This window comes from Gavia stellata, chromosome 2 (genome assembly GCF_030936135.1).
Source record: "Gavia stellata isolate bGavSte3 chromosome 2, bGavSte3.hap2, whole genome shotgun sequence".
NCBI lineage: Eukaryota > Metazoa > Chordata > Aves > Gaviiformes > Gaviidae > Gavia > Gavia stellata.
The window spans coordinates 83,646,163-83,790,341 of NC_082595.1; the positions used below are offsets into that span (position 1 = coordinate 83,646,163).

Here is a 144,179-nt window from a genome sequence, read left to right on the forward strand (position 1 = left end):
TCAGAAACTCCATAAATGTGTGACCAAGAACACCACAGAACTGCTGTAAAGAGAAGGGGGAGGGGGGGAAAGCACAATGAGCACCAGGTCAAGCAAGGTTATTTTGAAGACACCAAGCATTATTAAAAGCAGAGCAACTAAGCAGTTTCACAAGGTTTATTTTTTAAACCAAGAATTAGGTTTGCATAAGAATCCTGTTACATTTCTTAGCAAGGATTACTTGAAAATAAATATTTACTTAATACAAAGTTTCCATATAGGGTTGTTTCAACACCAAAACCTGAAATGTATTAAAATACCAATTAAAACATGCTCAACATAGCAACAAGAGACCAAGTTTTAAGAACCCCAGTATCTGTATAAAGCATAGCATTTCCAGGATGCCCATACAACTGTATTTACCATTCTGAATTGAGAGATATCACAAAAACTACTAAAGTTACACTGACCTTAAGTAGTGTCATGAAGGCAAGGATGAGATTCTTTGAATATTCAAGCTGGGCATAAGACAATTTCTAGTGTTTAAAGAACACTACCAGTCTCTACATAGATGCAGAATCACTTGTTTTAAAGGCTAAGACTTACTTTTTATGTAAACATCATTAATTCACATACAGAACAGCTAGTAGAAAAAAAACAATGCATCCAAATCCACCTGTCTCAAATAGGAGGCCTTGAAAGCAAATGCAACATCTTTGTGGTCTAACAAAACAATGCAAACTTTTGAACATGTTTTGAGACTTTCAAGACACACAGATTTCTAACTAAGGAACATTTCACATACTAAAGGCTGAAGACACATGGCAACCTGCATCTGCCTTTCTACACCATGACTATTAATATACCAAGACAGCAGTAATAGTCTAGCTAAAAACATACACAGGCAAGTTTACTGAACAGGTTATTCCTGCCCAGTGGTGTGCTATTTTGCTGTATATAAAATTTTTGCTAATATAAAATTTTGCTAATATAAAATTACTGCAAGACACACAACCAGGAAGTGGATAGCTGATGAACTGCTTCAAGTTGTGTATTCATTTGCAGATGTCGCCATGCAAATGAACCAAGAACATATGCTTTTATGCACTGTGGAACCTTAGAACAGAGGATTTAGTTTTGTGCCCAGCCACAGTTCCATTGCTGCTGCTGATATCTGCCTAGAGAACAGAAGGGAAGAAGAGAGAAGTTTTGTTTCCCCAAAAAAGATAGGTACAAGCTGAACCAAACACGCATTAAATATACTGCCATACTAGAGAAACATCACTGATCCTACAACTACTTAGCAGAGAAAATTACTTATGTTGGCCAGTCAACTCCAAACATTGGAAGGAATCCATGTATTTCTATGCCCAAACAAAATATTGCCCAAGACACTTTGGAAATGGATTAGCTGAGCATGCAGTGTTACAGAATTGCTATCACAGACTTACTTTCTTAAAAGATGTGATTTTTTTTTTTTTTTCCAGCTGAGACACACTAATATCAGTTCTTTGTCTTTATAAATCTGGTTTCTAGCAAACAGAAGGTGTAGCTTCATGGTAGCAATTTTCAGATTTTTTTTTCTACTACAAACCAGCTCTATGCATCCATCCACATATATAATCAGGGCAAGTGTACATGAGAAAGCAAGGAGAAGAGACGGTATTTCAGTGTTCTGCACTCAAACCTTTCCATTCAAAGGACCATGAAAGAACCAGCCTGTGCTGAAAAGCTTCTCAACCATGAGAAAGCAAATTCAAAAGCTCAGGTCCTAAAGACAACTGTACAATAAGTCCTGATAACAGCCAATGTCTTAATACACTTTACCAAAGGACAGGAAGAAAAAGCAAGTCATGGTTGCTAACTGCCATCTAGGATTTGGAGTCAGACGAGAACTCCACTGCAGGCACTAAACCATACACCGTAAGACTACAGCGAATCTATTTAATAACGATTAGTATTAAGCAGAAGTCATAACAGATCAATAGTCTAATAATTGTTGAGTTTTCTAAGAGGTATCTTAGCAGTACAGAAGTTCTTAAAGTGAACTACAATTTAAGGAATTGCAACAATGTTTTACATTGTAGACATGGCTCTGCTCCATTCCTAAGTGCAGGGAAAGGGAAGTTCAGTAACAGAGAAGATAAAAATCATTAAGAGTTTGGACTGTAGCAGATGGGTAGAACTGCATCACATAACTTTACAAAGGACCTTTAGAAAAAGCAGACCAAACACCTCCAGGCTTCCTTCTCATGTTTTCAGACAGCTTCTTGGTAAGAAGTTTTAAGGATGCACCTTAGTCACAGGCATGGCTTGCAAAAAAAAACCTGCTAACCAATCTGAGAAAGAAGTTAGCGGAAATAAACTAATAGGATAATTTCACATGCACTTTGCTGCCACACCAGAGATACTACCATCATCATTTCTGTAAAGACTGTAGGATTAAGTTTGCCAGTTACTTGCAAAAAAACCCAAACCAACCTATTCCACTTCTTATTTGTGATGAATTGAGGGACAGTGAGAATGCTAAATATAATAGCCATGACAAAGGAGTAAGAAGACTCCTCTGAAGGCAAAGGCCAATGGAGTAACAGGAACCAGAAGAATTCAGACTCAGAAGAACTCCAGGAATCATCATCTGACACACCAGCCATGCCCTAGCAGAAGGCAGGTGTGCATTAAAAAGACTCCTAGGACCAGACCTAAGGAATACCTGCAACAGCAACAGAAAAAGAACCAAAGATAGCTTATTTAAAGTCACTTTCAGTTAGTTTAAGCAGCAGAACAGCAAAAAGGGACAGGACAGCTTTAAGCAGATACAGCTGCACAAGGTCTTGTGCCACTTTTCACATGCACTGGCAGATCTCATGTTTATCTCTTCTTTAGACTGTTAAGAGGAATCATAGCCAGCCCTTTTCCCTGGTAGAGGTTGAAGGAGTGGAGGCTGCCAAACAGAAATAGGAAAGCATGCAAGTGAGCTGGAGGAGATAGAATGGGGTCACTAGACTAAAGAAAAGACCTTTCAATCTGTGGGGAAAAGAATGTAGAGTAATTGGAAACAGTTAACATGATCCCATATGGGGGCAGGTAGGAAGCAATCAGGATTCATCCAGCCTGTTAGGCAGGCTGCCCTTTGTATGCAACTATGAATACTCAATATGATACCAGACAAACTCATCATGGGGGTAAGGAAGGCAGGCAGCAAAGCATTAGTTAAGTAATAAATCCTACTTTTTTTAATACAGATTGTTAATCACATCTTGAAACTGGGGGCACAGTTCTAATTCTTATACAAAGTTGAAGGAAGTACATTACACAATGCTGAGTTCCATGTGTAATTAACCCCTACAGATGAATTAATTTCATTAATACTGACTTAATAGTTAGCAATTAGACACATCAGCACCTTATTAATTCACACAACTAAGGACCTAACCAAGCATGTATTTCAGTCTCACTGTTTGCCTTGGCAACTGCTGCTGCCACATTATAAAGGAGCAAAGCTCACGTTTTCTTTTGATGTGAATGCCATCACTTCTCACCATTGCTAGCCAGAAAGCTCCACATGCAGACCAACTCCTTAAAGCAGCAACTTGCTGTACTATGCTAAGACAGCTTTGCCAACCTAGTTTAGTTCTGTTCCCGGAATCAAATGAAAATTAAAGACAAGTAGTACACTGGCATTCTGTTTGTGTTATGACATTAAGTCAGAGTACAGGGCTTCACCCATCTTCAGCAAAAAGACCTGGAAGATAAAGAATCAGCTATAAAAACAGTGTTGTAGTAATTAAGACCACCTTTGGCTTAGAAGGAACTCAAATGACATGAGCCACTTTCAAGAGGCTTGGAAATTCAGTTTTAAAATTAATGTATTGTCTCAGACAGTTAACTACTTAGTAGGTAAGCTATCAAAAAAGTCAAGATAGTGCATGAAAGCGTAAGGCTGCGTAAGTGAAACTCAATGCATAGTATCGTATGTAGGAGTTTCTTTAACAGAAAGACAGCAACTCATCGTTTGTACCATCAAGTGGGGTACTCCAGCATATACTTTTCATTTCACATGTGTGTTTTCCTTGAGGAAAATTAACACTGAAGGGTTTTGAGAACAGAAGCAGCAGTTTCTATCAGTAACAGAAAGCCAAACAACATTTAGACTGTTAGATCCATCAAAATAAACTTGGAAAACAAAACTAAGGTTAGTATGCCAGGACCACTTATTAAGAGAAGGTATCCTCTCCAATATGGGATAAAGTTATGTTAATTATGATTGCACCATCTGCTATGATTTATGCTAGGAGAAGTTAAAGGATAGTTTATTCAAGCAAGAAGATATCTTGAAAATAAAAGTTTTATTAATTCTTGCCCTTCTTTGGGACAGGAAGCTAAAGTATCTGTCTTCACTGACAAGCAGATTCACATGTATGTTAATTGTGCGTTTGGTGCACTCACTCGTGCCTGGCAAAAACTGCTTATAAAAGTAATCTATTAGATTGTTACCGATATGTGGAAAGCAGAGAGGTGTAAGGTTATCCCATGTTGCTGACATTCTTGTTCACAACTCAGTAGCATCTTGAGAAGCATGCAAACAAAAGCACTTGTTTACAGTTACATGACACTTCACTCTACCTTCAGAAGATGTGCAAGACTCTTCACAGTTGCTCAATCAACCTGCTCATAGACCAGAAACATTTATACCCAGAATCAGCTATGTGGGATCACATTCTCTGAAGTCAAGACCTGCCACACACTCACTTACTGAAACCATGATAAAAACTAAAAAGCTAAATTAAACTACATTTCATTACTTGCAGGTGTTCTTAAATTGCAAGTTCATTGTTCTAACTTGCTACCTGAAAAAAAGTTACTGAAGGACAGAGGGACAAATACCCCTGACCTTCTCTTACTACTCAAGGCCTAAGTAGAAACTGCTAAGACAGACAAGGAGCGGAAGGGTAAGAGGTACAAACCGTGGAGCCATTACTCAAAGTAGAGACACACCTTCATTAGGTATTGTTGACAAGATGCATCTCCTATCAACTGGGCACATGAGTGCCTGTATTATGATATCCACAGTGATAACACTACCCATTTTAGACCAGAGAAAGCGACCCATTGCCTAAGAAATTACACTCATGTATTACAGACGGGAGATTCCAAAGGTTTATCATAAATTTGTTATGACATGCTGTGAGAAGGAAGGATGTTTCTTGTGGTTCAACTATGCAGTTTAGGGGGAAGAAAAAATTATCTCAAAGCTTCCTGTATAACAAGTCAACGCAACTGCCAGAGATGATGAAACTGAGGCCATATGACTGTCTTCCTAGCTCTTCTGCTTGGACCGTGAAAAAAAAAAACATACAAAAAAGCCTTAACAAATATTGTGGAAAATAAGACATCACAGAAACCATTCCACCCCTTTGTCTAATGCATCTTCTTTTTGCGTTTCTGAAAGCAAGGAGTCTCAAAATTATTTAACACTGTCACTTTAATAGCAAATTACATAAATTCCGCTGCCCTTCTCAAAAATTATTCCATTACGCTTTAAGTAGTAACATGAGAAATCTAGCATATACATGCAAAAGACAGTTATTGCTGTATTTTATCGAGTCTAATAAAAGGTATGAGTACCAAACAACAAGTTGTGTCTGAAGAAAGCTGTAAGAAATTATGGACTTGCTTTTAACAGAGGTACCTCTTGTATTGATCTGATAGAGTGAGTTTTAATTTTTTAAATATAAGACAATCTGCTACTAGTTTAGAATTCAGTAATACCCTGATCTGGGAGTTCTGGTTAATCTTTAAGAGAAGTGATCACTTACAGTCAGCCTACACACTGGGATAGATCCAGTATTCTTATGTGGCATGTATTCAGTCAGAACAGGAAGGTTTCACAACATAGAAGTTACTAGATAAGGCTAAATTCTATTTATTTACTGCCTGACACATTTAGCTTCAATAAGACAATGACATCCTTCTCTCTTGGCTCCTGCTACATCTGTCACTCATTTTTCTTTCTCACTCTCACATTTCCTCCCATGGCTGTGCAATTTCTGTATTGCTTCTTCCACATCTTACCCCTGAAATGATTCTGTTCCTGTAAGACAATTTCAAAAACGCTTTGCTGTTCCATCAATGGAATAATAAGAGCTGACATTTAAGTGTCATCTTCAGGCTTTTTGATTTGACATTTTTACAAGATTACAAGGAGACAGGGTTCATGCTTCTGAGTCACTGCTTTGGAAAGACTCCGCAGATGCAGGTAGACATATTGGAAAGTTGTTTCCAGCAGCAATAAGAAACACCAGAATCACAGGACCCTTATGCCACAAAGATTGTGCATTTGTCTGCTCATAATATTTGCAATGTGTATAGCTGGCTACCAGACAGCAACTAAGACCTGTGCATAAACACCACTAATCCTGCTTCTACTACTACCATACAATCATTACTTGATTTTGGTAATGGTTTCTCTACTTTTGGAGGGCACACTACCACCAGCAAGCCTTGCATTGTTTGGGCTTAAATACACACTGTGGTCTGTGGTCACAGATGTTAGGCAGCACAGACACTGAGCCTACTAGGGGAGGGGAAAAAAAAAAGCAGCAAGCATATGAGGAAAGCAAAAACTTCTGATGCTAAACTGTGATCCACCTCCGGAAGGAAATGCCTTCCTTGAAAAGCCAGATAGCAAGGTCTTAAAAGCAGGTTCGGTCAAAATTAAGGTATTTGACTGCATTCGTAGCTTCTGAGGGTCAATGGCAGACCGTTACAGAAACATCCACTTCAACGCGTACTTAAATGACTCCTCTGCGGATTTCTCCCCCCGCTGAGGGGCCATCCAAAAGCCCAGGCTGAACAAGGCCGGCTGCATACGTGAGTTCGGGCGTACCCCACCTTTGCTGCATAACGCTCATTTTGGAAAGGATTCACGTCCTCGCTCGCAGCCGGTTCTGACTCCCCGCCCGAGTACGCCGAAGACAAAGAAGCCGCTCGGCCGCCTTCGCCCTCGCCCCGGCGGCGGCCGCGCACGTGGGGCCGCGGCGGGGGGGGGGTGGGGGGGCGAGCGCCGGCCACGCCAACCAGCCGCCAGCGCCGCGGCCCGGCCGCGCTCCCCGCCGCGCCACCTGGCTGGCGGGCGCCCACGGGCAAGTCCCGGCTTGCCTGGAAAGCCCCGGGCTCCGGCCGCCCCCAGCGCCGCGTCAGCCGCGGGGCGCCGGGCTCCCGGCCCGCCTATGCCTCTCCGGAGAGGGCACGCTGCCCCGGCCGCGACACCGCCCGGCGGGCCGTGCCATCGCCCCAGCTGCGGCGGTCACGGGTTCGCATCACGCTTCGATCAGGCTCCCGACGCGGAGCCATCTTGTCCCCCAGAGCCGCCGCCCGGCCCCGGCCTCCCCCCGACAGGGGGCTTCCGGACCCCGCCGCCTCCGCGACACGGCCCAGAGCCGCGGGAGCCCCGGCTGCAGGGGCGCTGCCCTTCCCGGCGGCCGCCCGCCCCGGCCCGACAGACGCCGCCAAACAGACACCGGCGGGGGAGGCCCGGCCGGGGGCAGCCAGGCTTTCAGAGCTGCTTTGTGCCCAGGCCGGGCCCCTCGGAAGCCGCGAAGAGGTCGCCCCCTCCTCCTCTCCCGGCAGAGGAGAGGTGAGGGGCGCCGGGGGCGGGAAAAGGGCCGAGCCGCGCCGCAGCTAGGCTGGCTTGGCTGTCCTGCGGCCCGCCCGAGAGAGCGACAGCCGGGCCCTGCGAGAAGCCGCCCAGAGCCGGCGTGGCCCGGACGACAGAACAAAGAGACAACATGGAGGAGACGGGGCGGGAGGGGGGGGGGAGCGGGGGAGGAGAGGCGCGGGAGCCGGGCACAGGCGGACAGCCGGTGGGGCGTACGCCCGGCAAGGCGAGGGGCCGGGGGAGGCGGGCTGGGGGGCGCGGGCGGCACTCACAGGAATATGGTTACTCATTGAAGACTGTAGCCTGATCATACAGCCGGGGTGCGGGCGCCACCGCCGGGGGCAGGAGGAGCAGAACCAGGAGGACGCGGAGGCGCTGGAGGCCGCGGAGCTGCCGGAGGGGGTTCGGCGGCGGAGCGGGGATGGACCATACAGATGCGGCAGCGGGCGGCTCTGCGGGCTGGCGCGGAGCGGACGCGGCTGCACCAGGAGGGACACTCGGCGCCGCCTCCCGCACAAGCGCCCCGGGGCCCGCCCCTCGCTTACGCACGTCGGCGACGGGCGTCGCGCCCGCCCAATTAGAAGCGCCGCCAGCGCGTCCGGGGCGGGAGCAAGGCCGCTGGGGGGGCGTGGCGCTGGCAGGCTGGGCGGAGGCGGGAGGGAGCTGAGAGGCGGAGGCAGCCGGCGAGAACCGGTTAGTGAATGAAGAGCGGGCGGTGGCGGGGCCGGGGAGGGGCGCGACGCGGCGGGGGCAGAGAGGGGCGCGCGGGTGGGCGCGGGGATCGCCTCCAGGGGCCGGACCGCGGCTACCCTGCGCGGGAGCCCCACGCCGCTGGCCGTTGCCGGCGGTTTCGCCGGGAAGCGCCTGTGGCGGCCTCCGGCTCCCCCGGGGCGGCGAGTTCTAGACTCTTCTCCGCGCCGCCGGTGCAAGGTGGCCGGCTGCGTCCCGCTGCGGCTCGCCGGTTGCGGCCGCCTCTCCCCGGGGTGGGGGCGATGGCCGAGGGTAGGGCGCCCGGCGGGGCTGAGGGGAAAGCGGCAAGGGTAGCGTGGGGGCTGCGGGAGGGGGACATCGTGCGGGGCGGTGGGGTGAGGCGGGAGTGCCGTTCCCTGTGCGGGCGGTTGGACGCGGGGTGGCGTATTGCGGCCCTCCGGCGTTGGAAGCGGAGTGCGAAGTTGAACCGTGGTGGAATAGTGGCGGCTCTGCATGCGTTTTAATCCCTAAGCCCCTCCGCTTTCGGGCTGCAAAACCTCTTTTGCGAGTTTAGTGCTAATAGGAGGCTCTTGGCGCGTTTTTTCCGCAGATTATTCTGTGCTTTTAAGTCGAGATAAAATGATGATTTCTGGTTTTACTGAGAGATCAGCCCAGTAGGCCAGAGGTGGTGTGGGAAACAATATGGACTCTCAGCCTTGTGCTCTCTCTTGCTCCTAGGAAACACTGTCTCCTAAGACACGGGCGTTACTGAAGGGCAGACATCTCGTGGGTGAAATCTGGCAGTGGGAAACACCTATGGTATCACTGTGGTGCGTAACTGATAGAGGCATGGGAGTCAGTCCCCAGCTGGACACCATCAAACTGGAAAACACCTTAATGTGGGTCAGCGCTAGCTTTATGAAATAACAGGCTATTTTTAGCTTCAGTTAGTCTGATACTGTTCTAATTATATTTAACTAGTTAAGCCTTTCTTCTGCATATTATGTTGTTACTATAAAGATTGCAAGTCTGCAGAGGTTGTTTTTGATCTAAAAACCAAACAGCACAGTTCTGAATCTCAGCAGTTTGTATTGACTTGTACAAAGGCCTGGCTGGTTTGTCGTTTTGCCCAAATTTTCTATTTTTGTATAACCTGCGGAAACCATGGTTTGTACAGAGGAGGTTTTCGTGATAACTGACAAGAGACATATGTTATTCAGAACATGTCTGTATTACATTTCACTCCACCTGGCTTCAGGTGGGTGTAAGCTAATTTCTGACTGGGAGACATGTCTCTGCTACGCTAACATAACGCAGCTTTTCTGGGCTATAAATACATCTGGGCTGTATTTATTTACATTTGCGTTTTGTATTTACTGACTGACTCAGGGCACGCGTCTGGTGAACTTCCAGCTGTTTCCACTTCTCCATGTAAAATTTCTTGAAAGTGTGCTCAGGATCCTGTAAAATAAGATGATCCCAAGGTTAATGGCTGCTTGGAATATTGTTTATTTGTTGGTGGTTACAATGCTAGGAAGGTTTTGGGGAAAAAAGAGAAAAAGTCAACACAGCTGCTCTCTCTCTTCAATAAAGCTTGAGGAATTTGCTCTGGATAGAGTTCTGAGACAGATTAAACAGCTCTTTACCTGCTTTAAGCCATGCTGTTGTTTTTTTTTCTCCAACAATGCACGCTTTTGTTTACTGTTTCATTGCACGTTAAACCGATCAGGATTTTAGGATCAAATTACTTTCTGCTGCAGCATCCTTTCAGTAGTGTAGCACAGTAGTCTACACTGGAAATAAGAGTCACTGGCAGTTTGTTTGAAATTATATTCCCTAGGAAGAATGGATTTAGCTCAGAAAGCTTTTAGTCTAAATACATGTTTTGGGGTTTTTTTTGAAGAAAGAATGCCTGTGTCATTTTAATTATTTAATATTCATTTTTATTATGATGGTCCCTATCTGGACCCCCTAGTTATGGTTAATTACGTCATACTAGTTGGCACTTAAGATGCAGTCCCCGTGTTTTATGCTCTGAGATGACAAGAGATACTTGGAGTGTTAGACAGAAGTAGACTACAGTAAAATAGCCTACTATTTCATCTAACATGGACAGAGTCAAATATATTTATAGAAGAAACAGACAAGTGGATAGTTACAAGTTGCCAACTAGTGAACTGATGAAACAGGAGGCAGAAGGTAACGAAAGGGACAAGACTCCTGAAGAACTTCAAAGACAAGAAAAAAAATGCACATAAAGAGGAATCTGTGGGGTGAATTCAGAAGAGACTGATATTATCAGTTTGAGAAGGAAAAATGTTATCATCACCATTGTGGTATTAGGAAGATTAATACAACTTTTATGATAAGAGACACTAATAGGACAAAGTTTGAATATATTTTTGAAGCAGTGTGAGTCAAAAATAAAATTTGGGCATAGCCTGAATGTGCAGCACTTACCTAGTTGACTATTATCAATATTTTTTGGATGTTTTAATAGGAAGTTGTGCTTTAAACCAGTCAATTTAAAGAATACTGAAGTTTCAAAAATCAAAATGCTAAGTTATACCTTATGATTAGTTTCTTTTGTTTTATAAAACCTGCTGTTTTATAATCTTCTATAATTTGATGTTGCCTTATTCTCTTAAGTACAATGGTGAAAAAAATACCCTATTCACTTTCTTTATGGAAAAGTGTATATACTTTATATGCTTTGTTAGCCATTTTTGTCAAGAAGGGCAATCCTAATATAATGAGGAAGGAATTTTTTACTTCTGATCATCTTTGTTAACCTTCCTGTACTTACAAAAATTTCATTATATTATTTTTTAACCAGAGGGACCAAAACAGGAAGTAGTCTTCAACAAGTAGTCACACAAAGTCCATGCATCACTTTGAAGTGGTTTGTATTAATTTCTTGCTAGTACATGTGTTCTGGTTTGAGAATGCTGCTTCTATGGGATTCGTGAAAGTTAAACTATAAAATATTACTCTTATGTTTGAAATATGTATCTTTATGTATCAACTAATATAAATATTACTCGAAGACTAAATAAAAATACTGATTCTTAATGTGCTTGTCTTTTGCAGACACTTAATTTCCTTAGTCCCTCTAGACAGAAGTCAGTTGTCCTTGATGTTTATGTGGGTCTTCTGCATCATAACATGAGGGCAAAAAACCCCAAACAATTGTATACTGGAAAGAAATATCAGAATCTGAAATTGTTTAAGTATCAGTTGGATGTAGCTTCACTGTAGTTTCACTGTGTTTATGTGCACTAATCCTATTTTAAATTTGAATGGAATCGGGGATTTTATATAGATATTGGTGTCATGTCCATTACTAGTCTCTCTGTATGGAATTAACTTCCACACTTAAGGGTTTGCTGGTTAGGTCTTTGATTTGCTGATATTAACTGTAGCTTTTTGTGGTGACATTTCTGAAGGCTGTATTTATGCCCATGTCATGCCAATGTTTAAAAAAGAGAAGGGGATTGACTATGACTGGGTTAGACTGTCATCTAATAGAAAACTCATACAGGATTAAGCTGATTAAAACAAAAAAGAATTAAAGGATAAGAATATAATTAATGCAGATCAATGTAGTTCTAGGGAAAATAGCTATTGTAAAGAAAGCTGACTTAATGCTTTGATAAGATTACAAGATTGGCATAAAAGTAACTGCATAGCTTTAACACTAAATGTTCGTGTTTTTGAACAGTTTTATCAAAGGTGTGTAATCAAAAATCACTGAAAAAAACAAGTGTGTGATGCAAAGTGATGAATAGCAAGTAACAATGATGTCTATGTAGCTATGCAGAGTAATCTAGATTGTTTAGTAACTTATGTTCACTGAAAAATGTGTTTTAGTACAGACACATGCAAAGTCATATAGCTAGAACCAGGGACACAAGCAAGATTTTTAAGTTCTTAAGAATGCTTCTGTTACTCTAAAAAGAGTCCAGAGATTATAATGGACAAGTAAGTCAATATGAATTCCCAGGGCAGTGCTGTCATAACAGTAAAATGATCCTCACATGGTCCTTAGATATGTAACATCAAATTGTGAGAGGGGGGTAGAGAGATTTTTGTTTTTAAATAGCATCAGTACTAGCTATTGAAATACCATGTTGTGGAGGGTTGACCTTGGCTGGACACCAGGTGCCCACCAAGCCACTGTATCACTCCCCCTCCTCAACTGGACGGGGAAGGGAAAAAAAAAATGATGTAAGTCTAGTGGGCCGAGATAAGGACAAGGAGATTGCTCAGCATTACCGTCACGGGCAAAACAGACTCAACTCGGGGAATTTAATTTATTGCCAATCAAAATCAGAGTAGGATAATGAGAAGTAAAACCAAATCTTAAAACACCTCCCTACCCCTCCCTTCTTCCTGGGCTCAACTTCACTCCCAATTTTCACCACCTCCTCCTCCTGAATGGCACAGGGGGGATGAGGAATGGGGGTTGCAGTCAGTTCATCACACGTTGTCTCTGCTGCTCCTTTCTCCTCACACTCTTCCCCTGCTCCAGCCTGGGGTCCCTCCCACGGGAGACAGTCCTCCATGAACTGCTCCAGTATGAGTTCTTTCCATGGGACACAGTCCTTCAGGAACAGACTGCTCCAGCGTGGGTCCCCCATGGGGTCACAAGTCCTGCCAGCAAACCTGCTCCAGCGTGGGCTCCTCTCTCCACAGGTCCTGCCAGGGGCCTGCCCCAGCATGGGCTTCCCACGGTGTCACAGCCTCCTTTGGGCATACACCTGCTCTGGCGTGGGGTCCTCCATGGGCTGCAGGTGGATATCTGCTCCACCATGGACCTCCATGGGCTGCAGGGGCACAGCCTGCCTCACCATGGTCTTCACCACGGGCTGCAGGGGAATCTCTGCTCTGGTGGCTGGAGCACCTCCTTCCCCTCCCTTCACTGACCTTGGGGTCTGCAGAGTTGTTTCTCTGCAGAGTTGTTTCTCTCGCATACTCTCACTCCTCTTTTCTGGCTGCAGTTGCTGTTGTGCAGTTGTTTTTCCCCTTCTTAAATATGTTATCCCAGAGGCGCTACCACCGTTGCTGATGGGCTCGGCCTTGGCCAGCGGCGGGTCAGTCTTGGAGCCGGCTGGCATTGGCTCTGTTGGACATGGGGGAAGCTTCTAGCAGCTTCTCACAGAAGGCCACCCCTGTGGCCTCCCAGCTACCAAAACCTTGCCATGTAAACCCAATATACATGTGCAGTTCTGTTGACCACAGACATCTGAAGTTACCTTATTTTCTGACATAAACCCCACCCCGATGTGTCTGGAGCCTGTGTGTGGCATTTTTCACGTGCCCTATTACCTACTCCTTCCTTTACACTTGCCGCTCCTACTCTTAGCCCTTTTTCTCCTCCCTCTGCAGATTAGGTTCAGTGCCATGGTGGCTCTCCGATTCTGTGATATTCAGGTTTTCTGGTGAACAGGGTAATGGAGTGGGAGAGACTGCATGACAGTGTCAATTGTTTGTGTAAAATTTGTGTTTGAGATGTGACAGATCCACAACCATGTCTTAGAAGAGATGGTGACATACTGGTGAGAATGCAAAGCTGCAAAAAATTCTCAAAGACCGGAAGAAGTAAGTGAGACATGTTAAGGACTCTTCCCATTTAACTCAAAAAGTATATTCAGTGGTATCTCACAAGGAGAAAGTACAGGCTTCTAAATGTTTCTTAATTTGAAGAGTAAGGTGGAATGGACGAGAAAAGAATGAATCCTATCCCCCGTGGGCAACTTAAGGTAGATGGTTATATTAACTCCTCCATAGTTTATCACAGACTCACAGGGAGGTTGAGGTTAGAATGGATCTCTGGAGGTCATCTTGCTCAAGCAGGGCCACCTAGAGCCAGTTGCCCAGATCCATGTCCAGATGGCTTTTAAATATCTCCAAGGATGAAGACTCAACAACCTCTCTGGGCAACGTGCTCAGTCACCCTCACAGCAAAAGCGTGTTTCCTGGTGTTCAGACAGAACCTCCTGTGTTTTCAGTTTGTGCCCGTTGCCTCTGATCCTGTCACTGGGCACCACTGAAAAGAGCCTGACTCCATTTTCTTTATGCCCTCCCTTCAGGTATTTATATACATTGATGAGAGATGAGATCCCCCTGAGCCTTCTCTTCTCTGGGCTAAACAGTCCCAGCTCTCTCAGCCTGTCCTCATATGAGAGATGCTTCAATCCCAGAACTCTCATTCAGCTCCTTATCCATCCCCAGGCAGAGTTCCATGCACTCCAACTGTTCTCTCACGTAAAGGGCAATTCCCTCTCTCTGTCTTCCTAGCCTGTTCTTCCTAAAGAGCAGGTCTCCCTCCATTCCATATGCCTTCTTAGCATTCAAATGCCAAATTTTTTAAATTGGTGAAATTAGAGGATTGGCAAGAAATGTAAGACTATTCAATAGCACACAGCTTCTGATACTAAATTCTGGTATTTCCACATCTGTCTAATTATATTCCTATTAGCTTTGTGTTAGTATTTATTCATGCTAAAGTGTACACATTCAGTGAGTCAAACTGTGTAATATTTTAAATTAGGGGCCATAAATATTAAAAAGTTTTTTCCCTTTTCACTGTAATAGTAGATAATGTCTCAAGCAAAAATAAATCTAAAAGTAAAGGGAAAACTTTAAAAATTACATTGTAATACCCTGAATGCATCTAAAGCTTACTGTCCTATAGCATTTAATATAGTGATATGCAAAAATAACCATATTGAAGTGAAGCTGCTTCTTTGCATTGTAAGTCTCCCCAACAACTTGTGATAGGAAGAAAATAAAGCACCTTTGTGTCCTCTTGAAACTGTAGAATTTATGTGGGGTTGGGTGTCATGCCAAAAGTGATAGTCGAAGTCTTGCCAATCTAGAGTGACATGGTGTCCTGGTTTCGGCTGGGATAGAGCTAATTTTCTTCCTAGTAGCTGGTATAGTACTGTGTTTTGGATTTAGGATGAGAATAATGTTGATAACACACTGATGTTTTAGTTGTTGCTGAGCAGTGCTTACACTGAGTCAAGGACTTTCAGCTTCTCACACTGCCCAGCCAGGTGCACAAGAAGTTGGGAGGGGACACAGCTGGGACAGCTGACCCAAACTGGCCAAAGGGATATTCCATACCAGTGGCCACTGGTATGGGAACTGGCTGGGCATCGGTCAGTGGGTGGTGAGCAATTGCATGGTGCATCACTTGTTCTGTATATTCTTTTATCATTATTATTTTCTTCCTTTTCTGTCCCATTAAATTGTTTTTACCTCAACCCACGAGTTTTACCTGTTCTCTGATTCTCTCCCCCATCCCAGTGCGGGGGAGTGAGCAAGCGGCTGTGTGGTGCTCAGTTGCTGGCTAGGCTTAAACCATGACACATGGACTGTCCTTACCAATGGCTTTAGTGTATCACTCATCTGAAAAAATTACCTCATCAGTATCTAAAACCATGCTAAGTGTCTGGCTTTGTCCTGAGTCAGAGAAAAGCGTTATCTTTTGAGTCATCAGTATCTGTTCCCATACTCTGCCTGTTTTGACTTGTGCTATGTACTAAGTAGACCTTAATCCATTTAGCTTGTGAAAACGGATAGAATTGCAGCACAATCGAATGTGACTATAGATAAATACATTCAGTTAGTTGACACAATGCATCTGCTATTCCACAGGTGATTTTCTACCTTTCTTCTTCAAGATTTCCATTCCTTAACTCATCCTGAAGTTAAACAGTGATACTGTAGTTAGAGTATTGAGTTAAAATGACAGGTAGAGTACTTGCAAACCCCAAGAAGATATGTCCCTATTTCAAATTATGCAGTTAAATCTAAATTTCTTATATTTCAAATGAATTTGTAATCTTTAAGCCTGTGGGAGAAATTTTTGCTTTTGCTAAGATTAAAACCAGTCTGATCCCTTTTGAAGGACAGAAGATCAGAGGCAAATGGGGTTAGCTAAGAACCTCAGGAAGTCACAATCCATTTTCCTGTCCCAAAGAGTTATGGATCAGTGCATGTCACTCCTGACAGGTGCTTTTCTAATCTTTCCTGACTGTGCTCCTATATTTGGGATACTACAACCTCTTCGTCATCTCAAAGAGATTTCGTTATCCTTACCTTGAAAGGATTTAGGAACCGTAAGAAACAGAAACCGTCATAATTTCATTTCTACGGCATAAAAAGGTGCATTTGACCTGAAATGATCTATGCACTTTTAAGAAAAACAAAAAAAATGAAGGGCCTCACATGGTTTCCAAATACAACTATGTCGCGATACTGGCCTAATACTGTGGGGTCAGGGCACTTGTTGAGGACTACAAGACCTTAAATTTAATCCTCTCTTCCATCTTCTGGGATTTGAGCCTGTATCTCTCAGAATCCCTTAATCCTCAGACTGTACTGCATCTCTACTATACAGTGAGTGACTAGGGCCTCCTGATCTCTCCTGTTGCTCTTCCACTCTCTAAGAAAATGTAAAAACCTTTGCTGGAACACATGTCCCATACCTATTAGCTGAGTGTCTACCTTCTTCCTCTTTTGGTCTCTGACTCACTGATTATTTGTGGAACAGTATCATCGGTGGTCCAGGAATGTCCAGGATAGACCAGTGATTAAATGAACAGGAACCTGGTTTTAAGTTAGGTCTGTTTGTTTCTGGATAATGATTTAAACAGAAGTCTCAAACATTCCAGGATAGTGCATTAACAGCTAGTAATTTATTTCTTATTGCTGGATTTAAAAGAGCAAGGAGTATAGTGTATTTCAAACATATTTTAAGCAATTCAGCATAAGACTGAACACTAAAAGGCTGGCAATGAGATTAATGTCAATTTAGAAGGGACAAATCCCTAGACTGTAGAGTTGATGAAGCTCTGTGCTGTGAATATACTTGACCTGAACTATGGACATAACTTTAGTTAGCGTGACACAAAAAGAGGAATTTGGATTCTGATTACTGCCTTTTGGTGGGGGCATTCAGCCAAATTGAATCCTTGTCTTCTGCTGTTTATCTAAAAGATGCAATAGGTCAGTCTTTAAACATTCATTTAAAAATACGGTTTCAACCATACATGGTTTGAAATAAAAGAGTTCAGGTATGATTTTGAACAAAGAGTTTACATTTGTCATGCCTTTTAACATGAAATACAGACCTTAGGAAGCACCATTTTCCACACATTTTGATGTCTGTAATAAATGATGTTTGTTGATTAGTAATGTCTGCGATCTCTCTCAATAATCCAAAATAAAGGATGGTCCAGTATTGGTCCAATAATCCAAAATAAAGTTTGCTTTATTTAAGTAAACAGTTTTTCTGCTCACTGGACAAAATATATGGTAACTTTTGATTTTTGTATTAAGGCCTTTCTAAATATGACATATAATTAAAAAAAATTAAATTAATAGTTAATTAATGTTTTTAATGACCCTTTGTCAAAGTTCTGCTGGATTAAACAGCGTTAAGGAAGACTTTGCTAGTGCCCTCCTTCCTGTTGGTAGTAGTTAGTTGTCCAGTTGAAAACAGAGGCTTGCTGCATAACTGCCTTGTTTTTCAATGAATATTCCCCTAACTTAAAAGGGTTAAACTTGACCTTTTTAACTATATTTCCAAGTATAGTTAAAATATTTTAAATATTAAATTAATGTTCAGTTTTTTCTTCCAGTTTACATTTCAGTTTAAACTTACTACATTTTTTTTTTGCCAAATCTGTTTTCATTTGCATTTACTGTTTCAAGGTCTGGGATATCTGCTTCAGCCCTGTGTTCTTCTGTGCATTTTGCGCTGACTTTACGTTTCTAATGATGGGGTTATTTATGGAAGTAAGCCAGACATGGTAAATAGGAGAAAAAAGAGGAAACCCAGTAGCAATAATTTCCTTGCAGTCTTAGATATGGATGACATGGCCCCCACAAAAGCAAATCTTTTTAGTTTGGGTTTTCTCACTTGGAGGGAGAACAATGGAAGGAAACTAATACTTCACAGCACTTCAGACACAGCTTTGGTCTTTTTATAGAGCAACTAGCAGACTGGCTGCCTAAATCATTGCTGGTGTTCTATAGGTTCAGCTTTCTTCTGAAATTAAGCAAACCTAGTTCCTTCAGTCTTTCGCTCCAAAGTACATATTTTGCCTCTTATCCTGCTCCAGTTGGTCCAACTTCTTTCTTGAAGTAAGATGGCCAAAACAAGATGCAGTATTCAATTCGAGCATCTATCCATGTCTGTGGGAGTACAAACGCTACTTCATATTGCATTGTCTGCAACAGTGTTATTTATGCATCCCAGTACGATTTGTTTTTTCACAAAAGTTAGACAGTGTTGATTCACCTTGGCTTATGAACGACAGTGACTCCCAGATTGTTTTTTGAAGAAATTCTGCCCAGTCATCTTGCAGTTATACTTTTGGTAAACCCTGAACAGAATAATACTTTGAACTTGTCTTCCTTTTTTATTGCATTGATCTTTTCTCCAATTTTTTCAAGCATTCAAATTCTAATTCTGTCATTAAATCTGCTTATACACTCTCCAAAACCTAACATGAAATACAACTGTAACAAGTTACTCTTTTATTTGATAATCTAATTTACTGATTACACATTACTGAATAGTAGCAGATGTAAGGAAAATTTATGTGGTTTTATACTCAATCATCTCTCCCTTTGGAAAATGAACTATTAATTTTAAATTTTCTTTACAAAAATAGTTAAAATAGTTTCTGAAGTGCTTTTGCATCCATCTTAATTTAGTTTCATCAAGATATTTTTCTTTGATTGTTTGAAATAAAGTCTCATGAAAGTGTAAAAAAACTTTTTACAAGTTAATACATATGATCTTTTCTGCTTCTCTCCTATCCATAAGGCCTATTCGTGATTTAGAAGGAGATTAAATTGGTTTAATGTAGGGGATTCCCTACAAATCTCTTAGGCTATGCCTTAGAGACCTTCAAATTGTTTGCTTGAATATTGCAGTATTTTTCTGAGAACTGCAGTTGGCTGACTACTTTGTAAGTTCCTAATTTGCTCTCTGCCTCCTTTTAAAATGTGTTATGAACCTTATTTCCCTCCTACAGATAGCGTGTCAGTTAGAAAATTCTCTAGAAAATAGAAAACATGGGTTCGAGATTAAAGACAAATTTTAAACCCAAGGCAGTCATTCCCTTAGCAGTGTGTTAACCTCAAGGTGGTTATGCAGAAACCATTCCATTGCAGTCTAGAAGGAAAGAAAGAAATCCAGGTCCAGCCTACTCTCAAGCAAGAATTCATGACAGGATCACGAGTGGAGAGGAATGCCTGTCTTTTGTCTGGCATTACATGCAACATTTCTGGAGAGGACGGATTTCAGACATATCACTATCCTTGGGATTTTTCGTTGTCTGGACAGCAGGGTCTCAAATTTTTATGTTGTCATTCTGAGTCACTTACATATTGCTATGTGCTATATGTGTCACATGGATGCCAAATCCCCAGTTTTGAAACCTACTCCTGGGACCAAGCGCTTAAATATTTTTGTTGGGTCTCTTTTCAGATTTTCTTTGAATAGAGGATGCAATGTGCAATGTGATTTTAGGCTAAGGGTTTCCAGCTGAAAGTACCAGGGGCAGGGAGGGCACAGGAACAAACTGTTGGAAAGACAGGTGCTGTTCATTCTTAGGAGCAGACCTGGTAGATGCTATGGTGAGCTTTCTGAGGGAAGAACTGGGACTATAGGCTTACTGGATTTTGCTGCCTTTTTGCAAGGTTAATAGCATCTTTCTAAAAAAACAGTCAAGGAGGAAAAGATATATATGTTTAGGGCAATTCCCTGGCAAGAGGAAAATTATCTCTGGAAAAGCTCCCAAAGATCCCAATATGCTGCTTGGCAGAAGTCCAACATTTTTTTATCGGGACTTTTAAGATCATTGCTTCCTATACAAATTGTTCTTTGTGCCACAGATCTTGGCCAGACAAAGTCTAATTTGATACCGTCTTTCCTCAGGCAGGCCAGATCACATGGGCTGTGGGCCAACAGCTGTAGCTGGTACGTCCTCTTCATACTACTGCTGCCATTGAGTCCATTGGGTACCTCACCTAATTGCCATAGTGATGTTATGTGCTCCTTTGCCCTTATCCCACCAAGCTTTCTCTTCCCATGTCAATGCCAGGCAGAAATGTTGGCTGAAGAAATGTGAAGGAGTGGTAGTGTAGAAAAAAAAAATAGGAAAATTATTTTTACTCTCAACTATTCTTTTGATCAACCTACCATTACTGGACTCCACTTTAATATTGTTTTATGAATCATTTCCACAAAATCCCGAAGAAGAAAAAAAGGCCCCAGTTCATTTCTAAAGCACACAGGGCACTCAAGTGCTTTGACTCTGGTCATGGCAGTGATAGAAACAATAATAAGACCCCAGCAAAAAGGTACGTTATTTACCGCTACTGGTTCCTTCCAACTTGTTTGCAACCTGTTTTTGCACAGAGCACCACAGCTATTTATAAACTGCAAGTGGGAGCTGAGAATAGGAAGAGCTTTGCGTTCGTATAATGACAGTGTCAGGAGAGCAGTACTTTATCTAAATTGGGATGGCCTGTACAAAGCCCTATTTTTAGGATTGTAATACTACTGGTATTTTAGGGACTGAAGTCTCCCAGACACAGGCCCATCTTCAAGTGATTTGTCTCATCTTACATATAAAAATAAACCAATTTATGTTAAAAAGCCATTTTTTTGAGTAAAGCAAAGCTGAGTACTGGTTTTAATTTTAGCTGTATGAAATTAGTCAATAGGACAGGCTGTTCACCAGAAAATACAAGCAGTTTACCAGAGAAGGCCAAATGGTGGTTGTTACACTACTGAGTTATTTTGAGGAGATCATAGGGATGTGGGTGAGACAGGTAGATGCATTAAGGAAAAAAACATATCTTCCAAAACCCTTGCAATGGTAGAAAATGCAGTACAGTTCTAGCTAGTCTGCATATGCCTGCAAATTAGGATCTTGGATATTATTTTTCTGTTTCTCCTTTCTTCTGTTCTAGGGAAAAAGAAGACTACACAAGGGAGTGGGGATCCTCACATTTCCAATCTTACTTACTCTTTGCAAGGGAGGTATCATTCCAAAACTTTCTAGAAGAAAATTCTTCTCTAGCTCATTGGCCACTAAGACAAGATACCTGTGGTGTTTGGTTTGGAGCAATTTGGCCTGGAATTATTACCTGGCAAATGCTGGTTTATAAGAATTAAAAAAAAAATGACATGAGCTTTTTTCACTCACTTTGGATACACTGGGATAAAATGCTGTAGAAATACTAGCTAGAAGCAAATTGACTTAGTGTCAATTTGAGCTCCTACCAAACTATTAGATTCTATTACTAGAACAGAAACCTACAACCGAGTGCACCACCTGCTTTTGCCAAGTAGATTTTACAGAACTATATATTAAAAGAGATACATTTTTAGATTTTCTAAAGAAAAAGTTTTTTAAATCAGTCAAAACTCTTCTTCAAATTTGGCAAGATACTTGCCTCTCATTTCAACATACCAACAAAATAACAGTAAGGCATGTTTGATTCCCTTCTTAAAATTATGGAGGAGCTTTCAGTTTTGATTTACAACCTTCTGGAACTGGAATTAAAAGCAAGGCATTACTGCTCAGTTCATGGGTAAAATACCTTTTAAACCTACTGTTCATATTCATTCATCACAAATGTCTTCAGAGGCAATGGGGAATGAGTCAGCATCAGAGCTGTTACTGCTTTTAACACTTCCATGAATATGACTAGGAAAATATAGTTAAGAAAAGGATAGCTTCTCAATTTCTGCAAAAGGACATTTAAGAATAATGGGACTCATATAGCACTTTTAAAATGTAAAACAAGTACAGACAACTCCTGGTTAATAATTGCCAATCGCCTTTTGCCACTGTTTAGTGATTTGGAGATCCGAGACAAGAAAGGCAAAGGGAAATATTAAATTCAGCTGTCCAGCTGGTTGAAAGAAATAATGGAATAGAAAAGTAGAACAATGATATGAAGTTAAAGAAAAAATAGGTAAACTTCCTTTTTGATTAGGATTTTGATGACGATTAGGTAAAATTGTACTCTCATCTAATTACAAAACAAAACCACTGACGTTGCTATCTGATAATTGCGAGTAAATTATACAAATTTACAAATATTGATGTTCACAGAGAAGGGGTTTTACTCTAATACATATTTAAAGAAACATTGTTAGTTGTTAATATTGCTAATGTTTCATGAATAAGGGAAAAGGTTAAATTAATTAGCTAACTTTCTTGACTGAGATTTTTTTAGTCACCTGTGGCTGTACTACAAAAACCAACTACCTATGTGGGTAAAAATGCCTTGTTGAAACTAACCTCCATCTTTCTCCTTGGGTAAGGGGAAATCTGGTATATTATTTAACATCTTGAAGCTACATATACAGAAAGTATTCTAGCAGCTCAGCAATTTTTTCATGTATTTATGATCTTTACATGCTTAATTGCTAATGTAGGTCAGCGATCTGTAGCAAAGACCTGCTGAACCTTTGTTAGCAGCTGGAAAAGCCTAGAATCCAAATATACCTGCACTTTGAACCTGGTGTCTGTAATCAAATGCAAGTCTTTCTACTGGCCTTTAGGGGCACTGTAGTGAAGTACTGACAGCTTATGAACTTGTTGCCCAAATTAGCTTAAAGTTAGCTTTCACGTACCAGTGCTTGTACAGGTGTTGTATTCCTCTTCCTTACTACTACGCAAGGTCTCCATGCCTCTGGATAAGTCTGAGGAAGAATAATTTGTACACTGAGGGAAAAGCAAATACTGATATCATTTAAGACCAGCATAATTTTAATGAATTGTTGTGTAACTGAAAGAGTAGACTGTGCATGCTAGGTCCCTGAATTAATTTTGAAGACTCAAAAGACACTTTGTGCAGATAATCCATTGAAGATTTTCTCTTGAGGTTAGAGCTTACCAAGAAAGGACCTTAGAATTTCAGTCTGTAAGATGTAAATAGACAATGAGTATGAAAAAAGAGAAGAATGGGGCAGGAATCTCTTAGCAAATCTGTTTCTGAAGTTTGTGCTTTAGAAGCACATCCTACAAGTATACATCACTCCATTAGCTGAGTTGGTCCAGTGCTCTTTACAATCATTCTCACTTATGTAGATTGCTGTCAGTTCTGTACTACATTTAAGTACTTTCGCATTAATCGAAGTCATAAGATATGTGTGTTGTTATTAAAACTCTTGCTTTTTTCTGTTGTTGCTGTCTTCTAATCTGATTGGCTAAGTCATTAATGCATGATAAAAAATAAATGCTGCTCTGCTCGGTGATCATACCTCGTATTGTCAAAGAGTTCAAAAGGAGTCTGTTCCGTCCATTTTTTCAGTTGTCTTTGAATATCCTTGCTTTTATGACTGAATCACTGATTTTAAGAAGTCAAGTCCTTAGCAGGTCTAAACCTTATAGTAATTTCATGTTCGTTATGGACTTGTTCCACATCTCTTGATAATGTATTAATTTTTATCACGTGATTTGAAAGTGGCAGGATTTGAGGATAATTTTGATAGGGAACAATAAATAATAAATGGATATGTATACAAACTCAAACGATCTTTTACATAAACAAAACCCCATAATGAAATATACAGTATTCTTAGTAAAGGATTAGTGAAGGCATGAGAACTCTTTCTTTTCCTTTTTTCAAGTTCAAGCCACTCTTTGTGAGAGGGAAATTGTGTCAGTGCTTCAAAAGTCTTAGTCTGAACCACCTGCTTTCATATATACAAACAGAATAAATAAATACTAATGCATATATACATGCATAGCTGGCACTAGTTCCTTTAGTCCCAACCAGTTTGAGTAATCTCAGTGAAACGCATCATCAATTTATAATCAATTTTGTGTTTTCATTGTGTAAATCAGAAGAAGTTAAGAAACCATGTGGCAAAGCTTACTCAAATTCCATTCTCACCATCTTTCGAAAACTGCAGAGACGACACAAAGGTTCTCTAAAACTTGGGTTTAGAGCTTGACCTTTCGGAATTCTTTATGGTCATCCTGTCTACTTAGCTTTTTTGGTATTTTGTAAAACTGATGGCAGCTGTTTGGAGTTGCAAACATTGCAATTACTTGAAGGATTCACAATCATTATCTGATTCAGATATTGAATAGAAAGATGTACAGGAGGAACAGGTTTTGGATAATACTGTGACAAAATGAAACAGTTTGGATCTCTGGAGGAAGGTTTGGAAAAGTACAGGCAGAATAGAAATGGCATCAAGCCAGGCCTGCAACAGCATGTCTAGCATTTACAGTGAATTTATAAACAATGCTGACTGTACGGTCCTTCTATCTTTCAGTATATTTTAAAAGCCCCTGTAATTTTTATCTTTTAGGAATTCTGATGAAGCATTTAGGAGGACACAAGATAGAACATTTTTGTTATAGTGCTTGGAATGTTAGATGCAAAGTCTCTTCTGACTGTAATGCAAATTGGTCTCTACGTATTTTGTAGGAAAGCTTAAAACATATTGCCATTATTGATATAGCATGGGAACCACAATGCAGTTCATAGTTAACTGAATTTTAACTTTTATTAAGTTTAGGCTGTAATGTTCAAAAGCTCTTCTTTTATGCGATGTGTATGGAACAGTGATGTTGTATTTGGTCCCTAGCAGCTTGCTATGTCTAATTAACGCCTACACATGTATTTGAACGCTACCCTAACATCCATAATTTGTAGAACCTTCATTATGGATAAACTTGCAGCAGTGCAACAAATATAATGAAAAAACCCCATTGTTTGTATCTCATGGAAGCTCCAGTGCATAAAACAAGTTCAGTCTGTATCTTGCTCATACTGCATTGCTTAGAAAGGTGATCATGATTTCATATGGTTTTTGTACATGGGATTCTTTTTCTGACTGGGGTTTTGGGATGCTTCTAACATACATATTATATTTGGTACACCCAATTATCCCGATCTCAGGATTCATCAAAGGTTTTATGTTCTCTTTACATTTGTGATCTTTAAACTTACTAAAATACGGATGGTATTCCAGACTTAACTTTAGTATATTACACCAAAGATTGTAGTTATTCTTTTGTATTATTTTCTCCTGCATGCTTTTAGTTTGTCTGTAGTTTATCACTGAGATAAAGGACTTTTACTGTGTAAAATTGATTTGCTATGGTGAATTTCTCCTGCTGCTTTTTTAATCTTTGTTGATCTGGATTTATAGTGACCTTGCTTACAGAAATTGTTTTGTATAACCTGTTTTTTTCTTAGGATTTAAATGATTGCTTCTGCTGGGTCCCTGAGTTTTTTTGGTCTAGTTTTCATCATCAGGATTATTTCTGTTTTACATCAGTTGGGTCGCTGTTTTCTTGGTGACCTACTTGGCTATCACAATGTCCAGTCTCAGTCTTTTTGGCTATGCTCTTTTTCAAAAGGCTCTTTCTAGAAATCTGCCTGCTTGAACAGCATACAAATAAAAAAACAGTTCAAGTCTTCTTTCTGATGATGTGCAAAATTTGTTACTCTTGGTGTTTTTCCATGTTTGCTTTAACCATGGTATTGGAGTGAATGTATAGGCATGTTGTCTTTTCTATCAACTCTAAGCTATTGAATGCTACAACTCCCACTTTATTCAAAATCTAGTTACAGTGTCAAGCTGTGACATTCCTTGGATAATATTTATGTAAATATGGCACTTTCTTACCACATAAACCTATTCCTTTATTAATTGAGAGCCACACCTGCAAAAGTAAGCCAGTGACCGAACAAAGTAGAAAATATATTCCTGCTAACCCCTTTCACATCTCTAGATTTAACATCAAGGACTTATTTATATGGCTGATTTTAGCTGGCTAAAACGAACTGGTCTGTAAAAATGTCCCTTAGAGGTGAAACAAGACAAGAAATGGTAAACTGTTACCTGTTCTGCTGTTCACGTATCTATTTTATAGCCCGTAGGCAAAAATCTAGGAGTGAATCCTTTCTCCATTACTGTATCAGTAATTTAGTTTTCATTATGGTCAGTAACTGAAAGGTTAAAATGTTTATAAACAGAGCTCTGTGCTAAGATAGCACAACCACATAGCAGTGAGCATGTTGCAAAGCAATGAGGGACAGTGTCTCTGAAGTGACTCTTCAGCTCTCACGAGAGTTACAAACATGCAAGGCAGGGCATACGGTGAGAAAACAGACTGTAAAAGCAAACTACAGTCAGTAGTAATTAATAACAATTATAAGGAGAAACAACCGTCGCAGTCATAAGTAAGTCCTTTTCTATTCAAAGAGTGTACAATTTGCCTTTAACTACAGACTTAAAGTGCTGCTGCAGCAAAATTCACTTTTTTAAAGACTACAGACATATGCACAAACATAAAAATGTAAGTAAGGTTGAGAAACCAAGCACTAAAAAGTTTGTAAGTGCCAGAATGAAAAATGCGTCTGTAATCTTAATTTGGCATCCAAATGCCTATGTATTATGACATAGAAGCACATATTTAAAATATGGCCTAATTCATTATAGCTGACAGTGCACACTATTCAAATTCTTCCCTGAATCATTACCTTTCTCACAGATTTTTCTATGAAATGTGTCGCTTGCATCTGAAATTACCACAAAAATTCATTAATTTATTTTCCCAGTGCCCATGTGAAATAATGGAGTATTTTATCCCTATTTGATTTGTGGGAAGCTGAAGTATGGAGAGGTTAAGGTCAAAGGGATCCATTAGTTTCATGTGTCTAACTGAGAAGGCTGAGGCCTCATTTTTCAAATAAGGTAGTATTTTTAGCAATTCGTATGTCTAGAGCAGAGGTCCCTCTGACAACTGTTACAGTCTGAGTGCTTAACACTTAAAACATCAGCCTATGTGGTTGCAGTTTTCACTTCTTGTACAAGAACCTCTGAGGCAGAGCAGCTGGGGACAGCTAGGAAAAGGAAAAATTTCCAGAACTCCGTGTATGAGCTCAGTCATTCACCTTATGGAGATTGTGCAGGGACAGCCTACTCATCACTGCAAGCCTTGTAAAGCTTTAATGTGTTCAGTGAGCATGGAATTTCTAAGGGTTTTGACTGTTGTCTCTCACAGGTCTCTACAGGTATGTGTGAGTGGCACTTTAAAGCTTTTTAATGTGGCCGTTTGAGATGGTATTTCACAGGGACAGCGACAGGTCCATCCTTGAAATATCCATATCTTGCTCAAGTTCAGAAGTATGGAAGAGGAGAAGACAGGGGGAGAGTGAGATGGAGCTAAAATATTGCCAAGAAATAAATTTTTTTAATATATAGAAAACAACCTGTTTTTCCTTATTCTCTTCTCACAAATAACCAAAATGATATTGCTAACATTTTCTAAAAGTTTCCAGGCTCAGACAGATTTCCAGTATGGAAAATGTCAGCTTAAACAACTATTGTTGGGCAAGTTTAAAATAACTGATCCAACTTCTTCTACTGAAAAGTATTGGCTATGGTTATCTCAGCCACCTGCCCTTCCAGTAGTTCTAAGGGCCTCATTCTACTCTAAGTTACACCAGTACAAGTCCGAAAGAATTTCATTTTTGTAAAAGAAATAACATCAGTGAAAAAGTGATAGCAAATAGTCAAAATAATGTCAAAGAAAAAATTATTTTAAATAATTTCTTTGGTTAAGAAACACATCGTGCCTAATATAAATGCAGTGAATACTGAACAGCTAAAAATGAGGTAATGAAGTATGGCTTTTTTGCCTCATTAACTATTTAGCAAGTGTTTCTAGGTCCACTTGCTTTTCCAGACACGCTCTGTCAGTTTTTCTAGGAGAAAGCCTAGTTTGTTTTCCAACTTGCCTTTAATTATGTGCATCCTGACAGTCAGAAATCCCAGATAAGCAATTCAATTTACATAATTTTTTTTTTAATTTTCCAAAGCCAGATCAATCCCTCAGCTAAAGCACATGGAGAAGTACCTATATATCTTTTAAAATGAAATCCACTGATGTTCATAAAAGGACAATTCCATGCCAAAGGACCAGAGATTTCTTGCACTTTTGTTGTGTAAATCAGGAGTTATTTCAGTGCCATAGAAGAAATACATGACTTTAAAACTGGGGCAAATGAGAGGAGTGAACTAATTTTAATGAAGTTACATGGAATTGACACTGTTAGGACAGTTTCTATTCTATTTTCAACTGTAAGTCAGATAAGATAACACTTAAGTGTGTGTCAATGAAGAGAAGGACATAACAGTCATGAGTTTGAACTCAGAAAAAAAGTACAAATTGTGATAAATTTAGCATATTTTTCCTCTTTTTTTCCTTTTGCACACTGAAGTAAGAAGTTAAATATCTATGAGTGTTTTGTCTCTCTAGGCAAATTCCATTGTTCAGAAAATCTATTTTGATGAAGAATTACAGTCAGGACTCCAACTTTTGCCTTACTTCTGCTGTAGCAAACACAACAGTGTCTTAGCAAGACTAGGATGACTTATCCTGTTTATGTTGCCTTTATTTTCTTACTAATCTGGAAATTAAAAGTATCAGACGGCATCTTAGACTTTGCATGTGTCTGGAGCTAAGTCAAATCTTTCATGCACATACATTGCAGTGGCTTTTCGTCATAGCAGCAGCTTTCTTACTTTCCCTATATCCTTTCTTTGAATTGTGACTTACTAGCTTCTCACAGAAAAATCCAGTCTCTTTTCCTTGCTAATAGCCTTATTAGTCCACTTCAAGTCTCATGCAAACATTATTTCATTTCAAAGTCATGTTACTTTAATAATAGGAAAAGTGCACAGAAAATATATTACATTCCTGTGAAATTAGTCATTTCAGGAACTGATAAAATATTAGGCATATTGTGAAATGCTTGCCACTATAGGCATTATAGGCATTGCTAGCTTCTGTCAAGGCTTCTATGAACTCTAAGGAGAGTTGTGTGGAGCTACCTTCTTTTTCTGAAGGAACATACAAGGATAAGAGGCTGTAGCTCCCCTTCTGTGTCACCCATATTCTTCTGAAAACAGTTAATTTTTTGAAATAACGGAGTCACTTCATGAAATAATATTGGTAGAATATTGAGAAGTGATACATATTACTGTATGGCTTTAAAAATAAATTTGTAAATCTGTACCATTTTATAAATCAGTTTTATAGAAAACAGATTAACCTTCTTTTGAAGGTATTGATCCCAAGTAATCAGGAATTATATACTACAGATAATGCTTACCTATTACTTACAATCATTTATTGTAGTTACTGAAAAATTCATTTGTTTTGCCAAATGTGAGTTTTACAGTATGACCATAACATGTGTTTAAATAGCTGAAATATTTCCTCACACTTGTACAAGTTATTCATATATGAATTACTGTGATATATTTTAAAGAAAATAATAACCTTAATTTCAAGGAAGCATTACCTGAATAGAAATCCAGAAAGATTTTAATAGAAAAACTGTCTTCCCTCCCACTGATTTCAAGAGGTTCTTGACAGACTCTAGTCAAAGACCTTTTAATTCCTTATTTTTTTAAACAATTATAATCTTAATAATGACCTTCTAAAATAATAATTAAAAATATGTTTGTAATATTAATTTTTCATCACACATCTAAATGGAAAAAACAAAACGCTTCAGAACTTTTCATTTTTTTTCTTCAAGAGAGAAACATGAATACTTAAGTGACATTTAGAACACATTTCAAGTAGATAATTTGTTTATAGCTACTGTAGAAAAATGTTTGCAAATATTAAAATTAATTTGAAATGTACTTTAGGTATTAGATCTAAATGATGTATATTCTCCCTGCTAGCCATTAATTCAATCTCTGGGAATGACCCAAGCATGTTGTCTTTTGGTAAATTCTTCACCCTTACCATCAGACCTTATATCCTTGTGTTTAAGGGTTAGAAATGTGTTGCAGAGGCTTAATACAAAGTGACCATATATCCTGAGTTGACCTCAAGTGTCCCAGAATGCAAGCACATCCTGACAAAAAGAAAAAAAAGCAAAATTTTCTTTAATTTTCTTTCTGAAGCTGGTGAACTGGATCAAGAAAATAACTGGGTTAAAGTAGTCATCTTTTTGTTCCTTGGTTTATTTTTAACTTGGATCAGCTTCTCAATCTGGTTCATCCATGACCACACAAATAAATGAACCAACAGAACAATGGGGGCAGCACACAAACGGAAGTGAACAGCTGGGATGGAGAGAAATGGGATGTTTAAATTCAAATTATCATGGGAAGAAATGGTTGTGAAACTATCTTTAAATGGGTGACACATGTCATCCAGGAGATGCTTATCTTTTCCTATTGAGTAGGGAATGAGACCTTGACTTGAGTGGTCAGCCTGGTTAGGCTTAGAAAGATTTCCTGATATACTTGTAGCAGTAAACTGGTAGAATAGCTCCGTCCATGCTAAGGTTTCTTTCAGTACAGATATCTGTTAAACAAATTCTGTTTGCCTAATATATAAGCAAAACCATTAGTGCTCTTTTATTTTCCGCTTCAGTGAGGATTTCTTTACTTACCTATATTTTGGGATTTTTTAATGTTATTTCTATAGAACAATATTGTCAACGTTCACCTTCCTACCTTGATCCAATAGTAAGGGAAAACACTGCCTATTTCTATTGACTTCAGTCAGTGTTGGCTTGCGTTCTTGGTTAATGGTCCTTAAAAGAGGAGAAACATTTACAGGTGCATCAGTTCATATGTTCTATTTCTACCATCTGTAACATTCTTTAACCTAGTGTCTTCTTTCTAGCAATGGAAGTAGCCACTTCTATCTTTGCAAAGAGAGTGATAAAAGAAATAAAAAGAAATTACATTCTAAATGAAGTTCTTATTTGCAAGCGTAAATATAAATAATTTTCGAAAAGATGCAAGCCAGAAGAGAGACCAGTATATCAGGGAATCCAACCCGCTTGACTGGCAGAAGTCAAATATTTCTCATGGGTAAGAAGTATAATTGCCCCAGATTATGAAACTTAATTAATACAAAATGACTAAATCACTTGGAACCACCTGTCAGTGGCTATTTTATGCAAATTTTAATCAACATCCTTTTATTTTTACTTCATTGAAGTAAATATGCATTTTGAATACAAGAGGTCTAAATTAACCTGTGAAGAACGCTGATCACAAAATACCTCTGTTTTCCATTGCATTTGTTTCCTATATCTATTTTAACCAATTTCCTTTAGAAGTGACAAAATAGGACTCATGTTACCAATAAGTTGGTTGCACTGTTTTAAGAGAAGAGTGGTAGCATTCATGTTAGTTTTCTACACAATTACAAGAACTACTTTCACTAAAATGAAAAGATGTTGAAATATGCAGGTTTTTGATGGCTGGAATATTTCTTGGATGTGTACATTTTAATGAAGTTTCAGCAGAATTTAATATTGTGATGGATCTCTGGCAGGGTTCTGTGATTACTTCTAGTGACCGAAATATACTCTGTCTATCATGGTGAGACACTGGAAACACTGGGACCGAATCCACAACTCTCCAGGAAAACTTCTGCTGAAAATACATGGAATTTACCCTCAGCAACTGCAAAACTGGTCCAAATTTATTAAAATATTGACATCTTCTTGATATTCATCACTATCTCCGTTTCAAAAAGAAAGAATGTACTGACATATGATCTGCACAGAAGAAAAAGCCTTAAAGGCATTCATTTATGGGTAGAAATTAATAACCACTCTATTTTATTTTAGTAAATGCAGAAATTAATAAAAACAGTTGCTTTTTTTGAAAGTAAAAGTTCAGTCATTTGGGGGCTTCATGTGTTTCTGTGACAGATTTCCAGTTTATATTTCTAGTCTTGTTTTTGAAATTATAATATATATCCACACACATGCATACACGTGCCCATCCTTCCACACATATATATGTATATGTATAGTGTACCTATAATTACATGTTTTGATACATATTCTGAAGTGCATAACATTGTTTTGTGAACTACATAAACTAAGATAGTGAAATACTGTATCGTTCTTTGTCATCCATTTCTAAAAGTGTATGACTGTGTTCAACTAAAAAAGTCCTTCCTTGTACCATCAGAGTGCTTTATTTCTTAAATATAAATAAACAATGAAGAAATAGTGTAAGTTAATTTGATCTTTTTCTTATAGAAGAAAAAAAAACAGAGCTAAGAGATAAGGTTGGTAAGACGTCATTGCGGAAAGAGGACAGGAAGAGGGAAGGAAGAGAAATGAGAAATTTTAATCTTATGTGGTGTCAAGTAAAAAAAAAAAAGATCTGGGCTGGGTTACAAGAAGAAAAAATGAGAGGAGGTTGAAGTCATCCGTCCTGAACTCATTCTGTCAGTCAGAGATAGGAAATACCGCCTTCAGAAGTCTGAATACAGTCGATCCATTGACTTGTCAATCACAGGAGGATTTCAGTACACTGATTCCAAAGCCTGATTTACACCACTGTAGGAGTTACTGAGTGAGGATTAGGGAAACAGGAGGCTTGCTTAGGAATACAATTTCTGAAGAAGGTTAAATGAGATAAAAAAATTGAATGAGCAAAATGGAAAAGATAAACTAAAGAGAGGGAAAGAAGAGGAAAAAGGAAGAGAAAGAGAATCTTGCTACAATGTCTTTTGATTATTTTCACACAGACCCTCATGTTTGCTAAATTCCTGGGTCAAATTTTTGTCCAAAGTCATCAGTTGATGCCCATGTATAACAAGTGCTTGATGCTCTAATGCCTCCTTAGATAATGAAAAGTGATTGTGATACCTGGGAGTCTGGCTCTATGAGCAGCTACCATGTGTGAGTATTGCATGGTGTGACTTGCTTGACCTACCTTACTCCTGGTTTGAAGCATTATAGAGAGCAACAGACAAACATTTTCGAGCTTGAATGCTCACTTAAGTCCTAAAACTAGAATTAAACCTGAAATAAATAACCAGGGGCAGTCTGTGTTGGTGAAGCCAACACTTCTGAGCAGCTTCTTTCAGACAAGATGCTTCTTTCGCTGTGTGCATGACTTCTGAGGATTTATACTTGAAAATGTTGGCTTCGTTCCTCAGAATATTTCTGTGCCATCTGTAAATTTTCTACCCCACTATTTTGCATTGTGCATCTGTTTAGACTAAGCATTTTCTCATAGGTCCTGAACACAGTGTGTTATCCTAGAAAGCTACGTAAAAGACTATTTATGTGTTGATCTCAGAGCCATGCAATTTTTAAGGCATTTATTTCCCCACAATCCCTGCAAGGTGGGAAGATAACAGTTCTCTCTATTATCTGAGGCAGAGGTCTAATACCAAAAGATGCTTAATGCAAAAGTCTTTCACGTAATGCCAGCTTCCTCAACTTTGCAGACACATAATCCTGCCATTCGTGTACTGTGTGAATTTCTGCCACTGAGGTCCTTCTGCCACCTTACACCAGATGTCACTGCATTGCTTGGGGACCTACACTGAAAACTATCACCTGACAGGATTGCCAAACCAGACATCTTCCCAGCTATCTTCCCTTAGGGGACCAGTTTAGAGGATGCTCTCATACCATTTCCAATGAACGATAAAGACTTTTACAGTCTATGTGGTAGCGGATATACACACTCCCTCCAAAAAAAGCAATAGTTGGGGCACTCATGTGAGAAGAAAAAACATATATTCCAATTTTAATTTTAATATATCACGATCTGGAGCAGTCTTCCCCTGTCATGTGAGAACACCTTAATCAAGAGAATATGGGGGAGAGAAAAAAACACACTAAACCAGTTTCATTTTTATAATGTAATTACCCACTGGTACAGTGAGCAAAGACAATAGAGTAGTTTTAAACTGCGATATAGGAGAGTCAGCCTTAGATTTCTGTTTCAGTATATTTTATATTTTGCAACAACTTTGAAAAGTAAGATTTTCAGCTGTAATATTGGGCAAAATGGAACAAGCTACTGAAATCGAATTATATAAGCTGAGGATAAAATCTACAAATTTTTAAAAAATCACATATTTTAAAAATCATGGTAGGCAGATATTAAACATTAACAGTTACTGTTGTATCAAAACAAAGAAAGAAGCACTTCAGCCTTTAGGCTAATGACAACCTATCCTGAGGATAATTTACGTAGTGACTTTCGGCAATTTTGGCAGAATTAAATGGCAACAGGATATCCCCAATCTGTTACCGCAAGCATGAAAGAAAAGAGTTTCATGGTCTGCCACTCACCTTACATTTTCCATAGATGTTTTTTACATCATACCTCTCCTGACAGACATGAAAAATTAATGATGGGACTTTAAAATTTGTCTGTGCACTACACCACGGCCAGGATATATGTGGGCTAGTGGAAGGCTATCCATATCACCGCTAGAGCTCATTTCCCTTTAGACATATGCCTTTTGGATGTAAACCAAAAGAAATAAAACATTACAAAAAACGCACAGAAGTATCCAAGACTATAGTGCTATTATCAGCAAAGAAGGCATAGAATCATAGAATAGTTTGGGTTGGAAGGGACCTTTAAAGGTCATCTAGTCCAAACCCCCTGCAATCAGCAGGGACATCTTCAACTAGATAAGTTGCTCAGAGCCCTGTTCATGTTTAGTTCTGTCAAAGGTGTGCGGGTGGAAGGATGCTAAGCACTCTGTAAAACTCCACAGGTTCCAGCTCCAGTTAAGGGGATGGAGAAGTGGTGCCCATTTGGGAGGAGGTATTCCCATGGGACTGCTCCTCCTGTACTGCCTGTGCAACATTCTCTCCTTGGCTTCGCACCATAACCACGGGGAGGGAGCAAAGCAGGTGATTATTCCTGGAGCTCTGTAAAGTGACCCAAGTCAGGGCAAACATAAACACAATCAAAATGAAGTTTTGAAGGGTGTTTGTGTGTAACAGCAGGAAGAATGATCAGGACTTCATTCAAAAATCAACACCTTCATGATGTTTAAGGTGAGTAAAATAGATTTAAAAAGCAACATTGTGACATCTACAACACTTACCAGAATTTGTTTTCAAGCTGATTTATATGAGATTCTGGACTATACCATGAACACCATACACAAAGAAAAACTGAAATGAAAATTAAGGGACTGCACAGGTCTGAACAGTCAGCAAAGAACTGCTAATAAAACCCCAAAGTCTTGATTTCCACTTGTACGCTAACAACTGTACAGTCATAATGAGCTTACAAGCAAGAATAACATGAAAAAAGGGCAGATTTAATCTCATTCTTTGGAAACTGGGAGTATTTTATTCAGAACTGAAACTATTGGCAGCCAAATGCAGGGGAAATTTATTTTATCATTAGATACAAATGTTGCTATGTGACTAAACGAGATTTCAGATATCATTGTTGTCAGGACTTCCAAGAACAAGCATTTACTCTCACTATAAAAAGAAAAATGCAAATCTGATCTGTTACAATAGAAATATCTGAACATTTTTCCATGGCATGTTATCTGTAAATAATGGAAAATTTAAGGGACCTAAACAGTAAATAATTGGTCCAGATATACTTAATTTCATGTCACGTAGTCTGTCCATTGTTGAATTTTCAGGAAACGTTAACCCAGAGTATGGTACCCTGTTACGCTAAGCATAGATAGCACCAAACAACTGGAGTAGTTATGAACATGCCTATTTTAAACTGTGGGAAACAGTTTTACTACACAGAATGAAACTTTAATTTAAGAATTATATGATTTAAGTGTTAATTAGCAATATACAATGCTGTTATTTGAACAGAGTGAGAAAAATTACAAATTTGTCACAGAAAAAGTGTCAGTCATGAAAAATAGAGGGACATTCATAAACAAACTGTTGCAGAATTGTGATTTAGGGGCACATACAAAGAAAGACCAGTGGCACCTAGAGCAAGACATATACATGACAGTGATACTTGGCTAGACATTAAGACCCTTAAATTTAGATTTTTATATTTAGATGCATGCAGACATGCCTATGGCCCCATTATAGTTGATGGAAATCTGATCAACACAGTTAGTGGAGTCTAAAGAGCAGTTCAGTTCACCTTAAAGCAGACATTAAGACTTACTAGCAAATAAAACAGTTCCAGAGCTTAGATGCATGTAACACTTAAATTTAGGTATCTTAATCTCACACTCAATGCAGTCAGCATCAAAAACCTTCACGTGGCAGCTCTAAGTGCTTCATTTCAGCAAGTCGTCCTGACTGTTTCCTTGGTGCTCAGAGTTTTTGTTTCTGCACTGTCTTAGTTTAAGCAGCTCAGTGCTTGGCTTCTACCTTGGCTGTACTAGGATCCCAAAACTACCCAAAACAGCTGTTAAGACTTCAGAGGGATCAGGTCTGAAAACCATGCTTCAGATATGCCTAACTCCATGTAAAGATTTGAGAACCTTCAAATTCAATCAGAGCTCTAGCTCTACTTTCTAAAACATAGCTAATAGAAGAGATAATAATGATGATTCTCTTATCAAGAAATAATTTAGTCAGCACTACGACTATTGCATCATGGTCAAGGCACTCACGGAGGCAACAAATTTCTTAAAGAAGTTCTTTGTTCAAGTGATTATACATTTTATTTTAACTGGTCTCTCTTTGGGGGCCGTTTACAACCAATTCAATATGAACATCCCTTTTGTCTTCAGCTTTGTGGGAAGTTTATGTAAAAAAACTTGATGTGAGAACTTACAGAAAATTATTTTAAACAAAACAAATTTCAGTCAGCCTTAGGTTTTAACTGACTCATACCCACATACTCACAAGCCAAGAGATGTGTATGTCCAAGTGATTGGGCAAGGATAGTTTGTGTGTTATGTGGATGAAAAAGGATATTGGTTGTTGATTCCTCACTATGTCTCTTGGCTTCTTCTTTACTGGTGATAACAAACAGGTTTTTTGACTGCTCTTCAATACCATTTAGAAATTGAAAATTATTTTAGGGTGATTCTTCTGTTTCAGCATTTAATTTCACTTTCCATGAATATTAGACAATGTGTTGTCCATTGTATTTGTTTCCTCATTTGAGGTATCTTTAAGGTTACAATCTGCTTTCCTGTTACAATAAGAGGAACAAGAATGATACAGATAATAACGGTGTATCTTTACTGCCATCCTCCTGTTATCAGATCACAGACCCTCTGATCTTGACAAAATCACATTCCGCAGTCTTTGTCGGTTTGATTGCTGTCAGTTTTGTCCTTGGCCATCAACACAGGCCCTTCTTTTAGCTCTTGCTTTATTGTTTCTTGTGGTGTTTTTGCACAGAAACTTTTCTCTGTGTAATTCAGCCATACCAATCTTAGTATTTCTGTTACAACTCTTTACTTTTTAGGAAATCATGAGGATAAAGAAAATTGTTTTCTTTCACTTCACATATATAGCCAAGCAATTGTAATTGCAGAATAGTTGAACTCACTAACTTGCTTGTCTCTTGCCACCAGGTTAGCCTCACTCAGCTGGAAGGGACTTTGGGATAGCATTTACAGTTAGTAGAAAGAATCTAGTAAATAGAAATATGAAAAATCTGAAAAATTATAGTAAATGCACTTCTTATTAGGTAAATGAGAGTCTTTCTGACTTCTTCTTTCTACTGCCATTTAGTTTAGTGGAATTCTATGTCACAGTAATCAATGCACCCAAGTCCTTTTTTTGTTCAGTGCTATTGGTTTTGATAAGTAATGTTGTTCAGTGTCTCAAATCCTCAAATCAGGCAAAAAGCAATGTACTGAACCTTGTTATAACAAAGCATAAACAAAAGGGAAAAAAAGGACTGTACTCTGTCTTGAAGATTTTTAAATTTAATGTTTTCATTAGAACCTTAGTACTGAAACTTTTTTTTTTTTTTAATGGGGACTAAGGCATATCCATCACTGTAAGCTTTTAAGGACGGAATAGACAAACTTTATCAAGTGTGACAAAGCTGATCCTTCACTGCATCAGAGAGAAAGCCTAATGACCTTCTGAGATCCTTTCCAGGCCTGTTTCCTATTGTTTTGTTAGTATCATGTATAACTCACTATTATAGGATGCTAAACTTCCCATAACGTCAGGAGGTTACCATATATGTATCTAGTAGTATGTGTGTATATATGTGTATATATGTACACACAGTTTGTTAATCAGTAAAAAAGCTCTCAAGTTGGTGTTTTAAAAGAGGTATAAAAGCAAAAGCTCTTTCTCATGTTATGTTTTTCAATAACTGTAAGTCTCAACAAAAATGAATCCAGAATGTTCTATTAAAACAAGACAAAGTCTTTATTTTGTATCTGGTGGAATTTTAATATGAATTTATAAAATTTGCAGGTTTGAGAACGTAAGGTTTATTTTATTTTAGACACAGTTATGAAGTCTAATTATAAAATCAGTTATGCTATATCTGTGCAGAGCCAGATTATCTGGTAGAGCAGATTAGGGCCAATTCAACATGTACTTATATGAATGGTCACTGCCTGCACTGGAAAGATCATCTATTATGCTTTTGTGCCAGTTTTTCTTGTGTATTTTCTGTGATCTTTTGGGTTGTCTTGTGCCTAACCTTCCCTTTGTTTTCCACAAATCTGCCATATCCAGCACTTTTCTCTCTGCTTTTTGCTTCAAAGCTCAGCTGCTGCCCCAGGAGGCAGCTGCACTGGAAGCTGACTCTGCCAGATGTGGCCACTGCTTCTAACTTCCCACCTGGGCTGGAGTGAGAGCATAAACACTGCGCTGGAAGGACTTTTGCAGGTGATGATATTTCTGTTTCAAGCATGTGAGTGCTGATGTATGCCCAGGCACTGAATCACCGTGAGCTCAGTGGGACACTTACAGTGCGGAAATCATGCAGTCCAGACTGACTGGCTGGCTGGGACCTGCTAACTTCATCAGCACCTCTGTTGGTCCCATCCTCATTCCACTCAATTTCTGAGTTTCTAAAGAGAAAAATGAGAGTTGATAGCAGATAGTTGTGCTATAAGGATTGTGAACGGATGCAGAAGTTTCAAATGGGGACAATGACATTCATGTGTATCACATGCTAACGCAGAATGAGTGGCTGTTAGCAATTCTTTACTTGAGCTTGTGCTAGGTCTTGGAGAATTGGTTTCATTTCCTGCCATGCTCTGGTGTCATCTGCAAACTTGCGGAGGGTGCACTCGATCCCCTCATCCAGATCATCGATAAATACATTAAACAAGACCGGTCCCAAAACTGAGCCCTGGGGGACTCCGCTTGTGACCGGCCACCAACTGGATTTCACCCCATTCACTACAACTCTCTGGGCTCGGCCATCCAGCCAGTTTTTAACCCAGCGAAGAGTGCACCTGTCTAAGCCACGAGTCGCCAGCTTCTCCAGGAGAATACTGTGGGAGGCAGTGTCGAAGGCTTTGCTGAAGTCCAGGTAGACAACATCCACAGCCTTTCCCTCTCCCACTAGGCGGGTCACCTGGTCATAGAAGGAGATCAGGTTGGTCAAGCAGAAAAGGAGTGAGGCAAAAAAGTGAGTGAGGCAGAAAAGGAGTGAAGCAAACAGCTAAAGTCAGTATCAACTTCAAACATTCATTTAATCTTTCTCTGCACTCAGGGCATCAAACTTGAGAGCACTGGATGACTATTCTGTGCTATCCAGAATAGTCATTCTGGATGACTATTCTGAATATGGCTTTAATATCTCACAGGGGACACAGATAAAAGGCATCAGCAGAAGTATGTACTTTCATTGGACCAGCTTTATATCTCAGAGTCTTTGCTATTCGGTGTATGATACTATCAAGGAACTGTTGTGGTTTGGCTGATCCAGTTGTGCCTAGGCAAAGAACTTGTTTAGAAGTAAGCTGTTCTGGATGAGGTATCAGCATCTGAAAGAAATCAACATGCAGCTCTATCTTACTGTATTTATCAGCTACTCAGGATGTATGGTTACATTTATCAAAATGCATTTATTAGCATTTTATCAAAATGTATAGTGGAGACCTGCCTTGGCAGTGAGGTATTTCATGTCTCGTAAGTTCTAACAAGATGTGTTGCCAACAGATTGCGATTGGAAACACCTCAGTGCCAATAACCTAACAGGAAAGAAACGGGAGGAATGATGGTTGCATTACCCTGTCTGCTTAGGGGTTGGGAAAGAAACATGGTTGCAAAGAGTTTGAATAAGCAAGTATCACATGGCAAAGACAACAAAGTGTAGCAAAAGACCAAGCAGAAGCACTTCCATGGCATTTAAAGGATTAAATGGGTTTTTTGTGTGCCTCTGAAGATATGGAAGACACAGCGGGATTCAAATGCTAGACTGACAAACAAGCTCGTTTCAGAACAAAGGGGAAGGTTCAAGGCAGGAGCATGAGAAAAAGTGATGTGAGCATGATAAAAAGTGATGTGTTCATACACTTAGACAGAGAATGAGAAATAAGATATAAACAAATCATTTCCAATTTCATAGCTGTATCAGCCTCCCAAAAATTTGTGGAACAGAATTGAACCCTTCCTTTTGCAGACGCACTGTAGTTCTAAGTCACAAGTAAAAACAAACCCAGAAAAGTAAGTGAATTTAGCAAATATGATCAAAATGTTTGTGGGCATGCTGGTTTCGCCACTGAGTGCTAAGTTAGCAGGTATCTCGTGAGAGGGCAGAAATGAACAGCTGGAGTGAAAACCTCTTACAAGGTTCCAGCTAAATCAGTCCTTTTCAGTTTGGGTGCGGTATTGTTAGGTGGCATTTGAGTGAATCTACACCTCAGCAATCCATCAGTGTGTAAACACTACAAATGATGAACTTAGCTTTGAAATAACAAATTAAAACATTATTTTCTCTCATTTATTTGTTTGCTTTTGTAGTGAGAAAGCTGTAATTTAAAAAGAATTTGTTTATGTTCTGTCTGATTGTGTAGCAGGCATATTGAATTTAAATATCATTAGGTTAGAATTTGCCCTGCTGAACTGGTAAATACAGTAATTTACAGACAATTAGCTGCTTGCTGATGTCTTTCAGATGCTGATCACCATGAAAGATATCCCCAGTGCCAGGTCTGCGCAAGCAGTTCCTGCCATCCTCCCACTGCTGCCTATTCATCTGGACCTCAGATTTCATAGGCTCATTTCAGCAGTAAGTAAAGATTTGACATTGTTGGCAAATTTACAGCTATCTGGTGCCTGAATTACAATGATGCTGTGCAGTAATCTGACTAAAGCAAACTGGCAGAAAGCATGTAGTCACATCTCAGACCATCTAGAATTTTGCAGCTGTCAAGAGATTGCCTACTCCCAATACATTTATAAACTAAAACATGTGAAACTATTAGAAAACAGGCTTGTTTGTTCTGTTCTCATTGAACCTCATGGTTGTGTATTTGTCAGTGTTGTAACCATCTGAACTTGATCTACGTCTTTCCTTGGTAGGGATCTAAAACCCATTGCTTGTCAGTATCTGGTTTATCATCTGCGCTATCTGAACCACTAGTGATTGTTTCTACAGAGCATGATATGCCTCAAAGTCCACACGTCCAGTAATCTGCCTGGCTTCCAAGCAACATTATTTAATAACACTGATGAAAACCAGGGATATTCCACAAAATAATGACTACAGTGTTTAAATTCCTCTTAACAGTCAAGGAGGAAGTACACTCATATACAAAACTTGCAGAGAAATTAAGAAGAGCTACACAGCTTAAAAAAAAGGGAAATAGTTTATTATCAGCATGAAACCTCAGTAGTATTGTCTTTTCTGAACTAACTACTAGTTTTCGATGGTTTCTAAATCCTCCACTACATTCAGGGGGCATAATATAAACTAAAGCATTAGTAATAAAGATGTGAAAGCATCTCTGCGTCTATTTTTTTCCTTTTCCTGCCTACCCCATCACATTCCCTTGGCTATTTAACAGTACAGCACCTCCTTATCCATTAAGAAAACACATACTAAATGAATAGGCAAAACTCCAGTTCAGCCTCATCTCTGGAAGTAATGAAGTCCACTAACATGGGCTCCATGTGCCTTGCTAATCATCGAATCATAGAATCATTTAGGTTGGAAAAGACCTTTAAGATCATTGAGTCCAACCATAAACCTAACACTGCCAAGTCCACCACTAAACCCTGTAACCCTGTCCCTAGATGCCACATCTACACTTTTAAATACCTCCAGGGATGGTGACTCAACCACTTCTCTGGGCAGCCTTTTTCAATGCCTGGCAACCCTTTCAGTGAAGAAGAGGACTGCAATATATTGAATCAAGGTCCTTTTCATCTGGAGTTTTAATCGTGAATATGGCTTTAGGATGCAATCATCTCATCTCTGGAAATCAGACTGACCCCATCACAGGGAGGTGATGGTGCCCCTGTACTTGGTGCTGGTGAGGCCTCACCTCGAATATACTCTGTTCAGTTTTGGGCCCCTCACTACAAGAAGGACATTGAGGTGCTGGAGCATGTCCAGAGAAGGGTGATGAAGCTGGTGAGGGGTCTGGAGCACAAGTCTTATGAGGAGTGGCTGAGGGAACTGGGGTTGTTCAGTCTGGAGAAGAGGAGGCTGAGGGGAGACCTCATCGCCCTCTACAATTACCTGAAAGGGGGTTGTAGAGAGGTGGGTGTTGGCCTTTTCTCCCATGTAACTAGTGACAAGACAAGAGGAAATGGCCTCAAGTTGCGCCAGGGGAGGTTTGGACTGGATATTAGGAAAAATTTCTTTACTAAGAGAGCGATGAGACACTGGAATAAACTGCCCAGGGAAGTGGTGGAGTCACCATCCCTGGAGGTGTTCAAGGAACATGTGGACGAGGCATTGTGGGACATGGTTTAATGGGCATGGTGGTGTTAGTTGATGGTTGGACTTGATGATCTTACAGGTCTTTTCCAACCTTAATGATTCTGTGAATTCTATCATATAAGAGTAAAATAGTCGTCAGATGACAAGAGTTTCTACACATTGTCAGAGTTGGGACAGCATCAAACAAGTACTTTCATCACTAGCTTGCAACCACTATCCAACCACTGATAAAAAGTCCAGCCATATCTTTTGTTTTAAAATATGCTTACTTTAGAATAGGAGTGAAGTGCATAATTCCAATGAAAAAACAGTTGAGTTCTTGTGTCAAAGAACAACTTTGTTAGATCAGAACAAACGTGTCTAGCTCACTGATCTGTCTCTGACAATGGCTACTAGTAGATACTTTGGGAAAGACAATAAAACAGGGCAAGCACAGAATGATTTTTCATGTGGTTATACCTTTATAACTTCCAGCAATCTGAGACTCGGGGACTTTCAGAATGGAAGTCTTCCATGAATTCTTCCATTAATTTTGCCTAATTGCTTTTTGAGCCCATTTATACTTTTGGCATCCACAGCATCCTATGGCAGTAAGTGCTACAATTTAATTATGTGTCACATGAAAAACGCTTTGTTCTAAATCAGTTGCCTGGTAATTTCATTTTATTTCACCTTGTCTTTGCGTTATGGGAAACAGTGAATAGTTATTCCCTATTCACCCTCTCTATGCCTTTCACAGTTTCTGCATACTTCTCTCCAATTTCTCTATGTTTATTTATTTTCCATACTTAAGAATCTTAGTTTATATGATCTATCCCCAGGTGGAAACATTCCAAATCCCCAATTATCCTTATTTTCCCATTTTACCGTGTTCCTTTGGAGTAGAATCAGAGTGCCTTATTTCCATTTGATTCTCTACTGTTTTCATAATAGTTCTTGCTATTCTATTTTCTGTTTTGATCACTTCTGAACATTGAAAAGTTGTTTTCAGAGAACTTTCCATAGGATCTACTTCCAGCATCACCTTCCTCCTGGTCATTTGAAATCTATTATTATGTTTGTCAACTTATGGTTTGTTTCCCTTCACGATGATAGGTATGAATTTGCATTCATGAAGGACGCATTTTATTTGCCACCCTATCATGCAGCTATTCTGTATCATAAGACCATTCTGCAACTTTTTCTTGTCAGTTCCAATGCTGACTCTTGTATTTCATTTTGTATCTCTTGGAGTTTTTTTGCCTCACTACTTACCCCTTAATTAGATCATACAAGTATATGTTTAATATCATATGTCTAAACACAGATACCTGAGGGACTTTGCTGGTACCTTCCTTCTTTGCGAAAAATCTACTGTTTATTCCTAACCCTTATTGATTGTTCTTTGATCAGTTACTAATCCATAAGAGGACTTTCCTTCTTCCTCCCTTGACATTGAACTCTTTTAAAAGAGCCTTTGTCAAAGAATCTTTTGAAAAACTTCTTGAAAATCTAAATTCATTGAGGAGTTTCAATACTAATTCCTTGAGGTAATTATTGCTCATGATAATAGAAATAATTTATAGTTCTCGATCAGGAGCTAGGATTCAGCCATGTTTATGCTGCCAATAAGTCCAGACTTGACACCTGTCAGTGTCTAATCTGTCATGTAGAAAAGCTCAGGGAAGTAGCAGGAAGATGGTTTTTGAGTCTCTCCAGGTAATGTTTTCAGTTGCCCACCGTTCTGTCATTCCAGTGGAGGACAGTGGGCTAAACAATACTCCAAACTCCATGTTGGTGATTGACATGGGAGGATGAAAGCTGGAAACTATATATTTTAAAATCACAATTCAGGTAGCCAGTGTCTAGAGATCCACAGTAACTACCAATTTAGAGGACATGGATATCACTGTAACCAGAGATAAAAGTCAGTATGCATTTCACTGCAAATCTTCACTAATATGTCTTGATTGTGAAGACAGAAGTAGTTTTCTAAGAATGAATAACTTCATGGAAAGGTACCCTATAAAAGGGCTCGGCAAACTGATGAGAAGCTAGGCTGGAATAAGGTTTTGATGAATCTCTTCCCATTCTCTTGGACACCAAGACTACATTTTGTATTTTTTATAGTCTTGGCTCCACAAGGTATTGTGTTTCCCCAACAGAGATATTTTTTTCTCCTGTAGCCCTTTTGGCCTCTTCTCTACTCCTTAACCTTATAGGCTGGACATACTAGTGTACATTGATAACAGTGATCCATTTGGGATCATGGGATAACAGAGAAGCAGAGATGTCACAAAATGTGAATGTATATAGTCTCAACTGCAGGAAATAGGAACCAAGTGTATCTCGGTTTCAATGTGTGAAACTTGACAAGTCAAAGAATACCTAAATTTAATCAAAGAGGCAGATGCAATCTTGCCAAACCTTCTAGTGTTTTCCTTTGAAATTTTACTGGCTGATAGCCATTCTTGATTGGAAACAAGACAGAATTTAATCTCTGAGCAATAGACAAAATTTACTATGACCCATCTTTAGAGTTATTGTGGAGACTGAATTTCTTTGTCTGGGAAAAGATGTCAGAATATTATGTGTGGTGTCTGTCAAATATCAGCTGGTTATGAGTAGAAATATTTATGCTTGGATGAAAAATACCAAACTGAGGAAAGGTTTAGATGGGGAATGGGAACTGGAGATTGCTTCATGAGAGATGACATCTTAGAAGAACAAAGCAGTTTTAAATATCTGTAACTGGCCTGTTCTTAAAGGTGTAATCTGCTAAAACATGCATAAATAATAAATGAGGGTTTTAAGGGGCTGAAATTCTTTACAATTTATAGAAGAAAATACATCTGAATAGAAATATGTAATAAAGCTGCACTGCTTCTTAATCTACCATCCAACATAAAAGAAACATAAACAGGTCTAGGTATTTAGGCTTCCTTAACTCTATTGAACCTCTAGAGCCTCATTATGGTTGTGTTTTGCCTCTTGGACTTCAGTTACGCACCTAAACTTGGACATACTTGTTATACACATATGATTCAAAGTCTTGTTATGCAAGATAGAGTTCATTACAGAATAGAGCAGAATTGTTGACTTCAAGTCAACACTGAATTTTGAGATTAGGATAATAGAATAAAAATTCATGAGGCACATTCATTAGCTTTTCCACAGATAAGGTCTTGCTGACAGAGTAGCATCCTGTTAAATAAGCTCTCTGACAAATGTAGTCTGTTTCTGTTACCAGAGTAATCCTAATTTATCCAAACATATTTAATGTTCAGATATTTCACAAATAATGGCAACAAATAACTTGTAAGCTAAAGTGTTTTCTTTGTTGCTGCATCCAGTATTTTTCTAGTCACTATATTTGGCAACCAGAAAATTACAGTTGATTTCCTACCAGTTTGCTATTCAAGCAATATTTGGGGCAATTCCCAATTCTGCCCATTTCTTGTTCCCTAAACAGTCCTGGCCAATATGCACAGAATCTTCTTCATGTCAGTATAGATGAAGGTGTGTAGAGGTTACAGTCACAAGGTATTGTTTCAGCTGCCTGGTTGGAAGACACACTTACTTATGAAGACTATAGTGAAAAAGGAAGAGTAAATTTTATGCTTTCAGTAAAACTTTAATTGAATCAGAATTCACACTAAAATTTATTAGACTGTCAGAATTCAGAGCCTTCTTATTTATCAATCTGTAGTCCTTTGCATATGTGTGAAGAGCATTACAGACTCATGAAAAACTAAAGAATCCATGTTATTAAACACTGCATGTACATATGGCTCTTCTTGAAATGAAGGTAAAGAAAGGAGGAAAAAAAGGAAGTGAGAGGATAAAGGAACACTAGAAAACAACATAATCTGCTGAAAGCTTCGTGGTATCTCAGATACAGATTCCTGAGCTCACATGTAAAATCCTACATTTAGAAAACCAGCTGAGCCTCCTATTAGAAGCAATTATTGTATCTTGCAGCTACGCCTAGTATTATTATTTGCACAAGGATTGTAAAGAAGGATTATTTCTTTGTGAAAATCTAGACCAAGGTATAATAACTTAGTTTCATTTCTTTACTTTCAGTGCAATTTCTGAAAGTCTTAGCTGATATGAAAGAACTCAGCCATGATACGTTCTTCCCTTGAGACAACCCATGTTCATTTAAGAAAGGCTTAAGTCCCCAGCTGGGTACCATTGAGTCTTGTTTGCCTCTCATTTAGCACAGGCTGCCAGGCTGCCTTGCACAGCCTTTGGAGAGGGAGAAAATAGGTGTGTGTACTGCATTCAGAAGCAAAACAGAAAAAAAAATGCTTGATTCATACCAGGGAACAATTTTGGAGATGTGTAAGTATTCACATATATTTTTCCCTCAGAAAAGCATACAGAATTCCCAAAGTTTATACAGATAAATGTTTTCTAACCCTATTACATGCCCAAGCAGCTCAGCAGTTCACTGTCTGCAGTAATTTGAATCTGAAACTGAGTAACTTTTGCCCTTGTTCTGGTTATTAGTATTTTTGGAGGATACAAGCTGACTTTAGGGATTCCTAGTTTCTTTAATGTCATCTGACATCCATTGATTGTGCTGGCCTGGACTCTACAGCTACTCGTTTGACCTGCTTATATTTATTTGTGGGACTGATGTCCAGTCCAGAGATTTAAACTGTACTTGATCCTCCTCCTGCCAAAAGTAACTATAATAGAACCCAAGGTATTAAGGGTCGAAAAGCCTGGATATTGACTGGGATTTTCCTCCTGCTGTGAGGAGCAGTGCAGTAAGCTCCCTGCCCTTCAGTCAGGTTCAGCTGCTATGGATAGATCAGACCCACTTAGCATGTGGATGATGTGTGGGAATAAGGCTGACACATATAGGAACACAAGACCATAAAGTAAGTAGATCTCCCAACAAAAATAGTCAAAATTACTTTATTTCAGATTTCAGGGCATTTATTATTCTTAATATTATCTTATAAGTTGTTACAGGGCTGATGCTGTTTAGACTATGTCTAAAAGATGTGCAAATCCCAAAAAAGGATAATTCCTATCTATTCTGCTGCAGCCTGCTTTCAGACAAGTGTAGACAGTGGTATGAGTGACAAGTCATTCTGCTCATGACCTTTGTGGAAATAAAGCATGTGGAGAAGGAAAGCACACCATTCCACTGGGCTGTGAAGACAGAGCACAAGAGAGATCTTGACCCTGTAGACTATTAATTAGGGCGTGCACTGGGAGGACAATGACCTGGATTTTGAAATGTTTCTGTGATGAATGTTGGTGTTAGAGCATCATAGGTAAAATATGTAAAACACCTCTGGATAAGGATCAGTGCTTAGAGCTCTGTTTAATCTCTTATTCACCCAAAGGAGTGTTTTTCCCTACTTTGTCGGGTCCCCTCTTGCATTTGTGCTGTGTGGCCAAATAACTTTTATGTTCTTCTGTGTACAATGACAGTGCCAGCAAAACCAATGGTGAGTACCATTTTTATCCATTTAGTCCCTTGTCCCGTGCTTAAGGTACAATCCAAAGTTATTTGGGCTTAAATTTCCTCAAGTAGTGGAGAGTGCTGAGGTTGCACATCCACCTCACTAAAGGAGACGTGACATCAAACTAATGTTCATGTTTAAAATTTAAAGGGCAACTCTGTGTCCTCAGCCTTCATTTGTGTTTTAAATATAGTCCTCATTGCCAAATTCTTCAAAATGTGGCTTTAAAAACAAACCCTCCACAGATAAGTCTGAGCTTTCGATCTCTGGGGATAAGTGAACTTAACTGCAGGTTTGAAAAGGCACCGAATCTCCAAAAGAGAGACCAGCCCCCCCTTTTTTTTAAGTGATTCCTTTTGGCTGGCTTTAGAAAACTTCCTTTTAACACGTATGTTGGGGGGGAGGGTGATTCCATTATCTATATTCCTACCTCTTTCTATAGGCTATTTACAAAAACAGAGTATCTAACAGAAGGTTATGTGGTGACCAGGTACTTAAGCTAGACATTGTAGTGTTTATTTTTAATAAATAATTTCTGTACATTTTAAAGCTTTGTGACTAACACATATTTCATCTCCAAAATTCACAAATCTGTAGAATTTAAGAGAGAGTATCTCAGAGATATCTGTGTTCCCAGCTCATCTCAGAAGAGCAGGATAACTGCTCTACATCTCACATTCCTTGGCTGCTTCTCTTCAGAAACAGCAGATCTGTATACATTTTCCATTATACAAGGCACTGTCTTAGCCAGTGAGCAGAGGGGATGTTGGGTAACGCTAGGTCAGATCCTAGGGCAATTAAGAAAAACACTTTTTGTTTTAAATTCAGTGCCAGGAATTCTTATTACTAGAAAATGTTTGATGGCAAAGAAATAAAACAACAATTATGTGGGTTGAATTTTACACTGAGCTGAAACAGTATTCCAGAAATATTACTGGAGATAAACAGCCAAAGGGGATTTCTGATAATCAGGTGTGATTTCCAACTGAAGAATTAAACCAAAATGATACAGATGCATTTTGCTGCCTTTTGTTAACACACACTTCCTTTGTCTTTCCTTTTCCATTTTTTTCTACTGCTTATTACATTTATTGTAGTGCCTTGAGCTAAGCTTACTGTGGGCAGAAACTAACTTCTGCTGGGGTAGAAACTGGCTTTCTATTTTATACTTGTACAGCACCAGCAACACAGAGCTTAACTGAAACACCTGTAAGGGTTAAATAATAATAGTTTAATACATGGCAAGATAAGAAATTATGTCCAGTGTTGGAATATATGTAGTACTAAGACATATAATAGTCTTTTAGAAGGTTTTCAAGGTAGATAAAAGAAATGTAACATCAAATAAAACTTTCTACTGTCAGACTTGTACAAAATGTTTTTGATGCCAGTGATACTGGTATAACTGCTGGACTGATTTTTTTTTTTTTTCTTGTAGGAAAGCTGCAGAAAAGAAGGACTTGTAATATGTATTACAGCTGCTTCATGGTGAGAGCGTCAGGGCCCTGAGAGCACCAATTGGCCTTAATGGCCTTGACCAGTCTCACCTGTACCCCCACCCTCTGCCCCAGGGCTCCCTGTCCTTCATTTCTGTCCTGAAGCCTGACCGGTGGTGTAGATGTGTCTGTCTCCTGGATGGACCTCAGACTGATGCTGTAGGTGGCTGGTCTCCTGCATGGACCCCTCAGATGTATGTCTGAGTCTGCCTCTAGCCCTGCCTCCTTTGCTCCTGACCAAGTTCAATGGATGGACACTGGACCTGGTTCATCTCTTGCTTTGTCTGTGGCTGTTGAGGGACCTTGCTACTAGCCCCTGTGGGACTGTGCCCTGATGATGAGGCGCTACCTATGCTGCGGTCACCCTTGGCTCCCAGCTTGCCTTCCTGTGGTGGCTGCCTCTCACTGTGCCTGAGCATGTGTTTCATCTCTGTTTGTAGCTAGAACTGGTAATTTCAAGGGGAAATTTTTGCCAAAATTGCAAAATGAAAAACCAGCTTTGCAGAGAGATAATAGTCTTCTGCTGGTTTAAAAAAAAAAAAGGAAAAAAAGGCAGTCTTTTTACCCACAGAATGCTTAAGCGCAGCTTTTTAGTGACTAATTGTTTGCTTTGCATAACTTAATACTGTCATGTTGAAACATTCGATTGAAAAAAACCATGTTTCCAGCTGAAAGGGAATAGTAATAGAAATGAGCTAAGGGTAGTGTTTGCTGCAGTGTTCGGTATATGCTCTCCAAGGATGTGGCTATGGCAGAAGAGTTTATGAACAATTCAATATTCTAAAGTAATTTCTTTGACCTCCAGGATGCGTGGTGTTTCTTTAGCATTTTGTTTTGCTTTTTGCTAATCAGTTTCTGCATCAATAATGCTGGCTGCTTTGTTCTACTATAAACCCTGGAGTTTCTGGAGTGCTCTGTGTCTTTGTGCCTGAATGTGGGCATGTGTGTGCAGGTGACTTAGAAAATGATACCCCAGCTTTGCACCACTGCTTAATTCCTGGAAGGGAAGCTCCTTGTGCCACATCCTGTCACAGCCTACGAATATGACCACGTGTGTTCCTCTTTGCCTTAATAAAGCAAGAAAAAAATCTTTAGAAAGCTTACAGCAAAGGGAGATGATTGTTTAGCAAAAAAAATATTTTCTTTACTGACCTCAGAAAGGTACTCAAAACACATTCTAATATAAATCTTTTGCCTGCAAAAACCTCAGACTCTTTGGGTGAGGAATGCAAATGAAATAAAAGGCATCAATCAGGCTATGAGCAAACATCCCTTCTGAATCTACCTGTCTCAGCTGAAGCCATTAATGGCCACAATGGCCACACCTAGTTGTTTATGACTTGGCTGCCAAAAGGCTTGTGCATTCATTTCGTATTCTACTTTCAGGCAAGATCGACAAGACAGCCAGTGACAGTGGTGATAAAAGACTGAGTACCAGCCCAGACACCTTTGCCTGAAGTAAATTGGGGATTGCTCACAGGATTCCTCCCACAGCAGGGTTGTGGGGTCAGCAATCTCCAACAGACAGATGGGAACAACCAGCCTGGGACTGCCAATGTTTTCAACTGCCTAAACAAAAGTTCACTGTGGCCTAATTTGTTAGCTTTGTAGTGACACCTTTTAGCTTTCGTGTACTTTGTGACCTGAGCTACATTATGTTTGTTTCGGATGTGGTGCAAATATAGCAGAATACAAATGTACTTGATGGTGGGCATTAGCAAATTAGGTGGTGATGAGTAATCTGTGCTTTCAGATTCTTACTGAGAACAGTTCTGAAACACTTACAGCTTAACAGATGTGTCAAACAGAAAATAAGCTATATCAAAGTTGAATATTAAACAATAATTATCTTGCAATTTGATTAAAATAAATTTCAACTGCCAGTTGCTCGTCCTCCACATTTCTCAATATCATCTCTGAGGTGAAATCTGTGAGCCTGTCTTCTAATTTAAGATGGCTAGATTGGGATAACTGGCATTTTTTTACCTCCTTTTTTCTTACGTGTATCTGAATATTTGATATGTATAAATACATATTAGATACACACTTTTATATACAAAAGTGGACTATTTACTTGTGTTTGTTGTGTGCTACTCATGTTTATGAAGAATACAATATCAGGATAGATATCAAATCTTCATACATTTCACTGAAATACCAATGAAAATTTAATCTGATTTATCATCTCTTAAGAATTCTTCCTTCAGTTAAGTTGCGTTAACACTTTCTGTTCATGGAAGATATTATACAACAATCTAGTGTGTGATCCTACGGATGTCAAAGACGGTACGTGCTGCCATGGGTAGATAGTATTTGTGATGATGCAGTTGTATTATTTTTAGTGACTTTAGAAGCTCCAACAGAATGATACAGAGAAAAATAATTGCAGAAAGTTAGCTAAATGCAGTGAATTAGCAAAAAAATCAAGCGTAAGGGTCTACCTTTGACTCAGTTATTGGTTTTTGTTTGGCATTTCACATAGATCTGATGTGATCTTTCCTTTCTAAGTCAGATGTCACTCTTACAAGATGCCATACGCATTCCTGCCAAGGTCAGCAACCTACACAAGCCCCAAAAAACAAGCTACAAAACTCTAATCAATGTCAAATGAGCCTAACAAAGCAGACAAATTTTTGTAAGTTTTTTTCTGTAGTCTAATTGAGGATTGATTTGTGTTACAGAATATTTTCCAACGGACAGAAAAAACAACTCTATTGATTTGTTACCACATCTTACTGTTTCTAAATATCTTAGAAGGGCAGTTGTTACTTTACAGCTATAGCAGGTCTCTCCCTGAGGAGCCAATCTCTGGCAGTTTTCCATTGTGTTATGCGAGCCAGAGTTGCTTTTGACCTCTGAAGAAAAGGTGGAGGTTTCCAAGATTTACAAAAATATTTTCAGCAAGATAGAAACTGGGCATAGCCTGGTCACCAACTCTACACTTTGTTCAATGGCTGAAACTCTGGCATGGAGAGACGCACAGCAGGCAAGTACATCCCCTTGGGGTTTCCCAGTGCTGAGTTCCCTTTGAAGGAATACCTACCTTTGCTCAGCAGCCTGAGAATTAGAGCACTTGCCCAGGAAATGCAAGACCTTGGCCATCCCCCTTGTTCTGGGAGATGCTGAATCCACACCTTCCTTGTCTCAGAGTCTGAGGAGCACCTGGTTGCTGGATAACCTACAGTGCGGATGAAGCTGGACCACTGTGCAGAAAAGACTGCAAAAAATTAATGGAGTCAGGAAGAGAAAAGACTCATGGGGAAATGTCTATTCCAAATACTGTTTATGCTTTTTACCCCATGTCTCTTAAATGGGTATTGCACAGGCAGAGCTCAGATCAGGAACCAGAATGAGAAACACTGTCTCAAAAAGACTGTAGGCATACATGCCCTCTTGTTTGCCCTCTCAGGCTACTGCACAGTATAAGACACCAAATGTGGACAAACTGGGTATAGACAAGGACCTGAGGGTCCTGTTCCAGCCCAGCAGCTGTAACAGTGGTTGCAGGTGAGGGAATCTCAGCAGCGTTAAGAGGTCATTTCTGGTTCAGGCACATTCAGTCCCAAAATCCAGACTGTAGGTAGGTGGGATTGATTTTGGCCTCTGTGACACTAGTCCACTTGAATTTGTCCATGAACTGTTGTGTTTCACAAACTATGTGTAATATTGTTGGACTTCATTGAAGCCCATGGGGAAAATGTTGTGAAAACAGATGTTAAAAATGGAGTTTATTACAGATACAGGCCTATTAAATTGAAGGACATTAAGTGGGGAAATAAGTTATTGAGAAAAATCAAAAATAACAGAATTCTCTTGGGGAGAAATCTATTTTCTGCTCAGCCACAAGCTCAGTAATGGTGAGATATGATCCATTTGATGCAGTTTGAAATGTAAAAGCACTCGTATTAGATCATGTTGTACGAACTCTACACTCTAACACTGCATTTAAAAATAAATATTGCAGTGTTGTACAAGAACCACATACACAAACTTTTCTTCTCTGGGAAAGTTCAGCACCTCTTTGTATAAAGAACTGATTTTATCACCTCAGAAAGTTTTTCTAAAGCTAGTCACAGTTGTCAGGATTTTGCAAAAATACTTATGTTGTGTTTGTCCTCATTAGCAAGCTAAAAGGTGCTCCTCCTTAGCATTCAGAACCAACTACAACACTTCAGTGAACAGATTAATAATGAAGAGAAAATGGGAGAAAGAAGCTTTCCATCCTTTAGAGATTGTTTAGATATGAAGAGATTAATAGCAGTCACTGGGGGATCTGAACCAAGAATTTATCTTCAAAAACTTCCCAGGTGATAATAGCACAAAGAAGTCAAAGCCAGATTTAAATAAAAATTTTGTGGAGTCCTATGGGCAGTTCCAGGTCCTAAGATCCAAGAACCCTCATATTTTAAATCCAGATGTGAATCTTTTACAGTGCAGACCCAGGCTAATTTAGCAACCTTCAGTTTAATGCAGTCAAACCAATCTGGGCATCCACATTTAAAAAAATTTTTTTTTAAGTTTTTTTTATTGTTTTTTTTTTTTTTTTGTCAAACAGAAATGAGGTTTATCCAATTGTATGTGCTGAGGTTACTCCACATATATGGTGATTTTCTGAATCCTCCCTAATAACTGGAAAGTCTTGTCTGATTTCTATTACATTCGTCAAAATGGTAGAGATCTCAAAAATAATTAAACTCCAAGTTTTATGCAAATAATTGAATAGTTAGAGGAGGGCAAGTCTGTTAATTAAAGCCTGCAGTAGAGATTTGTACTCTATTAGAATGTGCATGAAAAACCAGTCTGGAGCCTGGAATGAAAAACTTCATTTGGACAGCACAGTTTGTGAAAAGCAGTGCTTCAAGTGCTCATATCTGGCCAAAGTCAATCAAGTACAAGGCACAAATTTATAGGAAATGAAGCTTTATTAGCTTCAATGTTCAGGGAGAGATTTGTTTTACTTAGTAAACAATTTATTCCTTCATTTTTTGCAGTCTGCTATGCCTTTTGGCTGGATTTGGGAGCAGAAATGTAGTAACACTGTGAGAAAGGCCAAGGCATTTCTGAGCCAGTCTAAAGCAGAAAGTCTGGGCAGTCATGTGAAAAGAAATTTGTTATGAGATTTGCAGCCCAGCTTCTAAATCAAATAGGTTTTGATAATAAGCATCCATTATAGTGTGTCTTGTTCCAGTCTTTCTTTGGGTTGTTTCTAGATGGTTGTGACCTTAGTATAAGATATATTCATTCTAATTATCTAGTCTAAGACTTTTCTCTTTCCTTGATACATCATTTACAAAGAAATCCCCATTGCTAGGACTTAAACCACTTTGTTCCTTCTTCACAACTCTGATTGAGAAAAAGCTTTTTCCTAATTGCTATATCAGAATCTCTGCTAACTATGTAACCATGTATGAGAGTGTCTACAAGGAAACTGTATAGATGTGCATATACATTTAGGCTTCATGAAGCCAAATCTATGAAATCTTGGAGCTCTTTCCAAATGCTTATGTCCAAGAAAGCCAACATCACTGAAACCCAACCACAAGATTTATCAAAGTGTAGTTTATGGCTGTGTCAGTGTTGCAAATGTACGATTGAGTCAGACAAATTTTTTTTCTCCTTTCTCCGTTGTTTTTCTGCAATGCCCAATAAATCAAATTTAATGTTTCTAGCATGCAAATGGTAGCCTCAGTAGCTACCATTTCAGCTTAAGAATATTTGCAGTGGGATTTCCTAAAAGGCTTCATAGATAAAAAGGCTCATTGTTTGAAGCCCAATTCATCTTTTGGTTAAGACTGATCAAAATAGTTTATACAGATTTTCATAAGCTTTTTGCTCACACTGTGTATTATTTGGCTTAGTGATCACAGCTGAAAAGCATGATTTTAATAAAGAAGTTGAATAAGTAGATTAAAGTAAGTTGCAGAGGCTGCCTCATTCCAATGGTAAACAAAGTAAACTAGTTTAATCAAGGTAAGATAGGTTATCTATAGCATGTGTGTTATTATTACTTCATTTGCTTATTGCTTTACATTCACATTTAAAGTAGCCAACATATCAGAGATGATAAGAAAGATTACTTTTTAATTACCAGCTGAACTCTTGATATGTTTTTACAATTTCTTCTGAGAAAGGAGTAAGGAGAGTAAGGAGAGCTGCTGCTGTAAACTGTAATTCTAATTAGCATCCCCCAAACACCCGGGAATCAATAATTTGCTTACAAGTGCCTATAAGGAATGACTGAGCTAATCCCTTTGAGTATACTGCTCATGCAAGGACAAATCCATGCTCCTGTGAATGCCTATGCTAACTACAGATTGATTTTTTTGACTCAACTATTTAGCATTAGATGAAAGAAGTGGTAGGAAGGAGACTGGTAATACTAGTATCTCAGGTGATGTGTGCAACGAGACACATAAGTGCAGGGTTGAACAGGTTCCCAGACTTGGAAATGGGAGGGAATTTTGCTCAGGGGTGTAGTGGTCACGGACTGCTGAGGATTTTGGAGGTTTTCTGGCTTTGTTAAAATCATGCGGGTATATTCCACACAATCGCATTCCTGCAAATGCTGGAGAGAAGGTGCTGGTGACCCCAGCTGCTCTTTGTCCCTGCTGCTGTGGCTTGATTCAGGCCTCCAGGATGCTGCTGTCTCTGAGCCGCCTTTGCTTCTTGGAAATCTCCAGCAGATATAAGATGACAAGTGTCAGAACATTAGTGTGGTCCCATGATTACTGGCAACTTTGATATTAATCAACAAAGATACGTACCAACTGAACACCAATGCCATCTTCCTGGGGAAGGAACAGTCAATCTCACTGGGCATTTTATATGTAAACGAACTCTGCTGCTTTTCTGTAGCATTTAAAGCTTCTCCAGGGTATTTCCCTAATGAAGAGTTTAAAAACATTCGACCCCTGGCCAAAGGTCTGGTTGTGTCACTAATACTGCAGCCCCAAATGTTTGAAAGCAAGTGACCTAGGGCTCTCTGAGTCTGAGGCTGAGCAAACAGGTCCCAAGAAAGTAAGATCTATTTAATCGCATCTCGTCATTGCAACAATATTTATGCAGAGACAGTGTTGTATTGTGATATTTTTATTTTTTTTAAAAAGTGTTTTTCCAGGTGAATGACTAATCTTGAAACCCGCGGGTCGCTTGGGATGCAGGTAACCATGGTTACTGTGTTGCCTAGCGACACCTGCCTTACGCTGCTGAGCGTGCTCCTGCTCATGCCACCTCTGCGCAGCACAGCCCCCGTCCGCTGCCGCCACAGACCAGCTCCCTTGACACAGAACAAGTTGTTTTGGGCTTATCTTGCAGTGCAGGAGATTAGAACTGGAGTTGGTGTATTTGTCTGAAAAAAAGAAAGAGAGAGGGGGCCAAACCCTGGTCTCTCTTACAGCAACACAAACCCAGTTGCAGCTTAAGGCAGGATCTGACTCAGTCTGTTGATGTAAGTCTTCAGTTGTGCTGTAAGACACAACTTTGCACAGAAGTTCTTTTGGGGCACAATTTAAAGTTATGAATTGGTTTCTCAGCTCAGACACATAACAAGTACTAACAAACTAGGGTCTGTCTCCTTTACTGGGTGAAACGCAGCATTACTCCACTTAGAAAAAAGTAATGCTCATTTATGCCATTTCAGAAACAGAAAATGCATTTATTTTATAAATAAGATTTAAAAATACACTTATGAAAAGTCTACGAGTCAGATTCTCCCAATTATGTCAATTTAATCTTAATTGCAAATTAAGAACAATAAATTTTACTGGACTTAGTTATGAAGGGCTTCTCAAATGCTGCTGTTTTACGCATGCCATGACTCACCAGCATCCAGTCTTGGTATGCAGAGGTCTGCGGTTGATGTCACAGCCTTGGGCTCTGCCTTTCAGAGCATTTTCTCAGAACAATGGCTTGCAACCGCTTTTCACCTGAGCATTCCGGACTGTATTTGTGGTCTAGCTGGACTGCTTACACAAACAAGAGGACAAATTGCTTATGTAAGTCAGCCACTTTTGGTGCAATCTTGTCTATCTGTAGATAGGGATGCCCTCGTCTTCCTCCTCAGCCTTCCCCTCTGCAGCACTCAACAAACTCATTGCCTTGCAGTAGGAACAGACGAAAAAAAATAGTTTCTGTGCTTACAGTCCTGAGGTTACCCTTCCAAGCAGTGTTCTGCTGAACAAGAGCTCCTAAAGGAGCTTTGTTTCTGGAGTATTGATATATTTTCTGCCTCTGATATGTACAGACGTGCCGCCCAGTTAATGTGCTTTTGCAGTAAGTTCTTGAAAGCACCATCGCTCTCCTTCAGTTAATTCTTGCTCGTGACTTCCTTGAGGTTAGTGCCACAGGTGGTGTCTCTTACGCTAAATCTCCTGGAGTAATAAGCTCAAGTCATCTGTAGTGCTAGATTATTAACCTGGTCCCTGGTTTGGGCTGGATCAGCTCAGACTCCTCCCAGCAGTTCTTGGGCACTACTTGAGAGTTAGTACAGAATAGAGGTTATTCCCTCTAGGCAGTTTGGAAGCAGCTACTGTGCTTTGGAGAGAAATAGTGGTCAGTAGTACAGACATAGGACATTCTGTTCTAGCCGGTTTCAGTATCAGAGAGAAGTTCTGGGCATGTTTAATCTTCTGTAAAGTAGTGTAGTGATTTATTTGGTTTATTCCAGTAAGTTGCTTACTCGCCACCTCTTGAGCAGGTTCAGCCTGATCACTTTTTGCAGAGATACAGACAGGTATAGGACTCTCATTCTGCTACATTTCCTGAGATTCATTTAGAAAATCAGAAACCTGCAAAAACTGTTGGCAGTTAGGGTGCAGATGTCAGCGGTTAGGGTGCAGATACTCTTTAAGCAATGTCTGTCATGGTGAACAATAAAGTTTCAGGGTGTTTTCCCATTTCTATGGGGATGCTAGACTGGAAAGGGTGACCTAAATTTACTGTGTGATGTTCATCTGTGTATATCTGTTAATTCTTGTGTTGTAATTAGATTGTTAGCAGTAGGGGGCTTGTAAACTGCATAGCAAATAGGGTTATGATTCAAGACTGCAAATAAGCTCTGCAGTTCAGAAAGTAAGGAAATAGCAATGGCCTTAGCCAAGCAAGGGGCCCGTGTTGCTCAGTGTGGTGCTAGTGTCTTTGTATAGTGAGAAAAGAAGGGACTTCTTGCTCACTTGGCATGTTGTCCAGAATCTTTGTAAGAAGTGCATTTCTCCTTTATTTCTGTGCCTTTTTCAGAGCCTATTGAAACTTTCATTGTTTTTCTTATTCTCTTTATTTTCCATTGTAATTGCATGTCAGGACCACTCTCAAATTACACCCTTCCTCTCTTTCTGTCTGAGTATCCTACATCCTATGCTTAGCATTAGAGTTGTATTTTTCTCTTTCTACATGCTGTTCCTTGTAAAAGGCTTCCTGGTTGAATATAATTTGTTTTTCTGTGTTAATTTAGGAAAACAGTTCCCCTTGCCCTGTTTGCAGTCCACATACTGATGCAACTTCCCCTTGTTTTGTTCCCAGATAAGTATTGCCACAGTACTTTAATAAAATGATGTAGGACTCTGTTTACAAAAGAGTGCTTCTGTGGTATTTTACTGCTTTCACAGGAAGCTTAACAGCTTTCAGAACAGTAAGTGGCAAATGTTTAGTGCAACATTATGCCAACTTGAGGACAAACTGTTCCTCTCAGGAATGTTTTCAGGCTTAAATGAGAGGAAAATCCCCCTTGCAGAATGTGAATTCTTGGAGGGGGCGGGGAGTCATTGCCACTTCTTTGCTTTGCCAGCAGCTCCAGTTCTCAAGCACCTTCCAAGGCTTTTTTAGATCAGCTGTAGTGTACGCTCAACAGCGAGGAGTGATAAAGCTGTGACTAGTTTTTCCAGAGGAGTGAGGATTCCTCTTTTGTGGATGAGGCAGTAAATCTTCCAGCCTGCCTCAGACTGCAAACGTTGGCTTGTGCCCACAGATGCTGGGAGGGTACTGGGGAGGGAGACAGGAGGCCATGGCAAAGATGTTAACGTGAGTAAGCAAAGACTAGCGGCGGAGCTGGAAACAATTTGAGACAGAACAATTCAGAACTTAAACAGTGATGAGTCAGACTGAAATATGTGGCACTTCAGCCACGAATGCGAGTCACACATCAAGAAGATAAATGGATATTAATGAATTAATGATTAGTTTGACTAAACAGTGAAAGGAGTTGAATTTAATACCATTCTCTCTGTAAATCCTCCTAAGCAGTAAAAAATCATTGGCAAGTGGGCTCTGCCCATCAGCGGTATTTTTCATCTCTGGACCTCAACCTCAGGTTAAAATACTCTGCTGGCTTTCTGTGGCTCTTGGGTCCTGGATTCATTAAAGGGGAACTGCGTGGCCGTTATCTGTAAGTGGATCCAGGACTTCCAGATAGGTGGCTGAGCCATACAGTGTGCTGGAGCCTGAAGGCACAAGAAAATGGGTTGTGTGCTTTCTATTTGATATGCAGTCTTTGGGTCAAGGCAGCACTTGGGTGCTCTAAAGCTGACAGGGTGCTCAGCTGATGCTGTGAATTTACCATAGGGAAAATACAGCGAGCTGCAACTCATGGCTCTCAAAGTCCCAATGGTGCCTGAAGACTTTGTAAAGTCTGAATGCATTTCAGCCCTGGATGCCCTAGTCCTCCACCTCAGAGATATGGTCTAATAAGGGGGTAAAACAGGAATAGAATGAAAAACTCGTCAGATGAAACCTGTGATCTGATAAAGAAATGCTGTTCTTCACTCTAGTAAGGGATGTCTCCAGTAAATCATGGGAAATATAGTCTGGCCAGGAAGCTTTATAGAAGACAAAGGCGGGTAACAACTTCTAGGTCACAAAGCTCCTGAAGCAGTAGTTAGAGGTCAGTATGTAGCAAGGAACACTTTTATATTCATGATAAAGTGAATTGTCGTGTTTCAGTGTTTTTCATTTCATTAAAAAATAATTTTTCTGTGGAACATCCATTTTTGCAGAAACTGTTTGCCATGAAAAGCTGTTTTAACAAAATTCCTCCTTCATATGTATGCATAGGCTTCAGCTATAGCTGATCAAGGGGGCAGGAGCGCTCCCTGGGAGGACCAACAGCCCAGGCTGGTGTGCTGCTGGTGTGCAGAGGGACCTTGTTCTGGCCCGGGTGCCCAGGTTGCCTTCAGGTGGAAGCTGGAGGGAGCTGAGGCATTCCCAGGTTTCAGCTGTGTAAGGTTTTAGATAGGGTCAGCATGTGCTTTCAGACCTGCTAGCTGGAAAGTGTCCCACAGCTTAAACAGCCAGAAAGCACCACTTGGTGACTTGGCCATGAATTGCAAACTTGGTAGGCAAATTACCTTTGCAAACCAGCAAAGCAGAAGACTTTCTAGATAAGGTACACTGGCCAGAGATAGGCCAAGAAGATTAATTTACATGACAATAAAAAGTTCAGAAGCAGACATTTCTGTGCTCCAAAATTTTCACCTTAATGTAGAACTAAATATGAGGGTTTTTTCCTATGAAAAAGAACCATTTTTCTGCGGAACTCATTAGTAATTTTATCTTCTGTGCTTCAAAACTGACAGGCAAAATTGTTAGACAGGTGAATTTCAGTGGGCCAGTACATGAAGAAGTAGTAGGTTTATACAGAAAGTATTGTAGTTTTCAAGCACATAGAAGCATTTTGGAGAAGGAAGAACTAGCTTCTAAGGCGATCCTTCTTGATACCTCTGGAACTAGACTGTGGACATGGAGTTCGGCAAGCTTTTGAGGGATTATTTGGAAAGTCCAAAAGATCCTTTAAATCATGTGGAAACCCTTCTTCAAATGGAAATTCTGCCTTAGTAATTAAAATGAAAGTGCATGGATGATGAAACTTTTGCTTTATATGTAAGAGGACGTACTGAGAAATGGAAAGAAAACATTACATTATGATGTATGATCCATTTTTCCTGTGGATTTCCAGCACCAGTAACTGTTTAAAGCTGTTCCCCCCCTCCCCCCCCAGGTGATCAAATTATGCCTGTGTTGAGTGATAGGAAACATGATAATGAGGACATATGTTATGGCCTCTACTTCTCCCTTACATCCTTGGCAGCAGTTAGTCTGTATTCATAAAAAGAATAGACTGGACTTGAAAATTAAAAACTGGGTTCAAGACCTTCATTATGAAAAAGTGAAGATTAAAAGGGCAGTAGCTTTGATTACAGTATTATGCCTCTGTAAATTAATGTTAAGTGTCTGAAGCTTCATTAGGCACAAAAATGTCAAAGATGGAGACATTTTCATAATGTTATTTTGCTCACTGAAAACTAACAATATGTTTTATTTGCATAGAAAATTAATTTCTAACAATGCTTCTTTCTTTGAGGCAGTTTTGCAATGGCTGCACCAACTTGTGTAACAAAATGAGAACAAGTATGCTAGTAAAATAAAAGTTATTGATTTGCTTTTTTTTTCTTTTGTATCTTCTACAAGCAGTATCCATATTCCTGCACATGACATTAAGACTCCAAAGCAGGACTGCAGGAAGCAACAGTAGTCTGAAAGCAGCAAAGGTCAGTAAGTTTTTGTGCTGTGCTGTTTTTAATTCATTTTTATTAAAAACAGTTGTGTGAAAGTTCTACTCCTGGCACTCATTTGTCTCCCATGTAAAATTATCATAAACATGTGTGTGAAAGTAGTATTTTTCATGACAGTCTACTGCAATGTCACATATACCTTTATGATGTTCATGGAAAAAGAATTCATTTATGCTGTAGTATTATGGTAGATAGTAACCATTTAGTAGTAACTAACAGATGTTTTATTGCTCTTCAAAGATGAAAATTGTTAAATGAATGTAAAAAAGTGGTGACGTTATGAATAATTATCAAAGAATAAAAATCCTGTTTTAATGCAAATGTTTATATTCATAATAATAAAAATGAGAACCATAATTAAAAAAAACGCCTTGTAACTAGACCATAAAAAGAGAATGCTTTTCTCAAGAAATGTTTCCACAAAGCAACAGAGGTTCTCTGAAAGAGACATATTCAGTGCTTAGTAGTGGATTTGATTCAGATAAGTAAACCCAATTACTAATTGCATTTCTTGAGCAGATTAGTTAGAGCCTCTTGTGTGCAGTGGGTTCCCTGTCCCATAAACTAATACAGCAATGAGATAGTATAGGCCATCTGCATCAAGGCACTTCTGATAAAACTCCTGATTTTAGTGGGGTAAAGGCATTTCAGTAGCATGAAGGGTTTTTGGAAAGGTGGAGTCCCATAAGAATCTTTTAAATAAACTCCCTTTTAAATTTTGATATTGCAGCTATTTATTAGCTCCAGGCACAGGATGTCTGGTGCAAGCCATAACAAAGTCTCAGGGCTGTACAGTGAAAAATCTGTTTTCCTAAATATTCATGAAAGAATTTAATACAAAAGCCCATCAGCCAAAATTTTGTATCATAATAAAACTTTATAAGTCTCAAATATTTCCCCTGTTCCATGGTAGGGTCGAATCTCCTTGACTGATTAAAAAGGTTCACAGGTTAATGACCGCCAAGAAAGCTTTGTTTTTCATCATGTTCCTGGAGTATTTTGTTTCTTTTATGTTCTCACTTTAGGCTTAGTTATGAGACTGAAAAGAGGAGCTGAAATGAAGAACATCTGCCTGAAGGCAGCCAAGCACAAACTGCAGGCAAACCCAGAAAAACAGGCTGAAGATATGGACAGACCAGAATAGAAGTAGCCATGATAGGTGAGTCGCCTAGTTCAATAAAGAGCAAACCTGAGATCAAGACCATATTAACTATCCATAGATCAAAACAGAATGAATAAACCCCTTCAGAACAATGCAAAAGGCTTTCAGGTCTGGTTAGTGGTGTGCTGGAAAAGATGCTTTTAAACAGGCATTAAACATAAACAGCAAATATCAAAGCTTCTTAAATTGCCAAAAAGAAAACAATGTTGTTTTCAATCTTTGGAGCAATTGATTGGCAGGGACAGAAACAGAGTGTTCTTCGAGGGGGTTCATCCTGCCCCTAGAACTTCATTATAACTATAAACAAAAGAGCTGAAACAGGCTAAGTAAACAAAACTAGAAACAGTTTCTTCTCTTAAAATCCAAATGCAAGTTAAAATACATTGAGAAAAGAATTTTGTTTCATTCGTTCTCTGCTGTCCTGCCATTGCCTAGTAACATTTTCAAACAGTGCTGGCTGCCACTTGGAAGCAGAATTAGTAGGAGGACTGACTTTCTTTCCTCCAAGAAAATTTGGCGTTTTAGTGAAAAATTGGATGCTGAAGGTCTGAGCCTGACCTCATCAATTTTCAACCTCAAACTTTTATGTTTAAAACGATGGTTTTTTATGTGGAATGCTACTTTCATGCCTTGTGGGAAGTGCAGCTCAATTGCTCGTATCCCATTTTCTTTCATGATTTTCAGTGAAAATGCAACATCTCACATGAAAAATGATCACAGTTTAGTGTTTAGTAGAAGCAATTTTCTTCTGGAAACAAACCAACCAAACACTGGAACTTTTCACAAGGCAATGCCTGTTGGAGTTCAAGCTTGTGATGCGTGAAAAGCAAAGACTGCCTCTGCTAGCCACTTGCAAAGCTGTGGTAAAGGACACAGAATTCACCTGACTTGGATGTTATCAGTTCATATAAACTCACATATAAAAAAACCTATGCCAAAAATATAAAATCATAGAATCAATTAGGTTGGAAAAAACCTTTAAGATCATCAAGTCCAACCATAAACCTAACACCGATAAGTCCAGCACAAAACCATGTCCCTAAGCACTTCATCCACACGTCTTTTAAATACCTCCAGGGATGGTGACTCAACCACCTCCCTGGGCAGCCTGTTCCAATGTCTGACAACCCTTTCAGTCAAGAAGTTTTTCCTAATATCCAGTCCAAACCTCCTCTGGAGCAACTTGAGGCCATTTCCTCTTGTCCTATCACTTGTCACTTGGGAGAAGAGACCAGCACCCACCTCTCTGCAACCTCCTTTCAGGTGGTTGTAGAGAGCGATAAGGTCTCCCCTCAGCCTCCTCTTCTCCAGACTGAACAACCCCAGTTCCCTCAGCTGCTCCTCATAAGACTTGTGCTCCAGACCCCTCACCAGCTTTGTCGCCCTTCTCTGGACACGCTCCAGCACCTCAATGTCCTTCTTGTAGTGAGGGGCCCAAAACGGAACACAGGATTCGAGGTGCGGTCTCCCCAGTGCCGAGTACAGGGGGACAATCACTTCCCTAGTCCTGCTGGCCACACTATTTCTGATGCAGGCCAGGATGCCATTGGTCTTCTTGGCCACCTGGGCACACTGCTGGCTCATATTCAGCGGGCTGTTAACAAACATCCCCAGGTCCTTTTCCGCCAGGCAGCTTTCCAGCTACTCTTCCCCAAGCCTGTAGCGTTGCATGGGGTTGTTGTGACCCAAGTGTAGGACTCCGCACTCGGCCTTGTTGAACCTCATACAATTGGCCTGGGCCCATAGATCCAGCCTGTCCAGATCCCTCTGCAGAGCCTTCCTACCCTCGAGCAGATCAACACTCCCGCCCTACTTGGTGTCATCTGCAAACTTGCTGAGGGTGCACTTGATTCCCTCATCCAGATCATTGAAAAAGATATTAAAGAGAACTGGCCCCAAAACTGAGCCCTGGAGAACACCGCTTGTGACCGGCTGCCAACTGGATTTAACTCCATTCACCACAACCCTTTGGGCCCGGCCATCCAGCCAGTTTTTTACCCAGTGAAAAGTGCATCCATCCAAGCCATGAACAGTAAATTTCTCCAGGAGAATGCTTTGGGAAATGCTGTCAAAGGCTTTACTGAATTCTAGGTAGATTATATCCACGGCCTTTCCTTCATCCACTAAGTGGGTCACCTTGTCATAAAAGAAAATCAGGTTGGTCAGGCAGGACCTGCCTTTCATGAACCCGTGCTGGCTGGGCCTGATCACCTGGTTGTCCTGTACGTGCTGCGTGATGGCATTCATGATGATCTGCTTCATAACCTTCCCTGGTACTGAGGTCAGGCTGACAAGCCTGTAGTTCTCCAGATCCTCCTTCTGGCCCTTCCTGTAGACAGTCATCACATTATTAACTTCTAGTCAACTGGGACCTCCCCAGTTAGCCAGGACTGCAGGTAGATGATGGAAAGTGGCTTAATGAGCACTTCTGCCAGCTCCCTCAGTACCCTTGGGTGCATCCCATCTGGTCCCACAGACTTATGGGTGTCTAAGTGGGGTAGCAGGTCGCTCAGCATTTCCCCTTTGATTGTGGGGGGCTTCATTCAGCTCCCTGTCCCTATCTTCCAGTTCAGGGGGCTGGATTCCTGGAGAACAATTGGTCTTACCATTAAAGACTGAGGCAAAGAAGGCATTAAGTACCTCAGCTTTTTCCTCATCCTTTGTCACCATGTTTCCCGCACATCCAGTAAGGAATGAAGATTCTAAATATGATTTAGGATGAAAGGTCAGGCTGCACAGAAGCTGGGGGTTTCTACACCCACAGTTGCCTCTGAAACCTTAATTTAGCTACTATGGGAATCCATTTTCTGCATTAATCGTAAAAGGCAAAAAAGGGGGAAGAATAGGATGTGATTACATAATTAAAGGCTGTATTGAAATGTAATTGCATGAGGGGACAGAATAAAATTTACCAGGAAGTAATTTATCTGATGTTTCCTAACTTCCAGTGTCAGACCTCAGTTCCTCAGCCTGCATTCCCTGCTGGATGGTCACTCATCAGCTGTGGTCCCACAGTTGTATGGCTGTGTTAAGGTAGTGTGATGCCAAGCTAACACATTCAAGCACTCATCTGTGCTTTTTAAGTCGAGCAGACTAAAGCAACTGAAGCGGCTGCTGGAGTGACTGCTGAAGTGACTCTCCAGCATCTGGACTGAAGTTGGCCAATATCTATTTTCTAAGAGCACAAGCAGAGCTTGCTTAGGAGCAGCAGCACCTAAAAAAGTAAATGACAGGAAAAGAACTTGCAACCTAAGTAATATTCTTTTTGCATATTAGTTTTGAAGTTAATTCCTTAGCTGTTTGTTTGAAAAGATTACTTCTGTTATGTGACAGTGTAAGAATCTCCATCAACGGATTTGAACCCTCAGTTGTTTTTCACATCACTGATGTCAAAACTTGACAGATCTGACTTTTGGACAATAGGAGTCTGTTATTAGTTGTGGGAATATGAGTCCATCTGCTAGTGCTTCAATGCTCTCTTGAAGGAGAAAGAGAAACACAGTGATTCTTCTGGGGAGTGAATTTGTGTTCTACATGGGACTTCTTGATTGAGGATGGGTAGCTGTGGCCTCCTTTCAAAGCACGGGTGAAGCGATCTTGCTTGTTTTAGCATATGTTTTCAATTCCTACTCCTCACTCAGAATTGGAGGTCATCAGGCTCGCTGTGTGGTTGTGCTAGGAAGCGTGGGGTTGGTTGGGTGCCGAAGGCAGGCTGTTTACTAGGTGAAGTGTGATCTGCTTCTCATTCTTAGGCATGAAAAATGCCCAAGCCTGTAAGATGTGGCTCAGTTCCTTTTCACCAGAATTCAGTGATGACTCCTACCTTACAATATTTGTGTATTTAGTTATTTTAGTATTGCTAAATATCAAAGATTTGGTGGAAAAGATGGTGTGATAAGAACTTCTCAGAGAAGGAGATGCAATACTCTTTTGTAAGAGCTGTGAAGCCACAACCAGCCCTGTGCAGCAGTATCTCACTGTTGAAACAATCACAGGAAGGTTACTGCAATAACTAAAAAAGTTATAAAAAAAAGGAGACCTTGAAAACTACAGTTATTTCTCCTAAATTCTTTTAGAGATGCCCTGGTGCAGCTGTGCAAAGGACTGCTCGACTCTCCATATGGATGCTGAGTCATTCTGATGTCAGATGCCCGAAGCCTGCAGGAAATTGCAGGTTTGTTGTTGCTGAGTCACAGCAGCATGTACATCTTGTTAACTTCAGCTGGCATACAGGAAGGGCTGATACGCACCTCTCACTCCTCGCACCTCTCCTTGTCTCTCAGGGGTTGGGAGGACTGCGGTCTGCTTTGGAGATGTCCTGGCAAATAATGCGAGGAACACCCTCAGATGATGTTTATTTCCTGGTTGAGCTCCTAATTAAAATGGAATGCTAGGTGGAGAATAAATGAATATTATCTAAAATGGGTCATTAATGACCTTTTAAACTATTCTGGAGTTTCTATTAAAAGATCCTTTTCTCTGCTGCAATAATGGAAAGAGAAGAAGCAGGGTCAGAACTCTTGTGTGTCTGTTACGCATGGTGCCAGCAGCATCACTTATTATGCACCACTGAAGGCGCTGGTGAAGACAGCCTCCATTCCCATACAATACTGGTTTTAGTTGTTTATACCTTTTTGAAGCACTGAGTTTAAGCCAGAACTTTTCATACCCTGCCTGTGCCCCTGGCTGAATTCCGTAATATTTCAGCCAAATAATTCAGCTCCCTCCGTGAATGAGCCTAGGAACAAAGTGCCACTTTGCTCATGTTAATTCTTCAGGGTCTTGTCTTTGAAATGCTCCAGCACCACCCTGCTTTGAAGCAGGGATTTTAAGTTCTGCAAAGGAATAGCTTTCATGTAAAAAAGAAGTCTTCCATCACATCTGTGAAAATCCTCCCAAATATTTTTGAAGTCTTAATAATTATGTCAATTGCAATTCATACAGGTTCAGGAAAGTTGTGAGAAAACTGTTACTTCAGATAGCTCCTACAGAAACTAAGCATCATTGCAAACTTCATTGCTACTTTAAGCTGTTACTTTACCTTTTGCTGACCAGATGTGCTTTATGTGTACTTTCTCCACGGAGTAAATATGCTTCAGTCAATGTCTTTGGGGTAACTCAGAAAAACTCTTCATGCCCTGGGCCACTTTTAACCCTATACTGGCTTTCTGTACATAGAAGGGGAAGCAACATAGAATAGTGCGCGGCTGAGAAAGGGAAGAATTGCAGAAAAGGAGATGGGTGAGACGGGGTCTGTGGGGAAGAAAGAGAAGAGTAAGGCACAGTTGCATAATGGAGCCTAAAGATTTCCTGGAGACCAACTGCGGAAGGGTGGGACCCTATGTGTTAGGGTCGGAAATGAGCCTGAGAGAAGAAAACAGGGATGACTGGGTAAAGAGACTAGAACAAACATGCTGGGAATATAGGTTGGGACTAGGAGAACAAGGAAAGGAGTGTAATACCTTGAATTATGGAGGGAGAGAGGTGATGGAGACGGAAAGAGACATTGCAAGAGGAAAAGCAGAGGAATTCTTAAAGAAGAAATAGCAGAAAAGTTGTCAGACAATATTTGTCTCTGGAGGTTGGACCTCAAGATGCTGGAGATTCTCCTTTCTCATGGTACAAAAAATTGCCTGTGGAAACCTAAAGGGAAAAGTTAGGATGTTTATCTGTAAGTATAAAGAATGTTATATACTACATACATACCAGGACATTGAATTAAGTCTACATAGAAAACTTTCATTCTAGTGTTATTTAACATCTGATTTCTTAACTTTGAAACTTTTTAAATAGTCATTCTGTATCTTTATAGTGTTTTTGTCTTCTGTGTAGATTAATAAAGATTTTTTCTATTACCCCAACACTGCAATAAGGATCACAAGGTCAAGCAATTCAGTCAATGTGCTTACATCCTTTGCAAGTAGTTCATTTTTTTTTTACCTTCTTGTCAAGGAGGGAGTTGTATATTTTGAATGGTGTTTTGTTTTGGTACACCTTCCTTCCTTTCTTGTGTGTTTACACTGGAGAAGGCAAGGCAGTGGACACCCATCTTGCATAGTGAAGTTTGCAATGATCCTTAGTTTCTGTAGGATATACCTAATAAAATTGGTTTTTTCATGAACAAAGATTGATGTACACTGCATGAAGTTTAATTTTGCTTGAATTGTGTTTATTCTGGGTCTTTACCTCATATGTTTGCATCATTCCATATACAATATCCAACTATTACTTTAATGTGAAAAGCATCAGGAAAATATATTTTTACTAACCAGTATTATTTGTATATTGGTATGTCTTGGGAGAGAGTAGAAGTGGAAGATTTGGTTAGTATGGAGGATAAATAGTGAGATGATGAGTTTTTTACCTAAAATTCATAGTTATAAATTCAGCCCAGGTAGTGACCAATGATTTTGATGACTAGTAACAATGTTTTTACCTAGCTTCTAAGAAACAATTTATAAAAACTTATCTAATTTATAAAAGCAACTGCTGCCCTGATATAAAGTATCATTGGCACTCATTTTACACTATTCTTTCGCTCCTAGAACCAGTAAGGAGGGAACATTCATTCTCCATAGCTCTCCCAACAAGTATCCCTTGAACCTGCAGATTCTGGGGCAGTGTGTGGCAAGGAGTATTAGGCTCTGGTGCTCCTCTGCGAGCAGTTGTCCCTCTTGAGCAGAAGTTTCTTCTCTCTCTCTTCCACATCTCAGAGAACAAGAATGGTCATACTGCAAACGATCCTCACACTAATGAGGTGCTTAAGCACCTGTTCCACTCTTTGTGTTAATCCTTTTTCCAGGCAGGTGTAGCCTGACAGCAGCAAAGTCACTGTCTCATTATTACAAGGTCGGGTTCTTCTTTGCTGTTTTTGTAATGACTTTTACCTTGGGCTCTTACACCTAGAGTCCTTATGCTTGACTAGATCAGTCTGCTATACAGACAGCTGGGAAAAAACTGTCTTCTAAATTGCACTGAATCAGTAGCAAAGAAGTGGGGATTTGGCACCTCCTTTTGTTCTTGTAAGCACATAGGGAGTCTTTCCTCATACCTTCTCTTGATGCCTTTTGAAGGGCAGTCAGGTACTTGCTGAAGATGAAGGCAGGTGTCTTCAAAGAGTATTCATTCATTATTAAAAGTAACTACAGGGTAGAGGGAGCTATTTGTGAATGGGAGTTTGAACCTCTGGACTGCATATGGGAAAGAAGAGCTTGCCTATGATATGGTACCTAACCAGCTTGGAGAAGGCAGAAGCATGGTAGGTGTGAACAGCCCTGATAAGGCAGTGAGGAAGATTGGCCAAAATTACGTCTACACAATGCTTTTATTTACCAATCTATGCCAATGTTGTTCAACTTATTAAAAAAATTTACAGAGGCTCAGGATTTGCTAAATAATGACCTCTGGACTATGGCACAGGGAGGCGAGTCCCTCAGCATTGCCAGAGTTGCAGGAAACAATCTGGCAACTGAATTCTTTCAAAGGCTCATGGCACAGATCATAGGCATTTCATAGCCCAGAGGCTGAAGAGCCATAGGAGGCTAGAACATTTTATAGCCTCCTATGTGCTATATCATCTCTACCTCCTTTTCTCCCATTGGACTGTCAGCCTAAATGTAAACCGGTATATGAATATGGCCAAGAACAGCTCTTGGATCCTGAGGTTAACTGGAACTGCATGACTCATGCCCTTATGTCTAATCTCTTGTGCCTTCCAAAATGGATTTGGCACATCTAAGCCACTTATTAGGAATGGTCCCTGGCCTGTGCTAAGCCCTGAACTGTGCCAAGGCATTGCTCAGTGGCATGCCACCTGGCAGGTGGGCATGTACCAAACCCATGTCAGGCTCATGGGTGGTGGGAAGTGTTGTAATAGTCTGCTGTCGGCCAGGAAGAGTGATGGGTCATGAGTGCACTATTAGAGGGCCTCCCAAACTGATTTCATTATATGCCTTCAGACCATTCATCTGCTGTGCAGATGGATATTTCCATACCATTGTCTGGAGGTCTATCAGGGTATGAATTATCCTCACAGGCTTGATTAAAAGAACAGTAATGACAATATATAAATCTATTTGTGGAGCCTTGACCCAGTGGTATTTCAATGGACAGGGTAGAAACACTAGGTATGTGTATTATAAGGCATCAGAGGCAGCACAGTTAACTTCACTCTGTCCAGTTCCTTTCCTATTATAGATAACGAGTATTTAATTCAGTGGTTCAACCTCGGGGATGTTTGCTTCAAGTATGACAAATGATAAATGGCATTTGTGGAATCCACTAATATTACCTGACTCAAATTAATGTGCAAAATTGCAGCATGATGATGACAAACATTCATTATGTTCTCTGCTGCAGTATATGCTGCTGTACATATTAACTACTTTTAACTCATATGGTTGTTTTTTATACCCAAGTCTCTTTTCTACAGTTGCAGATACAGTCCCAGTAACAGTATACTACAGAAAAAAGCCTCTGATTCTTTCCTCCTTCTTCTAGGTATGGACAGTATTATTAGCTTGGTAAGTGTGTAAGATACGTACAGGTGTGTGGGAGTAAATCTGCTTTCCAGGCCTACTGTGGTTTGCTCTATTGAAAATATATCCAGATTACTTGTAACTTTCATGAGTGCCATAAATTAGGCAGCTACATGTTTCCATTCTGCAATTGACTTACCGGTGCTGAAAATCTCATTACATGTGTTCTGTAAAGACCCTTACAAACAGTAGGAAGAAACTCAGAAAGGCACTTTAAAGTGACCTGGTTGGTAATCCTTGCTGCCTGAAAGTATTTTCAGCAAGATTTTCTGCAGGTCTTTGAAAACCCTTTAACATTGATACCAATGCAGTTTCCTTGAGAGCAATAGAAAGAGTATACTCTGTTCTTTTGCAATATTTTCTAACTTTTGTTGCTTTTATTTGAGGCAAGTTTTTTTTAGTAAATAGATCCGTTATTCAAAGCTTAATTCAGCACTGAAGTAGCAACATGAACAAGAAAACAGAGTGACTGTGTCTTGTAATCAGTCCAGTCTTACCTGGGACTGAAATACTATGATGCATTTAATAATAATTGCATTGCCATTGCATGATGTCATCCCAAGACACAGTTAAGGCTAGGCATTTAGGGCCTTCCATACCTTAAAATGCTTTTTACCTAAGTCACCTACCCTGAATCATAACTTCAAATTATCATAGCTTTTTTATCTGGACATAAACAGAGTGGAAGAATATTTAACATTACTGGGTCAAATCTTAAAGCTTATGCAAAGCCCTCCCACTAGCACCAGTTGTATTAGGATTCAGAGGCTGTTTTTGCCGGGTATCTAAAATTGCATATTGGGTCCTCAGCAAATTTAAAAAAAAAAATTTGTTATCCAACTTCCATTTAAGTCACAGGCTGTTTGGGTCACCTGTCTCTGTGAGCATTGATAAATGGCATAAGCTTTCACTGAGGGGAAATTTGGTATTAGAGGATCATAAGCAATAAGAGCAATAAGATGTGTGGACGAAAATTTCCAATAGCATCTATTTGCCTTTAGAAATTTGACCACAACTCCTTAGACCATGAGGGAGAGGTTACTTAAACTGATTGCATGAGCTGCTAGGGTGTTAAACTAGAGATGGAGCAATGACATAGAAAGTAACACCCCTTATGAGTTCCTGAAATATTTAGACAGTTCCCATCCATCCATTCCTATCTGTTTGACTGTATTTATTTTTCCAAGTTTGGCAAAACTAAATCCCGAGCTTTCAAGTACAGCTCTTCCAAGAGTTCTCCTCAGGACCAGGAACACTAGTGTCATGAGTCTTGTAAGAATTTCTTTCTAATGAGATTTTCAACTGTGATGGAAGACTAACGGCGTGGGAATAGTTAGGACTACAGCCAGCTGGAACACTGTTATCAATGTATTGAAGTACATCACAGTGAAAACATTTTGCAGAAATGTGTTTAAGAATATATAAAGTTTTTGTTTCTTCAGAGTCGGGGAACCTTCTTACATATTACCATTGGTTTTGGGGTACCACCTAGAGGCACTGGATATCCATGCCGAAGTCCATGCCTTGCCTGACATGTAGGTTGCTGTCGCCACTTACCCCCTCCTTCATTCCTTTTTTAAAAGTGTTTTAAAAGTTCTGACTTCATTTTAACATGGGGAGAACCACACTGTGAAATAGTGACAAATGTTACAAAATGGAATTGGCAACCTCAGTCAACTTTTTTGAGAAATTCCTCCATTAATAACTGAAGAATGTAAGGGTCCTGGCAAATTATCATAACCCAGCTAAATAAGTTGAATCATAAGTGGGTTTTAGCTATTATTTTTCTGGGAACAGTACCTGTTTAGAGATGGAGAGTGCATTGCAGATTTAATGATAAACTTATTACCAAGCAAGGTTTACTAGTAAATCCCTTGGCATTTCTACTTTCTTGCTACCTATTCTTTGCAGCTTTTCTTCAGTAATGGAGATTTCTTTTATGCTGAAATGAAGTACTTTTTCTTGTCTAAATAATGTAAGATGTTCCTATTGCTTGCAAATCAAGTGCCTACTGTACCAAGGTATTTCATACTCAAGTTCAGAATAAATGTTTTACAGCTTTTTGACATAAACCATAAATCTGTGAGGATGGTGCCACCTAATGCAAATAGAGAACATGACAACTATTTTCTGTTTATTTGACATTGTTAAATTACAAGTTGGGATTGAAAGGTTAGGAATTTAGTATTCTATTATCCCTTCTGCCTAATTATCTGGAAGGCTATTCTGCCAGAGATTTCCATGACTGAAAAGGTCTCATTCCTACAAGACTCACTTCTATTCTGGCCTTTTTTCATCAACGTGCTTTGAACTATTTTAAGTTTTTAAAACATAAAATACAGAAAATGTTTGACTAAAAATCTCTTAGGTATAGCTGCATGCAGCTCTCCTGGCTTCAGTCGGATTCATCTATCACCTGACAACATTTTCAAACACCGCTGGAGGAGGAGACAGCAGAATTTAGTAGATACTCTGCCCGCCAAGAAGAAACAAGGGAAAATGACTCAGAGAAAGCCTAATAAAATGGCAGCTCTTGTGTCCTCCTTAACTATGCTCTTTCTACCTGCATTGCTGCAGACTTAGCCATGATCATGCTCAGTCACTGCTGTATACCTTTGTGTGCTCTTAGTGCCGCTGTCATTTGCACCAATGGAGTTGATTCAGATTTTTAGAATGTGTATTGTGGTTTGCAGCAATTTACGTCTTCTGCATTGCTGTAACTTCAGGTATTGAGTCTCAGCTTGGCTGAACATGGTCAAAAATGTATTTTAAAGAATCTTTTCCATAAGAGGAAAAGGGATTTTAAAGTTGTATAAAGGCAAGAAGAGATTAGGTACCTACCTTGAAGAAAGACGTTAAGGAGACCTACTTTCAGATGCTCTATTTCTTAGGCCATTTTTGGATAATCAGTATGAAAACTATGGATCTGATATAAGCTGAGCTCTTTGATACAGTGCTTTACAAGACATAGTGCCCTTGTCTTTTATCTTGTGTAAATAGGTATATAATTCTTCACCTTCTTCCATGTAATCAAGCAAGCTCATTCAATCATAGTGGTTTGGGTGAGGCTGAGTGTCTGTATCACTTAGGGTGATTTTGGAACTTGTTTCTAAAATTACGGTAAGGATTCCTGATTAAAAAACATTCCAAGCATAGTTATGAATAAATAAAGGAAAAACATTGTGACTGTGGGTGCACAATTTAATTAACTAGAAAGTCACATCTTCTTTTCACGGATCCTCTTGCTCTTTCTCTCCCCAGGCTCATGTGTGGTGATTGTAGAGAGCTGAATAATGTTTTAGTCACACAACTTTCATTAAAGGTATCAAAAACATGCAGTTAATTCCTGGACCTCAACCTTGAAAACATAAAGGTTACTGTTTATCCCTGTATCTAAAAGCATGAGCACTTTTAACTGGCTTAGGAACAATCATTGCTTCATGTGGTAAAAAATCCCTTTATATGAGTAGAAATATATTAAATGTTCAACATTACTGTGATATTCTTTGGGTCTTTTGAGTGCCTCTTTATAAAAACATGAAGGTGGGGGAAAAAGCACAATATTCAGATGACTGGGAAGAGGATTTACAAGAATAAAAAATTCAGTCGTTACACCGCTAGCAGATAAAAGGGGTGCAGTATCATCTATACATACAAGTCATTAGGTGAAAGGGGTTTTGAGACAGCTATGACCTTTTTATGTTATTCATTGATGCCCCTAATATGCATTGCAAGTAGCTTTTTCCTTCATACAGAAAGAATTAGCATTTTTATTGTTAAACCAGCCAATTTGACTGGGATTTATGTTTTGCTTAACATACTCATATAATTCCATAGTTCAGCTGACCCTGGTACAGCAGAGATGGCTGTTGTGCCAGACTATAAAATCTAACAGAAGGATTTCTTTCCACATACAACACAGAGCACGTCGTCTTCTCGATCTCTGTCACATTGATTGGTTTGGGACAGAAAACTTCACTTGCAGTTGAAGGGTATAATGCCCAACAGATTCCCAATTCAGTATAGTTTTGTTTTGCCGCTCTCCTGCCTAAGTCATCTTTTCAGATGGATTGATACTCCATCCTCCTTATATAACCTTGAAGAGGCTAAAAATGCTCCTTTTTTGGTATATATAACTGTGGGACAAGAATGCCCTGCAGACTGCTCATAGTCTTCGTTGCTGGGTGTGCTCCTGGCTGTGTCCTGACTCCGTGTCAGGACAAGAGGAGGGTGTATGTCACCCTCCATTTGACCTTGCTTCTCCTGAAAGGAAACTCAGGTGTGTGGGTAGCAAAGGAGCTAAAGCAATGGTGCAGTAAGTAGTCAGGTCTGCACTGTCTAGGCCAGATCAGTGCAGATCAGGTTGGAGTGGACTAAATAGTGTCAACTGAGCCACTGAAATCAGTGAGGCAGACCCATTAATATTAGTGGAAGCTGTGCATGACTGAATCTGGATACCATAAAATAGAAGCCATAGCTAAGGCTAGTTTAGCACAAGGTTTGACAAGAAAAACAGGAAAACCAAGACCAAAAAACCTCCCCCTAAACCACCAAACTCTCAAAGAAACTGTTTCCTCCAGCACTGGCTTGTTTTCAAGGCTTTCTTGAAAACGTGAGATAGAAATATATTTTTTAAATGAAAGCGGAAATTCTGAAATTCTCTTGCCATGGGGCACTGGGGCTCCAAGAAAATACAAAAGCTATTGTGACACTTGTCATAGTACCATTGAGTGCTGTTAATAATATGTCTTTACACTGTTCCCTATGGGAATTCAGGAAAACATGACAATTGCTTAATACCGTTGATTCTCTATAAGCAAATCAGAACCATATTCTGATTTCAGTGATCCCCAGAAAAAACTAGATTTTGGAGGTTAATTTTGGTTAAACTCATATAACTAGGCCTACATTTTTAGAGCTGTGATCAGTTTGCACCTGTATTCTTATGATTGGTTTAGTTTTCTTGTCCTAATTAGGAAAGCGTTTGAAGACTATATATGTCCAAGTGTGACTAAACCTGGAATGACTTTTTGATTTTCCCTTCCTTCTTTCAGACGAGAGCTTATGTGGACTGGAAGAGAAAGGCCATTGATGCATATTTTTCATATAATCATTTAAAATACTGAAGTATTTGGTTTGGAGTGTAGTTACTAATGTCATCCCAATCATGTAAGAGAAATCCTGTAGATATCAGTGGGTTCCCATTGGTGCGACTGAGATCACAGTGTAATCCCCTTGAATTGAAAGGATACCACCCAGAGGGAAGGACCCCACACCATCTATTCCATGCTAATAGAATTCAAAACCTGCCTGGCAGAAAAGCTAGATAGAAAATAACTTCAACATAAAATATATAATTTTTACCAAGGCAGAGATTAAACCTGGTGCTTCCGCTGTGTATAAGAGTCTCTCACTAATGATATATAGAATTAAGCTTGTATTTCTTCTCTTTATCTGACCCAATGATTTTGTAGTTTGCATCAAGTGGAACAATTTTAACAAGGAAGTTTAAGTACCTTTGTCACCTATTCCTTTAGCAACAGCAGCTGTTGGCCTGATTTAGAATAGAATAGAATAGAATAGAGCACAACAGAACAGAACAGAACAGACTATTTCAGTTGAAAGGAATCTACAATGAACATCTAGTCCAACTGCCTGACCACCTCAGTGCTGACCAAAAGTTAAAGGATATTAATAAGGGCATTGTCCAAATGCATCTTAAACACTGACAGGCTGGGGGCATTGACCACCTTTCTGGGAAGGCTGTTCCAGTGTTTGACCACCCTCTCAGTAAAGAAATGCTTCCTAATGTCCAGTCTGAACCTCCCCTGATGCATCTTTGAAGCATTTGAACATGATTGCTAAGGGAATCAATATAGATTGTAGAATTGCATATTTAAATCCATTCAGGCAGAGTTGAATTGAAACCATATCTACCATCCCCTAGATAAGTACACTTTATTGAACAAATGAAAAGTAGGTGCTGCCTTCTGTCTGAACAACACAAATGATCTACTAAAAAAAAGTAAGTACATATGAAGACAACAAGTAAACCAGAGTGTTCTGTGTATGCAAATAGTGTAAAGGAGAATTTATTTTCATAGGGGGCAGATTTACTGAGGAGATAAAAATAAAGAATACTGCAGTTATGGTGCAATAACACAAACACATCAAAAGATCTAGGTAATTAGGCTAACAAAGCTGGGGTCAAGTTTTAATCAGCAGAACTACAAAAGTTCTAAGTAAGCATAATCACCCAGTACAGAATTCCTTTCCATCTATGAAATGCTAAAAATTGTTGCAGGGATAATCTTAAAGATAATTTCCCTTAGGTTTGCTTTAAGATTCCAGATGTTACCTGAGAAAGACCCTAAAGTCAGCAGATACAAAGATTTTTTTTAAAAGCAAGTGCATAATGTGGGCAAATATGTAGGGGTTTTTTTGTTTGCCAATTTATAAGTACAAATGAAAGTAGCAGACAATTAATTTCTCCTTATTTACCATATACATATTTATATGTATTTTTTGGACAGGCAATTAGAAAATTCAGAACTGGAGAATGACTTACATGAATATTGTTAATAGTCTCAGATTACATACTGAATTTCCTAATTTTCCTATGGTATACGTCATTACTTTAAGTGATTCGCATAATTGTGTACTATGAAACCACTGCTAGTTCCTCAGCAAAAAGACTTGACAAGTCATCTACCAGGCTGGCTGAAATATTTGCACACTTCAAGGAGGTTGGATCCAGCTGTTCCTGGTGTACTTGAAGGATGTTTCTCCTTTCACAGCTGTATTGCCATGGAGCGCCTCTCATTGTAGTGTTACTGCATTTCAGTGGCAGCTTGCAGTCTGCTGTTTGGTTTAACCTGGGAGAATTTGGAAGCTGTGTCGGAGGCACATCTAAACTGTCTTCCTAAGTTTAAGTGGAAGGCCAAGGCTATTAAATGTCATTTTGCTCCTCTTTCTGCAGCAGCCAGGGCTGTGTGTCGGGGTGACCCTGGAAAAACTGAAATGATTGAGGCATAATAGGAGTCTTGTTGTGTTAACCTGGAGGTCATGGAAGACATGTGAACAAAGGCAAGGGCCATAAGAGGTTGGAGGCCATAGAGGCCATAAGAGGACAATGAATTTTTCCCATCCTTCCGCTAAAATGGTGTTGGTAGGCAAAATGTGAAAAGGCTCTTAAAGACCAACCGGATATGGGAAAGAAAAAGCTGTGGAGGGTGGTAGCAAGTAACAAGAGGTCACAAGAATCAAATCATGATGCACTGGTCATTGTCCACGCTGACAGCAGATGGTAACCATCTAACCTTCTTCCAACATGAGTTCATGGCCTCCCGAATTAGCATGGTTCTGGAAAGAATTATCAAGAGTTTACACAGGATGCAGTAGTTACAGCACCTCAGCCTGTGACACTGCTGTGTTGATGAGTCAACATCAAGATCTGTTACATCTGTTACATCTGCTAGGAATTTGCATGGTAAATTAATGTGGAAAATCCCAGCTGCCGCAGAAGGTGGTGTTGGTGCTTCTGTTGTGCAGCTTCTTCCAGTTCACTTCAGAGTACGTCATAGCTAGACAGCATTATAGGGATAGCTGTAAAACTGGAATACTGTTACTAACGCTCACATGACGTATTTTGCAGGATTAGAAATTCAAGCATTACCTGGATTTAATTTAATCAAGATTAATTGCTAATTATAGTCTGCAGGGCCAGGTACAGCTGTAAGGTTCACTGGGAGGAGTGTCTCGCACCTTGCCTGCTGGTCTCCCTCCCCAGACCTCATCACAGGTTATGTCTCAGCATGGGGTAGGTGTGATGAGCTGCGAGGCAGCCTTGCCGCCTGGTGCCGTGCTGGAAGAGGCATGGGAAACCACGGACACAATTTTCTAGCTGCTGCACAGCTCTGTGGCTGTTCACCCACTGCAACATCTGCTTTGTGGCAGTGTGTGACTGAGAGGGGAGTGAGCATATATTGCCACAGTGGTGGTGAAGGAGGAGGAGGAACATGTATTGGGCAGAGCTAGGGGCACAGGAACTCTTGTCCTAGCTGTGGTCTTATTTTGGTTCTGATTTAATATTCTTCATCACCTGTCTAAACCCTTTAATATTATTCTGTAACTTGTTTTTTTCAAATTCTATTACAGTGACAGCTATGTGCAGGAGCAAGTAAAGTAGCATATGCTTTGCAGGTAAAAGCTGGACTATGAGGGAAGACTTTTGGCATAAGGCTCTGTTTAATATATGAAGAACAGACTGGCTTCCAGACTGGAAGAGAAATTCTATTTTTGGCAGAGAATGAAAGCAAAAAATAAAGCAATAGATAAAAGAAATTTCCAGTTACTTAATAAGACAGAGGAAGCAATGGAAAGGATGAAAAAAATATTTGATTCCTCTTATTAGGAATGATACAAACTCACAAGGGCTTGTCTGTTTGTCTAAGGTTATCACTTTGACTCACAGATTGACAGGCTTCTCATGATCAGTGAATTCAGTGGTTCTTTATAGTTTGAAAAGTAATTTTAAAATTTCAGTATAGAAAATAAATCAAAAGTGTTGACAAGAGTAAAGTAAATAAAAGGCCCTTGCATTTTGTTTTCACATTTGATATATATTCAAATATTCACATTTGATGTATAAAATTCAAATATTTGAATTCAAAATATAATTCAAATATAAAATTCAAATATTCACATTCGAGATATAAAAGACCAAGAACTGGAAAAAGTGTAATAAAGTCTGGCATTTCATTTTAATGATGAAATTATGGAGAGCATCATTTGAAGCACAAATAGTGCTACAGTTTCAAATAATCAACCTTTTTGACAGCTGTAGTTATTATGAGTATAAAATAATTGCTTATTACCTGTTGAGAATATTTCTTATACATGCCATTGATGTAAAAGTTAACTTCATGACTTCTAATACATCTTAGGCCAATTTTTCACTCCTGTCCTCGTCTGTGAGTACCATTTGTGCCTACCTTTTGGCACCTGCAAACAGAGGAATGAGCAGTGCTTTGTTGTGGCATGCCTAGCTACCTAACTGGAGTATAAATCACTGGGCAGTAAATGGGAGATACTGGATAAGTGCAGTCACATATAGTGAAGGCATACTTTTAAGAATGCAGAAAGAGAAAACCATATGAAGAAATCCTAAAAGAGGACCTAGCAGAAAGATAGCTACAGTAACTGAGTAAGGATCAGTACAGCTCCAAGCTCTAATAATTTTTCTATTTTTATATATGACTAGGCAGCAAAATAAACTGGAATTTAACTATCTGAAGTCTTTTGCAAATCTTGATGCTGAAAAATATTTTATGTCCGCTGTGAAGAAATGGTGAAGAAAAAGACACTTTGTGCAGGACAAACTACAAAGTTGTTTAACAATGATGGCAGGGCACAGGGTTAGATGTAAAACCAGAAATATATCCTGTTGGTGAAGAAACACATTAGGTTAGATTTTCCTGAAAGGATTTCGATGTTCGAAGTTCTCCTTCGGGTTTGTAATGCAGCCTTTAAGTATTAGTATAGAATTTTATAGATTTATGGTGTGAGGGAGAGACTTAGTGAATATCTCCTTTTGCTGGCCATGTAATTGCCAGCCTTGGAACTGGGAAGCTCAAGGGTTTTTGTTCTCAAAACCTCCTGAGACAGGTCTATAAAAAATCCATCTTAGCTTGTATATCCATACAGTACTGTGTAGTATGGATGTTAGCTGGCACTAGCCAGCTGGCACCAGTTTGGAAATCTCCGTATGTTCTAAGAATACTGTAAGTCTTTAAAAGGCCTTTTATTTTTAAGGCTTCTGAAATTGGAGGAAACAATTTTCAGTTTGAACTGTTTTTTCTGTTAACCTTTAGTTACCTACTTTAGCTGTCTTTAAGGAGAGGACTATTTTTGAAGCCAGTCAGGGTGGATAGGTGTCTTTTGGTATGCCTGACAGAATCAGAAATGGGAGTGGCCACGTGCCATAAAATTTAGGTGATAAAAAAGAGTGATAAAATTATTCTGAAAAATTTTCCATGCCTATGAGTAGGTAAGAGGATGTAATCCTCCCTTCCTCCAACCTGAGAAGTATTAGGCACTCTCCAAGACTTATCCCAGATACAAAATCTGTATCCTCTAAAATTTCTTTTGAACAATTTAATCATTTCAGGGGACCCACAGAAATTAACAGCTGAAGGTAATCTACATTAGTGGAGAGGAAAAAAGTTTCCTGGTGGATGTCCTGAGGCCTGATTCTTTGCTGCTTAAAATTATGTTAATTCAGAGTACATAGAAATTTCCTCTTCTAGAAGACCAATCTGAATGGGAGAAAAGTACAAGCAGTGGTAATTTTAACCTCTTTTTTTAGAAAATACATGAAAAAAACCCTGACATCGGTAGCTGGAATCAGACGTGGTTCTAAGCCACAGTGATGGTGAAGTTGTGTGTATGGAGGTTGCTAGCAGCTTGCCAGCAGAAAGCTCCCCTGAGCTGGCAGCTATTTGGTGCACTAGCTGTCATCAGAGAAGCTGTCTCTCTTTTTTAGCTGCTGAAGAGCCGCTAATGGGATAATGGGCAGTTTGCACTTTCTCATTACCACTTATTCATCATAGACAGTGCATACAAAGTATCAGTAGTTAAAGTATGAAGTGATCACTTTTGTGATATTTGGTCTGTGTGGTATCTGGGTTTTTAGATTAGTATTTGATAAACTGTGGTTGAAGCCCAGCATATTTCAATTAAATAATTACGTAAACTCATGAAAACAGTTCTACATTCTAAAAGAAAGGGATCATTTTATGTAAATCTCTGCTTTTCCTCCAGAAAACACCCTTATGGGCTGTTCTTCTGAGGCTGCCTTTCCAGTGATACTACAAAGAGCATATGGCTATCAAAATATTAGACTACATGATATTCCATTGAGGAACTGGGTTTACTAATAACGATGATAAATATGATTTTGTAGCCAGTATAAGTTGTAAAAAACATTTTTAGCACAGACTTATGCTAATGTTAAGGTTGAAACCATCTCAAGGCTTCTTAGTAAGGAAGGTGAACTAAAAGTTGCTATACCCACCTGAAGGGATTAAAGACTGGAAAAGGTGCTTCTGTAATCAAGTGGAAAAGGAGGAGGGGAAGGAAGGTGGAACAACCAGCTGAAAGAGGAAGAGCCTGAGGAACAGGTCTGCTCCCACCCACCCATCCATCTGCCAGGAGCCGAGGTCAGTGGGATGGGGGTGGTGCGGATGTTTCTCGCAGGTGCTTTCCTGATCAAGCAGCAGTCATTCCATACTCTCTGACCCTTCCTTCGGTGGCCAACGCCAAAATCTTCTGCCCACCTTAATTTTCTAGGCCTATTAGCTTTGCATCTTGATGCTGGAAGCTGTTGTCTCATTTAACAATGGCCATTCACATCAGGCACAGATAAGTAGTTACAAAAGACTTCTGTACAATTATAAACTTTTCTGTACTTTATAATACACTTACCTTTAACAGAAATGCCTCTCACGTGGAATTCAATGATAAACATAAAATAAACATGGTCCTGCTCACTTCATCTTCCCATCTCTCTATTGGATACTAACAGAATTCTTCTCCCTCTTAGGATGCCTTCTTCTCTAGGGCTTTTTTTGGAGAAAGACTGTAGAGAGGTTTGTTTTTATAAAGCGATACTCTCACATCCATGTGAGAGCAGGTTTTTGCAAAAGCTTGTTGACCAAAAATGTCATTCTGAATCCATATATAAAAGCCAGTTTCTTTATAAAAACCTGGATATTCCTCACGCAGATACAGTAGATTTGCCAAAGGTGGGAAGATGATGAGTATAACTGAACAAACTGTGCTCTTTGCAGTAGTCAGTGTATTGTGGTACATGTGAAATGGGCTTCCACCAGTTTCTGGATCAGATTCTCAGCTTCTCTGGTCAGCACAGTTCTACTGAAACAAGCAGCCTCTCACAGGCACGTGTTGGCAGAGAACCCTCTCCTATTTCACTCTGTCCAGAAAACAAAATGAAACAAAATAACATTGTTTTTAGGAGGCTCTAATAGGCACTTGAGAGGGAAATAACTGATCCTTCCAGTGCTAATGAAAAGATTATTCATTACTAATGGTGTTTTCCAGACGGGTGCCTCAAAAACTACACTCTTTAAGGCACAAGTTGTTCTTTCCTGTCTTTATGTTCTGTTTAGCAGAATAGAGTAGAACAGAATGCAAAGTATGGTAGACGTGTTTTGTACTTGCAAAAATGCAATGATGTTCATTAGAAACATGTATAAATGAGTCAGATGTACAATCATAGAATAATTTAGGCTGGTTAGCATCTGTGGTAGTCATCAGGTTTGATCTGCCACTTAAATCAGGGCCAACTTTGAAGTCGTGTCAGGTTACTCAGGGCCTTGCACAGTCAAGTTCTGAATATCTCCAAAGATGGAGATCCCAGAGCCTCTCTGGGCAACCTGTGCCAGTGTTTGACCACCCTTGTTGTGAAAAATATTTTTCTTGCTCTGACAAATGAGATTTTTAACCTAAGTGTGTCTTTTTCAAAATAGGAGCTGAGGTTTTTCAGGCTTGCATTCAAAACGGAAAAAATACCTGTTTCTGCCTGGCCTCTGCTTCTCAGACTATTTGGTCTGAGTAGTCCTGCTCAGAATTGTTCTCCTCTTGGCAGAGCTCATCACAACATAGACTGACAAGCAACTCTGCCATGGTAAGCTATAGGTCTATGACAGTTGCACGTTGCCTAAAAAAGGGTTCTGTGCAATTGTGCTAACTGTTATGTGATGACAGTCTGAGAGCAACTTTTTGGAAAAAGTATTCTGCAAGCAAAATGCTGACTTCCATCCTATCTGTCTTGCAGGAGCCCAGTCCTATAGAGTGTGCTGGGTATTGATTTTTTTTAACGTCTGCTTGACAAAATGTCAAGTCTTCTAAAGTAAGCCTATTTTTTGAATACTAATAAACTTTCAGTTGTTGCCTGCTCTGCTCTGTGACAAGTGTGGCAGTTCAGAATAGGGGCAGTTACAGAAATCGCGCAGATGGAGTCACAAAGTTAGGATCTGTGGCCTTTCAGTGCCTCCAAGATGAGGAATGTTTTTCAGTTTGGGACTTGGGCACCTGTATTTACGAATTTCACTGGAGATGCCTAAGATTTTTGTGAACTATAGCTCCTAACCCATAGTCATTATTTTAATGGGGTAATTTTAACAAACTCGATTTTTTTATTTTTTATAAGTATAAAAAATTGCTAAACTTGCATTTTTTCAAGGTTAAAATGCCATTCTTAACATGATGCTTACCTGAGTTTATTGAGTGACCAGTTGTCAGGAAGGGCTGCTGTAAGCACACACGGTACGCTCATCTTGTAATGTTATGTCAGCTAAAGGAACTTGAATGAATGAAGTGTCAGTTAAACACAGTCTTTCGAATTCATGTTAAATCTGATAAATAAAAAAGCATAAGAAAGACAAGCTTAACTGTCTAATCTTTGAAATATTTTTAGAGATCTAATGCAAAAAAAGACCCCTCCCCCCAATTCTAATACAATACAATGCTAATACGGATCCACCAATATTAATTAACAACATACAAGCACCTAGAATAACAGGCTAGTAATGCATGTTGTACGTGCAGTGTGCTGTGCCTTTCAAACCCCTGTCCATGTGCCTCAATAACTTACTGTTGTTATAATGCCCAATATAGGGTTTACCTCTAAGGAGCCTAACAATAGCTTCTATTCCAGAACATAAATGGCTTGTTACAGGACAAAAACCTTTTGTGAGGACAAAAGTTGAGCAAAACAGTTTTACACTCGGTTGTCTTTGTTTCCAGACAGGCAGGCAGCTAGTAATGTGCATTTGTCAATTTACTACCTTAACGCTGTTCCAGAAAGTGGTGCTCTTGGCCATGACATGTTGGGGTTGCTCTTTATGGTTCATCATCTGCGTGGCCTTCTGGGAAAAGAACTTTACAGCAATTCTGTTTTAACTAACCTTTATTGTATCTGTGCCTATAAATACAGGATGTCTTTCTACTAGATTTTTACTAGGCCATTTCTAATGGTGACCTGAACTAGAATGAAGTGGACATGAACAAAAAGGAAGACCTTGTTCAGCAGGTAAGAGACTGACTGTGAATGATTTCCGAGCAGATACACTGATATAAAATACTTTTTGCATCCACTTGAAGATTTCAAGTGCGTGAATACTTTATTGTGGATTGTGTGCACGGCTCTTCATGCACCTATGTTGAGCATGGTCTAATTCTGAAGCAAATGCAGGTCAATGAAAGACTTCTTGTTTAAGTTGAAATAAACCCCATTTGCTTTAGGAAGCAAATCTAACACTTTTTAATTTACTATGTCTTTCATTTATAACTCTATGAACAGTAACAGAAATAGAGGTCTAAAATCTGATCCCGTTAATATTTGTGGGAAAACAGATTGGCTTCATTAATGCGAATGAAAGCACTACAATTTGTGGACCAGAGTCTGACCTGAATTAGAAAGTGACACTCTTGAGTCAGGCTACCAGCCCTAAGTGGAGCTGCTCAGTTTCTATATAAGTGCATTTTAAAACAGATTCTGGTCCTGAAGTTGTCATATATACTTTCAATAAAGTAAAAAATAAAAAGAAAAAAAAGATGTACCTATTATTTTGAGTAGTGTCCAGAAGGTCTCATTGTGAAAATGTGAAATTAAAATGTTTCATTAGAAATATTGAGAAAGATGTAATGTGGCTTGGAAGCGATGGTGCAGGCAGACTTCCTGAGGCTCCTAGACATTTTTATCAAGGTGAAAAAATGGATACTTTATAAGCCAGAGATGCACCTACTCTGAGTCACTGACTGCCTCCTAGACCATCTTTGTATATGAAATGAGTCATAGAAATTAGACATAAAAGTCTTGTAGAACATTAAGTCCATTCCCTTGCAAATGTCTTCCTGAGGATTAGTCAACTGTTAAATGGATGCTGCTTTTAGATCTCATTTACACCGCTGCAAATTGGAGATGACACCACCAGTGTAATTTTGTGGTCCCAAATCACTGTGAAGGCAGGATCAGCTTCTTCATTTTGAGACTGTATCTTACTTTAGGGATTTTTTTTTAACATGGTGCAGGTGGCATAGTCCAAGGGAACGTATCTGCAAATAAACTTGCCACAAAAACAACTCTGCTGCTTTGAGGCAGCAAGAGAATCAATGACCATGATGAGCTCATCTAATAGTTGCATATATAGTAGGAAGGCTTTGGATGGGAACAACAAATAAAGGCAGATGTCAGATGTGAAAATAGGTGACACAATATTGTGAGGTAAACTCATTCCATTCATTTTCACCTAAAGTACGTTAATAATCCTGAGTATATCTAAAAGTTTCAAAGAAGGAAGAAGACTTTGCTTCTGCTCGTAATATTACCACACATCTTCTTGTGACCTATGGCAAGTTTGTGCTTCAGCTTCTCCAACTGCAAAATAATCACGTGTACCTAATATTTATGAAACTTGCAGGTCTTTCACTGGGAGGTTTTTGTAGCAGTAAATCACTCTCAAAGAACCACTTCATCAAACAAGGTCACTGAGGGAGAAATTAGTCACAGCAATATCTTGACAACGTGCTGTGATCTTCATGTCTCTAGCTTACAAGCCACCAGTGTCTGTTTATCATAGCACACATTGTTTTAGCACTGCACACAAGAGCCAAAACCCCTCTATGTGACTTGGGCTACTCCCTGGAAATGTCTGTGTTGTCCTCCTTGTAACTCTATGGCCCAGATTCCCTCCTGGTACAAATCCATGTAGCTCCAGTGATTCCAGTGAAGCTGCATTAATTCCCAGCACTAGATAATTTGTTCCTGTGCCCTCTGCTCCTTCACTGCCTGGTTACTGGGGGAGCAGCTGGGCAATGCTTTCCATCTGTCAGGGGAAGGGGCAGAGAAAGTGCTTGGGCGTGGGCATACTTGCTTTATGAGCACTGTTGTCTAAGGTCTTAAGCAGCATCTCTTGTTAAGACAAGAGTTTTTGAGATTCATTACCACAGAAAAAGATTAATTAAACTTGACTGTACCAACCTAGGGGAGCTGTAAAGGGTAACCTGGTAACAGCCAAAGTGGGTCAGAGAAAGTTCCTCAGCATTTATGGCTCCATAGCAATTGAAATACTTTGAGAAACTGTGTTACTTTTGAAAGTAGCAATGTGAATAATATCACATGTCAACATAATTTGAACAATACTTTTAGATTTTTTAGATTGGAAACATTTCATTTCAGTTTTTCAACATTGTTTTATATGATAGAAAAAACAAAGTCAAACCTAAGTGAAGCAGTTTAGCGCTTCATAAATAAAAAATTCAGCCAGCCAAACAGTACATATTTTTGACTTTTCTATTTAGGAGGATTTTTTTTAGCTTCCTATGTTTTTCTAATTATTAGTTATACCAGATTTTGACATTTTGACGTTCTTTGCAAAACTAATCTTTCATTCTTGAAAAATCTTTAGCAACAACTCAGAAAGATCATCACAATTTGACCTCTTAACAATCAGTTAAAATAATAGCTAAAATTGGTTAATGATCTCAAACAAAAGAGAAAACAAGAATGTGACTGAGACCCCAGTGCATTTTGCTGAGTGGCTGCATCACTTTTTTGGGTAGCCAGTAGCAGGAACATTGGGTTATCTTGTTGATTAGATATACAAAAGCTCCTGCTAGAGTTGCATCTTACCTCTTTCACCTTTTTCTGTGATAGAAATCCTTCTGCCGCTATTCATCTACAGTTACTCAGAGCATCTTTTAAACTAAGTCCCTTTCTCCCTTTTTTTCCCTTTCAGATGCTATAGTGTGAGTTTCTTTTTCTCATTTCCCTGTCTCTTTTTGTCAATACATTTTTGAGAGAGGTTTATAAACCCTGATAACATTTGCAGTCTTGCCTGAGGTCATGAAGCAAACAAAAAGTAGGAGGAAAATAGAAGGTCCCCTCTGCAGCTCTGAATTTGTCTCATAGAACATTAGAGATATATTTTCAGTCACCTGTAAAATCCTTCTAAGGCAAAAGTTCAAGAATTGCCTTGGATTTTCACCTGTGTTTCACACACCAGAAATCTTAGTACTTATTATTCCTCCCAAAGGCAACACTTTACATTTCCAAATGTTCTCAGCTTGCCGATTGGCAGATTTACAGATGAACTGCCTTTTGGCAGTGCTGTATTTCGTGATACAGTTAATGTTTCACTTCAGAGCTTGTACAAAGTCTAAAAGGGAATGCAAACTGATTCAGAAAAATTGCTTTAGATGTTTTCTGTGTTACCACAAGATATAAAATGTCTATCAGCTGTAGAAGCCCAATGGCATGCCAGAAGTGGCATGTAATTGGGTTAAGTAGAGCAAGCAATTTCATCTGCACTGTGCTGAAATATTTGCTTGCTGATACTGTCCTCTATTCTCTCTTCTTCCTACCTGCATGGTGCCCTAATATGCTGCTGTAATGCACAAGTGTAGCCCCTACCCTCTGTTGATAGTCACAGATGTCCAGACCCTTGCGTACCCGAAGTGATACAGTAGGTATCTGGTGAAGACAAACAAAGCTGTTATTTGTATGAGTTGAGATTATCCGTAATGGGAAATTAAGTCTGATCCACCCCTACTCTTCCTGCCTGTTGTAGGACTTGCGCTGGTCTACCTCCACTGAAACGTTACCAGGTACAAACCCCCAGTTAAGAGGGGATTGGTGTACCAGCATGAGTTGCAGCATTGGGGCAAGAAGTCCTGATGCAAATCAGAACTTGAGACCACCTATCAATGACGGTTAACATAAGATACATCTTTTAGAAAGAAAATCTAAATCTCAGATTTGCTGCATAATGTGGCCCACACTGTTTATATTTTGGACGTAATCTTTCTGGCAAGAATATTTGACTCACCACCTGAGTGTTTACTTGTTAAGAAAGAGAAGCAAATTTTGAAACTTTCAAGACCTCTGACTTAGGGTACCAGTAAATATTTGAAAACAAGGTAACAAAAATAGTGGATGAGGGGAAGGCTGTTGATGTTGTCTACCTGGACTTCAGTAAAGCCTTCGACACTGTTCCCCACAGTATTCTCCTGGAGAAGCTGGCGACTCGTGGCTTAGACAGGTACACTCTTCGCTGGGTAAAAAACTGTCTGGATGGCCGAGCCCAGAGAGTCGTGGTGAATGGGGTGAAATCCAGCTGGCGGCCGGTCACAAGCGGAGTCCCCCAGGGCTCAGTTTTGGGACCGGTCTTGTTTAATGTCTTTATTGATGATCTGGATGAGGGGATAGAGTGCACCCTCAGCAAGTTTGCAGACGACACCAAGTTGGGAGGGAGTGTTGATCTGCTTGAGGGTCGGAAGGCTCTGCAGAGGGATCTGGACAGGCTGGATGGATGGGCTGAGGCCAACCGGATGAAGTTCAATAAGGCCAAGTGCCGGGTTCTACACTTTGGCCACAACAACCCCAGGCAACGCTACAGGCTTGGGGACGAGTGGCTGGAAAGCTCCCCCGCAGAAAAGGACCTGGGGGTGTTGATCGACATCCAGCTGAAGATGAGCCAGCAGTGTGCCCAGGTGGCCAAGAAGGCCAACGGCATCCTGGCCTGTATCAGAAATGGTGTGGCCAGCAGGAGTAGGGAGGTGATGGTGCCCCTGTACTCGGCGCTGGTGAGGCCGCACCTCGAGTACTGTGTTCAGTTTTGGGCCCCTCACTACAAGAAGGACATTGAGGTGCTGGAGCGTGTCCAGAGAAGGGCGACGAAGCTGGTGAGGGGTCTGGAACACAAGTCTTATGAGGAGCGGCTGAGGGAGCTGGGGTTGTTTAGCCTGGAGAAGAGGAGGCTGAGGGGAGACCTTATCGCTCTCTACAACTACCTGAAAGGAGGTTGCAGAGAGGTGGGTGTTGGTCTCTTCTCCCAAGTGACCAGTGACAGGACTAGAGGAAATGGCCTCAAGTTGTGCCAGGGGAGGTTCAGGCTGGATATTAGGAAAAAGTTCTTTACTGAGAGAGTAGTGAAACACTGGAACAGGCTGCCCAGGGAGGTGGTAGAGTCACCCTCCCTGGAGGTATTCAAGGAGCGTGTGGATGTGGCATTGTGGGATGTGGCTCGATGGGAATGGTGCTGTGTGGTGTTGGGTGGGTTGGTTTTTGGTGTGTTGTGGTGTGGTTTTGTTTGTTTGTTTGTTTGTTTTGTTTTGTTTTGTGTGGTTTTTTTTTTTTGTTTTTTTTTTTTCAAGTTGGACTTGATGATCTTACAGGTCTTTTCCAACCTTAGTGATTCTGTGTGATTCTGTGTGTGAAATAGAATGATGCTGAAACAAATGTTGACTAAAAGAACTTTCAAGTAGCTTTAATATCTCCTTTTACTGTTGCCACACAGCAACAAAAATGTGCGAACATTCAGCAATGAAATAAAAAATAATCACAACTTTTGTCATATTAATGCCATGACTGTTTTGCTTTCCTTTCGGCACAACAGGACACATAGTTCCATGAAAGTGATGATCTGTATTCAGCTCACTTGCACTGTAACTCTTTCAAGCTGCTATTTTGCTTAAACATCCCTGTCTTCTGGAAACAAAACTTGCTAGAAATAAAAAGTTAAAGAGATAATTCTTAAGTCCTATTTCCTGGGTGCTCTCCCCTCTGTGCCCAAGTACTAGGCCTTTTCTGATGGTAGACACCACATGAACTAATAGACAGTAAGGCTGTGTCATAACTCAGGCATATGACTGTCTTTAATATGAAGGGATGCTGTATTTGTACCTTGCAACAAATATAGCACTGTTTAATACACTGCAGAAAATACTGTGAACGATTTATAAATGAAAGTCCATAAATTTCTGAGTTTATTTAGAAATGAAGAGTCATTCTCATGCACAAAGTCACAGTGTGCCTTGTGCTGAGGATCTTAAGTAATGCATAGGTTGCTCTCTATAAGAGATTTTTTTTTATTTGAAGGTAAAAATGATCACTGTTTTTGTTTAAGATCAATGGGTGCAGTACCTCCTTCAGGTCTATGATCAAAACGCAGTACCATAGTCTCAATTTCTTCATGGAAAATAAACCCTTTGCAGAGTACTATAGCCACATTAGAGTTCTTTTGCAACCGAATGTTTCCATTAACAAATTTACAAGTGGTCAGTCCTTATCCTGCTCATCTCTATTCAGAAGGAATTTGTTTTGGTAAGGATTATAATGTGGGGATGGTACCTTGTGTTCATGAAACCATTTAGAATGGCTAATTATAGGAACAGGCAGTTTTCTGATATTTTGCTTTTGATACATGAACTACTTTTTGTCTGATTTCAGTATATAGGTGTTATACAAAAGGATGTGCTCATCTTTCCTTCAGTCATTATGCTGAACATTTTTCAGAGATCTACAATATGGACAACAGGCAAGAATTTAGTCTAAAATTTGCAATGGTTATCTTTGAGCACAGAGTATGGGAATACATTATAAAGCAGAAATGCAGATGGTGTTATGATTATGTCACTGGCTTCAAGTTATTGAAAGGAAACAAAAGAATTCTGAAAACTTCATAAAGTGAAAATCAGGTTATTTTAATTATGGCAACCTCTGCCACAGGAGATATTTAGGTAAATATTTTTCATAAATTAATTTTAAAATACAATCTTTTTACGACTATAACTTTCATAGCTGGAACTCTTCTCTCCTGCCTCTCAGAAAATAATTTTATACATCTAGAAATATAACTTGATGCCTCTTTTATTTCAAAATTACTTGGGTTTTTCCCTTTGGCAAATACTGTTTCCTCTACTGCTACTGCTTCTCTCCCAGCTTCATTTACTTTCTTGTATTACTAATGGAGATGTTAAAATTCTCCATTATAATTCTCCATTGTTAAGTTTTTTTTACCTGCTTCATTATTCAGGAATGTTCCTTCATTATATTTATATTCTGTAATGACGCAGAGCTATAGGAATTAGGCCTATTCTGCATGGATGATATGTAGAGGTATCAGCAAAACATCCAGAATTATTTTACGCATGCATTATGGGAATAAACCAAAGCCTTTTGATGAAGAAATGGATTCATTAAAAACCGAGGTAAGCAAGGATTTCTGTTGTGAATGAGCCAGTAACTGTGTTTGCAAGCGGGCATCATCAGCACATCACTGTTGAGATATGTGCATGGGAGTTACAGGCACAGAGTGGTTTGTCCTCCCTACAGAGTTGGCAGCCAGGTGCCTTCCATGCTAACAGCAATGACCCAGCGAGCTCCCAAAGTAGCTGTAAGTACAGCATGGCACAGAACTTTAGAGCAAGGGGAAGAGAGGGAGGAAATATTTCTGTGAGCTCTGTGTTAGGAGAGAGGTCATAAACCTTTTTTGACTAAATAATTATGGAAAACATCATAATAAAAGAATAGGAAAAATAGGAGGAATCATATAGAAAAAGGGACGTGTTAATGACCTCAATGGAGGCCATGTAACTCTTTCCTTCCATATGTACATCAGATGCTTCTGCCTTTTCTTCCACGTGCTTTTGTCTGCCAACAGGAATCTCTTTTGCCTTACCCAGACTGGCATTCACTTTGCTTTTGTGCAGATCTCTACTTCTTCTGGAAATTCAGAAATCGGAGACAGTGCAGATTATTCCTTTGTGGAAAAGGTAAAGAACGGTCTCATTCAGAGGATATATCTTGATTTCCCAGTGTTTTTACAGGTGTTAATTCCAGCCCAACCCAAGCAAACCAAGTACTGTCGGTTAAGCTACAGAGTCTTAAATACATGCTTGAGTAGGTATTCATAAACAATATAACAATTTGTGATTGGCTATTGAGTGATTTATATTTTGGTTAAACCGTATTACGGAGCCTTTTTTAAGACATGGTGAGATGAGGAATTCAATCCCTACCTTGATAGTTTGTGAAAAAATTAATCACCCACAATATTAAAATCTCTGCTATTTTTTAATTTGAATGTGTCTGGTTTTGATTTCCTGTCGTTTTCCCTGTCACCATCGGATTAATCACACTTGTGGTAGGATCAGGATACTTAGGAGGGACAATGATCCAGTCACTTCTTCATATTCTTTGGGATAGTGCAAGCAGATTAATTTTTGTAGCTCCTTTTTGCACCTTCTCCACATGTTTACATTAATTTTAAAATCTGCTCCCAGCACTACAATATAAATCATATCAATGCCATATATAAAAGTAAACATAATCTTCTGGTTCTTTTCTGTTTACACATCCAAGTATGGGTTTTTCCTTTTGACCATTGCTCTGGAAGTTCATTTATTTGGCCAAACTAAATCCTGAAATTAATTTAAAGGCTGTTTATTTTCAGGTTTCACTCCCCATACTTGTAAGGATTGCCAGTGTTTTGAGTTTCAGGGCAATAAAACTCCTTTATAAATAAAAATGCATTTAATATGAGCAACAATATACTTAAATGTAATTATTAAAATACATTTTTTTCACATTTAAAGGGCACATGTTTGACAAATTATGTCACACAGTGTACAATGTCTTGTATTTGAATCTACTAAATCTGCTTAAATCTATATTATGAAGGCATTTTCACCAATTTTGTTCTAAAACATAAGAAAAAGAATTCTGTGAGAATTTTTTAAATCAAAACAGCAGGATTTGAGGGTCAGTAAGTGTCTACAGAGACCTCCATCAGCAAGAAGTAATGGAAGTGCTACCAGGTAAATGCAGCTGGTGGTAGTACTCCATTGCCATGTTCTGTTTCATTCATGCATGTTATTTGGTTGTATATTTTATTGCTGGTTACAGAACACATCTGAAAGTGACAATGATGAAGTTGATGGCAACAATATATGTGGTTTCAGAAAGAAAAAGGGAGTCAAAGGTCGTACAAAGCACGTTTCTCCTTTAGAAAATGAGATGACGGAGCTGTCCCACACCTCAAAAATCCCAGACCCTTGTCCCCTTCAAGCAACCACCGGTTGCTCAGAACCACCATCAGACCAGCGTCTTCAAAACCCGACTAGCTTTCCTCCAGTACAAAAGGACAGAGAGGGTTGTGCCAGTTCCCATACTGGCAGCAACGTGAAAGAAGACATGTCTGGAGAGGCACGAGAAATCCAGGAAAAAGCTGGCATTGGGAAAAGAATAATACGAAAAATGCATGAGGAAATAGATACACCAGCTAAAACGGAGCTGCCCACGGGTGTGCAACCTGCGAGGAGTGCAGGGAAAGCTGGGTGCGCAGAGGCAGTGCACAGGGGAGACAGCAGTGAGAAGGCAGAGAGTAAGCAAGAACGGGGTGAGATGGAAGAAGACGATGTCAAGTTTCACATGACAAAGACTGGATCCTTGGGCAGTACTGTAACCACACAAGGAAGCAGTACTGCAGAGTCCTTCACAAGGGCACCTGACATTTCTAAACGAGGTTTGCAGCAGTTGAAAAACCTGCTGAGTGAAGGTCCTCTGCCTGATTATGGGCCCAATTACAGTGGCAAGGAGGGTGGCACTTTTTCTCAGAAAAATTCGAAGCCCCAGGGGAAAAGAGCTGACAAGCAGGGCCAACCCTTTGAGACTTTTAGTCCCCATTTTGGAGAGGAGAATCGAAAGTACCACAGCTTCCACAAGGAGGGAGCGGGGCAACAGAGCAAACCTCTTCTGGTCCTCAGCTCTGCCAGGTCTGATCAGCAGCAACCAGCGGGAAGCGACGTGGATCAACTGATTCTGAGACTACCGGCAGCTTCTACACATGCAGAAAGCACAGCTGCCGAGATACAGTTTGACTCCTCTGCAGGCTATGCCGGTAAGGATATTTAAACACTGCCTGCTGTCCTGTTAAAGAAAATGCTGTTGTTGTTTTGTAGGGTTTTGTTAAGCTGCAAACTTTAGTCAGAGCTAGCGCATGAGAGAATTGACACCTGTGGCTTCTGTGTGATTGGGACGGATCGGAAGTTGTACTCTACACCTATGCTGCCTTTTTTTTTTTTTTTTTTTTTATTAAGGCAGGCATTTATGATGCCCAGCTGCCTGCCAAAAACTACCATGCACAAGTGGTCATGTCTTTTTCACTACAACTGAAATATTTCCTCATTTAAACTGAGCTCAGGCAACATTTCCCAAAGGTCTACTGGGCACTGCAAAGCTCTGATGGTGTCTGGGCTTCTTAAAATTTCCAGCAGTGGAAATTGCTCCCATGTAGGGATGATGTTTCCAATTATCTGTCCTGTGAGAGGACTGGAATGCAAAAACATCTGATATAAACTATAGGGAAAGAAAAGCAAATGAAGCAGAGAACTTCCACTTGTCTTCATGCTGTTCAATAAGTCTGTTTTGGAAGTGTTTATAAAGCCAATTAATTGCTACTAATAGGCTGTGGTTTCTTTGAAACTGTAAAGGCTATACTTCTGGGCTAGCTGGATCAGCAAACTGAAAGCTACTGTTAGTTATGATAATGTAATTGGTTTGAGCAGTTCATTGTTTTGTGTCTATTCCAGGAAGCACACAAACAACAATTTGCCAGTTGAATAGATACCAGAGTCATAAATTACCAGGAGCATGAGGCTCAGATCATATTATCAGCTTTTCAGGACAGATAATCTTACCCTCTGACTTATCTCACTGATAGAAAAAATATGATTCTTATCTCTTCATTGATAAAATACTTTATCCATAATTAACTACATAATAAAATATAATGGTAGCAATTAAATCTGTACAACAATGTTAAGTTGCCCTGCTTTTTAAAAGTTTCCTTTCAGATGAGTAGAAGTATTGCTATACATACTCTGAAAACAGACAATTTGAATATATCAAATGTTGTTAGCTCCAGCTGGATTTCTCAGCAGACACATTGTGTTACCCAGTTTGAACAAGTCTGAACAAGATATCCATGACCATTATCAGTGCTAACTCAGGGCACTGTATGAGAAATATAAAGCTTTGAAAAGATATTTTGTGCTCAAACCACTTTCTATTCATGTCTATTAGGATAAAGAGGTTAGAGGATTATTTCTCAGCCTACACTTGATGCTGTTCCCTTTCCAGATTACATTGTTTTTCTCATTGCTGAAAGACTAGCGAAATGCATTGTCAAATTTAGATTACTCCTGTTTTCTCATTGTCTGCAAAACCAGCAAATACATTTTAAGATATAGGAATAACTATTCTTTGTCATAACACTATTTACAAGATACAGGGAACTGACGAGCTTAATTGTAGAGTCCACAGGGAGATTTCAACCTGATTTTAGCCACTTAAAGTGAAGTGGCTAATCCAAGCTTATTATCTAGTCAGTAGAGAAAGACAGGCATTTTGTCTTCAAAGAGGTGTTAGGGATTGATAGGAAATTGACCTCTGGAGGTGGACAACTCTTTCCACTCAATGGGAAAGAAGTCCCATGATGATTAGTTTAGATGATTTGCCTAACTTTGAAATACCTAAAGCTACCTGGGGTTAATCCTACTCTGTATCACTGACATTAACAATGACTGTAAGAGAACTATAGATGACAACTAACTATGAAGGGACATGGGGGGAAAACTGTTTTGTCTCATCAGAAACATATCCAAACCCAAAAGTTTTGGAATCTCATGAGGTTTGGATTCCATTTGACTTTGACCAAATAAACTGCAGGGTTCAGTGTGTGTTTCCAATAGTAAATGGAATGCACAGAAATAGTTTCTACTTAATTAGAAATGTGTTTGAAATTTAATTTTCATTTAATACATTCAGTAACTTAACTGAAGAGAAGAAAGTTTTACATAACATTCTGCAGTCTTTAATGAGTCTTTGCATAAACAGTATTTCATTGCTGTCAGTGATAATTTATTAAGATTGATAAGATAAAATCCTAAATATTTTATTTTTATGACTAAAATATTATCTTAAATATTTTAGTTACCAAAGTGCCTGAACAGAAGTCTTGGATCTAAACATATCTTGACACTGATTAGATCTGAAATGCAACATCTTGTATGTTGCAAGTTTTCAAATATTTGAACTTACTCAAATCAGAAAGCTTGATCCAAAATTTTTCCAAACGTTTGATTTAAAAAATACACATAAAGAAGTAAATTGTTCTCTTCCTCTGTTTCTTTGATATGGAATACAAAGTAGGAGAGCATTGAAATTATATGACTATACATACATACATGATTATTACATAAACAGTGCCCAGTGTATTTACTTAGTCGCTATGTTGAGCACTATGCACATTTGGATGCCATGGCCAAAGCAGGAATATACCTTATTGTTCTAAAAGTAGACAGTTAAGGGACAATCTCTAGAGGTCAGTAGTAGAGAGGCTAAGACATGTAGCTGACCTTTAGTGATTCAGTGTAATGCAGAGGATTGAAATACAGTCATGTTACTTACCTAGTTCACATCTCTCTAAAATAGTAAATCCATATATTTTTTCCAAAAATCTGGTCAGAAGTTGTGGAGATATTACTGCATGTGCATTTTGTCCATTGCTTGTCAGCTCTTTTGTAAAAGAAGTGCTTGGACATGAGAAAAAAAATAATAGAAAGAGACAGACATGCAAGATATTTTGGTCAATATGGAAAGTATTACTTGGAGAGTGTCAGTGAAACTGGAGCTGAAGCTAAAGCTCTTTTAATTTAATTAATCACCATAGAAAGATAGAAACTAATACATGTAGCTAATTAGGCAAATATACTGACTGCACTAACATTAATGTATGAATTTTATTTGTATAAGTATCTACATGTGATAATGATGGCAAATTGGTATGTAGTCATCAACAATCAGGTGCTTCTTAAGCTGTTCAGTGCCTGCGTTCTTCAGAGACCAAGAGAGAGGCTTCCAAACAGTAAAAATTCAGATGAAATTTCATTTATATAGCATTATATAACACTTCATAGTATGTACACACACATGAATACATGCATGTATTATATGTACAGTATATATAGCATATAATGTAAGTGTATATCGACCTCTCTGAACTCAGACCTTGTCACTTGCTGCTCTGCATGCTACTAAGCTAGAGTATTTATACTATGTTAGCCAGAGAGGAAGCCAAAGAACATAACTTTATTTGAGCAATGTGAAGTTCCCAAGGATCATGATACACCACCCTGTTGAGGTTCTCTTTGTCACAGGGGGCTGCCAGAGTCAGGGACTGCAGGTAGCTTCAGCAGCCATTCTCACTACCTATGGTCAGAGGGACATGCAGAGCCTGGTGCCACCACACAGGCTTAGGAGAAGTCTCTCTTCCGGACCTTCAGGACTTGCCCACCTACAGCTTCCAGGTAGCTGTAGGCGGGCAACACACTGGAATCAGGCTGTCAATTCCCTTTGTACATTGGTCTGTAGCTGGGGACAAAAAAGTTTGTTCAAATCGTCTTCAGTGCAGACGGCAGAGCTGAGCTCCCAGAAACCTGAGCAGCTCCAGGAGCAGGTCCTCCCAACAGGGCTCATCTTCTTGAGCATCCATCAAGTGAGGCTATGTAAATATTACCAGGAAGGGATCAGGAACTGTAGGAGGGAGAAGGAAATTTCTGAAGAAAGAAAATATGACTTAGCTATAGCTGCAGGCATCAGTAGCTACCTAGTTACTCTTGAAATTTCAAGTGCACAGAAAAAGAAGGTTTAAGCACTCCAAGAATCACACAAAATGTTATGTGTGTGCTGACCCCAAACACTAAGTTCCTTTGCTAAATTGTCATTTTAAAGAAAAGCATATCAAGTAGCTACTAACAGGCTATCTTTCATACTCAAGAGTGGAGTTCATCAGTCCTACAAGTAATTCCCTTTTCCATTACAATGAATAACCTCTTGTTGTAATTCTTAACTTGTTTAAAGTTCTTATTTTTGGTAATAAGGCAGTTACAAAGGACAATACCTGGTATTTAGGGGCAGAATTATGTAAAAGAAGACTTCAACAAAACAAATAGCCTAAGCTTTTTGCTCTATTGAAATTAAAAAGTTTGCCACCAGACTATTAAAGAAATTTGAACTCCTCCCTGTGGTTTCACTGTCCTCTGTGCTCACCTGGAAAAGACATGTCTATCCCCACTGATTCTGCTCAGTAAGTCTAGTCAGTGGTGAGGAAATAGAAAAGGAGACTCTTTGGGAGCTGAAAGTGGACAATCAGGAGATATAAGTGGACACAGGAGAGGTACATAAGTTCCTGCTCCAGGGGCTTCATATTCACTGCCTCTGCCGTCATTCCTACAGAATAACCATGTCTTACTTTGGGGATTACTTAGGACTGTGTTTTTCACTTGCTACTCTTCTCTGCTTTGTATTTTACATAATATGTGCTGTTCTTGCATCTCTCCTAAAGTGAAAAACCAAAGCCATACTATTCCTTCATGTTCCTTCCTCATGCCCTATCTGCAGTTCAATGAAATTGTTCTAATATTTCTTTTTCTACACTTTGAAATCAACTTGAACATAGCAGGGCTGAAGCTCAGCTCCTTTCTAAATCTTCTCGATTGCCCTTATTTTCTGGTGAACAAACCCTCATATTTTCTGTCTATTTCTTTCTTTTCCCTCTGAACTGAGCTATATAGAACTTGTTATTTTTTTTACCTCACAAGCTCTAAGAGCAGCTATTTTCCTTTAAAGCAAACAAAAACTCTTAAGTCCTTTACCTTCCATACCAATCGCTGAAATCTTCCTACTCTGTGACTCTGTATGATTTTCCATTTTTCCTGTCAATCTATACAAAACAAAAATGCTCAGACAGCACTTCCATCCTATCTTTCTGATCTATTTTGTCCCCTTTCAGGTGAGAACCAACTCATCTGACTCTGGTGCCTGTAGTAAGCTAGTCATCCTGTGACTCTATGAGATGAAGAGGTGTATTCAGACAGTAATTCTTCCCATCCATCGGAGATGCTTACTTTCTTTCTAGTAACAGTGAAAGGTTGCCAAAACCATTAGTTTAGGCCTAATGTAAGTGAAATGCATTCTCTGCTTGATCTCTCTGCCAGCTGCCTCTCCTTCTACAACATATTCAAGAAGAGTTTAGTCCTTACCTTCAATACTGTGAAAAATCTTCTCTTCCATAAATAACCTTGCTTTCCATTTAACATGGTGCTTTCACTCATTCTCACTTGATTTTTTTTAATTAGGTCAAACATTTTTAGACCAGAAAGGGCTATCTAGTTTGCAATAGTGCATCCCTCAGTTCATGAAACCTTGCTCAGTGATTCCTTCCTTAAATGCAGATTTTGTTTTTGAGTTTGAAGAAAGATGTGCTAGTCTAGATCCATCATATTTAGGATCATTAGATAGGTAGTTCCAGTGGGTATTACTCACCTTAATTTTTTTCAGACACCTGCATATTTTGTTTTCAAATCCTCTTGCCGAGGTGGAATATTTTCTAACCTTTCTATAAAACTGTGATAATTTTCTCATTCAATACTGAAGAGCCATTTTTATAAAACACTCTGGAAGACAGAAAAAAATTGTGATTTATTTTATCTTTCATCTACTGATAAATAAAATCTTATTTTGTATTTGATTCTTGATGATGTAGATCCTCTGAGAAGCTGTGTTATGTTATTGTCATACAGTTTGGAAAGAATAATTCACGGATGATTGAAGCTATTCATTGGTCTCTAAATTAGCTCTAAAACTCATGAAAGAGAGCTGAGCTTCTCCATGGCCATATCAGTAAAAAAGCCTGCTTCATAGTTAAGATTAAAAAAGAAAGCAGACTATCATGAGACAAAGAAGTGGATGGAAAAAACATTAAAAGTATCAATATCAAACAGATCAGGGAAATATTTTTACTGTCTCCCATGCTTTGATAAGTTTCTGGTATGCTTACATATTCATCCCCCTGTTAGGGGTCTTGTAGGGGAGCAAAAATAAGAGGTAGGAAACACCTTTTTACTGGTGTAAGTAGAAAGAAAGTTACTGCAGAAATCAAATACTTTATTGACCTATCAGCAAACATCTTTGGTGGGGAAAAAAAAAAGAAATTTAACTTACATAATGTTTTGAGCTGAAAATGCTTCTGATCACTATTCATACCAATAGTACTATTCAAATGTAACCCAGTACTATTTTCTATTTAACATGTTAAAAACCAGATAGGAACAGAAAAGAGAGGCTTTAAATACTAGCAATAAGAATGATATCTAGCATTGGAAAAGCTGTGATATGATGTTTGAGAAATAGAGACTGTTAATGTTTGAAGACAAACATGAGAACAGTAACAAGCTGTACAAACAAGGCAGACTGGCTGTTCTTAAATACAAACCAGAATCCTGTAAAGATGAGCAGACATATTTAAATTAGTACTGACAGGAATTTCCATAGGATTTAGAAGGGTGTAGACATGTGATTACCCTGTGGGACTCATTGCCAGTGAATATCATCAGCACAAGGTATCCATTTTTATAAAGGGGATCAATATTCACATAGATCTTCAGAGCACCCTGTGTTAGATTTCTGAGGATGAAGAAGAAATTAAGACAAATTTGGATATTAACCCTTCTGCTCCTAACCACAGACCACCTTTTTAGTGGGGAACTGCAAAACCCATTCTCTTTAGACAGATTATTTTGCAAAGAACGTCTTGCCTTTCCTGTTAATGGCTGATACCAAAGACAGCTCTAGTGTGATGAAACGCTGCCTTGACTGGCATAGCAATTCCTACGCTTTCAAGGGCTTTTATTTCTGCTCTGAGACAGTCACAGGTGCCACAACGTGCCACAGAGCACAGGGATGTGCACTCTGATGCTGCATGGGACTCGGGCGTGACCAGACCCCAACTCATGGGGCAGGACGGGGGTGCGCAGCAGCTGCATGGCTGCAGCAGGGTTGTTTCAGGAGGGATCACATCTGGCACAGCTGGAGACAGGGTGGGAGGAAGAAACTGGAGGAGAACTGATGGAAACACGTCTCTCTCTCCAGTGCATGATTTGTATCTGGAGTCTACCTGCTGGTGTCTGCTGTTATTGCCTTATGTTACATTGGTGGTCATGTCTGTGTAGTTTCCAATATTATTTCATTTGTTAGGTCAGCCTGTTCCTGTCAGTGTCATGTCCCCTGGCAACATGTAGCACGTTCTTTTCATTTCATCAGTTTGACGCAGTCACCCTTTATAAAGCTGAGAAATTGTTTGCTTTAGATGTGGTGTGATTTAATGAGGGACCATGGGAAAGGATTATTTGAACAAGCAGATAATGACAGATTGGTCTGAGACATGTGCACTTTTTTCTGTCATGGCACTTTTCAGTTGCTGAGAAGATAAAGATGATATTTGCCCTGGTCCGATGTCAGCTGCCCTCAGCAATCTGAATGATTTCAATATCAGTAATCTAAGAATGGCACCACTCTTCTGCTAGAAATAATAATAATATAATTTGTATAATTTGTAGATTTTTTTGTAATCTTTTTAGATTTGTGTTATTAATATTTTTTAAATATGTGAAGATAATTTGTTTATATTTGTAGATATTTTGTACTAATTACAAAAGAAACATGAATTGCTTCTCAGCGGTAACTTAAATGGGAAATACAGATAGAACCATAGAAAAACGAACATAAAGTGCTTTTCTGTGTACTACTGATTGGATACAGATATCTAAGGATCTGTATGTACCATTCTGCTTTAAGAAAGATGGCCAGTCTGGATTTATATTTTTTTAAAAAAATGAAAATCTGAACCAAAATCTGAGCATCTCATGAAATTTACATACATGTTTCCATAAGTAGAGTTTCTGAAATGAAAATAAAGACGCCATTATTTCCAGAGGCCCAGAGAGCTAGGGAAACAGTTATACTCATGAACACAAGCCTACCTTGTAAGAATGTGAGACTTCTGGACTGTGTATCTAAATCAGATAGACCTGTCTAATACTTATTTATTGGCTACCTTATCTCCAGTAGCTAATGCTCTGGATAATGACTGTACGAACTAGGAAAAGACAGAGTACTCCGTTCCTTACTATACCTTTCCAAACTTTAGTCATCATTGGCTTCACAGACTTAGTTTGCCAGTGATTTATTTAGTGTCTACAAGAAAATATATTTTGGGACCTGTGCTGGAGAAAAGTAAGTACTGTCAGTAGTTATTCACTAAATATTATTTAAGAAACAAACTCCCTTTCATATTTCCAAAATCAGTCAGAGATGTAAGTCATGATGATATTTTTTTATCTATCATACAATTTACTGAAACATATTATTTCAAACAGAAAGATAATCTGTAAATGATAGAAAAGATGAGCTGCCTCTAACAAGTATGTGAAAACTGCGGGAGTGTTTCTATTGATTCTAACAGTTTTTGGATAAATTGTAAATTATAAATTGTAATTGTAAATGAATAAGTATCTGTCTTTTGACTAGAGGCTGTCTAGACTGGTATATAGCCTAATTTTAGACTAACACTAGACCGATATATAGATTTTACTCTCATAATTTAAAAAAACCTATCAATCATAACAAGTCCAACTGGAGAAGACAAATTCTTGCTTCTTCAGTTAATAATTTTTGCTTGCTTAATATTATTTAAACACATTACTTTATAGGAATTTTCTGTGAATTTATGCTATTTTATATAATCTAATTATGTATTTATGCATTTATTCAAATAACTTTAGCTTGAAGACAACAGGTATATATAAAATTTGGAAAATTACCTACCATTGCTAGGTGTTTAAATTAAGTATATTTGTAGCTTTACTTTTTAAACGAATTCATACATCATTAATTTGAATGCATATCACATTTGTGTTTTTCTTAGCTATTGATTTTATATCATTTAGATCTCTTAGGAGTCCTGATTTAAAGAATTACTTGGTCAGAGTTAAAGCTGTTGTTTTTCATGAATTATATGTTTTGAAAAAAGTTTTTTCAGTAGATGCAAATTTAACAGGCAACATTTCAGGACATTATAAGAAATACTTGCAAAATTTACATCAAAAGTTGACAATATTCTCATGTCAAGGGTTGCCAGTCAAACTTTGAATAATATGAAGACATAAAAATCTCCATGTGACAGGTGGTAGACAGGAAATGTCTACCATCTTTGCACAGGAAATTAAACATGTGTAGAGTGAGGGATTGAGCACTGCTTTTACAAAGGCAAAAACCTCAGGCTTCTGTCCCTGGAGCTGAAGAAAACACTACTCGCTGTAATCTGTAGGAAGATTTTCAGAATCTTTTTTAATTCTATTAATCTAATAAATAACCACAGTTTATTAGCTGTTAATAAACTTCTAATTGATGGTTAGGTTCATAAAGAGGTCAAATCTGCTAAATGTCAGTAAACATTTATGTTGTAAAACAACGTTACCGGATGACTGAAGTGGTATTCAAATAACTATTACTTGGATGACATATGGTAGACAAGGCCAGTTTACATATCCTCCCAGCTGGCTATTGTGTTTTGGCAGCATCTGTTACAGAGTGAGTGTTACACAAAATATTTAAACAGGACTTCCTTATTTAATGTACATGTTTTAAAGGACATAGTGCCCTAGTGTTTATAGAAGACAGAGGAAAAAAGCTATTTGCATAAGTAGCTTACAACTGAAGAAGACCAAAGGGAAAGATGTCATGAGAAGTGGAAGTGACAAGATTATTTTTTCTTGCTTCTACCTTTTCAATTTTTACTCTGTTTTCCCATAGACTCTTATATTTACTTAAAATTTTGTCCTGTGCTTTCACCTGTCATTCCTCAGGGAGCACTGTTATTGCTTAACCTCTTCTTACTTCACTGACCTGAAGTATCCTTGTCACCTCCTTGCCATCCGAAGCTGGAGGATGCTCCAGTAATATTCAAAGGCTCTGAGAAGTCTATGACTGTGGATGAGTTTGCTGCCTTCTCAGGGAATAATCAGACAGCCTTGTGCTGGGCTAGCTGGAGAACCTCCTTACAGGCTGGTAGCTGGCAGTCCTACTTGCCTCAAAGGAGAGGTCAAAAAGATGTGTTTGTGCCTGCTAGCTACTGCTAAAGGAGATATACTCCAGTTTGGGTAGTTTGGTACTGGAGAGATTGGGAGTGCTCCCACCAACCTTCGTAGTGCCTCAGCATGAAGCTTTTAACTTCCATTTGAAGGGTAGTGATGAATGCTTGCTGTTGATGATCTTCCACCGTGGATCTGAAAGATCTGCAAAAATTCTTCTGATCATATTCTCAGCCTCCTTGGAAGAATGGATGACTTTCCTCCCAGAAATGTTGAAAGAAATATTTTTTCACATTTTTTCATATCTTAATATAAAATTTTACCCGTGGTCTAGTTAGTTTATTGTACTAAATGGAAATTAATTCCTTATGTAGTTTAACTTAAATAATAACAATACATAGATACTCAAAAGAAAAGCAGGCTGAGAAATTGAGTAGTTTGTGAAAGGAAGTTACTGTGCCCAGCTCTCTGCTCCATTATAGAAGTTATACTCAGATGTTACTGCTTTCATGTCAAGAAGTTTATACAGTGCTACAGCTGCTGTAATACAGTTAAGAAAAAACTCCATAACAGCAAATACCTAAATGCATAAACTTCTAAAAGTCTGCTGCCTGTGGTGGAGAAGACTGCAGGCCTCCTCAGAAGGTCTTGAGACAGGTTTAGTAGAAGACAAGTGCCCTTTTTATCATGTTTCTGTATCCATGCACTTTTCAAAGGTATTAAAGAAATATAGCATCTGAATTCTACCAGCTTTCAGTGGGAATTAGGTATCCAGCTGCTCCTAAGAACACGCAACAAACCAGCTGAGGTATCCCTCAGGAATTCCTTGCTTTACTGTGTGATTCCCCTGTGCTCTCTTACCAACATGAAAAAACGTTTAAGTTATAGAACATTCCCAAAAAATAAGGGATTTTATACAGGTCCTCAGGGGAAAAAAATGTGCGTTTATGTACAAAAATGTTTTGCGATCCATATCTTTTTCTTATTTTTGTTTTTACACTCCATGTCACAGTTTCCCACAGTTTGCACTTTTTAGGAGAACAGCCTGTATCCAGCATTCATTATTCTGTTTGACGTGAACGTTCCTCTTCACTTACAGTGTCCAGCACAGAGCCTGATGTAAACGGCCTCAGAAGTCCAACTCTCCTTCACCTGTTCTCTCATATTGAATTTATTAAGCAGCAGATGGCCAGGGACAACATACAGTTTGTCAGATTTGAATCAGGAGACCTCCATGGTGTGTCAAGATCAAAGAATGTTCCTTCTCGCTTTTTTCAGGTAAGTTTTTTGGTTTCTAGCTGTACCTTTTTGTATTTTCATGGCCCTGTCCTTAATTTATGTGGGGGTTTTTTTGAGGCAGAAACTCAAACTTAGAACAAATTATCTGTTCCCTCCATTTGTTAATGTTCCTAAAGGATCTGGACTTCTTTCATCACTGCAATCATCTATTCTTCTGTTCCCCCAAATAGTAATCTAATTAAGTAAGGCTAGTAATTTCAGTTCTTTGAACTTCTAATAATATCTTCCCTCAGAATTATCTTTTCAAGTTCAATGCATTATAAAGTTTTTAGTTTACTGAACACCAGTAAATTGCAGAAAGAAAGGAGTAAACACTGAAAGAAAGAAAATAACTGGATGAAAATCACTTTAGCTATGAAAAATTTTAGTCATCAATCACATAAGAAAATACCATTGGGTTGCATGATGATTTAATAGCAATATTTGCCATATTGATGATTCAGGAAATAAGAACTAAATTAGGAAACAATCCTCACTGTGTGTATCCTTGACCGATCAGCCTTTTCAGTATCCACCTGGAAGTTCTCACTTGGAAGTGCTTGCCTGCATTTTACCCCCAAACTTATTAAGTCCAGAAAGTGAGAATTTTCAGTTAAATTTTGCATCTGAAAAACAGCAAGGTACATATTATGACATTTAAAGGAAAGTCATAGTCTTAATTCGTATTGCCATGAGTCTCGTGTGGTCACCTGGATCTATGTAAAGAAAATGCTCAGAGGATATGGAAGCCCAATGGAGTAACTATAGATAGAAGTTTGACTTGCACCTAACTGGTGATGCCCATAATTGTATAAAGACCATGCAAGATAAGTGTTGAACATTTTTTTAATTCTTTATGGAAGTTTAAAAAATGGTCATTGGGATACTTGATGCCAGGGTTTTCACACCAGTCTTGTAGAAGATTGTTCTGCTTCATGACACAGTAACTGGCTGTTGCCCTCCACTTTAGCGATCACTGCATTTTTAGTTTTCTTTTAGGAAAAATACTATTGTTCTTACTGAGAATCTGAGTTTTATATATTTTACATATATAAAAATACTGTTGAGTTCTTTTCTCATTTGGTCATCTGTCATTCTGCTCTGTGTTTAGGAGAAAGCAATTCATGGTGTTGCCATGCCCAGAAGTTATCTTGAGCTGACCCTGAATCCTAGAGATAATGAATTAGATTACATAAATGTAACTAATTTTAATTGTGACATAATCCTGAACCCTGATTTATCAACGTTTCGAATACTACCCTGGACTGAGCAGACTGCGAGAGTGATATGTGATTCCTTCACTGTGCTGGGCAACCCGCTCATGACCTCACCGAGGCACATTGCCAAGAAACAGCTGAGCCAGCTTCAGGACAATGGCTTTTCTCTGCACTCTGCCTTCATTTATGAATTTTGTATTTATGGCATTACTGAGGTTGTAAATTCGAAGACAATATCCTTTCCTGCAGCCACGATACTAAATAACCATGACCAGACTTTCATTCAGGAGCTCGTTGAAGGAATGTATTATGCTGGTGCCAACATTGAAAGCTTTTCTTCTTCCAGTGGGCCTGGGCAAATGGAGATTACTTTTCATCCAGCATTTGGCATAGATGCTGCTGACAGTGCCTTCACATTTAGAACAGGCATTAAAGAGGTGGCTAAGAAGTATAACTACATCGCTAGCTTTTTCTCAGAATCAGGATTCTACAATTCAGGCGCACTGTCACATAGCCTGTGGGATTTGAATGGTCAGAAAAATTTGTTTTCTGATGGTTATGGAGTTGAGGAGCTCTCAGATATTGGTAAAAATTGGTTATCAGGTCTCTTGGCACACACAGCAGCTATCAGCTGCTTGATGGCTCCTACCACCAGTTGCCGTAAGCCTTATTCTAAATACAGTAAAGAATCAAAAGAAACTGTAAATGCAAAATGGGCATATAATGATAACAGCTGTGCCTTTAATGTCAAATGTCATGGTGGAAAAGGCACTCACATAGAGAATAAATTAAGTTCTGCTACAGCAAACCCCTACCTGGTGCTTGCTGCTACTATTGCTGCAGGTCTAGATGGGGTAAAGAGAGGACTTAGGTATGATGATATGCTCCAAGAAGAAAATCACACTGCTGATCTGAAACATTCGTCAGTCCCTCTGAAACTAGAAGATGCTCTTGTTGCACTTGAGAAAGATTCATGCATTAAGGAAGCATTAGGCGAAACTTTTATCCGATACTTTGTTGCCATGAAACATTATGAGTTAGAAACTGAAGAAATGGATAGTGAAAGGAATAAATGCCTGGGGTATTTTATTTAGAAGGAGTACTCTTCTGTAGTGATGCTGTGTAAATGCATACAGTGAATGGCTAAGAATCTTAAAATTAGTAAATACATTTAAAAATGTTTTTAAGGCTTTGGGATTTTTTTTTCCCTCCTTTGTATAGTACATGGTGATTGCATTTTATTGTCTGCATACTTTCAGGATAGTGCAAAGCTGATATTCGTATAATGTGCAGAAAAGTAGGAATAATGGAGACAGGGGCAGGCGGGCAGGAGAACTGAGGAAGGGGGGAATTTCTTGTTCAGCATGGTTATGGGATTTCTCCCAGCCTATTCAGTAGCTGAAGGGTTGCTAAACCAGAAGAATCTTGAGTTTGATTTAAAACTTAGGCTAGAATGATGAACATTATAGAGAGAGGGGCAAAGGACTGAGGCTAGAGAACTTGAGAGACAGGAATCAGTATCTTAATGGGCATAAATAAAAAGACAGGAGGGATTATAAAATAATCAGGAATTCTGCTGCTGAATGAAGTTTGCAAGAATTATAGTGGATAAAGATCTAAAAGAAATCAAATTGTGGCTTGAAGAGGGAATGATTCATAGAAAGCCAGGAGTGTCAGGCCACTGTGCAATAAAAAAGGAGCTGGTATTATGTCTGTTTTGATAGTTAATGGGTTAATTCAGAGTTTAATGGCAAATGAGGGAAAAAAGGGCAAAGAAGCCAGAGAATAAAGAGCTTAAATTGGACTTCATTGGGAAACCTGATGTTATCAAGGATGAGGAATATGACTATGAGGAGAGGAACAGAAAGAGTAGGTTAAAACCAGAAAGAACGAGTGAACATGTGAATTCAGAGACTGGCAAATAGTGGTTAAAACAGAGGAAGAGAAGACCCATCCTAAAATTAGAAATGGCAGCTGGTGTAAAGAAAAAGAAAGTTTTTGGAATGGCAGGAGGTGGGTTTTAGATTTGCTCTCTGTTTTTGTTACTGTTGCCGCTGTCATCCTTTATTATTAAAGATAGCCCTCATTTCATACCCCACCTCCACATTAACAGTGATTTCTGATGTTCTTTATCTTGTCACAATATTTTGATCTATGTGTAGGAATTTGTGAGTGAAAGTATTTGGTCATCAGTGGAGTGAAAACAAGATTCAGTCAATGCCTCTGTCAACTTGCAGAACTAGAAGGTGTGAACAGAAATGTGTTAGTTGCCTACAGATGGATCTTCCACTCTTCCCCTACAGAATATTGTACTTGAAATGTAACAGCTGGTATGCTAAAACTTTGTGGGATTCCAAAGAAGAAATCACTTTTTACTCAGGTAGCAAGAGGAAATACATAATCTAAGGAAGCATGATAAATGCATTCCCTTGTCTCAGTCTGTGGCTGGTGGGTAGATTTGCTTCCCACCCTTACTCATCTGACACATTTTTTTGCATGCCCCAGATCATGGGACTATTTTTCCCACTCCAGGCTGATTTGCTTTGGCAGGTCTAGTCTTGCATTTAAGCAGAACTTCCCATTCTGAAAAAAATGCTTCTCTTTTGCTGCCCTAACACTTCTTCAGGGGCTCTGGAAATCTGTCTGTCTTTTGACTTGTCTTCTGTCTTCTTTTTCTGGTTATTTCCCACTCTCATCTTCACAAGCTCTTGGCAGAAAACACACATAAAAATACTTTCCTTGCCTGGACAGCTTACTTACCATACTCATTATTTAGTCCCAACAGTCACACAAGTTAATAACAATTCCCTGTTCTTCATCTGGCAAGGATGTAATAAAGCATCACACTGCATGTGTGATGTGTGTAAATGTGATAGGATTTTTGTATGGTAGTAAATACACTGGCTAAGCAAAGCTGTACCAGAAATGGCTATGGAGCACGTCTTAAGCTTAATTTGAAAGTTTATCTAGAAGTTGCTCTTGAAATAGAAACAGATTCCCACACCGGCGTTTCTGCAATCCAGTTTCAGATCTGTATCTGTTTTTCACAAATTATTCTTTAAAAATAAAGCATATTAAACAAACCATAAGTGAACTCAACCATCTCAATTAAATACCTTATAAAATGGAGTTACATTTCTCTTTCATTTCTTTCGGGACTTAGCAAGCTACCCTGGCATAACACTGACCACATTTTTAAGTTGAAATCTCAGAAGATATTTAGGTCCACTTTCTACATTGTACTTCATCTGCACCTGATTATAGGAATGGTAAAATGAATGAAAGAATCAGATGAAATTTTGTATTTTTCTCTTCATTTTTTATCTATATTAGTAGGATGTCATGCTGCTTAATATGCCAATTTTCAAACAAATTTTTGTGCAGGTTTATAAGACGCTTTGTGGTTTTTCTTGGATTTATAATTATGTATCACTGTATACAGTCACTTTTTAAGAGATAATACATAATGAACTCCTATAACTGAATTTAATGAACGTGAAGTTCATTATATGTATTATATGTATTATCCATATTGTTTTCTTGTCACAACATTGAAGAAATAAAAACATCAGACCTAAATCTTTTGCCATATATATCCAACTATTTGATTAAATTCAGTTATAAAAAGCCATTATTTACAAACAAAAACCAACTGACTAGAACTGATGTTCTACAGGTTATCTTATAACAAGATAAGATAAATCTATATGTATTTTCTAAGTAGTCCTCAATGACATCATAGGCTCTGAAAAGACAGTGTCTCTATGATTAAATAAAAACATTTCATGTTTCTGGCAAATGAATGCCTTTTTTTTTTAAAAAAAAAAAGAAGGTTCAGAAATGCAGCTTGAAGTTAGTGTGTCCTAAATTTTGGTCAATATTTTGTTCAATACTGTTTCCTAAATATGTTCTATATAATAAAAATAGAATAATTCCAACTCTGTGGGAAAACATCAAAAATATTTATTTCAAAATAAGCAGTTATGACTTTTTAAAGGTGTGTGCATCCCCAACCAAATTGTCATGCATATTCTTTAGAAAGGCAACAAGATAGCTACTTCATACCACTCAATTGAAATCAATTACTATTGACTGCTGTAGCACTAACATTTCATTTTGAAGTGTTGTTTGAAAATACTCTTCACTGTTCTACAGGTCCAAGATCAATATCTTGAGCATCACTAGTTAGATAATATAAACTTGTGCAGTGTTATAAATTAAACAAAAATAAAAGACATTTGAAATCTGTAGTTTTGCATAAGGTACTATTGATTTTCCAAGATACTACAGTCAGATGTTGCAAAGCTTTATATAAGAAATTTCTAATATTAATAAAACATCTTTTAATATTTTCAGCTTTACCAGACTACATATTTATATCTTTGTTGACAAAGTGGTGCTACTTTTGACATTGTGCTCTGTCATGACTGCTTTTTCTACATGTATGTCCATGCCAGGCCTCAGTTCCTGTACTGTGTTTGCGTGGCAAGGTTTTGGTAGTGGGGGGACTACAGGGCTGCCTTCTGTGAGAAGCTGCCAGAAGCTTCCTCCATGTCCAATAGAGCCAATGCCAGGCGGCTCCAAGACTGACCCGCCGCTGGCCAAGGCCGAGCCCATCAGCGAGGGTGGTAGCACCTCCGGGATAACATATTTAAGAAGGGGAAAAACAACTGCACAATGGCAGCTGGAGAAGAGAGGGGTGAGACTATGTGAGAGAAAGGACTCTGCAGACACCAAGGTCAGTGAAGAAGGAGGGGGAGGAGGTGCTCCAGGTGCCAGAGCAGAGATTCCCCTGCAGCCCGTGGTGAAGACCATGGTGAGGCAGGCTCTGCCCCTGCAGCCCATGGGCGTTAATGGTGGAGCAGATATCCACCCGCAGCCCATGGAGGACCCAACACAGGAGCAGGTGGATGCCCAAAGGAGGCTGTGATCCTGTGGGAAGCCTGTGCTGGAGCAGGCTCCTGGCAGGACCTGTGGACCCATGGAGAGAGGAGCCCACGCTGGAGCAGGTTTGCTGGCAGGAATTGTGACCCCACGGGGGACCCACACTGGAGCAGTCTGTTCCTGAAGGACTGCACCCCATGGAAGGGACCCACGCTGGAGCAGTTCACGAAGAACTGCAGCCCGTGGAATGGGCTCGTGTTGGAGAAGTTCATGGAGGACTGTATCCCATGGGAGGGACCCCACACTGGAGCAGGGGAAGAGTGTGAGGAGTTCTCCCCCTGAGGAGGAAGGAGAGGCAGAAACAACATGTGAATAACTGACCACAACCCCTATTCCCCTTCCCCCCTGCGCCGCTGGGCAGGATGAGGTAGAGAAACTGGGAGAAAAAGTTGAGCCCAGGAAAAAGGGAAGGGTGGGGAGAAGGTGTTTTAAGATTTAGTTTTTATTTCTTGTTATCTTACTCTGATTTTGATTGGTAATAAACTAATTTCCCCAAGTTGAGTCTGTTTTGCCTGTGTTGGTAACCAGTGAGTGAGCTCTCCCTGTCCTTATCTCAACCCACGAGCTTTTTGTCATATTTTCTCTCCCCTGTCCAGCTTAGGAGGGGGAGTGATAGAGCAGCTTTGATGGGCACCTGGTGTCCAGCCAAGGTCAACCCACCACAGTTCCATAACATGCAGAAGAATTATGAGGAGCATTGCTATAAACTCCTAAGCCTATTAACATATGTTTGCAATGCCAGCATGGTAAAGGCATTACGGTAGTTTGCAATTCTATATTTGCAGGTAAATAAACTGTTGCTAGGCTAGCTATGCTTTTTGATCAATACTGTTAATAATCATTAAATAAACATTCCCTAAAAATAGTGACAGGATTTTTTTTTTTGCCAGAAAAGTTAGAAAACCTTTTTATCATTAACAGCTAGGGTATATAAACTTTTATGGAAGAATACTCCATAGTGCAGAAGTTGTATAACATATTTAGAATTTGTGTCATTACTATACATCAACAAATCTTTTCAATGAAAATAAAATATATATGAGTGCTATGAGTTATTATTCTTCAAAACACTGGGATACATTTTCTGTGGAAAAACTCCCACTTCACATTATAAACAAGACTGTAACTTTGATGAGAGAGAGATCATAAATTTAGGTGATAATTTTCAGAAGTAATTTATTAATAAAAACAACAGTTGATCTGAAACTAGTAGCAAACATGAAGAGAATTCAGTATATAATTTCAGTGGAACAGAAGAAGAAGAAGTAAATTTTACAGAAAAATCTAAAACGAGAAATGGGTAACTATAAAAGATTTACCTGTCAAAATGGAAGAATGTATAGCACAGGATTTGACAGGGATCTCTCCTGGAGTCCAGTGTTCATTGTTTTCCCTAATCACCTGGCTAATGAACCAGAGAACAGGCTTACTGTACTTGAGAACACCAAACTTGGGTTTTTTTCCCCAGTTATGTTAGAGGACAAAATAGAAATAAAAAATGTTGGTAACAAATTGGAGAAATGTTCTGGAAAAAAAAATTACTTGAACAAAGGTAAGTGCAAGATACTGCTCTGAGACAAGGATGTGAACTGCCTAAGTCTATGTTTGTTCAGAGAGGAGTCCGGGTTGTGTTCTTTTCACCCGCTCAGCAATTTCAAAGAAGAGGCAGATCAGGAAATATAAACAAGAGTATAGCTTGCAAGAAGCAGAAACTGATCCTTTTGCTCAGTTAAATTAATCTCAGGATTTGATAGTAAGGTGCCACACTTTAAACACATGTAGAATAACTGCATAAAATCCAGAGGGGACCAGAGCAAACCATCATAAGTCTAGGACCTATTTACTACAAGAACTGAATGACTGTGTTTAGCTTAGAAAGAAGATATAGGGTATAGGGGTTAATAATAGCTTTCAAGCATGTAAAAGATGCTGCTAAGTAGCAGAATATAATATTTTCTTCCTGTCCATTGCAGTTAGAACAGACTAACAGACTTGTATCAAGGAATATTAGACTAGACAGTCTGGAAAACTTCATAGTGTTAAGGAGAATGAAGCAACGGAATTGACATTTAGGAAAACTGTGGGGTCTCCAGTACTGGTGATCTTTGTGTCACCAACATGCTTTTAATTGGTACCGGGTAAATGTCTGTGGAAACTAGCAGAGTTTTGATAAAGGATACCTAAGTCTATTTTATGATGCACCAAGATAGTGCGTCCTTAGATGCATGATTTTTATAGGTATAATAAGCTGGCTCATTTTCCTTGTTTGCTGGGGGTCTCATGTTGCTGTGTGATTGTGGAACAGACTGCTAGACTGTGCTCATAACTGTTTATAGGAAATATACTTTATCTGTTTTAGAAGAAAAAAAAATAACAGCTAAATTGCATTATTTTTTAATGGGGGAATTCTGTTAATAATGTGTGTATGGAGGGAAGAAGGTAGACCAGAAGATATGTACTAGCAAAGCAGTCAGGAAAACTGGTTCACAGTTACGGTTAGATACACCATGTAATGAAACACTAGGAACACAGTGAAAATTTACTGAAACACTATGCTATCATTGCTCAGGTAAATTTTATGTTGTGCAATGAGCAATGAAGGTATCTCATGCCCCTTATTACACATCGTGTCTTGATCTATTTTGTGATATAGTATCAGAAAATAACACAACATCTACAGAGCCCTCCACACAGTAGCTTATTTTGAATTTGGAAATGCCATGCTTCTAAGGGCTTCAGGTTTTGTGAGATGTGAACACAGAATTTGGTTTACTAACACACACTTCTCCAGCATATCAAGCCGCTGACAGCGTGTACACAAACGAATATTCATTCTTTCAGGCTCCAGCCAGAGGGCAGCAGTGTACTGTGCAACTTCCCTCTGGGCTCTCAAACTCTCATGCTGTGCTGAAAAATGCCACCTTAAAACAGACCTATATATTTTATATATGTACTTACAATATTTTAAAAATGGGTAGTATGACAACTGAAATCTAATGCATATCTTTGTAATTTGTTTAGTTAAGCTTCGTTAACTGCTGAATTTGCATAGCCTTTTCAGTAAAGGATGCACTATAAGACTCAAAATATTATTTCCATTCTTAATAGCATTATATAAACCTTAATCTAGTAACACGTGCATGTCTACATTGTGTGTATGTGTGTGTGTATGTGTATCATCCTTATGTATTCTTTAACAACATTGCAACAAAAACACAAGTCATTTAATGGCAGTATTCAGTATTTGTAATTGAATCTATGCCGTCACAGGAAGTTCTTTCATACTTCCATCACATTAAAATGCTTTGGGAAGCCTACTTGCCTCTGGGGACTTCCATTTTACCTATACTGAGTCCTTTCCTTTCCAACTCATATTTTCCTGTCTGCTGTAGGTAAACCATAAATACATGGTACATAAATGCACCCTAGACACACCTATTCCAACGAGCTTTCTATTTCTGAGCAGAAACCTAACTCTACACAGAATAGTTTTGGTAAATTATTGGGATTTAGCTACACAGTCTAGATATCAATCAGCACATAAGATAGACATTTTTAAGTGGTTCTGACTACATTTATGTATATGGTTTTGCTCTGCAAGTCTGCTTCCCCACCTCACATTTTTCACATATTAAATCTCTTCACAAAGTTGCAGTATTCAAGCCTTAACAATTCCCTTCATCCAACCCTTTTGTTGCAACATTTTCATGATTTTTTTAAAGTAAAGAGCTCAAATATGTTCAAAATTCTTTAAAAGTTTCAAACAAAAATTGATTCTGCAAGGTTGTTGCAAAGCGTTAATTTACCCAATCTGAAACTGATGTTTTGAAGCATTTTTATACACCATCTGTGGAAAACAGACAAATGTGGTCATTATGATATGGCAGTAAAGGAAGTAAAGAGGAGAGGAACTATTTACAAACAATTCCACTAAACATGTATGTTAGACTTCAGCAGCAGGAGAAAGATGTAAAGGCGGCTGAGCAGGTGAGAGTGTTCTGTGCAAGCTGTAATTCATCACCTGAGAAAAACCCAGAAAGGCAGGGGTCAGGAGACCTGCTCCTGGATGAAGAATGATTGGTTGAAGGTGAGAAACCACTTGGATGAGTTTGCAGCTACAGAGCAATTTTATTTGATTGAAGGTATGCAACAACAATTGTTCAATGTAATCCGTAATTTAAGAGTGCTTTTTGATTTCTCTGCTGACACTAAGCTCTCATCATAACAACATCAACAAATAGTGCTTTCTACCATCTCACACTGGCTATGATATTCCATCCTGGTAAATGTAATGTCCTTAGTTTTTCACTGCTTTTTTTTCATTTGGCTTATAAAGTTACAGTATAAGATGGAACCTGTTACCACTTACAGGATTGCAGTTAATACATGAAGTTGTTATGTGTCTCTTCCATACACACTCTACATGGTCTTTCTGTAGAATATTAAGTTGAATTCAAAGCTATTGGGCACAGATTCACTCCATGGAATTTTAGGCACTTAACAGATACACCTCAGTTAGGAGCGTAACTCCCGTAGGACTGCTGGCTACTCAGTGGCCAGAGATAGACATCTCCAAAGGGCAACTAAAATATTATATTCTTTTCTATGCTGCATTGTTTAAGTTCTGTTGCAGTGGCTTTAAAGTCGAGGCTCATGACAACCTTACTGAAACCTGCTTTCTTACACATTGTTCAACAGTATACTGGGTCTGGCTGGGATGGAGTTAATTTTCTTCATAGCAGCCCATATGGTGGTGTGTTTTGGATTTGTGACTAAACCAGTGTCAGTAACGCAACAGTGTTTTAGCTACTGCTGAGCAATGCTTACACAGCATCAAGGTTTTCTTTGTTTTGTGCTGTCCCGCCAGTGAGTAGGCTGGGTGGACAAGACGTTGGGAGGGGACAGATCTGGGCATCTGACCTGAATTGGCCAAAGCGATGTCATGTACAATATGATATTGTGCTCAGCAATAAATCTGGGAGGTAGTCTTTCCAAAGAAGCCATTGCTTGGAGACTGGCTGGGCATTGATCTGCTTGTGGAAGGTGAAGAGTGATTGCCTGTACAATATTTTGGGTTTTTTCCCTGCTTTCCTTCACTTGTTAAACTGTCTCTATCATGACCCATGAGTTTTTCTGGTGTTTGCTCTTCCAGTTGTCTCCCCCATCATGATGGGTGGTGGGTGAGCAAGTGACTGGGTGTGTGCTTAGTTGCTAGCCACAGTCAACCCACAAACAGTTATTTGAATACTTGTGCCCCTGGCCCAAGACAACCTTAGGTGAAAGACAGCGCGTTAGCTACAGATCTTGGAGTTTTTGGAGGGGTAATAATGATGTGTAGCATTAGTAATACTAGGATTTTTGCAGAAAAGGTGGAAAAGTCTGAGGGTTTTGAAAAATGGGATGTATGAGGCACACATAATATACTGTCTATGCCTGGGCATTAGATGTCTCAGAGAAAATGATATTTTCTGCATGACACCTTATTAGTGGATGGATTAGCAGCAAATGTATTTTAATCCAGATTCTGTGCTCTGGAGGCTGCTTTTAATATTTAGATATTTCATTGGTGGCAGATATTCTTTACCACATGGCAGCATCAGTGGGTTGTTAAAGTCCAGCCTATTCTCCAGCAGGTCTCAGTGAGCACATCATTAGAGGGTCGCAAAAAAGCTGCACAGTGAAATCTTCTGTGCCCCCTAATAAATCAGAACGTTTCACACTGAAGTTACAGTTACAGCTGCATGATACTGGAAGTGAGTAAGAAGAGTCTCACAATGAAGCTGCACCATAAGGTTCTGTATATTGTACAGCAAATCAATATAAATTTACAACAGAATTACATGCTAAGCTTCTCTGTATTATATGCTAAATCATGGAGATTCACAATAGGGTTCACCTTTAAGCTCCCATGTAATATATGATAAATCACTAAGTTACAGCAAGACCCATCAAGAACCTTGCTTTATTTGGGCTATTATTATTATTGCTGTAGTGATATTCGGGCATCTGTCATTGACAGGTAAAGTTAAGGAAAATGGCAAATCACTTTGACTTTGAGGATGTGGCCACCTTTAGCTGATTCAAATTTGTGCTTCCTTTGGGATGCTCACAATGCTGCTTGGAAACACGGTAGCTTTGCAACACACAGGAACATATTGACAAAATAATTTTAAACATCCAGGGACAGTGAGATGGTCTCTTTAGTGTAGGTATTTTGCACATTGCTCCATCACTGCTGACCTGCTGACCTCACTTGACAGTGAGGATGAACTAATCCTGGGGCTCTGTAGGTTTCCTTAGCAGCATATGCAATCATTAAGTAAAAAGTTGAAAGTAATGTTCAGTTCTCTTTTGGGGATACTTTGCCATTCAATGAAGTCTCCACTAGACACCGGCAAAACATTATTTGCAAGTGCCTCTGTGAAAACATCAGTTTAAAACTTATTTTCATTTTGTTTTGATGAGTAGCTTCAGATCATAGTCACTAACATTTTCTTTTAATAATATTTTCATTGAAAACTTAGGGGAGTACTCTTAATGTGTCGTGGTTTAACCCCAGCTGGCGACTAAGCACCACACAGCTGCTCACTCACTCCCCCGCAGTGGGATGGGGGAGAGAATCAGAAGAGTAAAAGTGAGAAGGCTCATGGGTTGAAATAAAGACAGTTTAATAGGTAAAGCAAAAGCCACGCACGCAAACAAAGCAAAAGAAGGAATTCATTCACTACTTCCCATGGGCAGGCAGGTGTTCAGCCATCTCCAGGAAAGCAGGGCTCCATCATGCGTAACGGTTACTTGGGAAGACAAATGCCATCACTCTGAATGTCCCCCCTTCCTTCTTCTTCCCCCAGCTTCTTATTGCTGAGCATGACATCATATGGTATGGAATATCCCTTTGGTCAGTTGGGGTCAGCTGTCCCGGCTGTGTCCCCTCCCAACTTCTTGTGCACCCCCAGCCTACTCGCTGGTGGGGTGGTTGTGAGAAGCAGAAAAGGCCTTGACTCTGTGTAAGCACTGCTCAGCAGTAACTAAAACATCCCTGTATTATCAATGCTGTTTCCAGCACAAATCCAAAATATGGCCCCATACTAGCTACTATGAAGAAAATTAACTCTACTCCAGCCAAAACCAGTATATAAGATATATGCTTACAGAAGTGTTTGAACTGTAAATCTGGTGTGCTGGTGGTTGGAAAGTGAAAGGGAAGATTCATGCAGATGAAGAGGCATCAATAAAACCAGCAGAACAAGAAAGAAAACCTGGTGTTGATCATGGGAAAGCAAAAGAAAACAAAGAGACATCATGTAGCTGCTTCAGGCAAAAGGGTTCATCCTTCATCCAACTGAATACCTGGCACGCGACCAACCAACAAAGAGGTGGATGGGAAGAATGCATCTAGAGGCAGTTTCCAAGTGGAAGTTATTTTGGAGATGACTTACAAAGCTTTGGAAAATTCAGTATGTTGATGGATCTTCCCCACTCAGAGCATGTTTTTGACCTTGAAGTACCCGTCACTAACAGTGTCAAATAATGTCAATGCACTAAAACATCAAATACTAGTTATAGAAGCCACATAGAGACCAATGGTTACTTGGCTACTCTGGAGTTCCCTTAAGTGTAAATGACAAAATAATCCATAATTTTAAAAAGGGTTTGACTCTAAGCCCTGGAAGAGACACTGCGTGCTATAGGACTGGTGTGTGACCTATACATTTCAATGAAGAGCCAATAAAGGCAGGCACTACACTGGCATCCGGCAGATAGCCGTTATCCGTCTGCTCAGCTGCTACTCCAGCTGAATCCTGCTGGATCTGAGAAGCCCAAAGCTTCCTGCTCTGTCCCATGGGTGTTGCTTTGCAGCTGAAATGCTGCTTTCATCCCCTTGCCCTGTGTTTGACTCCAGGAATGACAGTGTAGCTTGTCATTTGGATCAGGGCCCAGCCAAAGTAATTTGCAATATCAACTGATCTCTACATTGTTTAGTTTATTTCTTTCTTATGTAGGAGGAAAAGGGATTAATGTGTTTTAAAATCTAGAGTCCATACAGGCCATTTCTTGGAGCCCACGGGTAGCCTTCATTATGCCAAGTGTTTTGGATGCCAGTAACATCTCTGTATTGTCATTTTTCTTGTTGAACCACTCAAACCAAATTCTCAGTGCCAATTTCAGAAGCAGCTGTGTGGAATGACCAGGGAAATGCCAATGTCATCTTGCATCATTTTCATTAAGTCTAGAGATGCCACAAAGTATCAGTGGATTGGTTTTATGGATCTGGGTTACTGGCCCAGAAGGAAGTATATATTTGGAAAGTCTGTACTATCCACCTTGCTGCTGTAACAAACAGAATTGGATGTTGCCATCATTTGCTTCTCTTGATAGCAGGGGAACAGGTCATCTGATCCTCTCAGAACAAACAGTGCAGCTCATACTGGTTGTACAAGATATGCTGTCCATTTATGTACTGCCTTGTGCATCTTCAAAAATGGCAGCATGCAAAGCAAAACCTGTTTAGTTTTATTGAAACCTGTTGAATCGTCATGCAATGTCTGCCTGTTTTACCTGCTGTTTGAAGCCACAATCTCGTGAAAAGGCAGAGGCCAACTATTGTTCTTTTGTGATAGCAGATGGTGCTGTGTCTCTCTGGGTGCACTGTGTGAGCTGGAAATGCGTCGCTTCATAAAATTGTGAAGTTATGGAAATTACATTGAAAGATGTCTTGAAATGTTGGCTTGTTTGTCCCAGGATTGGGGCTGGCAACTGTGCTGGCAGACTGATGGCAGAGGTTTATTTAACCTGTGTCTAAAAACGTCTGGGAACAAAGATAATCCCAAAGGCAAACCCTTCTAAGACTTTCTGTGCTTCCACATGTCCTCAGCATGGCACTTCCTGAGGCTGATCAACTACCAAACACAAATTAGTTTCTGTGCACAATGGCACATGTATGTCATGTGATAAAAGCTCATCTGCATACCCACAAAGGAGCACAGAAAGGCAATGGCACATGAAGGGGAGCCCAAATGATACCCTGCTCTAGGTCCTCACAGGCCCATCTTAGAAGCCATAAGGCTACTGCAGGCCCATTTCCACAGTCCCAGAGGAGCACAGAGCACAAAGGCAGGTGGGAACCCAAATTAAGGATTCAGAGGAAGGGACACCCTACCCAGGCCCCCCTCAGGGCTGCCCCAGGAGTCCGTATGGGGTGTATACGTGTGCTCTGTGTGCGTGTGCCTACTGGGTATATGTACTCAGCCTTACTAGTGGTTGCACCTGTGGCATGGAACTGTGGTAGCCTCACCTCTCTCAGGCTGCTGGATCCAGGACAATATAGTTTCCCCATACATCCTACATGTAATTTCTTTTAAAAATGAGGTTAGACAGGTTCTTCTTACAGAGCAACATACAGGATAAATGCCCATAAACTCAGAACAAAATAAATAAATAGAAGGGAAGTCCATATAGCTTGCTTCTGTCACATCATATCTTACTTTAAGAACAAGAAATACTTAGATAATAAAATTTATAGTTGACCAGGAAACTCCAAATAGCACACATCCAAGTTGACAGTCAAATGTCACCATCTTAATTTTGTGTCATTCAGTAGATGACTATTCCAGCAGTTCTGTGCAACCTGCCACCATGTGAAGATGCAGGTCGAGCAAATTTCAGAGTACGGTGTACAATTTCTGCAGCAAGAAAATGTTTCCCAAAAGCTCCCATGAGATTTATTTCTTAGGTATGAGATGTAATGGAATGATGATACAGTTCGGTATTTTTCAGTTTTTACTGGTCTGATTTCAGACATTAAGGGAGAAGACTCACACACTTGATGGCATTCGCATTTGTATCCAGCTTAGCTTATCTGGTGGCTACATGTGTACCTCCAAGAGTCTTGAAAAGAGAAGAGGTTTTTATTTTAAAAATTCTTGGGTAATAGAAGAAATTAGTCTGAGCTTTAACTCTGCAGTGTCTCTTGTTGACTTGCAAAACTTAAAGTACTATTAATACCTAAATAGCTTTTTTTTTAGTAAGGCCAAATTATTCAAGTGAGCCTGTTTGGAGCAAAACCATAAAAATATTTTTTCCTACAGCATTGTTACAAGTGGAGATGGGAACATGAAGAAATGGATGATTAAGCAGCATAGTAGCAAGCCTAAAACAATCATAAAGTGTAATTGCCATCTACTAACAAAAAAAAGAATTCCAAGATTATTTGCATTCTCATTCATTTCCTTCAGTTTTGCTGGATCCTGGTCTTGGGAAGAAGAAAAATAAAAACAGTATTTTCTTAGTCTTCTGCCTGTGGATCACTGTGTCTTAATCATGCATTTTTTTCCTATACAAGAATGCCACTTTTTAATATTTATGTATTCTCTTACACCAATCAAAATCAGAGCTTTTAATTATCATAATTAAAATTAATTATACTGTTAAAAGTTATGCAAAATTAAGAGGTTTTTAAATATCCTCTTTTCATCATACTTGCTTGTCGTTTCTTCTTTTAAGAGCCGTCCTGCTAACTGAGTGCATAATAACTGACTACATTTTTCTTTGTTCGGGATTTTGGATGAGTTACTGCCTAGCCATTCCTCTCTAAAGCATGCAGGCAGAGATATCTTATAGTTCTGTCTGACACAAATTCTGTTTTTGTTTTTTTTTTAAAAGTTTCTTTCACCTGTTATAGTGTAGACACCAACTATGTGTATGTAATTCTAAAACCAGTTTGAACAGACACTATGATTAAGAATTTCAATGTGGACACTTCAGAAAAAAAGTAAGAGCCTTACAGAAAGCATATCTCATCTCCAGTGAGATATACAGAATCTTATTTATTTCAGTGCAATGACCCCAAATAATCAGAGCATTCAGTTCCTTGTTTTCTTTTAACCTGTTTAAACTCTAGGCCATTGCCTTGTTAGACTTTACATTTTTAAAGATAAAGGTGAAAAAAAATTCCACACTTCTGCTTTTTCAAAAATCAATGCATCGTTTTGCTGAGTAAATAATAGCAATGAAAGCAATTATTAGCTTTAAGAAGATTTATTCTAGCTCATCTGGTGCTTTAAACATGATTCCTGATATAGTAGGCTATGGGCTCAGTCTTTTGCATATCAGACCTTATACTGTGAAAATCCTCTCTGATATGTGTAAGGGTACTATTTTTTCAGACCTTTTTGTTTCAAAATCCTCTCCTGAGTGCCTTCATTTTTCATAATACTACCCAACAGTGGGAAGCCTCCTTAGTGTTTGGAGGCTTGCCCCTTGTTTTACTTATCTTTATTTTACATCAGTTGAAATCCACCTGCTTGAGCAGAGCTGCTCTGTACTTACACCATGGTGATAACAGAATTTAACCCAACAGTTCAGCACTTAATTTCGTCTTCATGGATGGTATACTTTGTTGTTTCCTTCTACACAGCAAACTGAAGATACACAATCGCATCTTCAGATGAGTCTACTGCAAGGGATGACTGCCAGGAAAGACAGGCTTTGGCATACTCACCCTTTATGGTACAGACTCTTGTCTTTTATGTTGTTGCATTGTTGAGGGGTAGCTCTGGGTCTCCAGAAACAGCACTGAACAAATACTGGCTGTAGTCTTACAAAGTGTTACTGACACAGTGATGTTGTCAGAGGTGTGATGAGGAGTGATTTTTGAGCTTACTGACAGAGTAGATTACACTTTCGCCATTAAAAGGTAAGTGAATACGAGTCACGACTCATATATGTCTACAAGAATTAAGAGGACAAGAGTCCTTGCTCCCTGATCATCCAGAATGGGAAAAGGCTAAAACATGCTTTGGTCCCTTTCTGGCAGAGGATGCCCAGGTTGCCATCCCACAGAAAGTGAGATGAAACACGATGAGAGGAAGCTAGTGTACATCAATATACATCCCAGGAAAGGATAACACAGGATGTGGCCTAGGCACTGGTGGCTGGAAGATCTCTTGCAATTACCAGTTTAGATATAGCCCTGAAGACCATGTCTATGCCTGAGGCACATTGCTAGCTGTTCCTTCACTAGCATAACCCTCTGTCTTAGAGAGAGGGTGGAATCAGATACGCTAGTTTTTCCATATAAATTGCAACTCAGAACTGTGTCAATACGATATATCACCTTCCACATGTATATTGAACCTTAAAGAGAGAGCCCTTTTCCTTTTTCCCTGCCTCTCCATTGCTGAACCTTTTCCTGTTCAATGGAAGGGGTTCATTCCCTACCATGCGCTGGCTCCCCTCTATCAGCGTATTTTAGAGACAGGGACCCCTTGTCTGGTCTCCCTTTGGCAGACTGTTCTTGCTGATTTGCTGTTACTGCTCTCTTGGGATTGCCTGGGCTCCCATAGTGAATTACATCTTCCCCAGCTGCAGTCTGACTAGGTGAGAGAGAAAGGGCTTACATCTTCTGCTATACCTTAGATATATGGCCACTGTCTAAAGGCTACATATTGCCTCACTGACTGCAGCACTCCTGAGTGTTTAACTTATTGCACCTGTTTGCCTAGGCACTTCGTGCTGCTCTGCATGACTCGTTATTTGTATTGCAGGACTGCCTACAGCAGTAGTCTGCAAATCAGGAATTACAACTGGAAGAAGAAAGATAGTAGGAGATATAAGGGCATGTTATAAGAAATGCAGTTGCTTTTTACTGTATTTGCAGTTGCATGTCTGGAGGCAAGCAAGAAGAGAAGCTGCAATCATAAACAATTTGGGAATGAAGCCCATGTTCTCTAGTAACAACTAAATCCTAATAGGCAAGGTACAATACAGATAACACTTTTAGACAGAAATATATGGCTTACAATCAATGTAGCTATTTAATTTAAAAAGGGGGGGGGTGGGTGGTGAAATGGTATTCCTTCACCAATACGAAGAATAGTCATATCAAAGTCTGAGAAATAAATGTCGAAAATATTTCAGCCAAAGACGAGAAGTATTTTACTTCTCTGGAAGTTTCCTAGTGCGGGTTTTCACAACAGTGAAGATAAAATCTGTCTACATGGACACATTGTAGTCTGAGCCTCTATTCAGGAGGCTGATGCATTGCAAACTGTTAAGTAGCAGTGTTTCAGTAAATCAAATAAATGTCTAATGAGTATCTATGCATTAGGCACAGATATTTCATGTTGTCAACAAAAGGATTCAGGATTTGTAGAGGCTTATACTCTCTTCTTTTTTCCTAATTAAAAGGAAATAATCTGGTGGGTTCATTCCTCATGTTCAAAGGGGTCCTCAGGGTGTAGCTGCAGCTATATTAGTTTACAATTCAATTAAGTGGCAGTCTATGCAGAATAAATTACTGTTATCTACTTATATTTAGAGTTTTCACATTATCTGTAAAACCTCACCATAGGACAAAAAAGCCTTAGGAATTTTGAAATTTTTCATCAAAGTAGGTTTTTAATGTTTCTAGTTTTACAATCCCTCCCAATGCTGTAGAGTTTTGACTGTAAAATCATTGAATTTGCAAAACTGTGATAACATTCCTATTTTCATTCTAGCTTTTAATATTAATTAGTTACTTATATAATCTCAAGTGTGTGAGTATGTATATATTTTTGACTTAGGAAGTAAGTTAAATCAATAAGATCTGAATGCACGTACGATATTAGTAGGACAGATCAGGTATTAGTATTACTTATTAACAATATTACCACGTGTTAGAATTGATATGATTCCTATGGACAGCTGTCCTGCATGAAAACAGCACAGCGATGATCCCATCCCCAGCATAATAACATCTTCATTGTAGTCAATTTTTTTCTGAGCACCTCCTCCCAAGATAGTGCTGTGCTCTTACCAGTCTTCCTCTAACATTCTCTTCAGCTTCAGGTAAAACCAATAATTAATGATAAGACTTGAGTGGTGTACAGCTAAGTACTAAACCAGGCTGCCTCTTCTCACCTCTGCCAGTTACTTGCTCTTTGATCTTCAGAGGTTCCTCAGATTGATTGTAGGGTAAAATTACATGTTATGAAAACTATGATGCATATGTCTACTGTTTCAAAAAAGAGTAATTTAATTCCAATCTGTGGCTCCATGGGACTCTCAAGATCTTTGGTCTAAACAAAGTTCTGCTAAAGGATAATTAAGGACATTAAGGTAAAATCTGCTCTACAGGAACCATTATCTCTAGTGGAAAACTTTCAAAGAGTCTATACTTTGAAAAAACGCTAGAAAAAAATGTAAAAAAAACTGATTTAAGGCTAGGTCCATGCTAGAATCTTTTTATGATATAGTGATACTAGTTGCAGATGTTAGTGTTGTAGCTGTGAGAGTATGAAGTTTGGGAGGAGAAGGAATATCTTTGTTAGATAAACTTTCATATTAAAAATAATGATGCATTTCTGAAGCTAAAACTTGCCTATTTTTTGCAAGCTATGTCAGTTGGTCTAAAAAAAATTACTGTATCACCTAAAAAAATCACAATACTTAGCAGTACAGTTTTCTGTAATATTTGTAGTTGTAAATCTTAATGTAAACACAACTATGCTGGGGAAAAAAACATTTTTGCTGATGCGTTTTATTTTGTTGGAGTGAAGCCAGATATGTTACAACTGCCAAAAGATGTATCTAACTTAGAAATGTCTCTTGTTACAGCTGTACAGTAAATCTTTTTCTAATGTCAGCTAAGTCTATGATCTTTCACTTCCCTTCCCCTTTCACTTCCCTTCCCCTTCCCTTCCCTTCCCTTTCCTTTCCTTTCCTTTCCTTTCCTTTCCTTTCCTTTCCTTTCCTTTCCTTTCCTTTCCTTTCCTTTCCTTTCCTTTCCTTTCCTTTCCTTTCCTTTCTTTCCTTTCCTTTCCTTTCCTTTCCTTTCTTTCCTTTCCTTTCCTTTCCTTTTCCTTTCCTTTCCTTTCCTTTCCTTTCCTTTCCTTTCCTTTCCTTTCCTTTCCTTTCCTTTCCTTTCCTTTCCTTTCCTTTCCTTTCCTTTCCTTCCCTTTCCTTCCCTTTCCTTCCCTTTCCTTTCCTTTCCTTTCCTTTCCTTCCCTTCCCTTCCCTTCCCTTCCTTCCCTTCCCTTCCCTTCCTTCCCTTCCCTTCCCTTCCCTTCCTCCTTCCCTTTCCCTTTCCCTTTCCCTTTCCCTTTCCCTTTCCCTTTCCCTTTCCCTTTCCCTTTCCCTTTCCCTTTCCCTTTCCCTTCTTTCCCTTTCCCTTTCCCTTTCCCTTTCCCTTTCCCTTTCCCTTTCCCTTTCCCTTTCCCTTTCCCTTTCCCTTTCCCTTTCCCTTTCCCTTTCCCTTTCCCTTTCCCTTTCCCTTTCCCTTTCCCTTTCCCTTTCCCTTTCCCTTTCCCTTTCCCTTTCCCTAGATTGTCCTGGTTTATTTAGATTTTAGTGGTTCTCATTGCAGTTACACTTCCAAGAATTTTACATCACCAGTCTGTTGCTGAAATTGCAATGCATCAAGGATTTGATAGCTTCTCAAACAAACTTTTTCTAGTTTGAAAGCCTTTCTTGGGAAATTAAAGAAAGTTAGTTAAAATGTTTCAGCAGATCAATGCTGTGGCAGTGCATGAAGTTTCAACTACAGAGGGATTTACAGATCAAAACAAAAAGCCAAACATTGTGCAGAGTTAAACAAGCGTCCTCGGAAGAGAAAGACCTATTTCTCACTCCAGTAAACAAGTTGGCAGCTACATTCAGCAGAAGTATAAATTTCTTGCAGGACTTCAAAAATAGCTCATGTGGCAAACGTCTCATTAGTTCATTTGGGAGACCCCAAATATGCATAAACCAGTGCAATGCGTGACAATAACAAAGAGATGGTACAACTCCAACAATACTCTAGCATCTGCATCCTTTAGTCTGACAAATATCTTGTTAAGAAATGAGTGACTATACTTGCTTAGGAGAGTATAGAGGGACCTCACATGAGATCTCATTGAACTCCTCTTGCTTTTGTGAAGGGACGTGACAACTGGTTTCAACCACTTTCTCAAATTTAATGAGAAATTAAAGGGCATTAAAGGATCCCTTACCTTCACCAAAGTCTTCCCCCCTCACCCCACCCCAGGCCTTTTGCCATCTCTTGAGCCCACAGTGAGGGCTGCGTTCTGCTGCCAGACCTTGCTGTGCTCCAGACTTGGGAACCCACATGCAGATCCTCCTGCTCACACAAGGTTTTGCAGGAGTAGTTGGAAGCCTGGGCTGGATTTACAGCCAAGTTTCAAGAGGGAATGCTCTTAGCAGCTAATAGACATGTCTAAACATTTTCCTCTCCTATTGTCTTTATTTTGTCTATGCAGGTATAATATTTCAAAATGATGAAAAAGGATACCATATTAAATTGCCTTAAGAAAAGTGAAAATTTATTATATTTGTATTGGCATAGTCATGATATTTATGCAAGACTCTATAAGAGGAGACAAATAATATCTTTGTAAAAAAAACATTCATGACCATATACTAGTAATGCAAGAAAAGAGAGGAAACAAGAGGAAAGTAATACTTTTGGGGTGAAGATTTAGTTTGGTCCAAAACATAAACAAGTCTGGTTTAGCTCCAGAGAAGGACTTGTGTGATTAAAAAAAGTTCAGCTTTTGTCCAACAGCATCAGTTGCTTGATAAAATACTATTTATCTCTACAAACCCACCCCACCATTGTTTGTTAAGCTCTATCTTTTGCACAGGGCAAGGAGAGGAAAATAGACGTATCGCTCTAAAATAACACAGCCAATTGTGCTATTGCTTGAATCCATTTATGGACATTATAACTGCATTCAAAGTGAAAAGAGTAGGTCTTCATGTTACCTTCAAATACGCAAGCAAAAGCACTAAGCAGCTCTTACATGGAAAGCAGTATGCGCCTCTCCATCCACTAGATAGAGCTAGGGGACTTGCATCAGTGCAAAGTCCTCGGCGTGGCATGCTTGTTTCTTCTGCCAGGAGACCTGGTGCTCCTCTGTGCTAGCCTTGAAGTTTAAACAAACACATTTTCAAAACTGGGTAGGTTTCTGGGTTTGAAAGCTCATTTTATATCGTATGTTGAATCTCATGTTGGGGACAGTGAAATGAAAAATAGTATTTTCCTTCTTTTATCCTTTTACATTTTTGTATTTGTAGGATATGGCCTTGGATCCTCTTATTATGCATTTATTATTATGCATTATCTTTCTTCATATCAATAGCGGTATTTCAGCTTCAAATCTTACGTCAGACATACCTTTTTGCCTTACCTGACAAAATGACTAGGAAAACAGGTAATTTAACCATTGAAAAACATACCTTTTGAAATTTTATGTCTCTCATTGTTAGAGTTTAATGCCTTGACAGTGACCTAATATTTTACGAAAATGTGAAACTGAACATTATGTTCTGAGACTTTGTATTTTTGTAAATTGTGAATTTTGGACCTTATAACAATGATTTTCTTGTTTTCCTTAAGGAAGAATATGGTAAGATTGAATTGGGATCAAACTAATAAAGTCTCATAGATATGAATCCAAAAAGTATAGCTTTCTAATGATGCAACTGAGCTAGGGAAATAGATTTTTATTGATTTTTTTAATAGGGTTTTATGAAGTTTTTTGAAAAAATACCATTTGCCATTACATTTTATTGAATTAAATAGAATGCTTCAAACAGCTCTATTTCGAAATTGTCTCTCATATTTGACAGTGCTTTCCCTAAAATTACTAGACTTGCAAAGGAAAAGACTGGCACAATACACTTGCTATTAAGCAATCCATCTCTCTGAGGGAGGGCTGAGTCTGTAGGAGGCAGATGGAGGTGAGGGTCTGTGTGCAGCCAGCTGGCCTGCTCTTTGGCTCTTACAAAGCTTGCAACAAGGCTATGAGAGCAACTTGGGACAGACAGAATAAAATGTAGACATGTGAAGGAAAACGATCAGTGGAATGCTTGGGAAAATGGAATATTCCTTTTTCCTGTATTTGTTTCTCCTCCCCCACTCCCCCTTGAATTTATTGCTTGTGTTTTATAGAAGAACTACATTCAGATGCCTGAGTGGGGCAGGATGGAAAGGGTAGGCATGAGAAGGCAAGAGGGCTAAACCCTTTTTCTGTGGGAAAGAAGAGGGGGCAAAAAAAGGAATAGATGAGAAACTTTCCCCCTGAGAAGCAATACCAAGTGATTAAGAAATCCAAGTTCACTCTGCAGAACCCCATCATCCTACATTTGAGATTTTTCTCTTCCCTGACTTCTGAACTGGTTAGCTCTGCTTATCCTGCTTGCTCTGGGGATGATGCTTCTGTAAACAAGCTTGACAGGCTTTAAAGTGAGAGTTACAGCACATGGAATGTAAAATGTTGAGGAAGACAAAAGCAGATTCTAAATTAGGATGGATTTCCATCTCTTTCCAATCTTTGCAACGAAGAGGGGGAATGAACATTTCATGTTTCCCATGGTAGATTCTGCACATTGTACACTATTTCTGATGGTCATAAAAGAAAAGTTGTATGTGGCTGCTATGTAGTAAAAATGTGGTCTCTTACTGATAAAAGGAGAGAGCTTAATTCTGTTGTTCCATGAAAAAGCAGATGTTTTCAAAATGTATTCAAGTACTGTCTCACTCCTTGCATACAATAAGCTGAGAGTTAGAGCAAAAAGAACAGAATGGGCAGGTAGAACAGTGAGTGATTCAGGGTTTCTGCCTAAGGAAATTTACATCACGTCTTCTCTATCCTGCTAATGTCTATCTTTCTCATATGAAATGAGGAATGGTTTCCCATGTCAATTTGCTGTCATAACATACCCTTCTAGGAGCCAATGTGTATTTATCTGTGTTTTGGTTCTTAATGATATTTCATGAATATCCTAACTGCAGGCTGAATTGCTACTGTCAAGATCAGAGGCATTCATCCTGCTGCTCAGTGGTTGAGATGGAGCTGCTCCTTTCAGTGAATGAATTCAGTACTTATTTGTATTGTTTCCATCCAGCTTCTTCACAGGCTTAGCCCAGAATCTAATGCTGCCAATCCTAGCAAGCCTCAGTGAGCCTACTGAACACACAAACTCTTTCTGCCGGTCCTAATTTCTCCACATCTATTCAGACATAAAAGACTTTGATCATTAGTTTTGAATGAGAAAAGTGGTGCTGATGTCCTGTCAGGCTTACCATTACATAGACCAACTGGAAATTCAACTTTCATTTATTTTCTTTCACAAAAATTCAAATATGCCTTGAGATATTTTTCCATGGTTTTCCAATTTTCTGATTTGGGGATCAGCATAAAGCGCCAGTTTTTTAAACTGTGTAACTCAGAGGACATTCTTGTGTATCTGTGGAAGAAAGCAGCAGTGAAAAGAGTATTAATTAGACATATAGCATATTTTATTTCTCAAAGCTGTTTTCTCAAGCCGAGGAATATTTTTTCATTTCTTTGCCTCTTCTCTTCTTCAGTTCTACTTTCCTTTAGATCTAAATTATTTTTGAATTTTCTTAAAAAAACCAAAACAGTATGGGAATCAGCAGTGCCCACAATTCATCTGGAGCTGTTTTGAGTAATTTCTTTTCTCCATTGAACTAACTCTGCTGGACATCAGCTTCAGTGAAGTTGAGGCATGTGGCTGGACTATGTCAGTCTTGGTCTTTCCTGTGTGAAGTGGTCATCAGTCATCTCATCTTGCCTTAGGTATACACAGTATGCGTGTCTACCTCTAACCTAGTTGTCCTGGTTGCTAGTCCTTCTTGATTTTGATGCATCTGACCTGTTACAGACTTCAGGTTCAAGATTAGATGAGTTGTACCCTAGCGAACTTATTTTCTGTCCATTCACTACAAAGACATCCCACAAAGTCTACCTTGAATTCAGAATTTGTATTATAGGCATCTTCATTTGGACAGATCAATCCTGCTCATCTAATCTACCTGTATGTTTTATGTGGATGTGATAAGAATAACACCATTACACTTAATTGATGAAAGCAATATGTAAAAACTCTGCTAGTACTATTTCAGCTCCAGCAAACTCTATTTAACATTTGTTCATTACTGAATTATCCAGTACATGTGTAAGATACCATAACTTTCCTTATAAAGCCAAATGTATTCAGATTGGAGACCTGATATTTGGATCAATAATGGCAATCAAAAAAAAAAGTGTGTTTCTTTTTAAATTATAAATGTCCTGTGAAATTATACTGTTCTGTGCATTGCTGGAAAAATGTCAGACAAAACATCAACAAGACAAGAAGACTCAAAATCACCCTATTTGCCAAATACTCAAGTTTTCAGCTGGGAAAGGCACTCGAGGTCACTTTTCTTCATTAGGCTATGACCAACATATTATCCTTAAAATTTATAATGATTTGCAGCATCATACAGATGATTGATCTTCAGCAAAGAGTGCTTTGGTTTGCTTATGTGTATCTTTTCTGTGGTAGTTCATGAAAGATAAACATGTCTACACCTTTGCAGAAGGTTAAAATTTTAAGGTGTAGAAACGTGCCAGAAAAAGGTATTTTTATCTTCCACCATATCTTCTTTCACTTTTTTTAATACTTTACACACTGATAAACACGGTTTTAAAGATCTGTATTTATGTTAAATATCTAGAACACGAAACAAACTGCCAAAATCTAATGTGGAATTTAACCTTAGTTTTTTTAAAACAAAACCTGATGAAGGTATCAAAATAACCATGCAATATGCAAGTTGCTGTTAGCGTTTCCCTAATTAAAGTCACAGTGTTCATAACATCATAGGTATTGAATTCCCTGATAAAATTTTTATAATTTGTGCTCACTATGTTTCATCTCTGTTTACTTATGTGCTTGGGAAAAAAATAGGCCAGTTACCTCTGTCACTGGAGAATGCTTGAGTATGGCTCAATGAATCATTATAAATATGCAATATTTCACCCATGAAGCATGAGTATAATGTTTCTCTCACAAGTATGAAAGATGCATTACAGGTTTTGGAGGTCCTTTTTTTAAGGTGACTGAAATGTACACTTCATAGACATGACCTGTTTTATTTGTTCTGTCAGGATTCATTGCAATTTTTTAATTCAAACAAGTGAACTTCCAGAGTTTGGCATTTTGTTGTGCCTGGGTGAAGCAAAGATGAGGTAGGTAGGTGATGCAGAGGGTGGGCTGAGGGCAATCTGTGTTAGGATTTATGCTTTCCAAGTGGTCGAACATCATTGTCATAAAATGGACAGTAAATGAACTGTCCACATTTATTAAGACAAAGAGAAAGTGTTTTGAAAATGACATCTTCCAAAGGTGCAACATTCTGCTCCTTAATGTGCAAATACAGACCAGCTCAGGACTGCGGAATTTAGCTGGAAATCCTTCCGTGGCCTGTGCATAAGAGGAAAGTAAGTACAACTTATTGTTTTAAAATTCCACGAAAATATATTTTTTCGCTTTCCCTATGTTTTTCGTTCCAAGATGTTACAAAGTGAAACATGATCTGTACTGTGTTGTGGATGAGCCAACAATAGCCAGCGCTATGAATAATGAATCAAAAGCTGTAGAAGAACTCACTTTAGTGGCTGGCTTGGGTGCAAACAGAACAGAGAACTGTAGGATTCAGGAAGATTAATGTCAGCGTTTTCTTCTGACCAAGACTATTTCTCATTCAATATGTCTCATTCTACTTTACAGAGTAGCACACCAACGTAGCGATATGTAATATTAGTATTGCATATTAGAATAGCATTTACTTTGTAATTAACTTCTGTTATACTAAAATTATTCTAATAGTTATATTTTTGGTAATTATTTCTTTCTTGATGTATGTTTCTTTTACTTGCTACATTACTAATTCCAGGAAGGAGTGTGATTTACTGACTTTTGTATAGCTCAGGTTTTTTTCAAACTTTTTCTACTTGCTGGTCATTAAGGGCTTTGTAGTAGAATTACAGATAACTGCAACTATTTTGCATGCATATGGTGATGTCTAGCATATATGAATTTCCTTCCTTTCATTTTCCTTTTTTGTAACCATTTTCATGTGGGTTTTACAAGCAGTTTAAAAGTTTCAGAGAAGAAATTGATATATTTGATTTAAATAATTGATTCATTGATTAAATTACCAAATAGATTAAATTATCTAAATTATATACTATTATTTCTATGGAAATATAATCAGTGGAAGGATAACCAAAATGATAATCAGTTTTGATTAAGCTGTACTTCCTGCTGACTTTGAGAAAAGGCACTTGAACAATTCTTTACTTTTCTGATATTGACATGCACATGTGGATTTGAGAAAGTTAAGAGAAGAAAACATTTCTTTGAGAAGTGCTTCTAAAATTCTCATTTGCAAAACCTTTGTTGAACATCCTGGTAGTATCCCAATGTCATATTCTTATTTGATGGGACAGTAAAGTCAGTATGCATTATGAGCATTATATATTTCATTAATTCCAGTTTGATTTTCTGGCATGATTCTATCTTTATATCTTACCTGTCTATACCCTAAACTGTCTCTTAATATTTTTGGTAGGTGAGCTGGGAATAGATGAGAAGGGAGTACTGCTGTTATGTCTACATGTGATAGGTTAATTATTTTCATCAGTATCTAAATAAACTGCACAGATGACCATAACATATTCCAGGTAAAGGCAGTTTCTTGTAAAATGTTAGAGTTTAGGGAGAGGTAAATCCCCAGGAGATCAAAGAACCTGAGTATAGTTGCTATGTATTGAATAATCTCTGAAGTTAAAAAATTCTGGAAGAACTTGAAGGAATTCAGAGAGAAATGTAGCTTGCTGAAGAAAGAGAAACACAGAAGAGCCATTTAACTACAGAACCTGTAGGGAAGAAGATGACTGGCAGCATGAGAGAGACCTGTCTGTACTTTGGAGGAGGAAATTGGAGGATTCCTTGTTGGTCTGGTGTTTAAAACCAATACTCGAGAACTGTGTGATGTTTTGTCTATTACTAATTAACACTGAAAGCTGGATTAAAACATAGGAGTAGTGGGGACAAGAAACCTAGCAAATTTCTTGATAGATTTGAGCTTGATAAACTCTGAAAGTGATTATGTAGCCTAGTTGTCTGCAATGGCAAGGAACTGAATGAAAGAATTAAGGAGATCTTTTTTCCATCTTATGCTCCTTAATAAGCAGATGCATGTGTCAGTGACACTAGAAAAATAAAAACATAAAATTTCAAACTGTTGCAAAGATTCTTTCTTAACAAGCTCAGTTCTAATCTCAGCTGTGTTGGAATCCTCTTCAATAACTGTTTCCAAAAGCAACTCTTCTCACAACACAAAGGAAAATTCTGCCTTCCTAATTTTATATTGCACACACTGTTTTGTTCTTATGCAGAACACGACGGAGCATAATACAAAATACATCGGAATTGTCCATATTACTTATCACACTGTCACAGGAGCTGTGTGGTATGGATGATGTGATGGCCTACACAGTTCAGAAGAGAGTGAATTTAAAGAGCAGAGATGGTTCTAGTTGGTCTCAAGAAGGGATTTCCCAATGGACTTTTCTCAGCCTGCTCTTCATGAGAGAGAAGATCTCTCTTCCTGCTGTCCACTTCTGCCAGCATCACTTGTGTGGCTTTGCAGTCAGCCAACTCAGACAGTTCATTCTGCTAAAAACTGATGCAGAAAAAAAATATTTTTCAGTAGGATCAGTAGGAAGTAGCCATGTGTCTGATTGCATAAGCACTTGTGCTGACACAAGAAAAAGGTTTGGAACTTACAGCCAAGAGCAGGTTGAGATTCAATTGGTTTAAACTAGCTTGGGCTTTCTGCAGAACAGCCAACCAACAAGGGACAAATTTTATAGACATAGTACTTAAATGTTATTCTGATACTTTATTTTCAGCTTTCTTTTGCTACAGAGGTGCTGAATCAGACTGTGGCACTTTTTTATTGAATTTACCAGAGTGCCTGCTGATATGCCACAGAGGATATTGCCCATTGTGCTAATAAAAATGGAAGTTATTCATATTTCCTTCAATGGGAGCTATGTTCAGATTCACCAACAGTTGTGATGCATTTAAATAATAACAATAAACTTGCCCTTGAAATACCATTTCCTCTTTTTACTTTTTTCCCCCTTTAATCTGGATACAAATCTCAGATGGAGGGCTAGAGGGGGAGAAACTATGACTATATCTCATAGGTATGAACATGTTAGCAATTCTACAATTCTTACTCTGTAGAATATAGTATTGTAGAATACAGATGTCAAAATCCAACAAAACTGGTTATTTAGCTCAGCCATTAACCAGAAGTATTAAAATTGCATGCAGAAACCCCATTACAGGAGATTTTTTGGTCCAGTTGTGCATTTTCCAGTTGTTTGGATTTTTAAGTTAAAGTACAATTAAACACCCAAATCTTTTCTCCTCTGAATGTAACTGGAATGCCAAACCTTTGATCTTGCTCTATCACTAATTAATTAATTACAATATTTTCGATCGTAAGGAAGGATGGCACTTATAACTGAGATTTGTAGCACATCAGGCAATGAATAGGTCTTTTCTCTAGGGATGAAGAGCAACAGAACTAAACTGGCAAGAAAAAAAATCTTAATTACAGATACATTTTTTTTCCTATGACTGACTGTCAAAACCAAATTGTGTCCAAAATGAAAGCAAAAATTTTTATTAATTATTTAGTAGAAAGGTTGTATGTTAATGCTTTAAAAAATTCTCAAGTTGAATATTTGTTTTGCATTTATTAAAGATCAACTTTATGAAATGATATGATTTCTAAATTCAGACCCCTTATATTCATATATTCATGTAGAATACTCTGGGTTGCAGTTACCAACAGGTGTATACAGAAGAAGCAAAACTAATTAATTTTTTTCTGGTCTCTCTAGATTTAAAATATTACCTGGGTTGCAGAAACAGTCTCATTTCTGGTTTCATTTTTTTGTATGATGAAGTAATCACAGAAAAAGTTTTGCTCTTCCTTCAAGCATTCCTCTTAAAGCCTACTGTAAAATAGAAGGATGTTTTGAGAGATGAGGTCTAATTATCTATTAACTACCAAATTGCCCCACAATCTCTATTTAGGATCTGGGATGTCAGTAGGGATCTCTCTGTTTCTGTGTTTTCAAACACTGGGAAATGATGTCTTTTCATATGAAACTTTGTTCTATTAGGAATGATTCAGGGCAGAAGTTTTCCATATCATTTTTGATCTTTTTTAGTATTTCATTTTCTAAAATTCAGTTACCTTTCTTGGCATTTTGATTCTTCTACCTGATAAATATTCAGCCAATTTTTCATATACATTTGATTTCTGAGTGAGAAGCGTGGTTCAGATTTTCCTGCTAACTAATGTCTCTGTTGGGCTGACTCTGTGCCCTGCTGTAGGAGTAGTTTGTCCCTAGAGTAAACTGAAGATTTTGCTGTAATACCCTCTCTTGCGTTTAACCTGTCTATTCTACATGGTGGTTACCATTGCACATCCTTGTTGCATTTGATAACCAAACTTGTCTGTTGAGTGTTTGAAATCATACTCAGAACAAAGCACCGATATTCAAAACTAGTAAATGAAACCCATTCTGTCCTTATGGAAGCCAAAATAGTCACAAACCTTTTAGCTTCTTTATAAATTGACAGTGAATAGCAGGTGGAAAATGTGGTATTTCAATAAATTGAAAAAATAGTAGCTACTAAGCCTATGGAGTCTTGCTGTTTGCAAAACACGCTGTATAATTTTCTCAAATTGCTCTCCTTAGCAGTGGTGTTCTAACAAGAGGTTCTGGTTCCTAGAGCTTAATACCTTCCATATTTCACTATTTTTAACCTTGCCACCGCTGAACCATTTGAGCTAAGAGCCTTTATTTATTTATGGATGTAAGTGTGTTCCTGTATCCTCCTCTGTGGGGCTCAGGCCTCTGAATCAGTGTAGCAATAGACTGTATGTGTCACAGGGAAAAACTACTCCACTCATGTGATTTATATCTAATCAGGATCAAAGTGGTTTATTGATTTATTAATGACACAGTTAACTGGCAATCAGCGAAGTATACATTCAGGATCAATACTGGTGACACAACAGATAAACCACAATCCCAGATGCTTGAAAAATGTTAATATAGCCCTATAGATTTCCAAAAACCCTTCTGTAACTGATGTGCCCTCCCATACTTACATGCACCCTCTGGCAGTTCAGGTAGCCCTCATTCCCTTCTGTGTGGGGGCAGGTTCCCCAGGGGGTCCCTGCCCGGGGCCATGGACAGGTGCCCCACATGGTCCTATGTGCATACTGAGGAGCAGTGCTCCCACACCACGCCTGTGCTGTGGCTCACTGGCTGGGTATGGGGTGCTCCTACACCCCACGGGGAGCTGCTGGGCCTGGCCCAGGCAGGGATGGGGATGCCATGGGGTGGTACCTGGCAGTGCCCAACCAGGGTCACTAATCCTTGTCCAGCTCCAAGGCCTCTCCCAACATCTTCTACAACTTTCCATTTCTTTTCCACTGCTTTTCACGCAGTTTCAACAGTATCTTTCTAATTTCATTGTTACTGTTTAGTCTGATTAATGGTTGTCTTGGAATTCCTCCTTAGCATTATCAGTCTGGGGCAAAGGCTCTCTCTGGTGGGTTTGGCTGTCCCGTCACACATACAGTTACACACCCACATACTGTGTTGGGTGGAGGTATCAAGGTGTTGGTAGCAGGGGGGCTGGTTAGTGATCTCCCTGTCTTTCCCTCCTCCACAAGCTTTTTCATCTTACTTTCTCCCCCTGTTCTGTTGAGGAGGGGGAGTGTATTGGTCATACATAAGTCCAATAACATATTGGACACATTTATTTCTGACATGCGTGGCCGTTTATACTTTCTCTGAGTTTCTTGGCTATTTTAAAAAATTAAATTTAAAAAATCTGAAAAACAAATACATCTGCAGTTCACATTGTGGGGAAAAATACTATCTGCTGGTGTCTACTTCCCTGGACTATGACCATGCTAATTGGCTCATCATTCATAAAGACTGGAGAAATTGTATGACACGATATGAAGGTATCATACATTATATCACACACACACAGACAGAAAGTATTTTTAAATGTTTTACAAAATTTTGCATTTAAGAGGTGAGGCCTGAATACTCTTCTCTCGTGCCTTTACATTTGAGTCTATAACTTGATATATATTTCATTTTGTTTGTATTTGGACTTGTGTGTGCAGTATGTTTTGTGGATACTGATTCTGAGAAGCAATTAATAGGCATGATTCTTCTATGAAAACTAAAGATATTAAGATGCAAGGTAAACTACAAGAAAGCATACAATTGGTCTTGAATGAACACTTAGCTGGGCTGAGAAAGAGCAGAGAGATTAGCTGCTGATCTCGTCGTATATTTGCGGACGCAGGTGCAAAAGAAAAAGGAAGAACACAAATTTTCATGTTCTGCATGTCCAACTTTGCTACCAGTTGGACATGACACTTCCTTTTCTCTGCATTTTAAACAAATTACATTTCCCTATTATTTGCTGCTACAACTACCAAAGTTGCATGTATTAGAGGGAAATGAGACACATCTATCAAAGACCAGGGTATGAATCTGAACACATGCTGCATGTGGTTTATCTGTGAAATGGAAATCAGGTGACTCTGTGTGTTCTGTACAAATTTCAAGCAATATAAAAATTTCTGAAATAATATTTTCATTTGAAGAACTGGAGGAAAAGCTGGAAAGACAATAGGCTATATGATTTCACTGAGTCTCCCTCTTAATTTATAAACAGATTGAGTGACAAAGGAATCATGTTGAAAGACAGATCTTTGTTATTAATTCAGTCTTAAAACCAAAAAAAATCAGCTAAATTTAACAATTGCTAAATTTACATGTGTTTTCTGCAAAGGGTGTTAAAAAAAAATCACATACATGATTCTTCTGGATGGTATTTTAACTCTAATTTACATTTTACATTTTAATAGACTATAATGAATATTTCCCAGAATTTTGTAGAGGGCTGAGATGTGATCAGAAAGGTCTTTTGATTGACACAGGAAAATTGTCTGATTTGGGAAAAAGACACAACACTAAGGAAAAGCTTCTGATTAGTTATTAGCAATTTAAAAGGGAGGAAATTTGAGCACAATCTCCTTAAAGACATTTACTTCCAGGAGTTGCACCAAATGTGAGGGTTTTCCCTGGATCAAGGGCTCATTCCCAGGTTATCCAGGGCTGACAAAGTTTCTGCTAGTGATCAGAATTGCTAAGTCTTCTCAAATCTAGACAGACTTATCCTTGCTCTTTGGTTTAAGCTATGGCCTTACCTACTTCTCAGTCTTTTCCAAATCCCTCTTGAGTCCTGCTGTGTCCCTTAGCCTCTGGATCACTCATTCCAGAGGTCTGGGAAAGCTTGGAGTGCCACTGTGAAAATAGCAAGCTCCTTTTTCTTAGCTGATGGCAGAAGGCAGTCAAAAAGTACCATAGCCTAGGGAAATAAATCAAAGGGCTTCACCTGGAAACTAGAGCTTTTATTTAGCTTCAGTACTTAGCATATTTTATAATTGATTTTTCTTAGCTCCTTTTTAAAACACATATTCTATTTTAATTTAAAAAGGTAGATTGTCATTACTAGCCAGAACATTTGTCATTGCAGGCTTTCTTTGAGATAAAGCGTTTGTGTGCAAAATGCAATTTTGTTTCACACATCACACTGTGGCATCATTTTCCAACTAATGGTAAAAGTTGTATGGTCCCATTAGCACCAGCAAATAAAAAAGCGGCTCTATATTCCTGTAAAGACATACTTTGCTGCCATAGGAGGACTGCAATGCAAACAACACCAGTTGAAAAAAGATGTTACAAGAAATAAAATGGCCAGAGACATTATGTTCTGAGGCCATAAAAGCAGGTGCAACTTATCAAAGCCTAATTGCACCATCTGTGTTACTGTGACATTCTCAAAGCAAATATGAGAGCAAATATTGCATGGATCCACTGATATGTGAACAGACTTATTTAGTAATCTGTGTTGCCATTTTGACTTTGCAGAGACAGTGGGCACGACTCCAGTATTGTAATTCCAGGAAAGCTCCCACTGAAATCCTCTCTAATCAGAACACCAGAGTTAGGTCAATATTGATGTTTCTAGCCCAGCAGACCAATGAAGTTAATGCTATTTGTCTGACTGTGTCCCATAAAACTGACTACAGAGCCATCTGAGGAAACTCCAGGGTTTTATTTTAACAGCTTCTTTAGAACTGATTCAGAACCGGTTCTTACATATGATGTATTTTCAGACCTCATTTTTGTGTGGAATAACAACGACAACAACAACAACAACAATAATAATAATTCAGAGCCATGTTAATCATGTTTCCTCACCCAGAAACATTCTGGAGTCAGAGAAAAAGGGTTCTTCCTTTTTAGGCAGACAGTGTAAGGTTTTCTTAGAGTGCCTTGCAGGCTGCATCTTCTCTTTTCTCCCAGGAATGCACTGCTCACAGGAGGTATTTGGAGGACACTAATAAAGTCACTCCTTTCTAGCATTACTAGCATTACATAAACAGCTTGTGTTCCATGAAGCGGAGCTGTAGAAGCTACCCTGCCTGTGCTGGGATGTTCAAGAACTCTTTTTTCTGTTCAGCCCCTTCCTTACCCTCCTTTCGCCTGACAGGGTATTTAATTTCCAATAACAATGTATTTTAAAAAAATGTTGTGCAAAGTCACTACTTGATAATACTTGTGTTATCATAAAAATACTTCTTTCCTAATAACAGGTAAAGCCCAAACCCTGTATTTAAGTTTGGAAGTCTCCAAATTTGGAGTTGAAATGCAGAAATGTGCCTACTTACAGTGTTTATCAAAGATGGGTGGGGAGTGGCCAAACAAACTTTATTTTGTCTCTATTAATAAAAACTGATGAACAGCAGTACCAAATAACATCTTTTAAAACTAGAAATCTGAAGAAGGGACGTATTAGGAAAAGGATATAAAAAATATTTCCTGTTGGAGCAGGTATTATAAACAGATGATTTCACTAAAATATGAAAATATAAATTGAAGAATAAGATAAACTGAAGAGCAAGACGGATTCCAGGATACAACTTAGTGCAGGCTGTATACAGCCGTGAGGTCCAGGAAGATCCAGCAAAGCTTCCAAGTCTGCCACTTTAGCAACTCTCAAATAATGTGCTTTTGCCTATGCAGCAACCATCAGGTAAGACCTGGAGTTACTCTTTTCTTTTTCCTTTGTCTTTCTTTCCAGTCAAACGAATACAAGCAGGTTGCGCTCTGCACAATACTGGAGTGAGCAGGGATGCGCTAACTGCTAGAAAAATGTACTGCTTGTGTAAAAACTCATTGCTTTTGTAAATGAAATAGTTTCCGTGGAATTACAACAGGACCAAATGTGTCCCTGGCTATTCAGATCTGTCATAGCACAAGGTTCTAAACTTTTAAAAAATATCATTTCATAGGGTCTGAAGGTCAGGCAGGGCTACACAGGATCAATTTAGAGCAAGAACTGTGGAAGGTTTTTGATGAAATTGGTGTGAAATAGAGCACATCATAGACAAAAGAGGAAACAACTCTCTTTCCCTAATGATAACATTGGATTTTGAAATTAAGAACAGCAGGTAGAGAGAGATCCACAGAGATTTCAAAAGAGGATGTATGTCCTGGTACTAACACACACTTCAAAGTGCCATGGGGTTGAAAAATCACTGTATTTTCATCCTGTTGTTGTTAGTACAAAGGGTCCTCCATTTTGCTGATACACACCCACCAGAGCAGGGCTCTCATTTAAAATAAAAATGAGGGCTCTTCTTTAAATTATCTTTTTA

The 144,179-nt window shown here is 39.1% G+C and overlaps 2 protein-coding genes across 4 annotated transcripts in view; one reads left to right on the forward strand and one right to left on the reverse strand.

Annotated features, from left to right (window-relative positions):
* Positions 1–8,074, reverse strand: part of LOC132319064 (uncharacterized) — an 8,137-nt gene extending 63 nt beyond the window's left edge. Inside the window, exons 1-2 of the mRNA XM_059828705.1 lie at positions 7,912–8,074; positions 1–43 (exon numbers count right to left, since the gene is read on the reverse strand). The exon at positions 1–43 is cut by the window's left edge and continues 63 nt beyond it. Of these exons, the coding sequence (XP_059684688.1) occupies positions 1–43; positions 7,912–7,950 (82 nt within the window). The 5' untranslated portion in view covers positions 7,951–8,074. The remainder of the gene's footprint in view (positions 44–7,911) is intronic.
* A 33,133-nt stretch (positions 8,075–41,207) lies between these two features.
* On the forward strand, positions 41,208–109,641 carry LGSN (lengsin, lens protein with glutamine synthetase domain). Of its 3 annotated transcripts, XM_059835814.1 has the most exons (5): positions 86,284–86,313; positions 93,774–93,836; positions 94,969–95,962; positions 107,152–107,330; positions 108,442–109,641. In XM_059835814.1, the coding sequence occupies exons 1-5, from the start codon at positions 86,284–86,286 to the stop codon at positions 109,639–109,641; spliced, it is 2,466 nt and encodes an 821-aa protein (XP_059691797.1). The 3 variants fall into 3 exon arrangements, with proteins under 3 accessions (XP_059691796.1, XP_059691797.1, XP_059691798.1); XM_059835813.1 differs by lacking the exons at positions 86,284–86,313; positions 93,774–93,836 and adding an exon at positions 41,208–41,321; XM_059835815.1 differs by lacking the exon at positions 93,774–93,836.
* The last annotated feature ends 34,538 nt before the right edge of the window (positions 109,642–144,179 follow it).

Coding starts and splice junctions, on each gene's coding strand:
- LGSN (XM_059835813.1), top strand. CDS start 41,208: ATGCTGATCACCATGAAAGATATCCCCAGTGCCAGGTCTGCGCAAGCA. Junction 41,322..94,968: donor TTCATAGGCTCATTTCAGCA/GTAAGTAAAGAT, acceptor TGCTGGTTACAG/AACACATCTGAAAGTGACAA. Junction 107,331..108,441: donor TTCCTTCTCGCTTTTTTCAG/GTAAGTTTTTTG, acceptor CTCTGTGTTTAG/GAGAAAGCAATTCATGGTGT.